Here is a 128,617-nt window from a genome sequence, read left to right on the forward strand (position 1 = left end):
GCTTCCAGCAAAGCCACCCTCCACCCCCATCAGGGTATTTCACATTGTCCAAAATCCGTAAGTCCATTCAACAAAGGAGCCAATGCTCACTCCAGTCATAGTCCAGGAAATCAGTCTGTGCACATGGGGCGTCAGCCACCCCCCTCATTCCTGCCATCCTGGCAGGTCTTACACTGTCCCAAGGAGGAGCATGTGGCAATGGCAGTCAGCATTTCCATCTCTGCTCTGGAGAGCGTGTCCAGCCCTGTGTCCCAAAATTGCAGACCTACCAGGGCCATAGTAGGTGCTCCTTCCAGCTGCGCTCTCATCTTATGGAGACTGTGGATTGCAACTCCAGCCCGATTCTCCTCATCCTCCAAAGAGGAACTGAAAACACCAGCTCCGGCTGCCGGGCTCGAGCCTCCATCCTCTGCCGCCTTCTGCTCCGCAGACCTTGCAGCTCTGGACCCGGCCTCAGCTTCAGCCTCAGCCTCAGCCCCGGCCTCCTGCCACTGCTGGCTCTCCACAGCATCCAGGGCAATCTGCAACTCATGAACCTGTGAATCCTCCTCCAGTAGCTGCTCCATTTCCAGGCGAATCTCACAAGCCTGGTCAGCCTCCTCCTCCAGCACTTCCTCCAGCTCCAGGGTCAGCATCGGTTTCTCCTGCATTTGCTCCAGCTCCTTCCACTGCTCAGTTTGCAGGTCCTGGGCAGCCTCTTCCACAGAGCTCTCAGTTTCCTCACGCATGGCTGTAAAAGTCAGCCAGCCTACAATCCCCAAAAGGACAGCCATAGGGAACCTTAACATTAGCCAGTCCTCTACTCCACCGCTCAAAGGCTCCTTGCTGATCTGTATCGAATCCTGCCGACTATGCCAAATGTAAAGCCAGTAGCCAAGGCCAGGGCTACCATCACAGCAGCCGGTTGTAAAGCCAGTAGCCATGGCCAGGGCCACCATCAAAGCAGCCAGTCCCATGCAGGTTCGCATTGGATTCAGACAGTCGGTAAAGAAACAATGGAGCCAAAAACTGATAGGCCATTTTCTTTAATTCTAGCTTGCACCCGGCGGGCAAGTAAAAACACACACTGGGCTCCAAAACCCACTCACATTCAGTGCTCACAAAGCCACTGACTTATCCGAGTTTCCTAGAATCAAAGGTTTCTAGCTCACCAGCCTTATTCTCCTCAGTTCCCCATCTCCTTCCTTATCCCAGATACAAACTCTGCACCAACTGGCCTCTCAATCAACACTCCGCCATATTGGCTGCTTCTCCTGGCCTACTCCACGTGGCCTCCTTCTGCTCTCTGCTCTGCTCTCTCCTCTAATCATCCCAGGAACCAAGAGCTCAAGCTCCCTTTCTGCCCTGATTTTATAGTGTAGATTCAAAACCTTTAATCCAATATACAAAATAGGGAAGTCTCTAATACAAAGTCACTTCTCTGTGGCATGATTGGATTGTACCACCCCACATCAAAAAGGGTGGGAAAGGCTTAATCCCAAAACCAAGCCCCAGGCTACAACAATCCTGCCTGCCCCCAACACACATTAATATCACCTGGGCAATGGCCTCCACGTGGGCAGCATTATCTTTTACAAAGTGAGCATAATACATTTTATCTGCCCAACACCGGCTCATGCAGGTTCGCATTGGATTCGGACAGTTGGTAAAGAAACAGTGGAGCCAAAAACAGGTGGGCCATAGTCTTTAATCCTAGCTTGCACCTGGCGGGCAAGTAAAAACATACACTGGGCTCCAAAACCCACTCACATTCAGTGCTCACAAAGCCACTGACTTATCCGAGTTTCCTAGAATCAAAGGTTTCTAGCTCACCAGCCTTATTCTCCTCAGTTCCCCATCTCCTTCCTTATCCCAGATACAAACACTACACAAACTGGCATCTCACTCAGCACTCCGCCATCTTGGCTGCTTCTCCTGGCCACATGGCCTCTTTCTGCTCTCTGCTCTGCTCTCTCCTCTAATGATGATCTCAGGAACCAAGAGCATAAGCTCCTGTTCTGCCCCCATTTTATAGTGTAGATTCATAACCTTTAATCCAATATACAAAATAGGGAAGTCTCTAATACAAAGTCACTTCTCTGAGGCATGATTGGATTGTACCACCCCACATCAAAAAGGGTGGGAAAGGCTTAATCCCAAAACCAAGGCCCAGGCTACAAGGATTCTACCTGCCCACAGAGACACACATTAATATCACCTGGGTGACAGCCTCCTCGTGGGCAGCGCCGTCTTTAACAAAGTGAGCATAATATATTTTATCTGCCCAACAACAACCAACAATAATGGTTGTTATATTTAGTTATTACTTTATGAGAAACACAGCAATTCTATTTCTATTATTTTCCTTTTACAGATAAGAAAGCTAACCTGTTAAAATATCTAGATAATAACTGGTATAATGGAATTCAGGCCCAAGTTTGTCTGATTCTGATTTAACCGTGGCATAAAACAATTGTCTTTGCCAATAGATTCTGGAATAAAAAGGATGCATTTTTTTTAAAGCAAAATAGAATGTAAATGTGAAATGCTTTTTGGTGCCACCCAGTACATTCTTGGATCTACAATTCCATTTTCTTTAAGGTATTCTATAAATTTTTGTACACCAGTATATATTGGAAGTAAAGAAAAATAATGCATAGGTGACATCTGTACTTAAGATACAAAACACCAGCCTAGACGTAACAGAATATGATGTGCAGCTACTACAGAGCACAGTCCTTTATTCCTTATATGTGTCACAGCCTTTCTGAAGCCATTTGGTAATGCCATTCTCAAACATGCCTGATTTTATCGCTGCCCCACAGAAGAAGTCATCTAGAAATATTTATGTACAAATATTTATATTTCTATATATATAATCTATATTTCTAGACCATTCAATGTGCCACACATACATTTAGATTTCACTGAAAATGTATTATGTACATGAACGTGAATTGGATAATTTTTTTCCCTGGAAATATGTAATATAGTCTTCAAGCTTCAGCAAGGGTTTTTTATTTGAACTGTTTGGAAGCTTCAGAGTCCCTGAGCATCCCCAGATACTTATGAATAACTGCCACGACCAGCGCAACAAATAATTTTGCAGATCTCCAGTGGAAACGTTGGAGGATTAGAAAATAAACACAGAAAGAAAAAGGGTGGGATCGGGAGGTCTTATGGTGGCTGAGGTCTTATTGGTGGCCTGCACTCCCAAAATCTTTATTTTTATCTTGTAAAGCAAAGCCATTTGCAAATCAAAGAGAGCTCAGATACAGAGTCACATTTCCAAGGAAAACCAACAATTATTCTAAGTGAAGAAAACCCCCACCACCATGCATAACATGTTAACTTCACAAAACAAAGAGTAAAAAGAAAACTGCCTCCAGTCTCTCAGAGGGATATGGGGGATGAGATGAGTGGAAACACAGCTAACAGGGAGGTGTGGAGAAAGGTATAGCCTTTAGCAGCTTAATCAAACAATCAGAGATTTGTGGGGAAGAGCTAACCCCTTTGCAACTTAATCAGGCAAGTGAGGTGGAGGAATGGGCAGCAAGGACCCTATCAGTTTCCTGCCAGTCCCCACCCCTCTTTGTGCCCCACAAATCTAAATTTCAAGGACCCTATCAGCTTGCAGTCTCCAACAAAGAATTTTGTGTGATAGAGAGGTGAGTTTTTTTTCTTTGCAATGTCATCTCTAATACTCTTTACCAGAGCTATCTATACCATTGTTAATGTTCATCTTCTTTCTAATTGTTTTAATTCAGCAGTAAACAAGCAAACAAAAAATATTGCAATCTTTTTTTGCTGCTTTTTCTTAATGTGGAGATCGTGTTATAGTTTTTTTTTTCTCTTTACTTCCCCTCCTTCTTCACTTTTTCATTTAAAAATAATAGTTACTTTTTATTGATTAAAGGTAATGGTAAGAAATAAGTGATTATGCATGTCTTCTAAAACATCATTGCTGAAATATGTTCAAATATGTGCTTGATTTATAATTACATTGAAATCAATACATTTTTCTTTCACATGGAGACTGTAGTGGGCACTGCTTAAGATGGCTTCCATGTTCATACCATGTATGTCTGGGATCTAAGACTTGCTTTTAATAAAATATGGCAAAGATGATGAAATGTGATGGGATGATGTTATTCCTGTTAAGCCTAATCCGGAGGGACTCGAAACGTTGAAGATACGAATAAAATCTGTCGATTACACATCAAAGCTTTGTTGTCTAGCTTGGCCAAGCGGTGGCAGCTCCAACAGAAATCTGAGGGAGAGTGCACTGGCCCTTTGTTCTACCTGGTTTTTATAGTTTTGTAAGTGGGAAGTACAGAAGTAAAAATTGCAATTAGGTGCCTTTTACCACTATTGGTTATAGTCATATGTCCTTTAACATGATAGGACCATGTTCAATTTGCAAGCCATACATCATTTTGGAGAAAACAAAATTGACAAGCCAACACAATGGTAGAAAGATGTCTCTTTACATATTAAAGGTTTATTTTGGCTTTTCTCTCCCTGTACCTGGCTAGCCATTTACCCCTTTCCCCACAGGTGTGCTGGAATGTCTGAGAATCCATGTTTTCCTCCCCTTTGCATTTATAATACAATGCCAAGGGCCATCCTGGTTTTAGGCCAATCACACAGTACAGAGACTATTTCTCACAATTTCTCTGCACACCTTAACCCAAATTAATAAAATCTTCTTCAAGCTTCTTAAAATATGAATATTGATCCTGTAGCTTTTGGTACTTTACACCTGCGGGTGAGGTGGCACAGTGGCTCCTCACTCCTATTATCTTTCTCTCTCTTTCTCTCTCTCTCTCTACCATTTTTTTTGAACAGAGTAAGATCATGACACAGTGTGTAAGAATTTTAGCAAAGCAATATATGTCCTTGTTTTATAGAATCAATATGGTAGATGTTCTGTCTTTGGGTGAGATTTCTGTCACCTTTCACACACACACCAGAACTATGCACCTGTTTTCAGCACTGTTCTACCTCTTATAACATTGTCCTTCCCTTAGCCTCTGGGGGCAGTGAAGGCCTAAGCGAACTGCCCCTTTTTTTTTTGTCTCATGTTTTTCTTAAGGCCTAAGTAACTTGTCTTCTAATTAGACAGGGCATGAGTAAGTAATATCTTCACGCAGAGAGACTGCTTTGGGTATTAGCTAACTAGCCCAGCAAGCAGACCTGGCAGGCCAGAAAAACTGAAACTCAATGTATATGTGGACTTTGCAGTTAATCAAAACAGACTCTTTTGTGACAGCTGCTTTTCATTATATGCTAAAATCTCTAAAGTTTATTATTATTATTATTATTTATTCCATTAGAATAAAAATCTTCTCCATTGGCCTTGGGCATATAGAATTTCAGAGTCTGGAAGGGTTAGATTATGCCCACAAGCACTGTGACCAGTTTTATAAGTACCAGAAGCAGTTGTGCTTGCAAAACTTCTGAAGACACTGTGCTTGACATTGGGATTTTGTGGATATCCAGCTGGAAAATCAGTCAGAGAAACGATAAGCATACAGCCCAGGTTCTGTAGGATAGTTTTCAAAGGGCTAGCACTGTCGTAACAATAAACATCTAAGTAGTTGTTGGGAAATAAGACTTTAGTTCTTTTAGAGGTTTGGATAACCAAATAGCAGCTATCCAAGATTCTTTTGGGGCAGAGTTTAAGAAGGGCATGAGCTCAAGAATTAGACAATCAATAAAAATGTTTGAAAAATTAAAAGTAATAGAAATAGACTACCAGAGTCCAAATTTTGGCTCTTCTGTTAAGAGCTGTGTGATTTAGAACAAGGACAAGCTACTTCATCTCACAGCACTTTGTTTTTCCTCATTGTAAAAGGGAATGAAAGAGTGCCTATGCAACTCTTATTGTGAAGTTTAAATCAGATGATTCATATAAACCATTTATTCCCTAGTAACCAATAAATATGTAAGAGTTATTCTGATTATTATTAAAAATGTTATAAATAAAATAGCAAGGGAATAGAAAGTTTTAAAAATTTGCCTAAGATACCCAGACCCGTGGTGGCGCAGTTGATGGAGCATCAACCTGGAACGCTGATGACCCAGGTTCGAGGTCCCTAAATCGTCGGCTTAAGTGCAGGCTCACCAGTTTGAGTGCGGGGTCGCAGGCTAGAGCGTGGGATCATTGTCATGATCCTAGGGTCATTGGCATGAGCAAGGGGTCACTGGCTCGAGTTGGGCCCCCTGTAGGGGCGCATATGAGAAGCAATCAATGAACTACTAAAGTGACATGACTTCGAATTGATGCTTCTCATCTGCCTCCCTTTTGTCTCTCTCAGAAAAAAAAATGGTTGCCTAAGATAGACAGCTGGTTAAAAAAAAAGTTAGAAATAGGGATTGGATTCAGCTCTACTTAGCACCACACTCTGCATATTCGGTTCAGCACGCTGCTTCAAAAGAAAACACCTCACGGAGTACTTCACCATATGTTTCACAATTTCTTGCTGTGGGAAACCTAGTTTCAGGTTCATTTTGTTACCCTTCTATGAGAAGCTGGGTGATGTGGGAGGGGTTGCCTGGGGGTGAGCTAGAGAAGGCCAACCCATTGCTCTTTTCTTGGTTTCTTATAACTAGTGAAAGAACCATTTACTGGGGTAGATGCAAGGGTGCTAACAAAAATATTAAGTAATTTGTTTAGCATGGACACAAAAATATCAGAATGGACACGGTGGCTAGCCCCATATTGAGGTCATGGAGGTCCCTTGCTATGCCAAGTTTATATCCCATAGTTGCTAGATTGTGGGGAGGTCTGTGGGATGGCTTGGAGAGAGACTCTTACAGTCCAACGGAAGTATTTAAAAATCTTAACTGTGGCAAAATTATGCAGTAGCATGTCAACTAAAGGTCAGCTCTGGAGGTATGTGCCTTTCATCTTGGTTTCTGGTTTGTCTTTCAATTCTGGATACCCTCATGCTTTTATTTAACAGTGAGTTGTAAGGTGAGTTATATTTACTTTCTTGGCAAGTGAGAACTACTTCAAATCCAGAGTCAAGCCTGATTCTATAGCCTGCATCCTTACTCCTATGTCACGTTACCCTCAGGATGATAAAATTCAACAGCTTCAGTTGATAACTTGAACTCAGAACTTCTTAGTTTTCATTCAGAATCTTTTCATCACATCACATTTGCCTCTCTCATCAACGCCAAAAATAATATTAGTCTTCCCTATAAAAATCTTGCCTTTTTCATTATAGTAGCTCCCCGGTTGGAAGGATTCTGACTAGGGAGTGCCTGCTCCATTTTAAATTCTACTAAGCATTTGCAATGATCAGCTCTCCACTTCAGTAATAATTCAGATTTCTGTGCAATCCAGACTCTCAAGCACTTCCTTTTCCTTTTTTTTTTCTTGACATAAACAATAGGAGCCAACTACACTTGCTCAAACCAGATAAAGGTACTACTTTCTTTTCATTTCTGTTTGACATTGATAACGTGTCATATTTTTGAAACTTAGAACTTATCACAACTCCTCCCACCTCAAGATAAACAACCAGCATATTTGTGGAACATATCGGCTTAGTCAAATGCGCTGACATGCTCTATGAAATGGTGTTCTCTGGGTCCCTTGTCTTCTGTTTTGTGAAAGGGAGGAAACTAGGAGATGAGTGGGGTGTTTATGAACAAATGGGTCAGAAAAGTATCTGCATGAAGCAATTTTTGATCCGTGTTTGTTTATTCTTTCCTGTCTGGCTTAACAAGGATTTTAATGAGGTTTAATTTTTCCTTATCCAATTTCCTGATTTCTAATTGCCACTGTAGTTTTCTGAGGCATGAAAAGGACTTATGACAACACATGTTACCAGAGGTGATATTGAAATTGTTTACAAGTCCCATTAAAAGACAAATCTAGTATGTTCAAGACTGTAGACAACTCTCTCAGATCTATATAAACAAGATAGTTGTTAATGTTTCCATTTATTTATTCTGTATATTTCCTAATTATTCAACCGTTCACATTTTGCTGTGATTCAGGTTTAAGTTGAATTCGTATTTTCCTAGCAGTTCCGATGTCATATAATTTATTTATTTATTTATTTATTTATTTATTTAGTCTGTATCTCAGTTTCTTGTGGGACAGGCCTTGTATCAACATTATAAGTTTTAAATAAAAGCCCTTGCAAATTACTGACAAACCTAGCTAGCATTCATTAGTTATTCATGAATTTTACTTTTGAGAAAAGATTGTAAATTTTGCTTAGAAATGAAGGAAGAGTACCTTTAGGTATTCCTTCAGCTGGCTGTAGGAATCTCTGCACTCACATTTGGAGGCATCCTTGGGTATCGGATTTTAACTCTGAGATGCAAAGTCTGGCTGTGCAAATATTGCACTGCACAGATCTAAGAAGCACAACGCACATACACCGAGGATAAAGCAGCTTCTGTGGAGAAGGCATTGCTCATAATCAACGGGGAAGTTGGAAAAATGTCATAAAGAGGTGGTTTCTCCATTTCAGTTCTTTTTTCCGATCTTTCAAACTATGTTCGCCATCTTGCTGTCCCACTTACAGTTCCATTGCGTTCTGTTTGTCTAGACTGACACATGTTGAGGCTATCTTTCAAATGCCTTCGACATCACACCCCGGTTCCCTAACTTACCCTGTCCCACACACATATATGAATCTATTGCTAATATCTGGATTTCCTTCTTGCCTGGAAATGAAATCCACATACCTGCTTCCTCATGCTTCCCAAGTCCTTGAAGAGAGCTACACTCTCTAGAATTTACATCTCTTCAGCCTCCCCACCTTCTGGCATCTTTCATTGCCTCATCTCATTCTCATTAACTCCAGCTTTCTCTAAGTGTGATCCATCACTGTTGCAGAATTACTGTTGGGCAGATAAAATATGTATTATGCTCACTTTGTTAAAGTGGCGCTGCCCACATGGAGGCTGTTGCCCAGGTGATATTAATGTGTGTCTCTGTGGGCAGGCAGAATCCTTGTAGCCTGGGGCTTGGTTTTGGGATTAAGCCTTTCCCACTGTAAAGCCAGAAGCCAGGGCCACTACTACTATCACAGCAGCCGGGCCCATGCAGGTTCTCATTAGATTCGGACAATCGGTAAAGAAACAACGGAGCGACAAACTGGTGGGCCATAGTCTTAAACAAAAGGTATAAACTTATGCTGTGATGTCAGGTTTTCTCCCCTCCCATGTATAATTAGGAGTATATAAACAGTCCCTGAACTGTTTTTGCGGTCTGCACAATTTGGGTGTGTTGCCTTGTGTCAGTCATATGCAGCCGGCAATTTTAATAATTTCCTCCTTAAATAAAACTTTTCAAAAACTTATTTGGACTATGTGCCTCTATGAACACCCATGAAATTGTAGATTTAGTTACTTTACAACATTACAAATACAGACTGTAATTTAAATAAAAGCTGAATATGAAAAATAAACTTACAAAATCAATAACAAAGAAAAGAAAATGTAGAAAAATATCTTGGCAAACTTCAGGTAGTGAAACACTTAAAAAAATTTTATTCAGTGAGAAGAGGAGAGGCAGAAAGACAGACTACCGCATGTGTCCTGACCAGGATCCACTGGCAAGCTCACTAGGGGGTGATGCTCTGCCCATCTGGGGCCGTTGCTTTGTTGCTCAGCACCAAGCTCTTCTTAGCACCTGATATGGAGGCCATGGAGTGATCCTCAGTGCCTGGGACCAACTTGTTCCAATTGAGCCATGGCTGCTGGAGGAGAAGGGAAGGAGGAAGAGAAAGAGAGAGAGAGAGAGAGAGAGAAGTGATATGGGGAGGGGTGGAGAAGAAGATGGGCATTTCTGCTGTGTGCCCTAACCATGAATTAAACTCAGGACATCCACACACTGGCCTGATGCTCTACCACTGAGCCAGCTGGCCAGGGCCAGTGTAAAGCCAATAGCCAGGGCCACCATCACAGCCGTCTGGCCCATGCAGGTTCGCATTGGATTCAGACAGTCGGTAAAGAAACAACGGAGCCAAAAACTGGTGGGCCATCATCTTTAATCCTAGCTTGCACTTGGCGGGCAAGTAAAAACACACACTGGGCTCCAAAACCCACTCACATTCAGTGCTCACAAAGCTACTGACTTATCCGAGTTTCTTAGAATCAAAGGTTTCTAGCTCACCAGCCTTATTCACCTCTGTTCCCCATCTCCTTCCTTCTCCCTGCACAAACTCTGCACTAACTGGCTTCTCACTTAACACTCCGCCTTCTTGGCTGCTTCTCCTGGCCTCCACCTCATGGCCTTTCTCTGCTCTCCTCTCTGCTCTCTCCTCTAATGATAATGTCAGAAACCAAGAGAGCAAGCTCCTGTTCTGCCCCCATTTTATAGTGTAGAAATCAAAACCTTTAATCCAATATACAAAACAGGAAAGTCTCTAATACAAAGTCACTTATCTGAGGCACGATGTGATTGTACCACCCCACATCAAAAAGGGTGGGAAATGCTCAGTCCCAAAACGAAGCCCCAGGCTACAAGGATCCTGCCTGCCCACAGCCTGCCCCCAACACACATTAACATCACCTGGGCGACGGGCCTCCACGTGGGCAATGCCATCTTTTTTTTTTTTTTTTATATATATATAATTTTATTTTTTTAATGGGGTGACATCAATAAATCAGGATACATATATTCAAAGATAACAAGTCCAGGTTATCTTGTTGTTCAATTATGTTGCGTACCCACCACCCAAAGTCAGATTGTCCTCTGTAACCTTCTATCTTGTTTTCTTTGTGCCCCTCCCCACCCCCTATCCCTCTCCCATTCCCCCCTCCCCCCCGTAACCACCACACTCTTATAAATGTCTCTTAGTTTCACTATTATGACCCACCTACGTATGGAATAATACAGTTCCTGTTTTTTTCTGATTTACTTATTTCGCTTCGTATCATGTTATCAAGATCCCACCATTTTGCTGTAAATGTTCCGATGTCATCATTTCTTATGGCTGAGTAGTATTCCATAGTGTATATGTGCCACATCTTCTTTATACAGTCATCTATTGATGGGCTTTTTGGTTGTTTCCATGTCCTGGCCACTGTGAACAATGCTGCAATAAACATGGGGCTGCATGTGTCTTTACGTATCAATGTTTCTGAGTTTTTGGGATATATACCCAGTAGAGGGATTGCTGGGTCATAAGGTAGTTCTATTTTCAGTTTTTTGAGGAACCACCATACTTTCTTCCATAATGGTTGTACTACTTTATATTCCCACCAACAGTGTATGAGGGTTCCTTTTTCTCCACAGCCTCTCCAACATTTGCTGTTACCTGACTTGCTAATAACAGCTAATCGAACAGGTGTGAGGTGGTATCTCATTGCCGTTTTGATTTGCATTTCTCTAATAGCTAAAGAAGATGAGCATCTTTTCATATATCTGTTGGCCATTTGTATTTCTTCCTGGGAGAAGTGTCTATTCATATCCTCTTCCCATTTTTTTATTGGATTGTTTGTTTGTTTGTTGTTGAGTTTTATGAGTTCTTTGTATATTTTGGATATTAGGCCCTTATCTGAGCTGTCGTTTGAAAAAATCATTTCCCATTTAGTTGGCTTTCTGTTTATTTTGTTATCAGTTTCTCTTGCTGAGCAAAAACTTCTTAGTCTGATGTAGTCCCATTCATTAATTTTTGCCTTCACTTCTCTTGCCATTGGAGTCAAATTCATAAAATGCTCTTTAAAACCCAGGTCCCTGAGTTGAGTACCTATGTCTTCTTCTATGTACTTAATTGTTTCAGGTCTTATGTTTAGATCTTTGATCCATTTTGAGTTAATTTTTGTACAGGGGGAGAGACTGTAGTCCAGTTTCATTCTTTTGCATGTGGCTTTCCAGTTTTCCCAGCACCATTTATTGAAGAGGCTTTCTTTTCTCCATTGTGTGTTGTTGGCCCCTTTATCAAAAATTATTTGACTATATATATGTGGTTTTATTTCTGGACTTTCTATTCTGTTCCATTGGTCTGAGTGTCTATTTTTCTGCCAATACCATGCTGTTTTGATTGTCGTGGCCCTATAATAGAGTTTGAAGTCAGGTATTGAAATGCCCCCAGCTTCATTCTTTTTCTTTAGGATTGCTTTGGCTATTCGGGGTTTTTTATAGTTCCATATAAATCTGATGATTTTTTGCTCTATTTCTTTAAAAAATGTCATTGGAAGTTTGATGGGAATTGCGTTAAATTTGTATATTGCTTTGGGAAATATAGCCATCTTGATTATATTTATTCTTCCTAGCCAAGAACAAGGTATATTCTTCCATCTCATTATATCTTTTTCGATTTCCCTTAACAATGGTTTATAGTTTTCATTATATAAGTCCTTTACATTCTTTGTTATGTTTATTCCTAAGTATTTTATTTTTTTTGTTGTAATCGTGAAGGGGATTATTCTTTTGAGTTCCTTCTCAGTTGTTTCATTGTTGGCATATAGAAAGGCTATTGACTTCTGTATGTTAATTTTGTATCCTGCGACCTTACTGTATTGGCTTATTGTTTCTAGTAGTCTTTTTGTGGATTCTTTGGGGTTTTCGATGTATAGTATCATATCATCTGCAAAAAGTGATACCTTTACTTCTTCTTTTCCGATATGGATGCCTTTTATTTCTTTGTCTTGTCTGATTGCTCTGGCTAGAACCTCTAGTACCACATTAAATAAGAGTGGAGAGAGTGGACAACCCTCTCTTGTTCCTGATTTAAGGGGGAAAGCCTTCAGTTTAGTGCCATTTAATATGATGTTAGCTGATGGTTTATCATATATGGCCTTTATCATGTTGAGATATTTTCCTTCTATACCCATTTTGTTGAGAGTCTTAAACATAAAATTGTGTTGTATTTTATCGAAAGCCTTTTCTGCGTCTATTGATAAGATCATGTGGTTTTTGTTCTTTGTTTTGTTGATATGGTGTATTACATTAACTGTTTTACGTATGTTGAACCATCCTTGAGATTCTGGGATGAATCCCACTTGATCATGATGTATTATTTTTTTAATATGTTGTTGTATTCGATTTGCCAGTATTTTGTTTAGTATTTTAGCATCTGTATTCATTAGAGATATTGGTCTGTAGTTTTCTTTTTTTGTGCCATCCTTGCCTGGTTTTGGTATGAGGGTTATGTTGGCTTCGTAAAATGTGTTTGGAAGTATTTCTTCTTCTTCAATTTTTTGGAAGACTTTGAGTAGAATAGGAACCAAGTCTTCTTAGAATGTTTGATAAAATTCGCTGGTATAGCCATCAGGACCTGGACTTTTATTTTTGGGGAGGTTTTTAATGTTTTTTTCTATTTCTTCTCTACTGATAGGTCTGTTTAGGCTTTCTGCTTCTTCTTGACTCAGTCTAGGAAGGTTGTATTTTTCTAGGAATTTATCCATTTCTTCTAGGTTGTTGAATTTAGTGGCATAAAGTTTTTCATAGTATTCTACAATAATTCTTTGTATATCTACGGTGTCCGTGGTGATTTCTCCTCTTTCATTTTGGATTTTGTTTATATGAGTTCTTTCTCTTTTTTCCTTGGTAAGTCTTGCCAAGGGTTTGTCAATTTTGTTGATCTTTTCAAAGAACCAGCTCCTTGTTCTATTAATTTTTTCTATAGTTTTTCTGTTCTCTAATTCATTTATTTCTGCTCTGATTTTTATTATCTCCTTTCTTCGGCTGGTTTTGGGTTGTCTTTGTTCTTCTTTTTCTAGTTCCTTAAGGTGGGAAGTTAAGTGGTTCACCTGGGCTCTCTCTTGTTTGTTCATATATGCCTGAAGTGATATGAACTTCCCTCTTATCACTGCTTTTGCTGCATCCCATAGATTCTGATATGTCGTATTGTCATTTTCATTAGTCTGTATATATCTTTTCTTTTTTTTTTTTTTTTTTCATTTTTCTGAAGCTGGAAACAGGGAGAGACAGTCAGACAGACTCCCGCATGCGCCCGACCGGGATCCACCCGGCACGCCCACCAGGGGCTACGCTCTGCCCACCAGGGGGCGATAATCTGCCCATCCTGGGCGTCGCCATGTTGCGACCAGAGCCACTCTAGCGCCTGAGGCAGAGGCCACAGAGCCATCCCCAGCACCCGGGCCATCTTTGCTCCAATGGAGCCTTGGCTGCGGGAGGGGAAGAGAGAGACAGAGAGGAAAGCGCGGCGGAGGGGTGGAGAAGCAAATGGGCGCTTCTCCTGTGTGCCCTGGCCGGGAATCGAACCCGGGTCCTCCGCACTCCAGGCCGACGCTCTACCGCTGAGCCAACCGGCCAGGGCCTGTATATATCTTTTGATCTCTGCACTTATTTCTTCTTTGACCCATTCATTTTTTAAAAGTATGTTGTTTAGTTTCCACATTTTTGTGGGATTTTTTTCCTCTTTTTTGCAGTTGAATTCTAGTTTCAAGGCTTTATGATCAGAAAATATGCTTGGTACAACTTCAATTTTTCTGAATTTGCTGATGTTGTTTTTGTGGCCCAACATATGGTCAATTCTTGAGAATGATCCATGTACACTGGAGAAAAATGTATACTCAGTCACTTTGGGATGAAATGTCCTGTAGATGTCTATCATATCCAGGTGCTCTAGTGTTTTGTTTAAGGCCACTATGTCTTTGTTGATTCTCTGTTTGGATGACCGATCTAGAGCCGTCAGCGGTGTATTGAGGTCTCCAAGTATGATTGTGTTTTTGTCAGTTTTTGTTTTAAGATCAATAAGTAGCTGTCTTATATATTTTGATGCTCCTTGGTTTGGTGCATATATATTAAGAAGTGTTATGTCTTCTTGATTCAGTGTCCCCTTAGCCATTATGAAATGGCCATTTTTGTCTCTGAGTACTTTTCCTGTCTTGTAGTCAGCATTATCCGATATGAGTATTGCTACACCTGCTTTTTTTTGGATGTTATTTGCTTGGCGTATTGTTTTCCAGCCTTTCACTTTGAATTTGTTTTTATCCTTGTTACTTAGATGAGTTTCCTGTAGGCAGCATACAGTTGGATTTTCTTTTTTAATCCATTCTGCTACTCTGTGCCTTTTTATTGGTGAGTTTAATCCGTTTACATTTAGTGTAATTATTGATACTTGTGAGTTCCCTATTGCCATTTTATATCTTGCTTTCTGTTAGTTTTGTGTCTTGTTTGATCCTTCTCTTTTGTTTTTCTATCTTTTGTTTTTATTTGGTTGTATTCCATACATCTTTCCACTGTTGCTATCTTTTTTATCTCATGTGCTTCTGTGGTGGTTTTTTCAATGGTGGTTACCTTTGAATAATAAAAAGGGTCCCTACCCTGTTCATTGTAGCGAACTATTTTGTGAGTACTTTTGCACTCCATCGTCCTTTGCTACTGTTAATCTCCATCTTCTCCCCCTCTTTCTTTTTGTTGTTGTCACAGTTTAAATTTGGTTTTATTGTGTTCTTCTTGGAGCTTTTACTTGTGGCTCTGTTTTTTTTTGTTCTTTGTATCTGATTGGAGAACCCCCTTTAGTAATTCCTGGAGTGGGGGTTTTCTGATGATAAATTCCCTCATCTTTTCTGTATCTGTGAATGTTTTGATTTCTCCTTCATATTTGAAGGATAGCTTTGATGGGTATAGTATTCGTGGCTGAGAGTTCCTCTCTTTCAGGACTTTAAATATTGGGGTCCACTCTCTTCTAGCTTGTAGAGTTTCTGCTGAGAAATCTGATGATAATCTAATGGGCCTTCCTTTATATGTTGTGTTCTTCTTTTCCCTGGCTGCCTTGAGAATTTTTTCTTTGCTGTTGGTTTGTGTCAATTTCATTATGATATGCCTTGGAGTAGGTTTGTTGGGGTTAAGAAAACTTGGAGTTCTGTTTGCTTCTTGAACTTGAGGCTTTAGTTCTTTCCACAGGCTTGGGAAGTTCTCATCTATTATTTGTTTGAGTATGTTCTCCATTCCATTTTCTCTCTCTTCTCCCTCTGATATACCTATTATTCTTATGTTATTCTTTTTGATGGAGTCAGATAATTCTTGTAGGGCTATCTCATTTTTTTTAATTTTTGAGTCTCTTTCTTCTTCTCTCTGTTGTGCCTCAAGTTGCTTGTCTTCTATTTCACTAATCCTCTCTTCTATCTGACCTGTTCTATTAGCTAAGCTTGTTACTTCGTTTTTCAGCTCTTGAATTGAGTTTTTCATCTCTGTTTGATTTGTTTTTATAGTTTCAATTTCCTTGGACATATATTCTTTGTGTTCATTGAGTTGTTTTCTGAGCTCTCTAAATTGCCTTTCTGTGTTTTCTTGTATATCTCGGAGGATTTTTAGGATTTCTATCTTGAATTCTCTGTCATTTAGCTCCAAGGTTTCCAATATATTAAATTTTTTCTCCATAGATTTTTCCTCATCTAGCTGTGTTACCTCTCTTTCTTTTTTATCCATGATATTCGATTTTCTCTTCCTTAATGGCATCTGAGGGTGGTTTTGTTGATAGTATTAATGAGATTTAATAAAGAATAAAAAGTTTAAAAAAATAATAAAAAAAATCGAAAAGAGTTGTTTTTTTTAAAAAAAATTAATAATGAAATAAAGAAAAATAAAATAAAATAAAAATTAAAAAAAAAAGGAAATTATTCCCCCCCTCCTTTTTTCCTCTCCTCTCCTCTCCCCTCTTTCTTGATAAAATCTTGTGGTGGACTGTGAATTATAACAAACAATGTCTGTGATGGAGGGCCTGAATTGGGGAAAAGTAATAAAGGGGCAAAAAAAAAAAAAAAAAAAAAAAAAAAAGAAAGAAAAAAGAAAAAAAAAAGAGCATATGGACCCACAAAAAGCAAATAAGGAAAAAAATTTGGGTCAAGAATAAAATGATTTGCTTTTAGGTGTTGGTTGTCTAAGAGTTATGATGAGAGGATTAAGAGGAAAATGGAAAAATGGGGGGACAAATTAAAAAATTACTATTGTATTTAGTGGAACAAGAACTAGATAATATGGAGAGCCAGGGATGGGAGCACTGCTAGTGAGTTAAAAAGGTGAAGTAAAAACCCCCCAAAATGCCACAAACATGAGTTTGAGTCCCAGATAAGATAATTTGTTTGTTATTGAGGTTTGAATGAGAGGAGATGTAAAGGAGAAAGGAAGAAACTAATATAGAGGGAGAAAAGAAAGAGAGAGAGAGAAAAAAAGAGGGAACCACTAAAAGAAGAAAAAAGAAAGGAGAGAGAGAGAGTTAAGGGTTTTGGAGTGCAACCCTCATAGAGAGAAAGGAAGAGAAGAGAAAAGATAATGGGAGATGTAACACTTATGGGTAGTGTAGTTCAAGGAGAGGAGAGAGTAAGACCAGCAGAGAGTTAATCGGCCAAATTGGAGGAGGGAAAAAAAAGTATCAAGAATGAAGATAAGAGAAACAAAAGAACAAATATAATAAAATGGGATAGGTTATAAAGTCTGCAGATTATTCTTGATTTTGAGAGGTTATCTTCTTGCTTTTTCTTTTCTCTCCCTCTTCCTGGTCGGTGACTCTGTACCCCGGGTTTTGCCCCTTTGCCACGCTCAGGTGGAGGTTTGCAGTTGATAAGTCTCTATGGCAATGTCATGTATTGGGCTTTAGTCTCGTTGGCAGTCGAGGCTATTAGCATTTATAGGCTCCGACAGTGAGAGAGTCCGTGTTCCTGGAGCCTTTCTCCTAGTCTTTCCTTCCTCAATTAGTAGCCTGATAATCCAGCTATGGGGTTGCTGCTGCCTCTGCCTGGATAGTAAGAGGCTCAAAGAGCTGGCAACTCCCCACTCTATTTCCACTCAGCACAGGGCTCTGGGTAAGGCTCAGTCAGTCAGAGCTGCTAGCATAATCAGGCGGGCTTTCCGGCCATTCAAAGACCTCTGGCTCTGCCACTCTGTCCGGTAACACAAGCGGGCGCCCACTTCCGGGGCGCTTGGAGGAAACTCTCACTCACTGGCTGTGCGCGCAGACCAGGATATCCGGCCAGCAGTCTCACGCTCTGAGTGAAACCCCCAACCGCAGGGAAAAGTTGCAGCGTTGGAATTGAGTCTCGCTCCGTCCCCGTGCGCGGCTTTTACAAGGCGCTGGGGCAGCCCGAGATTCCGCTTTGGCCCACACAAAGGCCCCTGACTCTGCCCCTCTGTGCGATAACACGGGCGCGCACTGCCGAGGCACTCGGAGGAATCGCTCACTCCTTATCTGCGCGCGCAAACCAGGATATGAGGCCGGCCGCGTTTCCCTCTGAGTGAAACACCCTCCAGTACGGAAAATCTCCACCATTGGAATTAGTTCTCACTCCCTCCCGTGCGTGGCTTTCCCAGGGCGCTGGGGCTGCCCAGAGACTCTGCCCTCGGCCCACAGAAAGGCCTCTGACCCTGCCTCTCTGTGGGGCAACACAGGCACCCACTTCCGGGGCTTAGGAAGAAATCTCTCGCCCACTAACTGCGCACCAACCAGGAGACCGGGTAAAATGTCCGCGCCGCTTGTCTTTCTTTGTTTGGGTTTGGCGCGAGTGTTAGCTTGTATTGCCCGGGTTGCCACAGGATCAGATTTTCCTTGGCTTGGATCTCCATGCCACAGCCTGGTTCGGCCGTTTGTGTCGCGGCCTGGATGTATTCACCTTCTTTGCCCGCCTCAGTTTCTATATTCACAGTTACCAGAGAAAGCCGCCCTGTTTAGGTTAGTGAGGAAGGCGGAGCATTTCTTACTCCCTATTTCCTTCGGGGTTTGGTTATATATTTAGCCAATTTTTCACTCAATCATACCTTTGGGTGTATTGCGAAGCATCTGGAAGCTCCAAGTATAGGTTTTTCTGTTTCTGGTTGAAGATCTTGTTGAGTTTTGGGGGAGATTTATCGTTATCGCTTCCTACCCCGCCATTACTCTGACGTCATCTCCCGGCAATGCCATCTTTAACAAAGTGAGCATAATATATTTTATCTGCCCAACAGCCAGGAAAGTTTGTTTGTTTATTTATTTATTTATATTTTAGTAAGAGGAGGAGAGGCAGCAACACAGACTCTTTCATGTGCCCCAATTGCAGATCTATCCAGCAAGCCCACTAGGGGGCAAAGTTTTGGCCCTCTGGGGCCAATGCTCCCTTTGCTCAGTAACTAAACCAATTTTTTTTTTTTTTTTTTTAGTGCTAGAGGTGAAGGCGATGGAGCCATCCTCAGCACTGGAGGCCAAAATTGCTGGAGTCAATTGAGCCATGGTTGCAGAACAGGAAGAGAGAGAGAGGGGGGGGGAGGTTAAGGGGTAGAAAAGCAGATGATCTTTTTTCCTGTGTGCCCTGACCAGAATTTGAACCTGGGACATCCACAGGTTGGGCTGGTGCTCTATGACTGAGCCAACCAGCCAGGGTGTAAAGTCACTTATCTGAGGCACGATGGGATTGTAAACAATACATTAAAGAGAAAAAATAGATCAACTTCACCAAATCAAAATTTAGAATTTTCTTCAACAGAGGGTCTTTCAGATAAAGTTAGCACATAAGTGATGTACTGATGAGAGGATGATATTTGAATATAGTAGAAAATCAACTAGAAAATAAAAATTACAAAAGAAAGTAAAGTAGCCTGACCTGTGGTGGCGCAGTGGATAAAGCGTCAGCCTGGAACACTGAGGTCACCAATTTAAAACCCTGCATTTGTCTGGTCAAGGCACATATGGAAGTTGAAGCTTCCTGCTCATCCTCCCTTTCTCTCTCTCTCTCTCTCTCTTTTTCTCTCTCTTTCTCTCCTCTCTAAAATGAATTTTTTTAAAAAAGAAAGTAAAGTATATGAATAAGTAAATAAGAAAAAAAGAAAATCAAACTCAACATAAGCTTATGATAAGATACTCAAATGTATACCTGGTGCAGTGGATAGAGCATTGGCCTGGGATGCTGAGGACCCAAGTTCAAAAACCTGAGGTTGCCGGCTTGAGCACGGGTTCACCAGCTTGAGCTTGGTGTGACTGGCTTAAACATGGGGTCATAGACATGATACTATGGTCTCTGGCTTAAGCCCAATGGTTGTTGGTTTGAGCCCAAGGTCACAGGGTTGAGCAAGGCATCACTTGCTCTACTGCAGACTCCTGGTCAAGGCACATATGAAAAAGCAGTCAATGAACAAGTAAGGTGACACACCAAAGAACTGATGCTTCTCATTTCTTCCCTTCCTATCTGTCTGTCCCTCTTGCTCACTAAAAAAAAAGATACTCAAATTTATAATACTCTTCTAAGAAGTACAAAATAATTTGACCCCCATTGGCTTAAAACATAAATTTTAATTGGATTATGCCAGTGCTCTTGAGATTGTAAGAAAACTTCATGCACTGATAGTAAATTTTTTTAGGTGAGAAGAAGAAAGATAGTGAGGCAGACTCCTGCATGCGCTCGGACCGAGATCCACCCAGCAAACTTCTCTGGAGCTGATGCTCAAGTACCAAGCTATTTTTAGTGCGTAAGGCTGATGTGCTCCAGTGAGCTATCCTCAGTGCCCGGGGACACACTCAAACCAATCAAACCACTGGCGGCTATTTTTGAATAGTGACTTATCATAGCTTTTGAAAATAAGTTATGGTATTTTGGGATTTTTCACTAAAAATATTGCTACTTCTATAAGTATATGCTACAGAAATTCTCCTACAACCTCATAAAAAGACTGGTATGAAGTTGTTCATCAGAGCATTGTTTAGGGAAATACAGAATTGAAATGACCTGGACATCCATTACTGCAGATAAGTGAAATGCAATGGATACATTTGTAGTGATTGAGTGCTATTTAGAAGTTAGAAGTAATGAATTAGATTAATAACAACAACATAGATTTAAGAGAAAAGAGATGAAAAGCATCAACTTGTTTTGGCACCTTGGTTGTTCACTGACTGGTTTCTTTTTTTTTTTTTCCTTTTTGTATTTTTCTGAAGCTGGAAACGGGGAGGCAGGCAGACTCCCACATGCGCCCGACTGGGTTCCACCCAGCACGCCCACCAGGGGGCGATGCTCTGCTCATCCAGGGCGTCGCTCTATTGCAACCAGAGCCACTCTAGCGCCTGAGGCAGAGGCCATCTTTGCTCCAATGGAGCCTTGGCTGCGGGAGGGGAAGAGAGAGACAGAGAGGAAGGAGAGGGGGAGGGGTGGAGAAGCAGATGGGCGTTTCTCCTGTGTGCCCTGGCCGGGAATCGAACCCAGGACTTCTGCACACCAGGCCGACGCTCTACCACTGAGCCAACCAGCCAGGGCCATGACTGCTTTCTTATATGTGCCTTGACTTGGGGGCTACCGTAGACCAAATGACCCTTTGCTCAAGCCAGTGACCTTGGGCTCAAGCCAGCAACCATGGGTCATATTTATGATTCCATACTCAAGCCGACAACCTCGGGGAGAAAAAGAGTCCTGAATTTTTAAAAAAGAGAATTGAAACATGACCTAGAATCTAGTAGTTTTATGGAGATTAAAACATAAATACACAAAACATAATGTTTTATTTTTTTCATATCATATGTGTATATCATATTTTTCACTCCAAAAGACACACCTGACCATAAGACACACCTAGGGTTTTAAGGAGGAAAATAAGAAAAAAAGTATTTAAAATATTTAATAAAATATTTAAAATAATTAATAAAATATTGTATTTTTTGCTCCATAAGACCCGGGCATTTCCCCTTCCACTTTTGGGGGGAAAAAGTGTGTCCTATGCAGCAAAAAATATGGTATATATATAAAATCCCACTGAGCACTTTAGAATAAGTTCATTCTAAAGGTAAGGAGTAGTAAAATGACAGTGAGGTGGAGATAAGGAGAATATAATAATAAAATAAATACAACTACATAAAATAAGAAAGGGGTCTGGTTCAGATGATTGAGTATCACATGCAATGAAAGAAGAAATATAAGTTAGTCTGACTGGTGGTGGTGCAGCGGATAGAATGTTAACCTGGGACATTGAGGTTTCAGGTTCGAAACCGGAAGTTCACTGGCTTGAGTGAGCAAGGGGTCACTGGCTTGATTTGAGCCCTGCTACTCCCACCCCCAGGTCAAGGCACGTAGGAGAAGCAACCAATGAACAACTGAAGTTACATAACTACGAGTTGCTACTTCTTGTCTCCCTTCTTTTTTCACTTTTCTCTTAAAAAACAAAACAGCATGAGTTATTTTTTATTCTTTACCTGCTGTCTAAGAAATAAGTCGCCTAAAAAACTGGGATGTTTTGCCTGACCAGGCGGTGGCGCAGTGGATAGAGCGTCAGATTGAGATGCGGAGGACCCAGGTTCGAGACCCCAAGGTCACCAGCTTGACCGCAGGCTCATCTGGTTTGAGCAAAAGCTCACCAGCTTGGACCCAAGGTCGCTGGCTCGAGCAAGGGGTCATTTGGTCTGCTGAAGGCCCACGGTCAAGGCACATATGAGAAAGCAATCAATGAACAGCTAAGGTATCACAATGCGCAATGAAAAACTAATGATTGATGCTTCTCATCTCTCCGTTCCTGTCTGTCTGTCCCTGTCTATCCCTCTCTCTGACTCTCTCTTTGTCTCTGTAAAAAAACAACAACAACAAACAAACAAACACCAAAAAAAAACCCCCAAACTGGGATGTTTTCACCCAGAATAATTCAGTTGTGAAGCTGTGCTCCACTTTTATGTCTTGCCATCAGAATTTCTCAGGAGTCCAGTCTCTTAGAGACTTATGTTTCTCTTATGCCAAATAATATTCTTTTTTTCTCCTAAAACATATGGAACACTCATTATTATTAATAGAAGTTGAAGACATATTTGAGAGAAGCCAATAACTGTCTGGTGAAATACTAGCCAAGGCCATTTTCACATGCTGTAAATCATTTCTTCCCAAATGTTGTAGTTTTGAAGATGCTTATTTATTAATGTTGCTCAAAAATTCTGGATGATAAAAACTACATGATATTTACATAAAGCTGCTTGGTAGACAATATAAATGATACACCCCTAGTGTACTAGTTTTTCCTGAGTGTGTATGTATCACATATATATATATAAATAGCACACATATATAATACATACATATATATAATATATGTAATACATACATATGTGTGTGTATATATAATATATATATATCCTGCATCTTGAAGGTGTATGGAACTGATATGAATTTACTCTGTAATTTAAAATATGTTGCAAACAAAGAATAATAAAGTAATTTTTTGTGCTCTTCACAGCTCTTACAAGGCCCGCTGTTCCAGAGAATTTCTTGCCAAGTTGTGTATTGTAAGATGAAATGTGCTAACTTTACAGAAGTTCCCTTGCCAAGTACTCAATATGAAGGAAACTGTGGGGCAACTTTCAGGCAAGCTTATATGGTAGAAAAAAATATCTGGACTAAAATTGTGAGGCCTTGCCTTCCATTCCCCACGTTGGTTCTTTCTAACGACTTGTGAAATCATGCGGTACTCCCTGAAACCAATTTCTCATCTGTAAAACGGGGGTTATAAGTCATTCTTAGTTGCAAGGTAATTGCAATATTCTAATGACATGGCAAACTTGATTGTTTACAATGGAAGAGAAACTAGTAGCAATCATGATTGTATACCTTCCCCTAGCCATGTCACCTCATTGGCTAGAAGGTGAAAACAAAACAAAACAAGAGGTGAGAATGGAAACAAACAAACAAAAAAAAACACTTTGCAAGTAAGACAAAAGCAAAAAAGATTCTGAAGAACTTGGAGAAGTTAAGGAGAAAACTTCCATCAGCCCATGAACTCAGCACTGACCCCCTCAGTTTCTAGTGTGAAGCTTGGGTCTGAGCAAAGCCCTCAAGTTGAAGCTCACTTCCAGGCCCTGTAAGTTTAGGTTCTTCAGCCAGAATTGAACATTTCTATTTCAAAAGGTGATTATTTTAGAATTAGAAGAAAAAACTGGGTGAAAACTTATAATTTTTCTTTCACACTGAAGCACCTTTATGAGTTGTGGGAAGTACACACACAGTAGGGCTATTCCTGGTGACTGAGACAGATAGTCACCCTGGGTAAAGCTCACACTGGTGTTTCCTGGGCCTCATTCGCTTCTAGCTTACATCAATTCACAAACACAGTAGCAAAGCTGGCTTTCTCTAATTCTATTCTCACTAACGTAATTATGAGAATCCTGGGATTAGTGCTTTTTGAATTTTGTTCCTTCCAGCTCGTTTATGGAGTCCTCAGAGAGTAACTCTGGTGCTTGTGAACTTGTTCCTCCCAGCTGACATTGGAATTTTTGCCATTTCCTCAGGCAAGTGTAGTGAACGCAGCAATTTCCACTGCCACGTTCAGTACCAGCCATTTTTACTTTACTCAGACGTTGAGTCGCGTCTCTGGTTGTCACCTCTGCTGTTTTCTTGGCTTCTCCTGGTGGGAGCTTGTTAGCTTTCTGCCCTCGCTGTGTGTGTGCACTCACAATGTCTCTGTCATTTTGCTTCAGTTTATTCTTTATGCTGCCTTGTCTTCTACAGGTTATACAGCACCACATTTAAAGTCTCAATCAACATTTTAGCGGAATCCCTTTTCTGTTTAGCTGTTGTTTCTGCTCAAGACTCTGGACATGTTCCCGGAAAAAACATTGACTATGTCAATAACATAAGAAGTTCAACCACTGTTGCCCTAAAATCTATTTCTTCACTCTGTAACAGCATATTTGTCTTTTTAATAGTTTAAGTGCCTTAGCTCTCTCCTCTGTAGAGAATTTTTTAAATAATAATTATTGATTCTTCATAAAAAATGCCAAGAAGTGAGGAAGATACTCTCTGAAGAGGTAAAAGCATGACTGAAGACATAGCAGCAGGAATAACTGAGTCCATACTATAAGATTCCTAGGCTGCTCTCATTGAAGTATACATTTTGGGAAGCAATTAGAACCCGAGTTGCCTCAACTAGCAGTCACTTAATTCATGCAGAAACTTGGGAGTTGAGGCAGTAGAAGAAGGGAGCCATTGTGGGTTTTGGAGTTGGAGGTAGCCAAGAACAGTCATATTTACAGGGTGACTTGGAATACACAAAGATTTTAAACAGAGAGGGCAGTTAGGAATATCTGATACACATTTATATGCTACAAATTTGATGATGCTAATTTAAACTTTAGTGGTGATATGGCAGCAGATAGGGTTAGAGAAGAGAATGAAGATGTTTCTAAAGGGACAACAGACTTAGCTGAGTGCCCAGGAGAACATAAAAATTCCATGTCCATTTCAGGGAGTTCAGCAAGTTGCGATTCACGAATTTCCTCTTTGGGGTGTTTCCATTAAGGTGATTTTTATATTCATGGGTCTTATCTTGGAGTTGCTCTCTTACAACTTCACTATCCTGGAACATAGACTCTGCCCAGGGAAATTCAGATGACTTCATCAATATCATCTAATGATGCCTAGTTTTAATTTTACAAGCTCCAGGTTCTCCTGGCTCAAGGCTTAAATGCCGGTGCCATCAGTTACTAAAAGTGTGGTACTAGCATTTGATGTGAGCAATAAGATACATGTGAGCAACCATCAATAGCTTCCAGATTTTGACTTCAAAAAATGGAGAAATTAATTTTCCTGTGCAAAAGGTGATGGGAAAAAATGGGAAGACACAAGGAGACATCAACATTGAGCGCAGAGTGATGGCATTGGTTTTGAATATGTGGTATGACTTTGGATATGTAGTCATGTGCTCAAATACCCAGTAGACAAAAGATGATACCTTTCAGAAGGTCAGCATTAAAGATGAATATCTGAGTCACTGGCATGAGGATAATAAATGAACTCATCACCTACCACAGTGGACAAAGTCCTGTGGTTCTTCCTGCACAACATCCAGCCATGAACACCGGTTCTTTTGCCTGCAAGGCGGTATGAGGGATGTGATTTATGAATCGTATCACTGATTGCCTGAATTGTTCTAGTCACCCAGCTGCATTCTTTAACATGTGTGTGTCATGTTGACCTTTGTGGTCTTCCATGGCATCTGATGTACTGTTTTCACATGGACGTGTCCACTGTGACACTGGCTCATGTGTTTCTTTAATGCTTGCCCAATTACTGCTTCCTAAGGGCTTACACCATTAAAAGAAATGATATAGTACTGTCTGACTTTTGGAAATACAGGGAAATCACATCATTGAGTAAAATAATGCTTTTACTTTTCTTCACTTCCTACACAGATGTCATTTAGCTTTCCGCCTTTGAGACCTCTGGCAGTGCCCTGGGCAGTGGGAAATGAGACAGCACATTCACTGGGAACTACCACTGTCCTCAAGAGGTCACAGCAGTTTTCAAAATGCCAGCTCAGCAAGAGACACAGGTTTCAGAGACCACAGCGCAAGATGTGATATTCGCAACCACAGTGAAATTGACTCAATTTATTTTGTTTGAAAAATTCCAGACTGTGGCCAAGGTATAGAAAAATAGCTACATAATTTATAGGTCCCATTTAAGTCTTCTCCCTGCAAAAATTAAATTCCACCCTTTCCCTACTTTTTGCAATAGCAGTTTCCTGGCGTGGCTGACAAGCACTGTTCTTAAGAGCTCTACTCCTAAGAGCAATGAAGACTGTCCGTAAGCTCCTGATTCACCGGCCAAATAACTGAGTTTGAAGCCATCATTTAGGACAAATCAAAACAATCTGGACTCCATTTTCCAGATGGGTTGTTCCAAGGGCCAGACCATAGCTGGCTTAGGGAAAAAAATCAGCTGTGGTTTGTGAGAAGAAAGCGATGCACGGAGCTTTGGGATGATACAGTTCTGGAATCTAACCCAAAGTCTTTACTGCCTCAGGGTCTTTGCTATACCCTATGCTCAAATCACTGTTCTCTTAACTTGGCTGTTACGTTGCTGACACCTCATTCTTCACATCTCAGCTTAATTGTCTGTCGCATCTCCAAAAAGGCCTTCCCTGACCAGCCCAGTTAAAGCAACACATTTCCTCTTGTCCCTGTCATTATGAGTCATCTTCATCCTGAGTTTATTAATGCCAAAACATTTTTTTTCTGAAACTGTAAGCATTTTATTTAATTATATGTTTATCTATTTATTAATTTTTCCTTCCCTCTAAGAGGTGAGTTACTGGAGGGCAGGATGACAAACACCTCTGTTTTATTTTTGAGAAGCAGATGGGTAGTGGTATGGTTCTCAAACTTTGGGAACTCAGGATCTCTTAAAAGTCATTGAGGAACCCAAAGAACTTGTATTTATTTATATGAGTGACACCTGTCAATAATTACTGTATCAAGAACTAAAACTGAGAAATATGTTCATTTAAGTCATTATAAATATGATTAGTAAAACCCAGTGGATCTTAAAGTAAGCAATATAATTTTATTAAATTAAATCTGCTTTCCAAAACACAATTAGTGCAATGAGTAGCACTGTGTAATATATATATATATATATATATATATATATATATATTTGCATATCTCTTTAATATCTGACAGTAAAAAAAAGTTGCATTGTTACATAGGCTTCTGCAGTCAATTTGTTGTGCTTTATTGTTTTGGTTGAAGTACAAAAATAAAAATATTGTATACAATTTTTTTAATATACCAAAAATTGACAAGTGGTAGTTCTTTAAAAATTAGTTTCACAATGAAATCTGAAATTATATTGATGAACTTCTCATTATATGTTACATTTCACTGGTCTTGTACTTTGAAAGAACCTTTTACCTAGAAATGATTTTATAATACTGTGTATTGATCATATACACAAATATTGGTTCACTGGTTTATGCATATCTCTCAAATGATAACACAGTTTATGATAGAATATAAAAAACCATTTGTAAATATCACTACTCTCCTGAAGAAATCATTAAATATTAGGAAGCTATCACATTTACAGGAATATATATATATATTTTTATATAATTTTATTTTTTTAATGGGGTGACATCAATAAATCAGGGTACATATATTCAAAGAAAACATGTCCAGGTTATCTTGTCATTCAATTATGTTGCATACCCATCACCCAAAGTCAGATTGTCCTCTGTCACCTTCTATCTAGTTTTCTTTGTGCCTCTCCCCCTTTCTCTCTCCCTCTCCCCCCACACCCCATAACCACCACACCCTTATCAATGTCTCTTAGTCTCGCTTTTGTATCCCACCTACATATGGAATAATGCAGTTCCTGTTTTTTTCTGATTTACTTATTTCACTTTGTATAATGTTATCAAGATCCCACCATTTTGCTATAAATGATCCGATGATCTTATTATGGCTGAGTAGTATTCCATAGTGTATATGAGCCACATCTTCTTTATCCAGTCATCTATTGACAGGCTTTTTGGTTGTTTCCATGTCCTGGCCGCTGTGAACAATGCTGCAATGAACATGGGGCTGCATGTGTCTTTACTTATCAATGTTTCTGAGTTTTGGGGTATATACCCAGTAGCGGGAATGCTGGGTCATAAGGTAGTTCTATTTTCAGTTTTTTGAGGAACCACCATACTTTCTTCCATAATAGTTGTACTACTTTACATTCCCACCAACAGTGAATGAGGGTTCCTTTTTCTCCACAGCCTCTCCAACATTTGCTATTACCTGTCTTGTTAGTAATAGCTAATCTAACAAGTGTGAGGTGGTATCTCATTGCAGTTTTGATTTGCATTTCTCTAATAACTAAAGAAGATGAGCATCTTTTCGTATATCTGTTGGCCATTTGTATTTCTTCCTGGGAAAAGTTTCTTTTCATGTCCTCTTCCCATTTTTATATTGGATTGTTTGTTTTTTTGTTGTTGAATTTTAGGAGCTCTTTGTATATTTTGGATATTAGACCCTTATCTGAGCAGTTGTTTGAAAATATCATTTAGTTGGCTGTCTGTTTATTTTGTTATCAGTTTCTCTTGCTGAGCAAAAACTTCTTAGTCTGATGTAGTCCCATTCATTAATTTTTGCCTTCACTTCTCTTGCCATTGGAGTCAAATTCATAAAATGCTCTTTAAAACCCAGGTCCATGAGTTGAGTACCTATGTCTTCTTCTATGTAGTTTATTGTTTCAGATCTTATGTTTAGATCTTTGATCCATTTTGAGTTGATTTTAGTACAAGGGGACAAACTGTAGTTGAGTGTCATTCTTTTGCATGTGGCTTTCCAGTTTTCCCAGCACCATTTGTTGAAGAGGCTTTCTTTTCTCCATTGTGTGTTGTTGGCCCCTTTATCAAAAATTATTTGACTATATATATGTGGTTTTATTTCTGGACTTTCTATTCTGTTCCATTGGTCTGAGTGTCTATTTTTCTGCCAATACCATGCTGTTTTGATTGTCGTGGCCCTATAATATAGTTTGAAGTCAGGTATTGAAATGCCCCCAGCTTCATTCTTTTTCTTTAGGATTGCTTTGGCTATTCGGGGGTTTTTATAGTTCCATATAAATCTGATGATTTTTTGCTTCATTTCTTTAAAAAATGTCATTGGTATTTTGATGGGAATTGCATTAAATTTGTATATTGCTTTGGGTAATATGGCCATCTTGAGTATGTTTATTCTTCCTAACCAAGAACAAGGAATATTCTTCCATCTCATTATATCTTTTTTGATTCCCCTTAACAATGGTTTGTAGTTATCATTATATAAGTCCTTTACATTCTTTGTTATGTTTATTCCTAGGTATTTAATTTTTTTTGTTGCAATCGTGAAGGGGATTATTTTTTTGAGTTTGTTCTCAATTGTTTCATTGTTGGCATATAGAAAAGCTATAGACTTCTGTATGTTAATTTTGTATCCTGCGGCCTTACTGTATTGGCTTATTGTTTCTAGTAGTCTTTCTGTTGATTCTTTGGGGTTTTCGATGTATAGGATCATATCATCTGCAAAAAGTGATAATTTACTTCTTCTTTTCCAATATGGATGCCTTTTATTTCTTTGTCTTGTCTGATTGCTCTGGCTAGAACCTCTAGCACCACATTTAATAAGAGTGGAGAGAGTGGACAATCCTGTCTTGTTCCTGATTTAAGGGGGGAAGCCTTCAGTTTAGTGCCATTTAATATGATGTTAGCTGATGGTTATCTTATATGGCCTTTATCGTGTTGAGATATTTTTCTTCTATATCCATTTTGTTGAGAGTCTTAAACATAAAATTGTGTTGTATTTTATCGAAAGCCTTTTCTGCATCTATTGATAAGATCATGTGGTTTTTGTTCTTTGTTTTGTTGATGTGGTGTATTATGTTAACCGTTTTACGTATGTTGAACCATCCTTGAGATTCTGGGATGAATCCCACTTGATCATGATGTATTATTTTTTTAATATGTTGTTGTATTCGATTTGCTAGTATTATTTTTGTATTTTAGCATCTGTATTCATTAGAGATATTGGTCTGTAGGGTTTTTTTTTTGTTTTGTTTTGTTTTTTTTTTTTTTTTTTTTTTTGTGCCATCCTTGCCTGGTTTTGGTATGAGGGTTATGTTAGCCTCATAAAATGTGTTTGGAAGTATTTCTTCTTCTTCAATTTTTTGGAAGACTTTCAGTAGAATAGGAACCAAGTCTTCTTTGAATGTTTAATAAAATTCACTGGTATAGCCGTCTGGGCCTGGACTTTTATTTTTGGGGATGTTTTTAATGGTTTTTTCTATTTCTTCTCTACTAATAAATCTGTTTAGGCTTTCTGCTTCTTCTTGATCAGTCGAGGAAGGTTGTATTGTTCTAGGAATTTATCCATTTCTTCTAGGTTGTTGAATTTAGTGGCATAAAGTTTTTCATAGTATTCTACAATAATTCTTTGTATATCTATGATGTCCGTGGTGATTTCTCCTCTTTCATTTTGGATTTTGTTTATATGAGTTCTTTCTCTTTTTTCCTTGGTAAGTCTTGCCAAGGGTTTGTCAATTTTGTTGATCTTTTCAAAGAACCAGCTCCTTGTTCTATTAATTTTTTCTATAATTTTTCTGTTCTCTATTTCATTTATTTCTGCTTTGATTTTTATTATCTCCTTTCTTTGGCTAGTTTTGGGTTATCTTTGTTCTTCTTTTTCCAGTTCCTTAAGGTGTGAAGTTAAGTGGTTCACTTGGGCTCTCTCTTGTTTGTTCATATATGCCTGAAGTGATATGACCATCCCTCTTATTACTGCTTTTGCATAATTCTGATATGTCATTTTGTCATTTTCATTTGTCTGTATATATCTTTTGATCTCTGCACTTATTTCTTCTTTGACCCATTCATTTTTTAAAAGTATGTTGTTTAGTTTCCACATTTTTGTGGGATTTTTTTCCTCTTTTTTGCAGATGAATTCTTGTTTCAAGGCTTTATGATCAGAAAATATGCTTGGTACAACTTCAATTTTTCTGAATTTGCTGATGTTGTTTTTGTGGCCCAACATATGGTCAATTCTTGAGAATGATCCATGTACACTGGAGAAAAATGTATACTCTGTCACTTTGGGATGAAATATCCTGTAGATGTCTATCATATCCAGGTGCTCTAGTGTTTTGTTTAAGGCTAATATATCTTTGTTGATTCTCTGTTTGGATGACTGATCTAGAGCCCTCAGTGGTGTATTGAGGTCTCCAAGTATGATTGTATTTTTGTCAGTTTTTGTTTTAAGGTCAATAAGTAGCTGTCTTATATATTTTGATGCTCCTTGGTTTGGTGCATATATATTAAGAATTGTTATGTCTTCTTGATTCAGTGTCCCCTTAGCCATTATGAAATGGCCGTTTTTGTCTCTGAGTACTTTTGCTGTCTTGTAGTCAGAATTACCAGATATGAGTATTGTATTGTTATGGCTGCCTTTTTTTTTTTTTTTTTTGGATGTTATTTGCTTGGAGTATTGTTTTCCATCCTTTCACTTGGAATTTGTTTTTATCCTTGTTACTTAGATGAGTTTCTTGTAGGCAGCATACCGTTGGATTTTCTTTTTTAATCCATTCTGCTACTCTGTGCCTTTTTATTGGTGAGTTTAATCCGTTTACATTTAGTGTAATTATTGACACTTGTGAGTTCCCTATTGCCATTTTATAGATTGCTTTCTGTTAGTTTTGTGACTTGTTTGATTCTTCTCTTTCGTTTTTTTATCTTTTGTTTTTATTTGGTTGTATTCCATACATGTTTCCTCTGTTCCTATCTTTTTAAAATCATGTGCCTCTGTGGTGGTTTTTTCTATGGTGGTTACCATTAAGTAATGAAAAGGGTTCCTACCCTGTTCATTGTAGTGCACTATTTTGTGAGTACTTTTGCACTCCATCGTCCTTTGCTACTGTTAATCTCCATCCTCTCCCCCCCTTTTTTTTGTTGTTGTCACAGTTTAAATTTGGTTTTATTGTGTTCTTCTTAGAGCTTTTACTTTTGGCTTTGTTTTTGTTGTTGCTGTTGTTGTTCTTTGTATCTGATTGGAGAATCCCCTTTAGTAATTCCTGGAGTGGGGGTTTTCTGATGATAAATTCCCTCATCTTTTCTGTATCTGTGAATGTTTTTATTTCTCCTTCCTATTGGAAGGATAGCTTTGATAGGTATAGTATTTGTGGCTGAAAGTTCCTCTGTTTCGGGACTTTAAATATTGGGATCCACTCTCTTCTAGCTTGTAGAGATTCTGTTGAGAAATCTGATGATAATCTAATGGGCTTTCCTTTATATGTTGTATTCTTCTTTTCCCTTGATGCCTTGAGAATTTTTTCTTTGTTTTTGGTTTGTGCCAATTTCATTATGATGTGCCTTGGAGTAGGTTTGTTGGGGTTAAGAAAACTCAGAGTTCTGTTTGCTTCTTGAATTTGAGGATTTATTTCTTTTCACAGGCTTGGGAAATTCTCATCTATTATTTGTTTGTGTATGTTCTCCATTCCACTTTCTCTCTCTTCTCCCTCTGATATACCTATTATTCTTATGTTATTCTTTTTGGTGGAGTCAGATAATTCCTGTAGGGCTATCTCATTTTTTTAAATTTTTGAGTCTCTTTATTCTTCCCTCTGTTGTGCCTCAAGTTGCTTGTCTTCTATTTTACTAATCCTACCTTCTATCTGGCCTGTTCTATTAGCTAAGCTTGTTACCTCGTTTTTCAGCTCGTGAATTGAGTTTTCATCTCTGTTTGCTTTGTTTTTATAGTTTCAATTTCCTTGGAAATATATTCTTTGTGTTCATTGAATTGTTTCCTGAGCTCCCTAAATTGCCTTTCTGTGTTTTCCTGTATATCTCTGAGTATTTTTAGGATTTCTCTTTTAAATTCTCTGTCGTTTAACTCCAAGGTTTCCAATATATTAAATTTTTTCTGCATAGATTTTTCCTCATTTATCTGTGTTACCTCTCTTTCTTTTGTATCCATTATATTTGATTTTCTCTTCCTTAATGGCATCTCAGGGTGGTTTTGTTTATAGTATTAATGAGATTTAATAAAGAATAAAAAGTTAAAAAAATAAAAATAGAAAAGAGTTTTTTTTAAATTAAAAATTAAAAAAAAAAAATCATTTACCCCCCTCCTTATTTCCTCTCCTCTCCTCTCCCCTCTTTCTTGAGAAAATCTTGTGGTGAACTTTGAATTATATTGTACTAAATAGAACAAACAATGCCTATAATGGAGGGCCTGAGTTGGGGAGAAGTAATAAAGGGGCAAAAGAAGGGGGTATGGACTCACAAAATGCAAATAAGGAAAAAATTTGGGTCAAGAATAAAATGATTTGCTTTTAGGTGTTGGTTGACTAAGAGATATGATGAGAGGAATAAGAGAGGAATTAAAAAGTTACTATTGTATTTAGTGGAACAAGAACTAGATAAAATGCAGATCCAGGGTTGGGAGCACTGCTAGTGAGTTAAAAAAGTGAAGTGAAAACCTCCCAAAATGCCACAAACATATATTTGAGTCCCAGATAAGATAATTTGTTCGTTATTGAGGATTGAATGAGAGGAGACGTAAAGGAGAAAGGAAGAAACTAATATAGAGGGAGAAAAGAAAGAGAGAAAAAAAAGAGGGAACCACTAAAAGAAGAAAAAAGAAAAAAAAGGAGAGAGAGAAAGAGAGTTAAGGGTTTTGGAGTGTAACTCTCATAGAGAGAAAGGAAGAAGAAAGAAAAGATAATGGGAGATGTAACACTTATGGGTAGTGTAGTTCAAGGAGAAGAGAGAGTAAGACCAGCAGAGAATTAAACGACCAAATTGGAGGAAAAAAAATCAAGACATGAAGATAAGAGATATAAAGATAAGAGAAAGAAATGAAAAAATATAATAAAATGGGATAGGTTATAAAGTCTGTGGATTATTCTTGATACTGAGAGGTTATCTTCTTGCTTTTTCTTTTCTCTCCCTCTTCCTGGTTGGTGATTCTGTACCCCGGGTTCTGCCCCTGTGGCACGCTCAGGTAGAAGTTTGCAGTTGATATGTCTCTATAGCGATGTCATGTATTGGGCTTCAGTCTCATTGGCAGTCAAGGCTCATTAGCATTTGTGGGCTCCAACAGTGAGAGAGTCTGTGTTCCCTGAGCCCCTCTCCTAGTCTTTCCTTCCTCAATTAGTAGCCCGGTAATCTAGCTATGGGGTTGCTGCTGCCTCTGCCTGGATAGTAAGAGGCTCAAAGAGCTGGCAACTCTCCACTCTATTCCCACTCAGCACAGGGCTCTGGGTAAGGCTCAATCAGTCAGAGCTGCTAGCATAATCAAGCAGGGCTTCCACCCACACAAAGACCTCTGACTCTGCCACTCTGTCCGGTAACACGGGTGGGCGGGCAGGCGCCCACTCCCGGGGCACTCAGAGGAATCTCTTGCTCACTATCTGTGCACGCAGACCAGGATATCAGGCCAGCAGTCTCACACTCTGAGTGAAACCCCTGCCCGCATGGAAAAGTTCCAGCATTGGAATTAGCTCTCGCTCCCTTCCCGTGCGCAGCTTTTTCAGGGTGCTGGGGCGGCCCGAGATCCGCTTTCGGCCCACACAAAGGCCCCTGACTCTGCCTCTCTGTGGGGTAACACAGGCGCCCACTCCCAAGGCGCTCAGAGGAATCTCTTGCTCACTCTCCATGCGCTCCAACCAGGATATCAGGCCGGCTGCCTCACACTCTGAGTGAAACCCCCGCCCCCACGGTAAAGTTCCAGCATTGGAATTAGCTCTCGCTCCCTCCCCGTGTGCGGCTTTTTCAGGGCACTGGGGCAGCCTGGAGATTCCGCTTTCGGCCCACACAGAGGCCCCTGACTCTGCCCCTCTGTGGGATAACACAGGCACCCACTATCGGAGGTGCTCAGAGGAATCTCTCGCCCACTATCTGCGCGCGCCGACCAGGATATCAGGCCGGCCGTCTCTCACTCCAAGAGAGACCTCCGCCCGCACGGAAAGGTTCCAGTGTTGGAATTAGCTCTTGCTCCCTCCCCGTGCGTGGCTTTTCCAGGGCACTGGGGCGGTCCCAAGATTCTGCTTTTCAGCCCACACAAAGGCCTCTGACTCTGCCTCTCTGTGGGGTAACACGGGCGCCCACTCCCGGGGATTTCGGAGGAATCTCTCGCCCACTATCTGTGAGCACCGACCAGGAGATGGGGTGAATGGCTGCCCACTTGTCTTTCTTCTTCTTTTTTTTTTTTTTCTGAAGCTTGAAACGGGGAGAGACAGTCAGACAGACTCCCGCATGCGCCCGACCGGGATCCACCCGGCACGCCCACCAGGGGCGATGCTCTGCCCACCAGGGGGCGATGCTCTGCCCCTCCGGGGCGTCGCTCTGCCGTGACCAGAGCCACTCACTCTAGCGCCTGGGGCAGAGGCCAAGGAGCCATCCCCAGCGCCCGGGCCATCTTTGCTCCAATGGAGCCTTGGCTGCAGGAGGGGAAGAGAGAGACAGAGAGGAAGGGAGGGGGTGGAGAAGCAAATGGGTGCCTCTCCTATATGCCCTGGCTGGGAATCGAACCCGGGTCCCCCGCACGCCAGGCCGATGCTCTACCACTGAGCCAACCGGTCAGGGCCCCACTTGTCTTTTTTTATCTGGGTTTGGCGTGAGTGTTAGCTTGTATTGCCTGGGTTGCCACAGGCACAGTTTTTCCTCGGCTTGGATCTCCGTGCCACAGCCTGTTTCGGCCATTTGTGCCACGGCCTGGATCTATTCACCCCCTTCACCTGCCTTAGTTTCTATACTCTCAGTTCCCAGTGAAAGCAGCCCTATTTAGGTTAGTGAGGAAGGCAGAGTATTTCTTACTCCCTATTTCCTTCGGGGTTTGATTATATATTTAGCCAATTTTTCGCTCGACCATACCTTCGGGTGTATTGCAGAATATCTGGAGGCTCCAAGGATAGATTTTTCTGTTTCTGGTTGAAGATTTTGTTGAGTTTTTGGGGAGATTTATCAGTATCGCTTCCTACCGCACCATTACTCTGACATCATCCTGGAATATATATTATTTTTAAAATCTTAGTTTTCACTTAAAAACTTAAATTGTATGAATGGCAACACATATATTTTACGTGGCCATTCACATAAAATGTCAGCTGACAACCTCACTTCTTTTATTTTCTTGATATTTATTTTTTTCAGACTTTCTTTTTTAGAGTAATTTTAGTATCACAGTAAAATCAAGGAGAAAGTTACAGAAAATTTTCATATACTCTCTTCCTGCACAAAACATACACAACCTTCCATTATCAACACCTGCCACCACAGTGGTACATTTGTTACAATTGATGAATGTACTTTGACACATTGTAATCACACAAAGTTCATAGTTTACATTATGGTTCACTTTTGGTGTACACTCTATGGGTTTGGACAAATGTATAATGACAGGAATCCATCAGTGTGGTATTATAGATTATTTTCACTGCCTTTGACCTATTTATTCCTTCTCCCCCTGACCCCTGACAATCATTGTTCTAATATTTACTTAGGATTTTTGAATCTATGTTCATGTGACATATTGGTCAGTCATTTCCTTGTAATGTGTTTATCTGGTTTCAGTATTAGGGTAATGCTGGCTTTGTAGAATGAGTTAAGAAACATAATCTTTGCACTAAACTAGCTTCATTACTCATGAATCATGTTAAAGTCAGGTCTCTTTTCCAACCATCTAAAGGTCCAGGCCAATAACCCAGAGACTTATTTCTCACATAGCTAGTTCAACTGTGGGGCCATTGGCATGCTCTCCAGCTAATACACTTCAGCTGGGAAATTATAAAAGACATATTATCATACAATATGGGACCAGATAAAGTCTGTGAATCTTCTTTCTGCAAGTATACATCACTTTGTGTATTTGAAAACACTTCTGATATAAATAATACATCCTCCATCTATCTATTCAGGCCATGGAAACTGCATATCACAAAATGCCTAGTCACTGAAAATGTTTTTCTGGTCATTAATTTGTGGCTAGAATTAAATTTTTAGAATCAAATTCAAGAGTTAAGAACCAAACCACCTGATTGTTTTCTCCCTTTGTGAAGACAAGAATCCTTTAATACAGTGGCCCCCAATCTTTTTTGGGCCATGGACCAGTTTAATGTCAGAAAATATTTTCACGGACCGGCCTTTAGGGTGGGACAGATAAATGCATCATGTGACCGAGACAAGCGTCAAGAGTGAGTCTTAGATGGATGTAACAGAGGGAATCTGGTCAGTTTTAAAAAATAAAACATTGTTCAGACTTAAATATAAATAAAACGGAAATAATGTAAGTTATTTATTCTTTCTCTGCGGACCAGTACCAAATAGCCCACGGACCTCCACGGCCCCAGGGGTTGGGGACCACTGCTTTAATAGACACCTGGTGCCTACAATACCATGGGTCCTATCCACACAGCAAGGAAGAAAAGAGGGCAGGAGTAATATAAAGGAGAAGAAAAGAAAGAGGAGGAAAAGCAGAGAAGTTCCCTTGACATAGCCAGGGCTTTTTTCCCAGAACTAAGACAAAATTACCAGGCAACTGTATTTTCCCTCCAGGAAAAATCAAGCCTGTCTTGCTTCTTTCCATTGTTTCTGGTTTTTTGTTTTGTTTTGTTTTGTTTTTGTTTTTAGGGTTTTTTTTTCCTTTCTGATCATTTTAATCTTTATTTTTACAATTTTCCTTGTCATGATTATTTTTAAATTTCCAAAGTCAGTACTAATGTGTCCAGATGGCTGTGTTAAAACAACCTGGCGGATTTCACTAAATAAATTGTGAGGTCAAAGACAGCTTTTTTTTTTTTTTTTTTTTGTATAATTAAAACACTTTGAGGGAAAAACCTATCGACAAGGTTAGGGTTAAAGAGACAGTCATTCACCTATAAGTAAGAGTTCAGACAGCATGTAATTTAGTCTCCCAATCTAGGGACACAAGGAACCCCTGAAAGAGATTATAAGATTGGTTTCTTCTCCTTGGCCTAAAAAGCTACTTCAGATTACATTATACTATAATGTACTATACTATACTATACTATACTATACTATACTATACTATACTATACTATACTGATTATAGGATGTCGAGGACACTTTTATGTGCCTGGATATCACTTCCCTTTTCTCTGCATCCTCTTCATCTGAAACAGGTTAGAACTGTTCCTCACCTAAGAACCCTAAGCTGCTTGAGGATTTAGGAGTAGAAGGTAGTGACAGAAATCATAAATTGTTTTCAATATCTCTGGAAGTTTAATGGAAATCATAAGTGATTACAAAAGTAATCACTATTGAATTTTATTTTGTTTGCAACTTATCAATGACTTGAGATCATGTTGGTTATTTAAAGGTAATAGAAATTGCTAGCTGATTATTGATACTTTTATAAGACTTTCTGGGATGTGATTGGTGGACAAGACATTGGTAACAAAACATAGTCATCTTTGGGAAACAAACAAACAAAACACAGTCACTTTGTTCATGACCAGAGTGCAGCTATCTATTAAGTGAAGAAATAGATACAGTGAGTCCTCATTCATGAAAAGACAAGAGGCTCCTGAGTAGGCAGCTGTCCCTCGAATCCTCATATTCTTTAGTGTTAGGTTTCTGATATTTGTGGCCTAACTTTGTCCTGTTCATACTTTAAATTGTTTAATCAAAATTAATGTCTCAGGATAAACTTCTGAAACTCACCCTCCAGGGAAGAGACCAATAGATGCACTTTCCTCCAGAAGCAGTGGATTTTTCATTCTCCCTGTTTGACTGCACGGTAGGCGCAGTTCAAGAATAAAAGCATTGGGCAATGTGTGACCAGCAGGCCCTCACATGCCAGGCCTTCCTTCTCTGGGGGAGCTCTACTGATGTCCTTAAATGCACCAAGAAATTTCTTCTTTATGTTTCTTTTGTAAAGTGTTTTTGTTTTTGTTTTTTTAATAAATATTTACTTTGGTCGTCCTTCTGGGTAGTGGCTGAGATAGAATTGACAACTCAAGAAAATAATATCAGTGCCCATTTTCTCAAACGACAGATGATTTTGTGGCCAAAGCACAGTGCCTTTCTTTCCATGGTGTACTATTTTAGGTCTTCAACATCTGCCATTGGTATTATTTTAATAATTGGTTTCCTGGCCTCCACCTTACTATTTTACTGTTGCTGCCAGAGAAATCTTTCTAAAGCACAGTTCTGAAAATCCTTCTTACTCAAATTCCTTCAGTGGTCCCCACTGAATATAGAAAGAAATGAAATCTGCTCAGCCTGGGATTCAGAGCACTGTATGTAGTGGCCTTGATGTTCCTTTCAGACGTTCTGCCCACTACAGTCCTCTCCACTTTGAACTCCAGCAATAACACTGCCCTTAACGTCCTCTTTTATCATGCATTATTCATGCCTCCAGGCCTTTGCTCATGCTGTTGCCTGTAGCTAGAATTCTCTTATTTTCCATTTTTTTCAAAAAAATATTTAATATCTGGAAACCAGCTTAAACATTTATCTAAGAAGCAGACAGTATTTTCAGCAATTCTACCTCTGTACTTTTTTGAAGTTTGTATGTATTTTAGTCAACTTCATGTTGCATCCTACAGACCTGTTTGTCACACTTGCAAACTGCTAGAGATCAGAAATGAAGTCATTTCTTCTTGAATCTTTGCAAGGCCTCAACAGAGTCTCTAAAATAACTTATTAATTGCCCCCAAAGTGGTCAGTTGCTAAATTATCCTCTAAAACTTCTCCTAGAGAGATACAATGATGAAAAAAAAAGGAAGGAAGGAAGGAAGGAAGGAAGGAAGGAAGGAAGGAAGGAAGGAAGGAAGGAAGGAAGGAAGGAAGGAAAGAAGAGAGAAAGAAGAAATATCTTTCAGTTACTTTAGAACAAAAAAGGTGAGACGTAAGAATTTTTATGTCAAGTATAGAATAATGTATCTATGTGAGCTGAAATAGTTCCAGACAAGAGAAAACTCGTGATATTTAGCTATGTTGTGCAGCCTTACTGTGGCAAAATATATGGTTACCATTAGATTTTAAGAAATACTGCAAATGGTTTGCAGACCTCTACAATAATCTTTGTGGATCCTAGGAGCCCACAGTTTAAAATTTGGAGGAATCATTAGAATGGATCAATTCCAATTTGTTTACTCTCACTTTTACAACATGAGCAACTTAATATTCCCCTTAGCTTTTCCTTCTTATCTTATTATTTCACTCCCAGAGAAGAAGGTCTTCATTTTATAGATCCTCTATTCCCTTTGAAGCCTTATATATATTTATATACATTAATAACCCAAGTTTGCTATGAAACTTAAAGCTGCCATCTGCAACTATTTGAAGCTAAAGAGGTCCAGATCCAAGTCTTACAAAGAATTTTCTTCAAGCGAGGCTTACCATGCACAGTGTGACATGAGGGTCACATGACACCCACAGGGAACATGGCAGCCCAGACTCCTGGAGGAAGCGCCCTCTGGGAGTGGTTGCTCAGTCAGTCGTGACTGATGTGTTTTGCAGAATCACCCCCCTTCTTTTTTTCTCATGAATCATCTGTGCTCAGTGACCTGACATTTTCTCTTTTTATTCAATTATTTTTATTTATAAAAAATAGTACATGACTATGTATTGTAAAATTCTAAAACTATAAAATTATCGAGTACAGAGTCTAACTATGAGTTTCCCGTGTCCCTAAATCTAACCGCCAGCTTTGCAGCCAATTCTAACTTAAGATGTATCTTGCCACTTTTTTTGTCTGTGTGTACTAAAATGTGTATGCATATATAGCTGTTTATCTACCCATGATTTTTATTTTTAAATATGACATAATTTCATTTCACAGACATTTCATTTTAATTCTCACGTCAGGAATGAATATTCTCTTTACAATCTTACTGTTGTAATGAACCAGAAGTAAAATATTTTTGTCTTTTCCCCTCCAGAAACTTGGTCCTCTGTTTAATCTAAATCATAGGCTTTTATTCTTCACTTTTTTAGCTGCAACCAGAGAATAATTTCAATATTATATCTGCTTTTATCATTCCTTTGCCATGTTCTTTGGTGAGAATGTGCTGGTGTTTGAGATAAAGAACAACTACAGAGCACTTGTCTGTTAGCATCTTCATATTTTCAAAGGGAAAGAATAAAGCCCAAAACTCTGAAACCTCTAAACCAAATGAAAAATACTGGTTTACTGAAAACCATTTTCTGCTTTTGTTTGGTTTCTTCCTTTACCCCATGTATCCTTCATTTTTTTCTTTTCTTTCTTTCTTTCTTTCTTTCTTTTTTTTTTTTTAAGTGAGAGGGGGCACCGACAGGGACAGACAGACAGGAAGGGAGATGAGAAGCATCAACTCATAGTTGTGGCACTTCAGTTGTTTATTAATTGCTTTCTCATATGTTCCTTGACTGGGGGGCTCCAGCTGAGCCATACCCCTCCCCCCCTTAGTTAAGGCAGTGACCTTGGGCTCAAGCCAGTGACCTTTAGGCTCAAGCCAGTTACTACGGAGTCATGGGTTGTGTCTGTGATCTCAGGCTTAAGCCGGAAATCCCTTGCTCATGCTGGTGAGCCCGCACTCATTCCAGATAAGCCTGCGCGCTCAAGCGGGCGACATTGGGCTTCTGAACCTGGGCCCTTAGAGTCCCAGGCCAACGCTCTATCAACTGCACCACCATGTGGTCAGGCCTCTCTTTCATTTTTACATATCCTTTACTTCTCTCTGTTTCTGTCTTTCCTTGCTTGGTTGTCTCTTTCTTCTGTGTTTTCTCCTCATCTTTTCTTTCTTTGCTCATATTCTTCTTTTCCACTGTTTTTTTTTTTACTCTCTTCCTTCACAGATCATTTCATAGCTTTGTAATATTTTTAAAAATTCATTTGTTGTAGAGGGTTAATTAAACATATTATAGCATGTTGACACAATGGAATACTATATAACCTCTAAATTTTACAGTGTGAAAATACATATTTGACATAGAAAAATGTATATATAGCCTGACTTGTGGTGGCACAATGGATAAAGCATCAACTTGGAATGCTGAGTTTGCTGGTTTGAAACCCTGGGCTTGCCTAATCAAGGCACATATGGGAGTTGATGTTTCCTGCTCCTTCCCATTTCTCTCTTTCTCTCTCTGTCTCTCTCTCTGTCTCTCATTCTCTCTCGCTTGTCTCTCTGAAAAATGAATAAAATCTAAGAAAAAGAAAGAAAAATGTATATAATATACTGTTAAATTTTGTTTTAATCTACAAAACAACATCTCTATATAAGTATAGTAAAGTTCCATTTAAAAAATATTTCTATTTATATAGATGTGTGACAGTATAATTTAATTCTAGGTGATTAGTTTTCTCACCAACACATCATATACATCATACTCAGTTCTCCATCCAAGTCTTCTTGATCCTGTGTTTTCAATTTTCCCTTGATGTCTTGCCTCTTCAATCATCTTTCTCTTCCTTTTATTTTTATAATTTTCTCAACAACTTTTTCTGAATATATAAACTAACTAAAACTCTCCCATTTTAAACATACAATGGAACAAATCAAAATAATAAAACTAGTTTGACTCAATTGTATAATTCTCTTAAACCACATTCCTATTCTTTTCTTTCTCCTGTAAACCTCTTAAAAGTACACTCGATATTTCTGCCTTTCTATGACTTTGATGATATGATTCAGACATGAGAACTTAATTGAATGCATATATTAAGATGTCCTTAATAGTGAAGCAATATTTTAAAATCATCAAAGTAGAGAAGCCATCCACAGAATGAACATAGTTTGATAACAAAAAAAAAGGGTTGAGGGCTAAAGATTTAAAAATGGTTGACTATAAAGGGTGGACAAAGGAAGAAGAGGCATAAAATAATTGATGGAGAAGAACCAAAAAATGAAAGAATGAAGAGAGTTCAGTGTTATTAGGTACTAACAACAAAAGAAGAAGCAACAGTTGCCATTCCCCCCTTTATAAATAATTAATATTCTGTGGGAGATAGTTTCAGACCACAGATATGCTCATTCCCGTCCATCAAACATTCACCCAAATGTTTCTAGCATCTATTTTTGGTTCTTACCTAAATAAATTATTAGTAAAAATGACTAGAAAATGAAATTTGATGAAATCTTTATCACTCTTTCTCCACTTTTAAATTGGCATTTTATTATAAGCTTATACCAATCTTCAAATCACAAACTTGTAGTGGCTACTCAGGGCCTGTAGAACAGAACTCTTCACTAAACTCATGAGAACAATGTGGAAGTCCGGAGACAGAAGATGTAACTCTCTACTTGACAAGTTATTATCTAAACAGACTCTAGCTGGCCGCTCCGCGGTTCTGAATTTGTTTTAATTGCACCCTGGCCTATGTGATAGAGGAATGGTCTTCAAAGAGGAAGAGATTAACATGACCTCTTATCAAGCTGGCTCACTTGGTCATGCAAGTGACACAAGTAAGGAGATATTCGTCTGTTCTAAGTGTGGGGAAGGGGAAATAATTGCATTCAAGTTGACTTCCCTGGAAATGAGGCATTTAAGGTATATAAACCTTGGAAAACAGACTAACTTTTCAAATTTTTGAGAAGCAACATATGAGTCTCTTATTCACAAGGAAAAAATCCTAATACATTCCTTTTGACAGCTCCTTATAGAGATATTTTCCCATCACCATATTCAATCATAGTTTATAGCAACCAAACATAAGCCATAGGCATTTTCATCTGCGTCATGTTGGAAACTCTGACTGTACTGCAAATTTGATTTAGTGTTATAATCCTGAAATAGTTGATTAAGCAAATCACATCATTAAACAGTTCCTGGGTTCCTCAGACCTTTTATTTCACTGATTCTATAATAGATAACCTTGGCTGAGTACTTGATTATGCTGTGAAATGACCAAAGCTTCCTAAGTCTCAACTAATTTTATACTAATCCTCCATGCTGTGCTTAATGACATGACCCAGGAGAATAATACAATAGTATGCTTGCCATCAAGGAACACAATTCAGGTGGAAAAACATGGGAATAATATAATGAAACAACTAGCACATTTGCTACGGAATAACTTCTGTGACCCAGGACCTTTTTGAAGGAACAAGGGCTTAATTGAGTTTTAAAAGTTGGGTCAGATTTAAATTGGAGGAGAGGAGCAAGGAGGGTATTCTAGGTCATGGAAACTGCGTGAAAAGCATGTGGAAAACAGGAATGAAGATGGCACTGCTATGGAAATATTAGAACTGAAACTGAAGGAAAAGATTCATGTTGGAGAGCAAAGACAGGAATGATTTGTATAAGTAAGCTGAGACTAGCTAATTAGAATTGTTGGAGTCTAAGCAAAGGAGTTTCATCTTAAGGTAACAAAAAGGACTCTTGGGAAAGATAAAAATAGCATTTCACGAAAACTGCATTGTACAGATTTGCAGATGGATTAGAAAGGAGGGAGATAATGAGGTAGGAACATTGCTAAACAGGCACTATAAATAGTTTGTAAACTAGAATGCATGCTTCAAGGCTTATAAATATGAAGAAGAACCAGAAATAGACTAAAATCCCTTGGAATGCAGAAGGCAGAGTTTGTTTAAGAGAATTTAGAGGAAGAATCCAAGTAGGTTAGAGGTATTTCTCAGACTTACAACTAAGATCCACGTCCAACCTTTTTCTGGCTCTTGGTAAACAGTGAGCACACAAAATTTGAAATCAGTATATGAGGAACTCAGTTAATTCACAATTTAAAGACTTTCATATTGATACCTATTTACTACTTAAGAAGACAAAGAAATGATTCATAGAGCACAATAAATTATAAATTAGCCTGGGTTAAAAGTGAACAAAAATATACAAGACTGGATATAAGATGGAATCATAAATAAGGCTAGTCATTCAAAGTATAACGAACCACATATTTAATATGAGTGTGAGCTAGAAAATTTGCCTCTAAACTTTTTGGCAGCTAATGTTAAAAGGAAAAAACTTGGCAATTAAATAATTTAGCATTAGTAGATAAAACCATATGAATTATTCGAGGAAATTTTAAGTAATCTTGCTGTAAGTAATCTAAATTTAACAGTATAACTTCCCATTTTGTGTATTTCAGGCAAAAGTTATTTTTCACTGCAACAAAACTCTCTTATTTATTTTTGACTCTTTCTCTCTATACTCTTTCTTCTTATACACACATACACTCAGGTATACATATAGAAAAAAGAATTAGAGCAAATAGTAATTAAAGAACAGCTAATGTCTAATTTTGGCCATATTGGCTAGTTTTAATAAATAATTCTTTTCTTTAAGATTTTATTTAGTCACTTTAGAGAGAAAAGAGAGAGAGAGAGAGAGAAGAGGGAGGAGCAGGAAGCATCAATTCTTATATGTGCCTTGACCAGGCAAGCCCAGCGTTTCAATATAGTGACCTCAGCATTCTAGGTTGATGTTTTATCCATTGTGCCACCACTAGTCAGGCCTTGATGGATAATTCAACACTTCTACACACACACACACACACACACACACACACACACACACACACACACACAAACACACAATCTCAGAAAAGATTACCTTGAGATAAAAGTATAGAAATTGGTCATTGTGATCTTATGTCTTGTGATGGACTTGATAAAATTAAGAATTTTCAGGTAGCTGGGATGGGGAGAGAAAGTAGCAAGAGAGAAAAAAAAGGGATTTTCTTCTAGATTTTTTTCTGTGATCTGAAGACTTAATCATAAACCAAAATTTGACTTTGATTGTAAGAGGGCTACACCATGAAATTTAACCAAATCTCTTCCAAGAAGTTACCTAAATTGGGAAGCATATAATGTTGCATACCTAAGGAAAAATTAGAAAACTCATACAAGTCAAATGTGGAAAAGATCAAGTACCAGTTGGAATAACATTTAGAAACAAGAATGCAATGTTATTTGTAGTAAAGTACAATAGCTGCTTAATTAGGTGCTGTGATCTCAAAAGAGTGAAGAATTTATGTGCAAACCCCATGCCTAAGTGAGTTCCCCAAATAAAAAAGGTCTCATTAGAGTACACTGTTTTTGCTTTGTATTTTTGTCATAATGAGAATCAGGTACTTGAAAACAAGGCTGTGGTGGATGACAGCTTTTATAGGCAAGGCCACTACAAAGTCTCTGGATGTTTTCATTTTTGTTACATCCTAACTACCAATCCTAAAAGCTCTGCTTCTCTCATTGGGGAACTACAATTTATAGAGTAAAAAGAAAGAATATTTTATTTTGGCAAAGTACTGTAATACTGAGCCATAACCTGGTCAGGCAATGGCTGGATATTGAAGTATAAAGATCCTGGGTTTTGATGATGTGTACAAGAGATGTTGTAGGCGTAATCAATCTGTCAAAAGGGAAAGGGCAGTTTTGAGGACACAATGTTAAATTTAATTTTGGATACGTTAATTTGTAATTCTGAGGACCTATTCTAATGGAGATGTGTAATAAATAGTTATACACTTTGGTCTGGAGCTCAAAAGTCAGAAATGAACATAAAAGGTGAATGAATATAAAAAATTGTAACAACACAACAATAATTGCTATTGATTGAATACTGATTATAATCAAAATTTTGTTGCATCCACAAAAGCACTTGTTTTTATCTAATTCAAGTGTGCTTATCTCAAATCTGACATTAGTTTTTCTCTTTAAGCTACAGTTTTCTTGCAATTCAAGATTTTATGTTTTCATCTTATTGTAAAATTTTCAGCATTTAGTTTAACATAATGAAGTAGAATGTCTTCTTGGACATCATCTTTGTGAAAATATAATTTATATAATGCAGTAAATACACTAATACACTAAAAGATATGATTGCATTAGAATTTGTCTACAATTTTAAAATAGAACATATTAAAACACTTATTTTAATCATAAAATTTGCGCAAAATTTAAATAAATTCTATTCAGGCGAAAATTTGCGTTTGTAGCTCTTGCATTTGTGTACTTGTTGATGACAATCTTGTTTGATGCTCCAGCAGTAGTCTGATCATCACTAACAGCTCCAAGGTTTTCAGGAAACTTATCAAAGTGACTGTTCAGGAAGTGAATCTTAATGCTCATGTTCTATCCAATGTTGTGGAAAGCCAATGGTATCCTTTGAACCAAAAGTTGATAGTTTTCTGCTTTTTGTTGCCAAGGAAGTTCTTTGTAACTGCCACAAAAAACTGCCATGCTGCTTTCTTCTGCTTATCCATCTTCCTGGAAAATTCTTCGTCACGTATAAGGGTTCAAATTTGAGGTCCATCAAATACACCTGCTTTTATCTTCTCAAAAGACAAGGCAGGAAAAGCAGAAATAATATGTTGAAAACATTCACTTTCTCTATTCAAAGCTTGAACAAACTGCTTCATTAAGCCAAGTTTGATGTGAAGTGGGAGAAAAATGATCCTGTCTCGATTAACTACAGGTTCATTCACAATATTTTGCATCCCTACTTCCAGGGCTTCACATTTCGGCCACTCCTTCTGTGTTCAGTGTTTCTCCCGAGCTTGGCTGTCCCACAAACACAGAAAGCAAGGATACTTCGTGAAAACTCTCTGATGTCCTAGAAGGAAATTTACCATTTTAAGATCCACACAAATGATCCAGTTATGCTCCTCATACTTCAGAAAGTCGAGGACAATTTTTATGTCATTCTTACTAAGTCATTCAATTCGGTTGACTAAACTGCTGAGGGGTTAATGACTGCTTGACATCATAAGAAGACCCTTCAGATTCTACAATCATTTCTTTGTGCATCTTATCAAAATACACTTGATCACCATGTTCACTTTCTTCGTCCTTAGAAGAAATAAAACCATTGAAAACAGGAACTGGAGTGTTTCAGAGTGTGGGATAGGTCAAATTGCTGAAGGAATATTAGGAAATGCGATCATATGCCATTTTTTGTTGCTGATGCCCTTAGTATGGATCAGACAGAAATAACAGTCACTGCTGTGGTCCTTAGGTTCACGCCAAACCATGGGAATACCAAAAAACATTCCTTTGCATTTTCCTTTTGTCCAGTCACCAAGCATTTCCTCATAATTATTACACACAATATGAGGAGCCCAATTCTTGTCTTGATAGCCAAGGGGAACTTGAATATAAGCAATATATGCACGTGTCACAAATGATGAAATATTGCACCTTTGACCTTGAAGTGTAACAGCCACATATATAACAGAAATTCTTACATTTATGCCTACTCAAAGAAGCCATGATTCAATCTTACAACAAAATAAGAGTGTGTTTTTATCAGATAATAATTTTTTACATTTAAAAACAACTACAATTGTGTAAAAGTGATGTTTGTAAAACATTAATTGCCTTGTGGTTATGTCAATCCAAGAGTCATTGCCCTTTAACTCCAATTTAAAAACCAAAGCATGCCATTAACTATAACAAAAAGAAATTAAAATTGCATAAAAAATAGAGCATGCACCAAAAAATGGATTTCAGATTTGGAATCAGCAATGCAGATATATATAGAAACAGTTCTAAAACCTTATGCAACAGAAAAATGAAAAGAAAAATTGTTCCCCAGTGATCAGTCACTATGTTCAAAGCTTTATCACATTATTTTGTGTAATTTAGTCAATATCTTCCTGTTTAACCTGAGGAAGCTAATAGAACTAAATCATTCTACATAAAGAAAGTGAATTTTATTCCTCAGAGTGTAATTATGAGGGTCAGTTGAGGAGCTATTAACTGTAAGAGACGGGAAGTTAAACTCCAACTCTGTTATTTATTGATTCACATAATTGAAATTTTCAAAAAGAATGTATGTCCAATTGATTTTGGCCCTAAAATTTAATGTCTCATAAGAATCAGCTTCTGTTTGATTCTTGCTCTGCCTTCCACAGATCTATTCTGTCTGACCAGCTTAAATATTATGCCCACTCCCTCCCTTCCAGTTAGTTTGAATAGAGGAACATGATGTGCTGACTTCCTTACACCTTACTTCATGGGCACCCTTTTGAACCAGCCACTGTCATCAGGAAGGAGAATAGGACTCTACTTCCTGGGGAAGGCCTAGAAGAGTCTATTCTTACTCTGGAGATAGGTTAGGGATATCAATTCTATTCAGACATAAGGATAGACAAAAGCTAAGTTCTTTTGGGCAGGGAAAAGGGCTGCTGGGGAGACAAATGACAAAATTCACTAAACGGTATAATCATAAAGGAGGGTCACAGATGGAATTCTGGAAAAGCACCATATATGAGGGAAAGGCTAAAGAAGCAACATTATTGCAAGAGAATGAGAGTGTTTGAAGAAGTCAGAGGAACACCAGAGGAGAGTAATGTCTCAGACACCAAGGAAAGAGTGAGATTCCTCAGTGTACTTAAAAGCTAATTATGCTAAATTCCCTCAGAAAAGTTCATTGGATTTGGTTCTCAAGAAGTGATAAAGTCACGGCTGAACGTTTCCAAAGCAATTATTAATGCATGGAAATAAGGATTTACTCTAATGTGATCATAAAACATTACTAGATGTTTTACAATAATTTTCTCATGCTGTTGAAATAGTCTATAATTCTTTTTCTCCTCTAAAGAAGGAGGCATATTGGCATGGCATGGCCCTTGCTGTGGAGGGCACTCTGACTTTCTGCACTGCAGAAGAAGTCTCTGTGATTGATGCCTTTGGGTGGAGCACGATCCCCACCCCCACCCCCAAGGCCTCAGAAGCCACTTAGCCTGTAGCTAGACACTTCTTATGCACAAAGCATACCCTCTAAGATCAAAGAAGCAGAATAAACTCAAACTTTTATCTTCTGGATGAAATTATTTACAATAACTAAAGATACAACATTGCTTTATGTAAAGAACACTGGTTGGAGGAGTGGGGTTTCCTAACAAATCTGTGTTTGAATCTGACTTCTGATGCCAGTCATGAGACCTTGCCCAGGTTTCTACACTTTTTTAACATCAGTTTCCTGACAATAAAATGGTGACATGAACAGTGCTTTGAAAAGTGTTTACAAGGTTGAGTAAGACAATATATGCATATTAGCTAGCATGGCATAGTGTAATTATTCAATAAATGGCAGTTATAAAGTCTCTTTATAGCTGCTATTATTATCTGCTATAAAAAATGAGGGAGTATAAATATTAGCTAAGCTCACAAGAAAGGAAATCAATTCACCTAGGTTTGGATTCCACACCATTTTTTAATTCTAAGTCCCATAGACCACTGTATCACAGTTTCCTCATTTGTAGGATAATGGTAAAAATAGTACTTTCTCAAAGGGTTGTAAGAACAATTGAAAAGTCATCACTGAAGATCTTGGAGAACAAAAGAGGTTCATATGAATATGGCAGTCATTTTTCAAATTTCTACTTAATCATGAAACGTTCCTGTTGTTTAAAGTCATCATATTAATGGACTTGTTTTCACTCATTATTTTACCTTTCTGTCTATACCAGCCTCAAACCCTCTAGCTGATTCTCTCTTTTCTTTTGTTCTTTCATCTTTTTAGTCTTTTACAACTTCACCCATTGTTCTCTAAAGTAATTTATTTTGCTCTTTTTGTGTGTGTGTGTGACAGAGAGAGATAGAGAGAGGGACAGACAGGGACAGACAGACAGGAAGGGAGAGAGATAAGAAGCATCAATTCTTTGTTGTGGCACCTTAGTTGTTCATTGATTGATTTCTTATATGTGCCTTGACCTGAGGGCCACAGCAGACTGACTGATCCCTTGCTTAAGTCAGTGATCTGGGGCTCAAACTGGTGAGCCTTGCCTAAATCAGATGAGCCCATGCTCAAGCTGGCGACCTTGGGGTTTCGAATCTGGGTCCTCCACATCCCAGTCTGACACTCTATCTACTGTGCTACCACCTGGTCAGGCTAAAGTCATTTATTTTGCTCTTGCTTTTTTGACGCCTGATTATACCATTAGATTTTTACTTTGCTGCTGTAACTTTCTTATTAAAGGAGTTTTCTGAATGAATGTTTTATCCTGTTACCTATGAGTAACACTTAGTAAAGTTCCAGCATGTAACATGTGCTCATAAACATAGCCGGTGACATTAACACAGATAGTAATTATCATCATTATGATTTTACCAAGGAGGAGGACCCTGGTCAGGGGAAGGACGTGTGGTTGGAAAGTATCGCTCTATTACTTAGTGCTCTTATAATGAACTCTTTTGATGGATAGCATGTCCATCATATAAATTTATAGAAATTGATGTGTCCAGAGCAGAGGCCCATAGAGCACTAGTTTGTAGACTGCATAACCTGCCTTCTCGTATACTATATATAATCACAGCTCTCTATGAAAGCCTGACTTCCAGCAAAGCTGAAACATTATAAATTTGATATAATGGTTTGATGCTTACTCTTTAATTTCCAAATGCCAATGTGAGTGTATCTGGTTGTGTCTTTTATTTTAGATCAAATATTTTTAATGAAGTCTAAGATCTATGAATTCTACAACTTCAGAGTACCTGGGAATATAAATTCCCTTTCAAGGTATAACGTGTTGAATAAAGAAACAACTAACAACTAACTCCTTGTGAAGCATGAGCTGGGGATGAATTTACTATATTTTGCTGACTGATACCCTCATTTATTTGTAAACTCCAGCAAAAACACAAGCTTGTTTTTACACCTTCCTTAATAGGCACATTCACTACAAAAAGACAGCCATGTTATAAATACTGACGGTGGGTATATACATACATATTTTTCTTGCTAATATTTCAAATGAAATATCTGCTATTAAGTTGGAAGCAGGAAAAGGAAACAATAAGTCCTTGTGCTTTCTGTAATTTCTGAGAGAAATCTGGAGAGAAAGATATAAAAATTTTTTGAAACATCCCTAATTCAAAGTTTCATGAACAGCAGAAATAAAGTGGAAAGAAGAATAATTGTTTGGTTAATTCAGACTGTAAACTCTTCCATCCAGAATAATGACACAATGAATATCACTTATCTCTGGCTTGAATAATCAGAAAAATTGCATTAATATTCCACTTCAAAACACAGATTAGACCACAGCATGTATGCATATATTTTTTATACCATATTCCTTGCCATTCCAGTATCTAGAACAGGGTTTGGCAAACTTTTTCTGTAAATTAACCAATAGTAAATATTTTAGTCTTTATAGCCATAAGGTCTCTGGTATACTAATTAACTCTATTGTTGCATCAAGCAGCTATAGACACAGTAAATGAATGTTCAGGGTGGTGTTTAACTTGAAACCATAGTTTACCCATTCCTGATCTGGAACTACCGACTCCTAAAAAACTTCACCACAAGTAATTTTGAAACTAGAGTATAAATGTGTGTGTGTCCTCTATGTGTGTGTTCATATGTAAAAAGTGTGTATGTATCATATATGTAGGTTTTTCCCATTATCCAAAATGTAGAGTGTTTCTATAAAACTTTTTGTAAGCCGAAATGGCATAAAGAGAAAAGTATCCCCTGATTTCTAAAAGTTAGCGTTACACCACTTCAGTTTTATGTAAGACCTGTATCAGATGTTAATAGCTTTTTTCCCATAAAACTGAAAATCCTTTTTGGATTATTTTCCATTAGCAGAAACAGTTATAATAACATCTCTGATCATGGAAGTCTTATTCAAAACTAATTTAGTAAACTGAACCTTAAATTAGTTCTTATCTTCAAATTAATTCTCATTTAGGTGTCACACCAATTTCATGGGACAGGTAGGGTAGACATTTTATTTGCATGCTATTATTTTGTAGAAAATGAAAATACTAGCTAATCAGTAGACCTTGAACCAGATATCCCAAACCCAATCCTGGGCTTTTGTTTATCTCTGGGTGATTTGAAATGTATCAATTATAACAAATTTCGGCCATCACTCAAATAAATTTACGCTTTGATTTTACAGAGTTAGCTTTGAGGCAATATAGATAACAGGTACACCTAAATCTGGAATCCTAGCTACATAAAATTAAAATTTATAGTAGATTTCTTTTCAAAAAAATGGAGTTCAAATGTTTTGTTTAAGGCATTGTTAATATAGATTTTATCATATCTGTATCCTGAAGATCAAACACTCTAGCCTCCATATTAAACAAGGACTAGGCTCTTACAGCATTAATTCAAAGCTTTCTTTACATTTCCTTATTGATTAAAGGGAGGCCCAGAACTGAATTAGGAGTAAGAACTGTCCCAAGCTGAATGACTCTGAAGAAAAAAATAGGAGAATTTTTATTTGATTAATTGGCTGATGAATTTTGCTCCTGAAGAGAAAAAGTGAAGAAAGGAAAGTTTGAAGAAAAAACGAAAGAAAGAAATAAAAGAGGATGACTAAACACAATATAAAATGGCAGCAAACAACTTTAAGAACAGGGATGTCTGGTCTCCGGTTTTAAGTTGTTTGCATTGTGGTGATGTGAATAGCCCTCCCACCCCATCTTCCCCCAAGGCTTTAGTAAATTCTGCTCCATACTATAAGCTCTATTCAAGTTTATATGTGTGTAAATCAAACAAGACAGTGTTTCTTTCTTTGGGTGGTGCTGTCTGAGGTTCTGTGGGCAGGAAAGAAAAACCCACACTTGGATTAAATATCCATTTTTCTAAGAACAAACTGCTGGGCTTTTCGAGTTTGAAAGTGGCCCAGAGAAATCTACTTGCCACCAAGTGACTTACCGATCTATTTGAGCAACAGTACTATTCCAGAGGGCACCCAGGGTGTGGCCGTATTGCAGCTGTCATCCATTTTTGTCTTCCACTTGCCCAACAAGTTGATCCATCCTTAAAACAAACTTGGTTCTGCGTATGCTTAATCCTGAAATTTGTATCAGATGACAGATTTCTGCTGAACTACTGCTTGGCTTTATGGCACATGGTCAGTCTAACAGAACCCAATTCATGATGGTAAGTTTTTTAAAAAAATATGGTCATTTAATCTTTGTGGCCAAGCTTTCTGTTTCTACCAGAGTCCAGAACTCAAGTCTACCGATTGATTCTGCTGAGTCCTGACAAACTGCAGTGCATCTTTCTAACTACTGATGGAACTACTGTGACTTACATGGCAGGCCCACTTGTCCTGCAGTTTTGGTCAGCTGCAAAATGCTTTCTTTCTCCAGGCTCCCATCAAAGCTGACATACTTTAACAGGATCTAATAAGTGGACCAGCGCAGTATTCCTAAGTGTGAAGTGAATAGCCCTCAGAGAAAAAAGATTTCTAGGAATTAGATTTCTATGTAGAAGAAGAGGCAGCACTGTATGCACAAGATGTTCTTTACTTTAAGGAAAAGTCCTGACACATCCTTGACTTCTGGTCCCCTAAAGTGTTTTTATTAAAGTGGCAGGTCTGTAAATAGTCATAGGGTTGGTTTGTCTACAAGCTTCTGCAACACTTGTGTCTTGAAAGCTTTTGCATGTTAGTCACCTCTAGCTTATTCTGGTCCATTAGTATGATGTCAATGATGTGTTACATCAGTGTGATACAGTGTAGGGTGTCAGGATTGTCCAAATAGCTTCCTTACATTATGACAGAGAGCAGAGTTACACAAGCTTGGAGTAAAATTGTGAATATGTTGTTGTTTGCTTATGGTGAATGTAAACTCTTTCTGATCTTCAACCCTGATAGGATAGAAAGGAATACATTTACCAAAGTCATGGCCACATACCCTGTACCTGAAGCCATATTATGTTGATCTAATCTAGCAAAAAAAATATCTTGTGTCACATGATGTCTGTGATTTTGGATGCTCCTTGGTTGACCTTTTGATAGTCTACATCATTCTGCAGGATCCATCTGGTTTTTACAGGAATCTAGATTAGCAAATGAAGTAAAACTACTTTCTTTAAATCTTGCAATATTTTCATCTCTTTGCCCTCTCCCTTGGGATGTGATGCTGTTCTTGATTTATTATTTTGGCCAGGCATGGGATGCAATTTTAGTGGTTTCCACATGGCTTCCCAACTCTACTAGCAGTTATCCCACAGACCAAGGACCCCATGTGAGAGTTTCCTTAACTGCCAAGGATATCAATCACAAGTATGCATTCATAGGTTGAAGAAGTGACCGCCTGGTGAATTCACAAAGTGGACTTGGTATGATTTAGACTTTGAGAAATATGGTGATGCCTCAGGTCTCCAGGTATTACTCCACTCTGAGACATTGTGTTCTCTTTCTGGTCTCCAGGATTCTCCATTATTTAAGTCCCCTTGACTGCCATTCTGACCTTGTCATTAGTTATAGCAATGGTGGTATCCCAGTTTCTGGCAGTTATTTCTGCCATGTAGCTTCTATTGTTGAGAGTTTCATTATCCTCACTGCTGTCAGTAAGCCAAGATCTGTGACATCCTTCACAACCACCTGATCTCAAAGATCTTGGTGCCTCTTTCCTTATCACATCCTTATTTTTATTATTATTTTTTTTTGCATTTTTCTGAAGCTGGAAACAGGGAGAGACAGTCAGACAGACTCCCGCATGCGCCCGACCGGGATCCACCCGGCACGCCCACCATGGGGCGACCAGAGCCACTCTAGCGCCTGGGGCAGAGGCCACAGAGCCATCCCCAGCGCCCGGGCCATCTTTGCTCCAATGGAGCCTCGGCTGCGGGAGGGGAAGAGAGAGACAGAGAGGAAAGCGCAGCGGAGGGGTGGAGAAGCAAATGGGTGCTTCTCCTGTGTGCCCTGGCCGGGAATCGAACCCGGGTCCTCTGCACGCTAGGCCGACGCTCTACCGCTGAGCCAACCGGCCAGGGCATCACATCCTTATTTCTGGTGAAACCTAACCTTTTTGGGTCTTCTGGTCCTCTATACTATATGCGTACAGCTTTCTCACTTACCCAGGCATACTTTTTTGTAATAAACTTTTCATTTTAAAATACAGTTTTAGATATAAAGGAAAGGTACAAGAATAACACAGAAAGTTCTCATATACCCCCCAACCAGTTTCCCCTATTGTTAACCTTTTGCATTACTATCCACAATTGTCACAACTAATTAACCAACTTTACTACTGGCTACAATCTGTCCTTTATTTACATTTCTCTAGTTTTTACCAAATGTCTTTATTCTGTTTCAAGCTCTCATCCAGAATACCATGTGACATGAAGTCATCATGGGTCTTTAGGCTCCTCTGGACAGTGACAATTTCTCACACTGAATGACTATTTTTGGGGTTGAAACCTTACAATTCAGGACCTTTGGTGTAAATTGGTAGAAATATTTTCTTAGTAGACAAAAATAATGACTAACAAAAGCCAAAGTCCAAAAATAAATGTTTAACTGAAGAAAAAATAGGCTTATTTGTGTAAAAACTATTAAGCAAAGATTTATAAATTTTAATAAAGATTTTTCTTATAAGTTGTGTATTTGTAAACTTTTTTTCCTCAGTACTAAGACCATCTATTGAGTTATTTATTGAACCAAACCTACATGCCTAGTATTAATTATTTTAACTGCTTTAAAAGCATTATTTTATTTGTCCTTGTAACTACCCTACATGGTGTAATTCTCATTTTACAGCTGAGAAAATTAAGATTCAGTGTTTTCATAACTTTAAGTCATGTGGAGCAGCACTTGGGGAGAATACAAATTTGACCAAAGCCATGATATCTTGTCTTCTTAAAACTAAATGTTTACTTGTTTTATTCTGTCTTACAAGGTCACTAGTTGATTTTTAAAAGCCACCTCCCTCCTTTTTTTTTCTATTTCATGCTAGATTTGCAAGTTCAGTTGGTTACCCAAGATCAAAAAGAACAAAACCCTTTAATCAAGTATAATATAACCTCTCAGAAAAAGAGAATGTCAGGGATACACTAAAATGACAGGCTAAGCCACGTTTCCTAAAAGTTGAACACTGAACTGTGAGTCTTGAGTAGGATCACTGTCCATTAACTGTCATGAATAAATTATGTAGATGATCCTAAATTTAAGACACAGACAAAATCAAACACAAATGTTTCTATTTTTAGGTATTATGAGGTCAACTTGCTGCCCATTTTTCCTTCTTTGACAATGACATTGGCTTTAACCCCATGGGCAATTGGAACATTTTTATTCTTTGTTAACTAAAAATAAACACATTATAAAGTCAGGCTTAGGGGCAGAAATCAAGATATCAAAGCACATTAACTGCTGTGCGTAGGTTGAGGGTGCTTTTCACAGGATGTTGGAGGATGCTCCCCTTCTTGATCATAAGCACTTCTCCAGTTGAGACATTACCAAGGAGTGGAGGTTACAAAGTAGAACATTCTGAAACCTCCTCTGATCAGAAACAAAGTGCCCACCATTGGCCTAATAGTTGGCCTGAGGCAATTGCGGGAAGTCAGCTGAATTCTCCTTTTCCAGTGTCTGACATACTTCTTGTACATAGGTTAGCCATACGTATTGGTTTGCTTAGGGTGGCCTTAATTTATATCTCTGCCCTGCTATGATAGCACTACTCTTCTCACTTCAGTGTGCCCAATTAAACTGATGAATGATAAACTACATGAATTCTTTAGTTATAGATGACCCTGCTACCTTTCCATCTCTACAGCTCTACTAGACTATGGATATCTTGGGAGTGTAGTAAGGTACCAAAAAGCTATAAAATTAATATTGATATTCTAGGAGAAAAGGTCAGGCTTTCCTGTCCCATCCTTCCTTTGGGGAGGGGAGGGAAAAGAATGTAGAAGTTTCTGGCTTGCAAGAACAATGGGTCATTTAGTTTTAAATCTAAAATAAAGGTTAACGAGAAACTTCTTCTCTTTCAATAGGAGACAGAATTTACATACCACCTTACATTGATTGAAATTCCTCTCCATCCCTGGAATCTTGAGAGTAAAATACTTCTAGGCTACTGAGGGAAGATAAACCCTAAAAGATTTGTAAACATCTTTGATTGTGTTACCTTAAAGGTCTTAATGTTTCTGTGTATCCCATAAACAAATGTCGTAAGCTTGTGCCATGATGTCATGCTCTTCCCCGCCCCTGTGTGATCAAGGGTATATAAACAGCCCCTGAAATATTTGGGGGGCTGGCACATGATTTGGGCTTGCAACAACTGCCCCATGTCAGCTATATGCAGCTGGCATATTTAATAAATCTCTTTTTTAAATAAAACTCTTCAAAATTCATCTGGACTTGGTGTCTCTATGTAAATCCATAGAATTGAAGTACAGTACTTTTCAGCATCTGGGGTATGGGTACTTTACAACAGGAGTATAAACCAGGTTTCATTTGCTCTTGCATACATTCTCACCACTTAGCTTTGTATCCTTTATATAGCTTGTACTCAACAAATGCTTGTTTTATTAAATTGACTCCTGTATTAATACCCTGCCATAGGAAAAAAGCAACAAATATGTATAAAAAAAACTATTATGTGATAGACACTATCCTAGGCAATGATTTAGATGATCTCTTTTGGTGTTCACAACCATCCTGTAAGGTATTCCTGTTTTACTGAAGAAGAAATACAGAGAGATTAAGTTAATCAGACTAAGTTGTATAGTTTGTAAATAATACAGCAAAAATGAAATTCAGTTTTACTTGATGTCTAAGCTCAAGATTCCATTATTATTTTTTCTCCTTCTTCCTGACTGCATATGCCAGTATCCTAGTATAATGTTTTTACAGTTTAAAATACATAATAGAATGGAAAGCACAAAACAGCTTTTAGAGGTAAGTTGTATTATCTCCATTTAAACAAAGATTTTTGTTTGTTTTTATTCAAGGTCACACTGCAGATCAACCGTAGATCTAGGCCCAGAAGCAGTTATTTTCACTTCAAATCCCAAATTCCTTTGATACAATATTTTTTAAAATATTGAAAATGGGGAAATAGCTCAGTAGTGATTCCCTCAGCATTTTGGGATTAATTGCACCCTCCCACTCCATCCCAACCTGTCTTCATCAGGAATACTAAACACAGCCTTCTCATTTACACCGGTGTTGGGCAAATGAGTTTGTAACACGTGTTTTTAGGTTTGCTCGCTTGTATTTTACATTGGCGCAGGACAGCGCCAAGTGTGTGTAGTCTGTGGAAGGCTGTGGATGCTTGCCTTCAGAGCAGCAGATTGCAAATTGCAGATTGCCTGCCTCCATGGGGAGAGGCAATTGCTTGCAAGAGAAGGGGTATTTCCTCCAGACCTGTATTGCTGGAGCGGGCTGAAGGGCTTGAGAACCTTGCTGAGTCTGTTGGGGGCCTGTGAGTCTGGTAGGTTCAGAGGGTTTGGAGCTTGGGAGTCCTTAGTGAGAGGGAAGAGGTCTTCTCTGCCTGTTTTCTCATCCACTGTTATGAGACTTTAATAAATGGAGTAGTCCATCATTTTCTGGCTCCACAGTTTCTTTAACATCTGCCTAAATTCAATGAGAACCTGCATCTGCATGGCCATGGCGGTGACCACTGTCCTTACAACATGTGATCAATTCTTACAACATAAATAATGCATTTGTTGGCTTGCAATATGATTTCCTAAAATTATTATCAAAAGTGTTTATAATTTAAAATCTCACAGTATATCTTTTCTATTTGATCATTTTCCTACTAACCCATATGTCTTGTTGGAAAAAATATCAACTATCTTGGACAGACTTCACAGACCTGAGGCAAAATTTAATGATTTGAAAAGATACTTATCAGGGACAACTAGTAACCTTTTGCAGTTGAAATGCAGTAGATAAACACATTATACTCTCACCCATATAGCCATTCCCATAATAGTTACATTATAAAACTCAAGGAAATGAGATTTTTCAACCCATGTTTGTCCCATAGAGGCATTGGTATTGTAAAGTTATTTTTAATAAACCTTTTTTATAAGGCCCTAGAATTTTAAAATATAATACACAGAAAGATTATTTGCAAATATGTTTTCTTACACATTATTCTTTAAGTTCTAGTTGTTATGATATTTCATGACATTTTTTGCTTACTGGGAGATTGAAATAACATTGATTTCAGAAAGCTTAATACATTGGCAAAATGGGCCATACACTTGCTTTTCTAGAATAAAAAAGAAAAAGAGGTTACTGAGAAGTTATAATGGTTGCAAATATCTGCAGTATCACAAGACATAGCCAGCTATAAGCTTACCTGATAGATTTCAGAAGGGCTAGAAATCTATTCTAATCCCGTGATACAAGAATTTATGTAAAGAAAAAGAAAAAAATTGTTATAAAATGCATAAAGAATGATAAATTACATTACTGCAATGACATCGGGAAGACTACCACAAAGCTGGAGTAGCACTATTTATATATGAAAAAATAGTCATTAAACGAGACTAAATATATAAAGCAAATCTTGACAGACATAAAGGGAGAGATAGGCAGTAATCATAGCAAGTAACTTTAACACTCCATTGACATCAATGAACAGATCTTCCTGACAGATAATTGAAAAAAAAGTGGTGACCTTAAATGATACACTAGATCAAATAGATTTAATTAGTATCCTCAGATAGATTTAATTGATATCTACAGACCATTGCACCCCAAAGCAGCAGAATATACATTCTTTTCAAAAGCACATGAAACATTTTATAGGATAGAATACATGCTAGGACACAAAACAAGTCTCCATAAATTTAAGATCATTAAAATCATATCAAGCATTTTCTCTATCTTTATTATATGTGGCTTAAGTGTCTGTTTGTCGACGATAGCTTATTGGTTGCTTGTGTAACTGTACTAGCCAATGGGGTGAAGTTGCCACGGCATTCAAATAGTCCCACCTTCTGGCATGCCACCTCACAAATTGAGGTTAAAGGTTGGAGCAATTATTATGCTGTTAAGAAATCTTAACACCAGAAGGGGTCTTTGCAATGGTACAAGACTAGAGGTTCTCCAATTGAAAAATAATGTCATAATAGCTAAGTCTTTGGCTCCTCTAAAGGTGAAATACATGTCATTCCAAGAATTGATTTGGCTCCATCTCAAACAGGGTTGCCATTTCAATTGAGACGTAGACAATTTCCTGTAAAACTTGCCTTTGCTATGACCATCAATAAGTCTCAGGGCCAAACGCTTAAGCATGTTGGCATTTTTTTACCTGAGCCTGCATTTGGACATGGTCAACTTTATGTTGCCTGTTCAAGAGTTTGTGAAAGAACAGACATAAAATTAAAAATAATTGATGGTCCTCTGCAAGGCGAGCTTAAAAATGATGGAAGGATCTACACAAGAAATGTTGTGTACAAAGAGATCTTTGACATGTGAATTAACATTTTATTATTTAAATCACCTTTATTTATTAAGCTAGCAGTGGCTCTTAAGAAATGTACCACCAGTGGTTTCCTTCATTGCACTCTACTTTAAGCAATTAAGCAAGTAGAAGGGGGAAACCCCGTGGGGCAGTAAGCAAAGGGGCATCCTCACCGCCTGCCCTGGGTAATTCAGTTTGAATTAGCAGACACCTTTGCACAAATCATTTTAATTACAATTTATAATATCTAGAACAGCAGTCATTTTGTATGACCGCCGGGCTTTCTAGTAATAGTATAAACCTAGACATTAACTATAAGAAAAAAATTGGAAAACACACAATGACATGAAAACTAAATAATGTGTGACTAAACAATGAATTGGTTAACAATGAGATCATGAAAGATAATAGATAAATAGAAATGAGAACACAACAACCCAAAATGTATGGGACACAGCAAAAGCAGTCCTATGAAAAAAATTCATAGCATTACAGGCTTACCTCAAGCAACACACACAAAAAAATTCAAATAAACAATCTAACTTTACACTTAAAAAACTAGAAAAAGAGCAATAAACAAAGCCTAACATGAGTAGAAGAAAGGAAATAATAAAGATTAAAGCAGAAATAAATAAATCTGAAAAAACAATACAGAAAAATCAATGAAACAAAGAATTAGTCCTTTGAAAAGCTGAACAAGATAGACAAACCTTTAACTATACTCATCAGAAAAAAAAAGAAAGAGAGAGAGAGGACAAAAATAAATAAAATTAGGAATGAAAACAAAGAAGGAGAAAATGGAGAAGAAGTAATAAACTTCACAGTAATATAAGGGATTGTAAAAATTATTACAAATAATTATATACCAACTAATCAGACAATCTGGATGAAATGGATACATTTTTAGAAAAATAAAATATTTCAAAACTGAATCAGGAAAAATCTAAGAATCTCAATGTATGAATTACAACTAGTGAAATTAAAGCAATAATTTTAAAAACTCCCAGAGAACAAGTTTTTGACTTGAAGGCATCACAGGAGAATTTTACCAAACATTCAAAGAATTAACACCTATCCTTTTCAAAATATTTCAAAAAAGTCAAGAGGAGAAAGGACTCCCAAGCTCATTTTATGAGGCCAGCATTATCTTAATTCCAAAACCAGATAATGACATTACAAAGAAAGCCAGTTATAGGCCAATATCCTTGATGAACATAGATACTAAAGTCTTCATAAAACATTAGCATGCCAGACCCAACAACACATTGAAAAGATCGTAAAACCATGATCAAGTGGGATTTAATCTTAGCATGCAAGTTTGGTTCAATATCTGCAAATCATAAATGTGATTCATCACATAAACAAAAAGAAGGATAAAAATCACATGATTCTATAATAGGTACAGAAAAAGCATTTGACAAAATCCAGCACCTATTTATGGTAACAACACTCAGCAATGTGGGAATGGAGGAAAAATATCTCAACACAATAAAAGCCATGCAAAAAACCCATAGCTGACATCACAAATAATGGAAAGAAACTAAAAGCATTTCCCCTCAGATTGAGAACAAGGCAAGAATGTCCATTTTCACCACTCTTATTCAACATATATAGTATGGGAAGTTAATGATATAACAATCAGACAAAAAGGAGAACCAGAAGTCATCCAAATTAGAAAAGAAGATGTGAAACTGTCATTATTTGCAGATGACATAAAACTGCATATGGAAAACCCTCCCCCAAAAATTCCACCAAAAACCTGCTAGAACTGATAAATAAATTCAGTAAAATAGCAGGATACAAAATAAATATCCAGAAGTCAATTTCATTTTTATATACCAATAATGAACCACCAGAAAAGGAAACTAAGAAAACTATGCCATTTAAAACTATATCAAAGAAAATACCTAGGAATAAATGTAACCAAGGATATAAAAGACCTATATTCAGAAAAGTATAAGACCCTGAAAAAAGAAATCAAAGAAAATACAAGTAAGTGGAAGCATATACTGTATTCATGGGTAGGAAGACTTAACATCATTAAAATGTCCATATTATCCAAAGCAATCAATATATTTAACACAAGTCCTATCAAGATACCAATGGAATATTTCACAGAACTAGAACAAATATTTCAGCAATTTATATAGAGCCACAAAAGACCCTGAATAGCTATATCAACCTTGAGAAAGAACAAGTTGGAGGAATAACACTACCTGAGATCAAACTATACTACAGCATGGTACTGACATAAGGACAAATTACACAGTAGGTCAAAGGAACAGAATAGAGACCCTGAAATAAACTCACACTGTTACGGTCAATTACTATTTGACAAAGGAGGCAAAAACACACAAGAAAAAAAAAACCACACAATAGGGTAAAGACAGTCTATTCAATAAATGGTGTTGGAAAATTTGAACAAGCATGTGTAAAATGAATAATAGATCACCTTCTTAGACCACCTTTAAGGATAAACTTATACCTGACAAGGCAGTGAGGCACAGTGGATAAAGTGTTGGCCTGGGATTCTGAGGATCTAGGTTCGAGACCCTGAGCCAGCTTGAATGCAGGCTTACCAGCTTAAGCATGGGGTCACCAGTTTGAGCAGAAGATCACAGACATAATCCCATGGTCATTGGCTTGAGCCAAAGGGTCGTTGGTTTGAGCAAGGCATTATCAGTTCAGCTGGAGCCTCCTGGTCAAGGCACATATGAGAAAGCAAGCAATGAACAACTAAGATGCCACAACTGTGGGTTGATGCTTCTCATATCTCTCTCCTGTCTCTGTCTGTCCAGTCTCCTCTCATTCTTTCACACACACACACACACACACACACACACACACACACACACACACACACAGAAAAGGAATAAAATCATAATAAAAGACTAACATGTTAGACTTGAAACCATAAAAATCCTAGAAGAAAACATAGGCAGTAAAATCTCAGGCATTTCTTGTAGCAATAGTTTTTACTCAGGCAAGTGAAACAAAAGAAAAAAGTAAACAAATAGGACTACATGAAACTAAAAAGTTTTTGCACAGCTAAAGAAACCATCAACAAAATAAAAGACAATCCACTGAATGGGAGACCATATTTGCCAATGATACATCTGATTAGGAATTAATAATAAAAATTTATAAAGAATTTATACATCTCAACACCACAAACAAACAAACAATCCAATTAAATAATAGACAAAGGATCTGAACAGACACTTCTCTGAAGAGGACATAAAGATGAACAATAGATATATGGAAAGATACTCAAAGTCATTAATCATTAGAACAATTCAAATTAAAACCACAGTGAGATATCATCTCACATCTGTCAGAATGGCTATCATCAATAAGTCAACAAATAACATGTGTTGATGAGGATGTGGGGAAAAAGGATTGAAACCTTGTGCACTATTGGTGGGAATGCAGATTGGTCAGTTCAGCCACTGTGGAAAGCAGTATAAAGTTACCTCTGAAAATTAAAAATAGCACTGCCTATGACCCAACAATTTTACTTCTGGGAATATATCTGAAGAAATCTGAAACACAAATTCAAAATAATATAGGCACCTCTGTATTTACTGAGGTGTTATTTACAATATCCAAGATTTAGAAGCATCTCAAGTGCCAATCAGTAGATGAGTAGATAAAAAAAGCTATAGTACATTCACAAAGTGGAATACTACTTGGCTGTAAAACAGAAGAAAATCTTACCTTTTGCCACAGCTTGGGTGGACCTAGAGAGTATTATGCTAAGTGAAATAAGCCTGTTAGAGAAAGAAAATTTCATATGATTTCACTTATATGTGGAATCTAATGAACAAAATAAGCTAATAAAATAAAAACAAACTCATAGATACAGAGAATAGACTGACAACAGTCAGAGGGGTAGAGCTTTGGGGAGCTGGGCGAAAATGAAAGGATTAAGCTAAAAGAAAAATAAAGATGCAGAAAACCATATGGTGTTTATCAGAGGAAATGGGACTTGGGGGAGGTAGAACATGGTGAAAGGTGAGTAAAGGGTAAATGGTGTTGGAAGGAAACTTGACTTTGGGTAGTGAATACTACAGTCAATATACAAATGATATATTATAGAATTGTACACTTGAAAGCTATATAACTTTATTAAGCAATGTCATTCCAATAAATTCAATACAAAAATAAAATAAAACTACCAGTACTTATTGACTGTGCAGCTACAAGCCTCTGGTACTTAATCTTGGATTATCATGGATCACCTCCATGTTTACGGCAGTATTGTTTACAATAGCCAAAATCTAGAAACAACCCAAGTGTTCAACGGATGAGTGGATAAAAAAGCTGTGGTACATATAAACAATGGAATATTACGCAGCCGTGAGAAAGAAGAAAATCTTAACTTTTGCGATGGCATGGATGGACCTGGAGATTATTATGCTAAGTGAAATAAGCCAGCCAGAGGAAAAAAATATCGTATGATCTCACTTATATGTAGAATCTAATGGACAAGGTGAACTGAGGAGCAGAATAGAGGCAGAGGTGGGGTCACAAGGAGCAGAGGAACAGCTGTCTGAGGGAAGGGGGATGAGAGGATGGGATTAGAAAAGGTGAAAGGATTAGTGAAATTAGAGATACATAACACAGAGATACAGACAATAGGACAGCAAATCCCAGAGGGACTGGGGGAGGGAGGTAGGGGGAAAGGGACAAAAGGGATCTAATGGGGGCACATGGTTAAGGGGTGAGGGTGTTATATTGAGTGGGACACTTGAATCCATGTTAACACAGTAAATTAAAATTAATTTTAAAAATGAATAAAAAGGTACCATGGATATAATAATAGTGTTTTTTTTTAAAATATATTTTTATTTTTTTATTTTATTTATTTATTTTAGAGAGGAGAGAGAGACAGGGGGGAGGAGCTAGAAGCATCAACTCCCATATGTGCCCTGACCAGGCAAGCCCAGGGTTTTGAACCGGCGACCTCAGCATTTCCAGGTCGACGCTTTATCCACTGCACCACCACAGGTCAGGCTAATAATAGTGTTTTGAATTAATATTCACCTGACTTGCACAAGTTGTTTATATGCCTGTGGGTTTAATATTAGTGCTTAGGTAGTATATAAAGTAGTCAAGTCTCTGAAAGCCAGAGTTCTGATTTTCTGCTGAGACCATTACAAACAAAAACCTGTTATGTAATTAGAATACCTCATGATAAAAATCATTAACAGCCTGAGGTTGAGGTAAAAATATTAAAGACCTACTTTTCTGTTACCACTAATCATTATCAACTCTACAAACTTAGAGGAGGAATTTATTTTTTTACTTATCTTTAACTTTATTTTTTTCATTAAATTTATTGGGGTGACACTGGTTAACAAAATTTTACAGCTTTCCGGTACACACTTCTGTAACACATCTCTGCACACCGTATTGTGTGTCCATCCCCTGCCAAGTCAAGTCTCCATCTATCGCCATTTATCCTCCCACACCCTTTCTTCCACCCCTCCCACCCTGGTAATCACTGTACTGTTGTCCATGGGCGTTTTCTCTTCTTTTTTCATTTTTGCTCAATCTACCCACCCTCTAGCCAGCCCGCTCCACCCACTCAACCCCAGCTGTCAGTCTCCTTTCAAGAGAAATTTAAGCAACAGGTCACAGACAAATCTTGGCAAAGATTTTGCATATTTATCTGTAACTAAATGAGTATTTTGGCCATCAAAGCTTTCTGTTACCTAATTCAGATTCATCGAGCAAAGAAGGAAGTGAAGACAGTGTCCAGACTAAAGAAATAGTCAAAGACTGATTCAGTTACCTGGATGTCAAAATCAAAATTAAAGTTTCTTAGGTTTGATAAGAAACCTTTCTGACTTTGGGCATTATGAATAATTTTTGTCTTCTTCTTTTGCTTTTTAAATTGTTTCTTTTATTTTCTACATTGGCTACTGTGCACCTGGGTTCTGTGCATGAGGACTTGTGCCCCTCTATCTTCCTTGAGTTGGTCATCTACAACAGCTGACCAACTCATACAGACATACACATAGAGATTCGTTAAAATAGGTAAGGGTATTAGCAGATTACAAAGTAAGTACCAAGAGAGGTGGCATCCTATGGGAGTTGGGTGGGGGTGGAGGAGCAAGAAATGTGAGTCAGGTCCCCAGGAACATGGGAGACGTGAATGAGATCTTGTGCGATCAACAAGCTTTGTTGAGGTGGGGTTGAGAAAGACTATTGAAAAGGGAAGAGAAACATAAACAACATTGGGAAATTGCCATTAGAGGCTGGCTGGGAGTACTTGAGACAAATCAACAATTTAACAAGAGCAGGAACAAGAATCTACAACTGGATTTTCACCTTTCTATTCTCATTTGTCCTGGTCCTAATTCTAACTAAAACTCTGGGTACAAGTGTTATATAAATAAATTGGTCCAAATAAGAAGAGCGATAGAGAAGTTAAAGCTGAAGACTACAACCAATTCATTGATTTTTGGTTAGCCCTTTTTTTGAGGCCTAGAGTCAAGAGAGAGTTAACTGTTAAGTATGTTCCCCTGTAAGCACAAATAATAGGCCATGAGGTAAATATTATTATCTTTCACTTTGAAGATCACAAAAAAGAGGGTTGGGAAATTTGAGATCCTTAAAGACTCAGGATTTCCCTGTAAAAGAACCATTTCCTTGTTCATATGAATCTGACGAAGGTTAGATGGTGTGTCAGCAATATCACAGTTTACAGGAGGCTGAGCCAACTTGAGCGAAAGTCTCCCTGCTCCTAGTCCTTTGCTCCTTTTGCTCCATGCTCACTGCCTCAGGCAATTGCAGGTTCACGTCCTGTCCTTCACCCCTCCTTACTCAGGAGAAAGACACCACCGAGGGGGTTGTGTTTGCATTTTACAGATTCCATTTCACTAATTTAAAATGCTGAGGTGGTCAACCTGTATCACCTCTGCTTCCCAGTAATGTTTAACCTGAAGTTTAAAAAAAAAAATCCAAGAGATAAAAGAACATGTTATCTGGCAAGTCCATTCCACCTCTCCCCCCACCCCCAGTTGGTTATTAATTTCAGAACACATTTGAATTCCTTCTTTGTGGCATATGCTTGAGGAGGGGAACAGACATCTCCTGGTTAGGGTCAGATTTCACGTTCTTATCCATTGGTATCAAAGCCATTACCAGATTCCTCTCTGTAGTCAACTTTTGAGATCTTCCCTGAGTACTAGTGTCTGAAGATCCACAGAGCTACCTCCGTTCATCATTCTCTTTACGTAATCACAGGCTGCTCTCTTGCAAAGCATCTGCCCTACTGAGCTTTGCTTTTGGAAACAATTTTTACCTGAGAGCTGGTGGAAATCTATTCTCTGGTGCTACACTTCCCAGCATGGAGGTGAAGAACTTTGTGGCTTGGGATTATGTTGTATTTGCAGGCCTCTTCATCATTTCTTCTGGAATCGGGGTGTTCTTTGCTATAAAGGAGAGAAAGAAAGCAACTTCAAGGGAGTTCCTGGTGGGGGGAAGACAAATGACCTTTGGTCCCGTGGCACTGTCTTTGACAGCCAGCTTCATGTCAGCGGTCACAGTCCTGGGGGCTCCTTCAGAGGTCTACCGCTACGGGGCCTCCTTCCTGCTCTTCACCATTGCGTATCTTTTTGTCATCATCTTCACCTCAGAGCTCTTTCTGCCTGTGTTCTACAGATCTGGCATCACCAGCACTTACGAGGTAAGACAACTACTCTTTTATTCTTTATTTTGAGAGGAGTTGCTATTTGCTCTCCACTTGAACAATGTACTTTTTTTCTCTGAAAATACACATCTTGATGATAACACATGATCATTAAAGAACACTCACTTATTTTCAGGGGAAAATATTACAATGTTATTAAGCTTTGGATGAAGACACATCTCTTATTGTATCTATAAAACAAAACAATGCAGTAAACCCCATGAAACTATTTCAATGATTAAATGAGAACTTGTAAAAAAGCACCGAATGCATTGCCTAACATGTAAGAGCTTCTCAATGAAAAAAGCTAAAGTTATTATTTGTATTACTATTAACACTATTCTGAAAAGCATGCAGAACATATACCATGAATATTGGAATTTTCCAGGCAGAAGACAGAGATAGTACAGATGAATGACTTAGTCGTGAGTAAATCCTACTAAGAACCCATGTTATCTGTTTCTCTTCCCATCAGATAGTAGAGCTGAGCACTGTAATACAAATTATTATTATGCTCCACTTTTCAATGGGGGAATGGTAAGGTTTTTTAACAAAAATTAGAAAATATTTTAATGGGAAGAAATTAAGTAATACAAATATGGAGAATTTCAATGAGAGAAAAATGAGGCAGTAGTGTTTTTGCTTTGTAATAATTCTAAGGAAAATATCATGTTGAAAACTGAATTTCCATGTTCAATGTTTAAGTGTGACAATGCAGTTTCTACTTTTAAAAAGGGTGTTTATTTTTCTTCTCAAACATCATGCTTACTAAGTCACAGCAAAGGATTCTTAACAGACCTGTTTGTTTATTTTTTAATTCTGTAAACTAAATGATTACAAAGGGTAACTCTGGACCTCAAAAGCCATTTAGGAAATTGTACACTTTCCAGAAAGTTTTAAAACCTTAATTCCACAGATGATTATATCCCTAATAACCAACATTAACCTCCTGTCCCCCAAAAAGAAGGTAATGAGGATTAGGTCATACAACGGTTACCACCTGGGATATAAATTCAAGAGAAGGTGACTAAATTTATGGTTAGTTCTAAAATATATGTACTGATACCTCCATTGTTCATTAGTGTAATTCTGAAAATATAAATACATTCTAGTTCTTTTTTTCATTCATGTATTTAATTTTGACCCAAAAGCATTGCTAACATTTAAAAAAGAATTGCTTAGGTGAGAAAGAGAGAAAACTCAGAGTTAAAAAATTCAAGTTCATTATCTAAATACATTACTTAATAGCAGGATGACTTTGTGTGTTAGTTAGCTCTTATCAACTCCAGGTTCCACATAGAAAATAACTACCATCTTCATGAAGGTTTTGTTAAATATAAAAAAGTTTACTAAATATAAAAAAATACCCAAATGTGAAAAATAATTTTTTACCACTAAACCATTCCTTCTACAAATATTCATTAATCATCTACTATGTTCTAGGCTCTCCACTGGAAGTAAAGCAGTGAACCAAATCTCTGCCCTCATGGAGTTTACTTATGGCAGATAAGGACAATCAGTAAATATACTCTGTAAGACATTAATAACAGAAATTTATATGCAATTTAACTGTGTGCTAAGTACTGCTCTAAGTATTTTGCATGTATTAATCTATTTGGCCTTAAAATAATCTGTTTCAGATAGGCACTACTAACATCCCCATTTAACAGACTAGAAAACTAAGGCACATAAAGTTAAATCACTTGCTTAATACCACACAGGTAGCAAGTAGCAGTATTTCCATCCTGGGGAGTCATACAAGAGAAATAAATAGGATAGGTAGAGAGAAGGAGTGCTGGTTTGGGTGGAGAATGTTGAGAAGTCACATAAAGTGGTTAAGTAAGATTCAATAACAGTAAGGCAGTTAAATGCAGACCTAGAGAAAGCAAGAGGTTGAACCATACAAGAGAAGGGCATCCCAGGATGAAATAGCCACAGATGCAAAGGGTTTAAAAGAGGAGTGTAGCCCTGGCTGGTTGGCTCAGCGGTAGAGCGTTGGCCTAGCGTGAGGAGGACCCGGGTTCGATTCCCGCCCAGGGCACACAGGAGAAGCGCCCATTTGCTTCTCCACCCCTCCGCCGCGCTTTCCTCTCTGTCTCTCTCTTCCCCTCCCGCAGCCAAGGCTCTATTGGAGCAAAGATGGCCGGGGCGTTGGGGATGGCTCTGTGGCCTCTGCCCCAGGCGCTAGAGTGGCTCTGGTCGCAACATGGCGATGCCCAGGATGGGCAGAGCATCGCCCCCTGGTGGGCAGAGCATCGCCCCTGGTGGGCGTGCTGGGTGGATCCCGGTCGGGCGCATGCGGGAGTCTGTCTGACTGTCTCTCCCTGTTTCCAGCTTCAGAAAAATGAAAAAAAAAAAAAAAAAAAAAAAAAAAAGAGGAGTGTAATGGACATGTTTGAAGAGCTCATTGTGCTTGGAGAAGAGTGAGCCAAGAACAGAATGGCAAAAATGAGATTGAAGAAGTAGGAATGCCCAAAGACATAAGGTCGCACTTCCAGTAGGTGTGATGTCAGACAAAGGGAATACTCTGGAAATTTGTGGAGCACTTTGATTTTCACAAGAATTGGTGGGGGGCACAGCTGGAACTTAAGAAGCAGGGGCAAGGGACCCAGATATCTTGCAGTTTGTTAAGACATAGAGACAATGAGTAATTGCACCATGGACTCTGATTTTTAGTGCCTTTATGCTCAAAACCTGCTGCAAATGTAAATCAGTAGTACTTTACTACATAATATTAACTTTAAAAATAAGTTATACACACATACTCCGAATTAGCAGATTTCCCCAAATTACAGTGGAGTAAAAACATTGTCCTGAAATTATTACAAAATTTAATGAGCAATCTGTCTATTCCATCTGTGTTGTTAATACCTACTTAGCCATAACAGGTTTTAGTAGAGAGGGTCATTTTCTACATTAAATCAACAGCAAATATAGAACTGAGGAGATTTAAGGCTCTGTTTTAATTATTAAATTAGTGCAGAAATGGAAAAAACATTTATAATGTCTGAGCTTCTGTGGGACAAACATGCGTTAAAGAAGTTAATGCCTGACCAGGTGGTGGCTCAGTGGATAGAGCGTCTGACTGGGACGCAGAGGACACAAGTTCAAAACCCTGAGGTCACGGGCTTGTCTGGTTTGAGCACAGCTCACCAGCTTGAACCCAAAGTCGCTGGAGCAAGGGGTCACTTGGTTTGCTGTAGCCCCCTTGTCAAGGCACATATGAGAAAGCAATCAATGAACAACTAAGGTGCTGTAACAAAGAATTGATGCTTCTCTTCTCTCTCCCTTTCTATCTGTCTGTCCCTATCTGTACCTCTCTCTGTCTCTGTCTGTCACACACAAAAAAGTTAATTACCTCTTCTTTTAAAATATATTTATTTGGGGAGGCCTATAGAATTACATTATATAAATTTAATTTACAAAATTTGTGCCTTCTACATATTTTTTATTTTTTCATATCCTAATAAGAAGTCAAGGTTATATTCAAAGCACATAAGAAGTTACTTTGGGATTGCCTCTTGTTCTGGAAGAATTGGCAGTATGGCACAGGGGTTGAAAATATAGGCTCCAGACTCAGTCTCTCTGACTTTGAATGTCAGTGATAGGACTTTGGGAAATTTCTTAACTTCTCAGTACCTTTTTTACATATGTAAAATAGTTATAATAAAATTATATCTCAAAGGATGTCTCTGAGGAGTAAATGGTCTATCATATGCAAATATCTTTTTAATTATTATTTTTTACTTTTCGATTACAGTTGGCATTCATAGGTAATACTTTTAATACAGCCTGGCAAATAGTATATGCCACATAAGAATTTTTTATTATTATTATTGTTGTTGTTACTGTCCCCAAATTTATACCACAACTCAGTCTATCTAATGAATCTTGATTTTGTTTCTTTATCTGTCATTCCCTGTTTCCTACCCATAACTATTCTTTCTGGAATTTTTTTAAATACTAAAGACCTAGGGGGGTAAAATCTGTTTCTCCATTTCTTAAATCTTAACTGGCATTGTAATGTGTTTGATCAACAGAATGTGACAGAAATGATGTGTAGAGTTTAAGCCTCATTAAACTCATAGTTTCTGCCTTTGCTTTCCTGAATGCTGTCTTGATATGGCTGTGTCAGGAAGCGGTTCCAGCTGGTCAAGCTTCTGGAACATGATGGAAATTCTAGCCAACAGCCATCACCAACTACCAAATGTGGCAGTGAGACTATCTTGAACCTTTTCACCCAGCTGACCTTTTAGTTAATTTCAATCCCACGAGAGCCCAGGGGAAACAAGTAGAGTCTCATAGTTTTGAAGATTGGTTGGGTGGGTGATATTTAAGTCTATGAGTTTTACGGAAGGTATTACACAGTAATAGCCAACTGATTTAAATGCTGTGATATGCAGTGAGATTTCAAGATCAAGATATGAATCTATGCTATTTTATCATATGTTTTTATTATATTCCACTTAGACAGTTTATAATTAGTTTCATCATGCTGTTTCCACTTCAGTTAATGTTATTTTCTTCATTTTCTTATCATTCACTAATAAATCTAGTTTGTTATTATTTACCCTGAGTATTAGTTTAGAGGCTGGTGACTAACTGCTCTCTCGTTTTTCTTGGACTTATCAAACTAAATCACTTCTAAACTCCTTACCTCTCTTTAATTCAAACCTTTTCAGTATATAATGCACAGGATATTACTTTTATATAACTTCTTTTATAGTGGTTTTGAGCATCATAGATTATTTTTTGGTAAATTTCCTTTCTTTTATTTCTTCTTTAAATTGCATGATGGTATCATAACAGTCACATTTAAATTTTGAGAAATTAGATGTAGAGGTATAAGATATCATAATTGAATTTTATTTTAGCATAGTAAATGATTTACAAAATGTTTGTTGTGAAATAGATATTTAGAGTTTGATAGGGTCTGAATCAATGTTATAATACCTTTTAGGTCGTTGTAAAGACTAGCTTTTACTCTGTGTGACAGGGGTCATTACAGAGTTTGGGCAGAGGTGTGACATGATGTGATTTGTATTTTGAGTATTACATTTAACTGGATCTTGAGAATGATTATAGGGTTTTGACTGTTGAAGCAGGGTGTCTAATTAGGAGGCTACTGTAGGCAAGAGATGATGGTGTTACAGTGGCAACAGAGGAGAGGATGCAAGTAAATATCAGGGGGTAGAACACAGGATTATTTTATTAACTGGATCCGGAAAGTGAGGGAGAGTGAGGAGTAAAGGACAGCTCCATATTATTTGGGCTTGAACCAACATTAAAAATAAACTTACAAATTCTTGAGATGGAAAAGAATGTGACTAGAGCAGTTTTGGGGTTTTGAAAATAATTGAACATAATGATGGTAAGTAAACATTACCTGTGTAAGCCAGAAACATTCACCTTTTCTGTTAAACTTTCATTCTATTTTTGATGGTAGTAACAGTTATAGACACACCAAAAATGACCATTGAAACACACTGCAGGAGTTCATGCGTTCTTTCCCATGTGAAATTATGCAGTTGGAACAGTCTCTCTTATGTCATGGATGAGAAACCGGAGGCTTAGATCTAAGAGGGAGATAGTGGCAAAGCTCAAACTATAATTCAAGGAGTCTTATTTCTGATCCAGTTCTTTTTTTATCTATATTTTTCTTTATAATATCTTTCTATATTGATTTAAGGTAAAAAAAACTATGAAACAGACAAATAGAAGATTTAGAATATGAAGCTTCCACAACAGAGAATAATTAAAGATTTTGTAAAAAAAAAAGGGGGACATGATCAGAGTCCCTTTTCAGAGAATCAATATGGCTCGATGTGTGATTGATAGAACAGCTGGGAGGCATTGGAATTCAGGAGATTGATTAGGCAACTCCTGAAGTCATCTGGGAAAGCTAAAATAAAGGCCTGAAGTAAATTTCGGAGCAGTGGGTAATATGAAAGAAAACAATGGTTCAGTATTTCCAGTAGGAAATCCCTGAGTAGAACGCCAGAATACCCACACTTTTTTTTCCCCAAGCAACCTACTTATCCTCCCTGACCATCATAAGAAGCTAGAGCAAGAACTGAACTTTAATATATATATATTTTTGACATTACACAATCAATGTTTTTGTCCTGTTATGCCAAAGTATATATAGCATAAAATCACATTATAAATCCAAAGCACTTAACTCAGAGGAAATACCAAATAATGAAACCTTAGTAGCTCTATGTATAAGTCACTGACTTTTGTATGTCCTTTATTCTTTCTAGTACTTACAACTACGATTCAACAAAGTAGTTCGCTATGCAGCAACAGTCACATACATTGTGCAGACGGTAAGGAGAAGGGGGGCTGCAGATATGAATTTGTGGGATGACAAGCCATGGGTTGATGACAGAGGGTAGTTAACTCAGTTAAAAGAGAGACTTAATCCTAACAAGAAACTAGACTAACAGTTTTAAGATATGTGATTGCACAAAGATTTGTCCATTGAACATACCATATATGTATATATATATATATATTATTAACTATATATATAGGAAACAGTACATATATCATAAACTAAGAAAAACAAAAGCATTTTCTTAAAATTGATTTTAACTTATTTAACTTGTACAAGTTTCTTTGGGTGTGAAGATATGAAATGGTCTGTTAACTGATTTAAAAATAAAAAAATAGCAGAGTTGAACCAGAAATACTTGTTTTGTTGAAAATCGTTTGAAGATAATATTTCCAAGCCAATACCGCCACTTTGCTTTTTTGGACTCCGTGCCTACCTCCCAGGCTCTGGGGCGCCACCATGCGGCCACCAGCTGGCCTGTGGCACACCGTTGGTGCATTTCATACTACTCAGGAAGTACTTTCCTCTCAAGGATAACCCTTTTCCTGTTTTTTAATCAAAAATCCCAAGGAGGGACTGAAGAGTTTGAGAGAGAAAAGGTGGAAAACGATGCTCCTTGACCTGTTAGAAGGTACATGCACTGTGTAGATAACCCATGTTGTTAGTCTTCTCCGCACAGGACTTCCTCCTCACAGACGCTTTCCATCCTCACTTTAAAATCCAGATATTACCAGCCGCTGAAACATATTTGGGTCATTGTGATATGTGCATGGATGGAAGGGATAGAGGGAAAGTGAACCAAAACTTTGACTTGAAGCCCCCCCCTTTTTATCTTTTAGAAATACACCAAATCTAGCCATAAAATCTCAAAATTTGCAGCAATCTTAAAAGCCCAAACCTATCATACCTCCATCTAAAGTTTATATCCCTTCTTCAAACTAGTTAAAGTAGTCAACAACTTCAAAATTAGAGTGGACGGGAGTGAAATGCTTGGTGAACAGGTGGAAGGAAAAATGTCTCGAAGGTCAATAAAGAACTTTCTAGGCAGCTCACCTTTCCACGTCATGTTTCTCAGCATTCACCCAGTTCTTGTTCCTCTCCCAGATTCTCTACACGGGAGTGGTGGTGTATGCTCCGGCTCTGGCGCTCAATCAAGGTGAGTTCTCAGCACTTCCCTGAGTTCATTCCACTCTTTTATGCCTGCATTCTTGCCCTGAGAAATATACATAAAACACATTCCTATGTGTTATAGGAGACATTCCTATGGTTAGGGTGCTCTCAATTACTGGAGGAGTTAAAATATAAAGCTCTAAAAATTGAACATTGAAAGTAATGCAGCCTGACCTGTGGTGGCACAGTGGATAAAGCGTCAACCTGGAAATGCTGAGGTCGCAGGTTCGAAACCCTGGGCTTGCCTGGTCAAGGCACATATGGGAGTTGATGCTTCCTGCTCCTCCCCCCTTCTCTCTCTGTCTCTCTCCTCTCTCTCTCTCTCTCTCCCTCTCTCTCTCTCTCTCTCTCTCCTTTCTAAAATGAATAAATAAAATTAAAAAAATTAAAAAAAAGTAATGCAAACAATGAGTTACTTGATGTTGCCCACCCACATGGTTACAAATACAGTTTGTTTGTTTGCTTGTTTTTTATAATCACTGCAGTAATGACAGTTTTGGTATTGTATACCCACAACCACTAAGTAAGGTTATCTATAATATTCTGTGATTTCATGAAATAGGTAATCTGAGTATAAGAATAAAAGGTGCTGACTGACCAGGCAGCGGCACAGTGGATAGAGTGTCGGACTGGGATGCAGAGGACCCACGTTTAAAACCCCAAGGTCACTGGTTTGAGCACGGGTTCATTTGGCTTGAATGGGCTCACCTACTTGAGTGCAGTGTCGTTGACTTGAGTGTGGGATCATAGACATGACACCATGGTCATTGGCTTGAGCCCAAGGTTGCTAGCTTAAGCAAGGGGTCACTCACTCTGCTGTAGCAAGACACATATGAGAAAGCAATCAATGAACAACTGAGGTGCTGCAAAGAAGAACTAATGCTTCCCATCTCTCTCCCTTTGTGTCTGTCTGTCTCTATCTGTCCTTCTCTCAGTCTCTCTCTCTTTCTCTCTCTCTCACACACACGCACACACACACACACACACACACACACGCACACACACACAGAATGAAAGGTACCTATAGTAATTACTTCATGACTTATACTTGACTTTTTTGAAGGAATAGAATCCTGGAAACAAAAAGAAAAAAAAAAGTAAAACAAATTTCATACTGATATGATATTGGAAGTTCTCAATATTCAATTTAATTATGCTATCTAAGTTATATTGAGAAATATAAGTTCATGGCTGATGTTTAATTGGTTTCAAAGTACTAGACTAACCTTGTTAAGAAAAAAACAAACACAAATAATTAGTGCAGCTTGGAAGCTCCAGAATTTTAGGAGGAAAAAATTAGCTCTTAACATTGCACAAAATTTATAAACTGAGTTTATCTACAATAATGTAATAAAATAATCTCTATCAGAGTTGAGAAAGCTTAAGAGAAAACTGAAATTTGATTTCCATTTGCCCATAAAGAACAGTGACAAGAATATTGTGACTTTTTCTTTGTAAAGCTTGCTCTTTTGCAATTCTCAGGAAAATTTCTTTCAATATTTTTTCCCCTTTTTTAGTGACGGGGTTTGATCTCTGGGGATCTGTATTTGCAACAGGAATTGTTTGCACATTTTACTGCACTCTGGTAAGTATCTAGCTGTGAAAAAGGATTAGCACTATCTTCTAATACAGGATAAGGGCATCTAAATATAGCAGAAGTTGCTATTCCAAAATTAAATATAAGCTGGTTTATCTGTTATAGTTTTCAAAGAAAAGTGCTGATGTTTCATTTAAAATTATTTTTGGTATCAACTTTTAGTGGAATTTAAGCTCTGAGATCATTTGAGAAAGCCACAGCAGAGAAGATTTAATGAATAAAATACCTCCTTGATCAGGGGATTAGGTGATTCAACGCAACGTCTGAGAGAAAAAAAAATAGCTCATTAATAGTAATTATAAACCATGGGTAGAATATATACTTCAATGTCTAATGGTTGAGAAATAACAAAACACATGTGTGGGGAAAATAGCTGTGTCAGGCTTGCTCATTGGTTTTCCGGCTGCAAGCACTTTGTGCAATTAGTGCAGGAGCATGTGACAGCACTATATATATATTTTTGGTATTTTTCTGAAGCTTGAAACGGGGAGAGACAGTCAGACAGACTCCCTCATGCGTCCGACCGGGATCCACCCGGCACACCCACCAGGGGCGATGCTCTGCCCACCAGGGGGGGATGCTCTGCCCCTCCGGGGTGTTGCTCTGCCGAGACCAGAGCCACTCTAGCGCCTGGGGCAGAGGCCAAGGAGCCATCCCCAGTGCCCGGGCCATCTTTGCTCCAATGGAGCCTTGGCTGCGGGAGGGGAAGAGAGAGACAGAGAGGAAGGAGGGGGGGGGGTGGAGAAGCAAATGGGCGCTTCTCCTATGTGCCCTGGCCGGGAATCGAACCTGGGTCCCCCGCACGCCAGGCCGACGCTCTACCGCTGAGCCAACTGGCCAGGGCCATGACAGCACTATTGTAAGGATATAAGTGCTTCCCCTCGGGGGAGAGGTGTGGTTGGTTTCCTGATCCCTTGTCCTCTGCTTTGAAAAGCAGATTTTCCTTTTTTTTTTCCTTCCTTCCTTCCTTCCTTCCTTCCTTCCTTCCTTCCTTCCTTCCTTCCTTCCTTCCTTCCTTCCTTCCTTCCCTCCCTCTTTTCTTTCTTTCTTTCTTTCTTTCTTTCTTTCTTTCTTTCTTTCTTTCTTTCTTTCTTTCTTTCTTTCTTTCTTTCTTTCTTTCTTTCTTTCTTTCTTTCTTTCTTCCTTTCTTCCTTTCTTCCTTTCTTCCTTTCTTTCCTTTCTTTCCTTTCTTTCTTTCTTTCTTTCTTTCTTTCTTTCTTTCTTTCTTTCTTTCTTTCTTTCCTTCCTTCCTTCCTTCCTTCCTTCCTTCCTTCCTTCCTTCCTTCCTTCCTTCCTTCCTTCCTTCCTTCCTTCCTTCCTTCCTTCCTTTCTTTCTTTCTTTCTTTCTTTCTTTCTTTCTTTCTTTCTTTCTTTCTTTCTTTCTTTCTTTCTTTCTTTCTTTCTTTCTTTCTTTCTTTCTTTTGGCTTGCCTGTCTTTGCAAGCCTCCAATAAATTGGCATGGCTCACCATTTTCTGGCTCCACAGTTCCTTTACCATCTGCCTGAATTCAGTGTGAATCTGCATGGCCTCGGCCACCAGCCTTACAGCATGTATGAGTCATCAATGATGGCTGGTATTATGTAAACCTCAGCATTCCAAGCTTTGCTTTTGTCTCTTATTTATGGATATGCTGTGATTACATTTAATAATTGGCTTTACACATTCTTAGTCTTTAGCCAAGGCCCCTGGGTGGTATTGGGAACATATTTATATAATTGCTACACTTAGTTTAATTCAACAAACACTCACTGAGCACCTATTATTTGCCATGCCCTGCCATGGAAATCTTTATTCTTCTTAGTCATTGGCATCATATGCAGAGATTATAAGTAACCAGTTAAGAATATAGCAAGGATTTCCAGGTAGTTGGCTTCTCTTTACTCATTTTAAGAGAAAAATAAAGTACTTAATATAGGATTACATAGCACACTTATATGTATTTTGGCATTATGTGCATACCACATACTCTTTTACCATATATCATGAGAAGGTACAATTTAAAAATGCTCTTGTCTTTCTGTTTTCATACTTGTAAATCCCACCATTTGTTAACAGAATGTGTTTCCCTTCCATTCTCACTACCATACCATTCTATTCCAGATGCACAACTCCTCCCTAAAAATAACATTGAAGTAAAACAATTGTTTATTTATAATTGTGTATTTAGCAATAAGATGTTTCAGGAGCTGACTGTCAAAAACCAAGAGAATTTACTACTAATATACCTTCCCCTGAGAAAAATCTAGAATGTTGTGGGAAGAGGAAAAATTATTTCATTTTAGATAAAAGATGTAATAAGATAATAAAAGAGTAAACATTTAATAAATCTAGTGAATGATTTTTGATATTTAATAATAATTTAGAATATAGTGTAACTTATATATCTAATTTTATATTATATATCATAATTTATAATATTTAAAAATTTAATAATAATTATTATTGTTATATGCAATTTGAGGATTAAGAAAAAAAATAATCCCCAATTGGACACAATAGTCTGTAAAATCAGAAAGAGAGTTATCAGACTGAATGATTTTATAATTCTGGAATTGACATTTCTTAAATTTTAGAATCTAAAAATTTCATGGCAAAATTTCAAGGGGACTCATTTAAATGAAATGGTCAAAGTGGAAAATGGAATTTAAACAAACAACTCTCCTCCTCAAAACTTCAACTGATTTAAGCAAAAGAAGAAAAAAGAAAAAAAAAGTACATAGAGAAAGTAGAACAAAAAGTAAGATGTCAGAAAGAATTCTCGATGTTTTAATAATGACAATTAGCTAAAATGGGCCAACTTTACTACTTCTTAATTGGTTTCATTGTTTCCTTCCACCCTAATGCCTTTGTCAAATTAAGCTTAAAACATCCATTTCTTCATGCCACTTGACTGACCTAATTCTTTTCTTGCTTCCCATTGTTTACAGGAGAAAGTATAAGCTTCCTTAGCTTAGTGTTGAAAATCTTTCATTTTGTGAAAAATCCGCCCACACCTCCTTTTCTTCTCTCCACCCTCTCGCCAGGTGAGGCCTCCATGTCACCAAAATGGTGATTTATTCATCTAACACTTTTGCTCATATGCGTAATGTAGTTTTTTTTTAAATTACCTTTTAATTCTAACTTGAAGAAATGATGGGACAACCCCCATATCATATTTCTCCTCAAGATGAAGATGATACCTGTCATCTTTTCACACAAGTTCTTGACACTCTGGAGGAGTAGTAACAAGGGAAGATAATTCTATTGTTTATTGTTAAAAAATACTCTGTCTTTTCACTCTCATAGTGCTATTCATTTTCAAAGCTCTTTTAAATACATCATTTCATTGAATTTCCCAATTTGCTCATTCCACCTTCACTATGGTCTTAAGGGATTTTATGCGTGGATAATTCCAGCAGCCTCTTTCTCTTTTCTTCTTGTCCACATGTTCTCAACTAAAATTGTACATTAAAATCACTTGGGGAAATTTCAAAAAACACTGAGGACCTTAATTTATTTGGAATCCCTGGGGATAGGTCTCAGACATTGTTTGTTTGTTTTTAGTTTCTCCAAGTGACTCCAAAGAGAAGCGAGGTTTATAACCTCCTCCCTACCCTCTTGTCTAATCGCACTATCCTGTGTTCTACCGTTAAACCCATTCTTCGGAAACTCTGGTTTGCTCAGCTCACTCTTTGACCATCCTCTAGCTCTTAAAACACCTTTCTTCGTGAATATATGGTTTATCATTGCTCCCTAGTTATTTTCTTCCCTCTAAATAGTCCACCATCTCAGCTTTCAAAAATGTATTCACTGTTACTAGTTTGACAAAAAGAAATCTCAGGTTGCCCCAGCCAGATCTGAGTGATTATCCTGAATTTCCTTACTTTTTCCTCACATGTATTTAATGCATCACAAGCTATGTTGATTTCACCTCCCAAATTTCTTTAAAACCAGCAACTTCTTTATACCTTTGCTTGACTTCCAGCTGTTGTCATTTTTGCACACAGGCTACTGAAACAAACTCTGAGCAGGTCTCTCAACTCCTCTTCTTCTATGGTCTTTGCAATGCATTGCCTACACAACCACCTCTACAACTACTATGAAACAAACAAAAGCTTTCATCATAAAAATCTATTTAGTGCTCTCTTATTGCTCTTGAGAAATTATTTAAGTGGCCTTGTCAAAATCTGTGTGTTCTGGCCTCTAGAAAATCCAGCAACTTCCCTTTGGGCACTCTATGCATCCCTTGATCTGTCCATTCTAACTTTCTTTTACTTCTCCAGGTAGCCATACCTCCCCCTGCTTCACTCAGGCTGCTCTGCTCTCTGCTTTGTCCCCTGTACCTGGTACATCACTATTCACTCTTTAGAACTTAGCTCCAATGATACTTTCTCAAGGCCCAAGTCAGGGTACCCTGCTATATGCTTCAATAGAACTTATCCTTTTAAACTGTTCTCTCCACCATTTTAAATAAAAAACTATGTTATTGTCTAATATCTGCTTCTGCCACTGGATTATAAACTGAATTAAAGAAGAAATTTATCTCCTGAGTCCCATGCTTTACATCATACTTGATCCATAAAAGGTACTCCACAACTGTGCTGAAAAAAAGAAAAAGGAACAAAGGGAAGGAAGGAAGAAAGAAAGGAAGGAAGGAAGGAAGGAAGGAAGGAAGGAAGGAAGGAAGGAAGGAAGGAAGGAAGGAAGGAAGGAAGGAAGAAAGGAAGGAAGGAAGGAAGGAAAGAAGATAGATAGATCATATTAACAGAGTCAGAAACGTTGCAGGCTTCATTTTTAGAACTCACACCTGTTCTCTCCATTTCAGGGAGGACTGAAAGCAGTGGTGTGGACAGATGCATTTCAGATGGTTGTCATGGTTGTGGGCTTCTTAACTGTGCTCATTCAAGGATCAGCTGAAGTTGGTGGGTTTCACAAGGTGCTGGAGCGATCATCAAATGGATCTCGACTAAATATATTTGAGTATGTCTAATGCTCTTTTTTACATTTTACACAGATTTAGCTGCATGACCTAATCCCCTAAATAAAAGCCTTTGTTCACTCACTTCTCTCTGCCTTACAGTTTTGATGCAGATCCTCTCAGGCGGCACACTTTTTGGACAATCTCAGTGGGAGGAACTTTTACCTGGCTTGGGGTCTACGGCGTTAACCAGTCAACCATCCAGCGATGCATTTCTTGCAAAACAGAAAAACATGCCAAGCTGTAAGTTATTAATAAAGAAACATTTCTATGTGTTTTCTGCCCTTATTGGGGACTTATTACATGCTTCCCAATGTTGTGTCTATATAAAAGAAACAGAAAAACAGAAAGATTCATTTAACCCTTCAAACAATTTTTTTTTTTACAGGGACAGAGAGAGAGTCAGAGAGAGGGATAGATAGGGACAGACAGATTGGAACGAAGAGAGATGAGAGGCATCAATTATTAGTTTTTTGTTGCAGCACTTAGTTGTTCATTGATTGCTTTCTCATATGTGCCTTGACCATGGGCCTTCAGCAGACCGAGTGACCCCTTGGTCGAGCCAGCAACCTTGGGTCCAAGCTGGTGAACTTTGCTCAAACCAGATGAGCCCACGCTCAAGCTGGCGAACTTGGGGTCTCGAACCTGGGTCCTCCACATCCCAGTCCTACACTCTATCCACTGCACCACTGCCTGGTCAGGCCCAACAATATTTTGAGGCATGTATTACCATTCCCTTCTCAGCAAGGAAGTGGAAGGGCTGGGCTTTGACATGTCTCTCAGCAATTCATCAACTGCCTCCATTGCCTGAGAAATTACTAGGTTAAATCAGGTGCTGTGGGCAGCTATGGAGAGGTCAACAGCACAAATTTCTTACAGTTTCTGAAATAAGATGACCCTTATCACTTATTTATTTTAGCATGTGATTTCTTCAACTGTTTCTCTTTTGATGAATATACCTTTAAAAGTTTCAAAGAGAGATTAAAAAAAAAGAAAGAAAACCCAAGCTAATGAGGAAGGTCACAGTAGGGCAATAGGTGCTCTAAGTCCTATCATGATATCCCTGCCAGGCTTGCATCCTCTGGAGAACTCCAACAGGCACACAACTTGTCAACGCTTTCCAAACCCTGCACGTGAGCCCATGCTGGGGACCAAAGGAAGCTATACACTCTTTTACAAAACTGGTAGAGATAAACTAGCATGGCATCCAGAATGGGCAAATCGTCCTCCTTGCTTTTGTCCAAAGTTCCAGCCTCCCCTGACTTGTCAGGATGCCTGCAACTGTTCTTCCAGTGTAAAACAAGTTGCTGAATATTTCCACAACAGATGTCAAAGTACTTTCAATACACTGTGTCTTATTTAGACCAAACAAAATATAAAGTTGTTGGAACACGGTTCACCATTTTATAACTTGAATTCTAAAAGGGAGTATATACTTTATATATTTCACACATTCTCAGAAGGAAGAAGTAAAAGCATTAGCTACTGTTTCAGCAATGCACTAGTAACTGATTTATATCCTACGACAATGAATAGTATTACCCCTCCACACTGATGATCATCACTCTATCAAATAGCTGAAGTACTGAAAAAGTATTGAAGATCAAATGCGTCTTTGATCTTAAAATTTGTAAAAATTAAATTTCATTTAAAATTCTGCTTTAAAATAAATTGGAGTTGAAGGTAGAATTTAGCATTTAAGACTGTCGGGAGAAAATGGAGCTATGAGAGTAAGAGGAGTGGATGTGGATGATCAGGGCCCTTTCCAGCACCACCTCCTCTCACAGCTAAGATGAGCACGTCCACACACAGTCACTTACTTTCCATTCCTACTGTCTTTGTTTATTTTCTCTGTATTTACTACATTTAAGTTAATGTTATTTAGTTAGCTCATTTCAGTGGTTATTACTTATCTCTAATCCCAGAATAACACCTCCATGAGAGTGGGCTCTGTGTGCTCACTGCTATATCCCAAGTACTCAGAAGAAGACAGTAAGTACATAACGTTTGCCTAAATGGAGGGACAGGCAAGAGTACAACCAAAGCAATCCATAGGTATTGATCACTTGTGTATCAATTATATTCCCAAAGGCTATCTCTCATCCAAGCCCCTTCAAACAAAAACAAACAAATAAAACTCAAAGATAAACATTATTAGGCAAATCCAAAGGAAATAACTTGAAATAGGAACCTTTGCTGATGTACATAATGTACAATAAAAACCTATCAATGGGATAGTTAAGTAGCATGTTTGCTTCATAAAAGAATACTTTGACTTAAGGGTTTTCTGAACCTGGACAGCACCAGTTGTAGGGGACTTTGAAATAAATGTGTGACCTTACAGTAGAATGTAGAATGCATTTAATTCCCTTCAAACAATGACTGGATTCAAGATAATGCCCAGTGTTGTTGCTCTTGGTCCCCTGCGACTAGAGTCTGAGGTTATTCATTCTCTCAGACCAATGTCAGGCTAGTTTACTTTTCAGCCTTTTCTGAGATTCATAAAAAAGAGTAATATTTTGACTTTCAAAAGATACAATATAATCGTGGAATACTGCAAAATTATATGCATAATTAAAATTAAGCATATCTGCGCATTGTAGATTAAAACAAATTACTCCAAAAATAGGAGTAAAATGACCTTGGGCTTTTTATATAATACTTTCTATTGTCATTTAAAAAAATTTAACTTCAAATCTTATCTGAATTAATCTCCAAAGTGTGTATTTCCAAAACTTGTCTATGTCTACATTCATCTCCTGATTCCTCCGGAAGAAAAGATGTTAAAATGTATGTTGGCTTTTTGACAATTTCATGAGTTGCGTGGGGGACTATCACTTGAAGTTATATATGAATGATTGTTATGTAAAATTTTATCTAAAAAAGTAGATCTCACACCACACTTGATGCTTTGCAGAAAAACTCCCAATTTCCAAAGAAAATCTATCAAAAATATACTTCATTCGATTTTGTAGTTAGTTAAAAAATGTAATGTACTCAATGTTCCACCCTTGAAAAGGCAAAAGTATAAAATTTAATAATTCTTGAAGACTGTAGGATTTTATTTTAAAGCAAAAAGGCCCACCAAAACTTTACTTGATTCTTTGGTGATGACCTTCCCACACTGTAATATGACCTAGGAGCTTCCAATAGACCCATGTGTTCTTTTCTAGAGCCTTGTACTTCAACTTGGTGGGTCTTTGGATCATTGCCGTATGTGCTGTCTTCTCTGGCTTAATCATGTATGCTTACTTTGAAGACTGTGACCCTTTGACTTCTGGCACTGTCTCTGCACCAGACCAGGTATGGGTTCCGTTGGGGCCTGTGGGAGCAGCTAAAATGAATGTGCTTCTAGCTATTGATGGGAAACGTGGGGACTTTCTCTTTTCTAGCTGGAGCTATAGCCACTTTCCACACCCCAAAGACTAGATTTCTTTCTTTTCTTCTTGGGTGATATCATTACACCTTAGGTTTTAATATGAGGAAGTGAACATAAAAAAAGAAAATACATCACCTTTCCCTTGAAGACAAGGCCAGGAGGTAGGGCAAAGTTGTGGAGGGAGGAAAGTACAATTGAACTAAATGGTTTGGTTGTCAATGTTATTTTTTTTTAAGTGAGAAGAAGGGAGATAGAGAGACAGATTCTCACATGCACCCTAACTGGGACCCACTTGGCAACCCCTATTTGGGCTGAAATTTGAAATCAACCAAACTATTCTCAGTGCTTGGGGCTGACACTCAAACCAATGAAGCCCACTGACTGCAAGAGGGAAAGAGAGAGAGAAGGGGGAGAGGGAAAGAAAGAGAAGTAGATGGCTGCTTCTCTTGTGTGCCCTGACGGAATCAAACACAGGAAATCCATATGTCAGGCCAACACTCTAACCACTGAACCAACCAACCAGGGCCTTGTGCTATTTCTAACTCTTTTCTATAAATCTCAAGGTTGAATAATAATATTTTCATCTCCATTTCAAATTGAACAAAATGACACTTATTTCTTTAGTGCTTCTGCTTATGTCTTCTCATCATAGCTTAAACAACAGGACCCTGATATCATGCATTTAACATTCTCTTAAAATCTTCCTTTGTGGACAATACGTTCAGGAGCAAAAGTCATATCCTCTCTTTTTTTCTATATATTCAATTGTCTTACCCTCTATCCCATGCAGGCTTCTCTCTCACAAATCTGAACACAGAGTAGAATGACATCGAGATTCTCTGAAGACCTGTTTTAAGTGTTCTTTTTCCCTCCGGGATTTAATTGCAACATTTAAGGGTAAACAGGCAAGAAAATACCACACATTGCAAACAGAAGAACAAAAATTTAAAGTTTCTAAACCTTCTAAAGTTCATCCAATCATTTTCTCTAATACCGACTGTCTCTTTTCTATTCCTTCCCCTCCGCGATGGCTGGAACCTGGGCCATGTAATTGGACTGATCATAGTCTCATTTGCTAGCATGTAACAACCTTAGTCCATGCAAATTTCTCTATTATTATTAATTTTGTCTTTTTTTCACCTTCTCTTGCTAAAAAGCTACATTCCCACGTTTCAGACATTGCCAGCGAGATCACTAATCTATCTTGTTTGTCTCCTCTTCAGCTGATGCCATACTTTGTCATGGAGATATTTGCCACCATGCCTGGACTACCAGGGCTTTTTGTGGCTTGTGCCTTCAGTGGAACTCTGAGGTTAGTGTGTGTGCTGACGACCCTCTGCTGTGATGATAAAATGATGGTGGTAATAATCATGAGTACTTACTGAGGACTTACTGTTTGTGAACTGCCCTGCTAAACGCTTTCTTTGTATTTGCTCATTAGCTGTTCCACTATATATATAAAACTAAATCTTTACTCATATTATCATCAGTTTATAAAAAAGAAAACTGAAATTTAGCAAGTCAGATAACTTACCCATGGTGACATAGTAAACTGCAGAGGCAAGATATAAATCTAGGCCCGCCCTTACATTAGACCTCTCTGTTTATTTTCTCAATTTGTCTGATGCCAACAACCCCCATATTTTCATGTCACAAGACAGCTCACCCTGGTAGCATTTATCATTTAGTTGCAATATATTTCTGCAGATCAATCCTTTGCAATCAATTCTCCCTGTTTTCATGAGCATGCTCAGGCAGCCAATAACTTCTATCCTCCACATGTAAACATTCTAAATACATAATTATTCATACATTTATTCCAATGAATATTTTAGGTTTATATTATGCCAGGCACAATTGGTGACAGTGGGGATATAGGAATACTGTGGAAAACAAGATGACATTGCCCTCATATCGAGTTTGCATTCTAATTGACAGGGAAGATGGACAATATATAAGTGAACAAAATAAACAAGATATAATTTGACAATGAAAAATAATACAAAGGAAATTACAGAGCAGTATACTAGAGAGAGGCGAGGCCTGAGGTTTCTGCCTCTAATAAGTTCTTTAGGGACCTCCTCTTTGAGCTGACTCTTGTGTTAAGATCTAAACTATGCAAAGAAGCCAGCTATATAAAGAGCACAAGCAGGAAAGTTTACAGGCAGGGGAAAGAGCAAATTCCAAAGCTCCTTGAAGAGAAACTGCATGGAATATTTTAGGAACAAACACATGAATTAAAGCATAAGGGACTGGGAGGAGAGCAGATGGTGATGAGTTTGAAGAGGTGAGCATGCGTCAGATCATGAAGAGTCTTTATGGAACAGTAGTTTGCATTTCAAATTAAATGAGAAGGCATTATTAGAAGGTTTGAAACAAGAGAATGTGTGATGCCATACAATAGAAGACTTAGTCTTCTATGTGGAGAAGAGACTGCAATAAAAGCATGCATGTTGGAAGTGAGTGACCTATTAGGAGACATTTGTCTTAATTTAGGTGAGAGATGATAGTGACTTGGAGAAGGGTAGGGACAACAGTGTTGATAGAAATGCATTAAAACATAAAAATAATGCTATTGTTTCCATTTAAGGGAGACCATTTGCCTTTACGAATAATAGATCAGCTGGTGACAAAAGTCTTATTTCCCTTCCCAGAGCTCAATTGCAAAGAATCAATTACAGGATTGGTTAAAGGCCAATTTTAACGTAGTGAATTGATCAGGGTCAAAATGCAAACAGTACCAGAGGATAAAATTAAAAACTTTAGATCTTATCCTTCAAATCCCTTGCCCCATCTTACGAAATTAACCCTTATTAATAATTTTTTGTTAATAAATTATGGTCTTTGCTTATGTGAACGTTTATGCACTTTAGTGTATAAAAAAGAGAACACATTGTATATACTGTTTTATTTCTTTCAGTTAATATAATTTAGAAATATTTCTATATTGGTAGGTCTAGCTTATTCTTTTTTGATTTACTATAACTTCATTGACCGATGTTTTAATGCAAGTCATAACTAACAATGCTTATGTCTTAGTTTGTTTAGTCCGCTATAACAGAATACCATAGACTAGGTATCTTGTAAACAATGAAAATTTATTTCTTATAGTATTCAGGACTAAGAAGTCTAAGATCCAGACACCGGAAAATTCAAGTGGGTCTGCTGAGAACCCACTTTTTGGGTAAAACATGGCTATCTTCTTGTTGTGTCCTCACATGGTAGAAGGGATGATGGAGTTTTCTGTGGTCTTTTTCTAATGATTTCTCACTAATCCCATTCATGAGGGCTCCACCCTCATGACCTAATTATGTCCCAAAGAATCCACGTCCACATACCATATACTGGGGCTAAGTAGTGAACACAAATATTCAGTCCAGAGCACACTCTATTGTATATCTTTGTGAAATAGGCTACAGTCCAAGAAGTAAATTACTGTATCAAAATACATATATATATATATATTTTACAGTGACAGAGAAAGAGTCAGAGAGAGGGATAGATAGGGACAGACCGACAGGAATAGAGAGAGATGAGAAGCATCAATTCTTTTGTGCTGCACCTTAGTTGTTCATTGATTGCTTTCTCATATGTGCCTTGACCGTGGGGCTGCAGCAGATCGAGTCACCCCTTGCTCGAGCCAGCGGCCTTGGGTCCAAGCTGGTTAGCTTTGCTCAAACCAGATGAGCCCACGCTCAAGCTGGTGACCTCAGGGTCTCGAACCTGGGTCCTCTGCATCCCAGTCCAACGCTCTATCCACTGCGCCACCACCCAGGCAGGCAATAATACATATTCACTTAAACTTTTCATGGGCATTATTACTAAATTGACCTCCAAAAGTTTGTAGTATTCTATACACTGAAAAGAAACTTTTCCCCCATACTATTGTCACTATTGGGTACTATAAAACTGTTAAACTTCCAAGTCTGATACTTAAAAAATGATAACTAGTCCGAATGTGAATTCCCCTCATCATAAAAAGATCAATGACCTTTCCTAACTTTCATTGGCCATTTGTAGTGTTATAATTTTGGAAAATGCCTATTAATTTTCTCAGTAAATATTTTGGGGGGTTTCCCCTTCATAAATGTAAAAATAGTTATTTACATATGTCTTAATTTTTCTCATTTGTTCTTTATGCATTTGCTAAGTATCTTGAGTTTAGGGAGATTTTATTTCATATTAATCAATTCTTTTTACACTATGGTTTCTGAATTAATAATTTTCTCCAAAAGGCTTCTCCAACCCATGATTATAAATAAGATTATACAGACTTTATTCTAGTATATTTGGTCTTATTAAGTGTTAAAATGACTAATTATCTAGATTATACATGTAACACGAGGAATGGAGTTCCTGACTGTTTTTTCTAAGTTACATACCAGTTGTCCTGTTATTTTTTTAGTAAAAAAATCATCTTGTCATCACTGACTTGAAAAGCCATTTTTTAGTATATCTTACATTCTTTAATTTATTCTGGACTTTTGCTGGATTCTTTTTATATTTCTTTGATCTATTCTCTACAGTTATGCCAATAATAATTTTAGCAATTGTGTTTTAAAATCTGATTTAATATTTGCAAGGATAGTAACTATTAATCACTTTTCTTTTACAGAATTTCCTTTGAAATCTAGGTTGTTTCCTAATAGTTTTCAGTTATTTTTTTAGGACTTGATCATACTGAAATAAGTGTATCTGCAAATACTTTTACATTTTTCTCTTCTTTTTTAAATAGTTACACTTCTATTTTCATTCTCATATATAATTATGCTTTGAGGCCAAAGATAAACAACTGAGGGGTAGCAGAAATCCTTGTTTTATTATGTACTTTAAAGGAAATGATTCTTGGATCTTATAATTAAACATGATTTTGGATTTTGATTTGAAGGATATTATTTATATTTTAATATATTTAAATAAAATTAATAAATTATAAAGAAGGACAAAAAACTTTTTTTTTACTTGTAGGTAATATTTTTATCAGGCAGAATATTGAATTTTGATAAAATTTTGGAATTTTTGAAATTGATATTTTGAACATTTTTAACTTTCTTTTTTATTGGTTTTAGAAAAAGAGAATAGGGGAGAGAGGGAGAGAAATATAGAATCATCTATTTGTTAAAATGCTCCCTGGACTCTCCATTGATACTTTTCTAAACTTACTTTTTCACAATCCATCCAAATCTCTATTCTCCATTAACTTAACTAAAGTAACCTACAGCTAAAGTGAAGTCAGGATGATTGTTTATGCACTCATTGGTTGATTCTTGAATGTGCACTGACCAAGGATTGAACTGCAGCCTTTGTGTGTTGGGATGATGCTCTAACCAATTAAGCAACACAGCCAGGACAAACATTTTTAACTTTTGACATATTAATATTAATATGTTGAAAAATATACAAAATAGCAACTTCTCTGAATTTGTATAATGAACTTCAACTTTCTGATATTATGATTTTAATTTAGTGTACTGCTGAATTTTTAACTAATATTCTTTTTAGAATTGTGAATAGCACAAAGTGATAATGTTCTGTGGTGTTGGTATTAGGATCTCAAGGAAACTAAGGACAAAAACATTGAGTACTAGCTGATCAAACACAAGTGGGGGTGACAGGCTAACTTTTCATTTTGTCCCTCTCTACAGAGCTTTATTTCTTTACTTTCTCTTACTTGAATGCTGACTTTCTTCACATTGGTGAAATATAGCTATTCACAAAGTAAAAAATTCCCCATTAGAAACTTGTGTGATTCCAACTTCAACAATTCCAAAAAAGGAACACCCTCAATTGTGTATATTGTAGAGAAACTATTTCTCTTATAATGTTGAGGAGGGTATTGGATTAGGGAAACGGAAAGACAAGAGTAGAGGTAGAATAAGGAGATGGTAGTTGAGGGGGTAGGAAAAACAATTTTCTACCATCTTGTAGCAGTTTTAGAATTTGAGAAATTAACATATGGGTAATACACCTGATTACAACCCAACAGAGGTTCTAAAAATCTGATCCTCTGGGCCAAATTCAGCTTTTTGCTTCCTCCTTCCCAATGGATTTAAGGACTAGCCATAATGTTTATTACTTTCACAAACTGACTTTGAGACATGAATGTTGGGAGCATAAGCATTTCTTTTTATTCGATCATCTCCTTTCCTTATTTGACTTCCATAGAGACGCAGATGATAGCCTTACTAGGAAACATACAACAAAACGTGATCTATAGGAGAAAGAGAATGGTATTTCAAAGGACTCAGAACTTCAATTCCCAGATATGGGTTTTGAGAAGTTTATACTTGCTATCTCTGTCATTTAGAGATGGAACTATTGAATTTTGCACAAGATGGATCTGGAATTATTCCAACTGAAGTAACCTACAGCTAAAATTAGTGGAACTACTGCCCTGCATTGCCAAAAAAATGTTTGCATTTTCTTTCATGCCTTTGGCACAGCTCTATCATGTGTTCAAATGAATGTGCATTTGAAGATGACAAAATAACTAATAATGACCATTAATGGAAAACTTACAAATAGCTGGGCAGGCTTTGTTCATCAGTTTATTTCTTTTCTAGCACTTTTGTTTGTGGCTGTGGTTTTGCATCATGTGATTTTCATACAGTTATCTGTTCTACTAGTTGAAATACACTTGGTCTTTATAAAGAATTTGGTAAACTTTCATGCTATTTTGCAAAGAAAACAACTTTTGGGTCCCTGTCACCTAAGCGAGCTTTAGGGCCATGAGACTGACTGAACTTTGATTGGAAAGTCCGAGCTTTTATGAATTTAGGTCTTTACCTCGTTCTTAGTCAGATCTTTTGTCTCTTGTCCCCTTAATAACTGATAGCTCCTGGTCATTGAATGCAACAAGCTTTTAGGCATTTAATTGTAATTTTTTTTGTTCTAAAACATCTTTTTGTCCATTTTGCATGGTTGTTTTTAGTGCCTATCTTAATTTTTTTTTAATTCAGTGAACTGAAGAGAAGCACAGAGATAAACTCTTTCATGTTCCCATTTGGGACCCACCCAGCAAGCCCACTAGGGGGAGAAGCTGTGCCCATCTGGGGCATTGCTTTGCTGCTCAGCAACCGAGTTCTTTCTAGCGCCTGAGGTGGAGGCCATGGAGCCATCCTCAGCACCCAGTGACAGCTTACTCCAATCGCAACATGGCTGCAGGAGGAAAAGAGAGAGAGAAGTGAGAGGTGTAAAAGCAGAGGAGCACCTCTACTGTGTGACCTGACCAGGAATTGAATTCAGGACATCCACATCCAGGCTAATGCTCTACCACAGAGTTAACCCGCCAGGGCCAACCTCCATTTCTTAAGGAGATAATTGCCTAACTTCATATTGGTTAGGTGTCTATAGTACATGCTCTCATAGCAACTGGCTCTGGCTAATTTTCTTCATAACAGTTTTTAGCATTGTTATCAATTACATAATTGGTTGTTAAGTGCCCCTGTCCCAAATGAAGTAGAAAATCTTTGTCTTTCTTGTTAACTGTTGTGTGCCTAGTTCTTAGAATGAATAAACAGATACATGAATGGTGTTAATAAAAGAATTATTAATGAATGGCAAAGGGAACTGACACCTAGGTTAGGATAGTCACTACTTCTTGCTTCAAAGTCCAACCTAAGCCGCTAACACGAAGCCACAGCCAAGCGCGTGCGCACACACACACACACACACACACACACACACAATCTTTCTGTTACTCCCTGCTAACTCATTTAAGATCTGGTTAAGAGAAATTAGTGAGAGTTAAAACATGAAAATCTTGCTTCTTCAGTAGAGTTTCTGGAAGAATTGAAAGAGCATTAAGCAGAAAAACAGTTTTGAAGAGAGAGTAGACAGGCCATGCAGTTCCCCTGGAGGTCCAGAATAAGGGCATATGTCAGCCTGTTTTCCCAGAGCCCTGTCTTGTCCATTCACCATGGAAAACGGCAGGCTGGTGGCTCAGCTTTATTTAGCTTGGACTATGTTCTCACTTTTCTCTCCCTGTAGCACCGTGGCTGCCAGCATCAATGCCTTAGCAACTGTGACCTTTGAGGATTTTGTCAAGAGCTGTTTTCCCCATCTCTCCGACAAGCTGAGCACCTGGATCAGTAAAGGCTTATGTAGGTATAGCCAATTCCATATCAATGTACATGTGGTACATGTCAAAGTCTTACATACGCTATTCAGGACACGAAGACGTAAATTCCTGTGAGATACATGCAGAATCCCACATAGAGATTCTGACACTTGAAACTGCACCAGGACGGTACTAGGAAAGAATGACGAGTTAGCTTACCTTTCACCACTCTTATTCTTAACACCCTTTTGTGCTAAGCCTACAGCCATGATGACGAACCTTTTTATAAAAAATGCCCACTTTTGCAGTGCTGGTCAACCTGGTCCCTCCTGCCCACTAGTGGGCATTCCAGCTTTCATGATGGGCCAATTGGTTTGGGTGCTCTGCTACAGCCCACCATGAAAACTGGACCGCCCACTAGTGGGCAGGAGGAACCAGGTTGACCAGCACTGCAAAAGTGGGCGGTTTTTGTAAAAAGGTTCGCCATCACAGGCCTACAGTCTATATTCATCACATCAACATTTTTTATTATACTATGTACTGATCATATTACTTCCGTTTCATGAGAAGATATTGTGCTCAATGAGAACAGTCAAATTATAAAGCCAAATTCTTTTCTAAAGAATCCTTTATTACCAAATTCCTAGTATCTTCACCTCAAAGAATAATTTCTTCTTGCTTAATTGTACAATTGCATATTACATTTATAATCACTATAATAATTATCTTAAATTATAGTTTTATACAGTTTACTTCTAAGTAGAAACAAATAATATGCTTATTTACTTATTATACAAAATGTAGGTAATTCGGAAAAATATATAAACTTTTAAAACAAAATATCTATCTAATTTTATCACCTGTACTTAGTTTAAAAATATTTCTATTGTTACATTTTTTTCTTTTTACAAAAAAAAATGGCTATTTGTGTTTAGTGTTGCTTTTAGATTAACTTTAAATAATATATTGCATGTTGTTTAACTTTACTCTCTCCCATTCAACTGCATTAAACCTGAAAATGTATTTGGAAAGAACTGATATCTTTGTAAGATTTACATCTAATAATAGTATTTATTTTTTTCCATTTAATAATATAACAAATTTATGTTATATATTAATTATACTTGTGCCTTTCTTTTCCTCCTATTTGCCCCTCCCTTTTCTTCCTGCTCCTCCTTCTTCTTTCACTGATGTTGTGAATGTGATATTTTCTGCATATCTCCTAAACTGTTTGTGATCAATATGGAAAAGCTATAGCTTTTTGTTTTTGTTTTATAAAGTATATATCTGGCCATTTACCAAACTATTGTTGATTTTCAAATTTTTAATTGGTTTTCCAGTAAGTATGGTCATGGCCTGCTAATATTGGTTGTTTAATCATCTCCTTATTCTCACATGTTCTTTTCATTTGGATTGTCCTTTCTCTATTTCTTTCCATTTTTCTATTTCCAAAATTTTGTTGTTTTCCTCTGCATATTTGAAGAAATTAAGTTTTTTTCCTCAGTTTATTTTGAACTCTTTACAAAGTTAATTTTGTTGTTGTTGTTATTTATATAATTTGTGTGTGTGTGTGTGTGTGTGTGAACTGTGTCTGTGTTTAAGAACATAAAGCTAAACTTTGATAAGCTACAGGAGGATACGTTTCTCTGCTTTCACACAAGCACCCAGTGTGGTGCTGGATACGCCTTAGTGATTAATAAACTGGAATTGGTCATTTTCAAAGGAAAATTTTTTTAAGGTATCAACAAAATTGTGTGTGTGTATGTGTGCGCGCATGCAGACACAGAATTGTCTTGTACTCTCTACCCTTTTTGACTTGGTTCTTAGGTTATCCAAGCACAAGGCTTGTTGGTGCTTGAACCTCTGTGGTTCACTCTGATGGGCAGGACTCTTGTTTGGTCCCTGAAGTCTAAGGAAAACAAAATGTCTTTTGTTATTCTCTTCACCAAGATGAAGTTGTCTTCATTCACAAAGTGATATAGAATCAGGGCCAACATCGTTTTCAGCAATCTAATCTATCATCTTTAAATATAAGTAATAGAAATGATTTTAGAATTCTGAAATGTGTTTATTGATCAAACTTGGTTTTTAGTGTTGTGTCTTTATTTTTCTGTGTCTTATTGAGAAGTTGGAAAATCAACATAAAATGTTGCTAACTTGATTTAATTTTGAGTCAGTGTCTGATAATAAATATAATGACTATCATGTACTAAATCTGAAATAAAATAATAGTAATAATGGCAAACACAAAGTACTTGCTCTGTATCAGATATGTTTAGATAATTATTTATATGTAGTCCTTTTTGAGAATTTGAGCATCTTTGAGGCAGGAGTCAAATTCTCACTTTGTAGAACTGGCATCTAGTAAAGTGCCTGACATGTGATTAGTATTCAATAAAATTGAATTAATAGTCACATTGGTATCCAATCTATGTATGATATTTAGTTGAGAGAGAATTTCAAATAGAATAAGCAAAAATAATTTTCACTTTCTTTCTGTTGTAGTGTTTCCATCTATGTTGATCTCTCACTTTTTGTATTTCTCTTTCCATATTTAGTTAATGGGTTATAATGGGTATCAAATGTACTTTTAAGGTAATTTTTAAACACAGATGCACTAAAACAATAATTTTTCAAAAATATGATTTAAAAAACAGACATCATTTTTAAAAGATGACTAAGACATATATACCGATTCATTCAGCAAGAGCCTCAGATTCTAGAGGCACACACAGTGGAAAGGGCATTGGAGCCTGGTACCTCAATGGTCCTTATGGGTCTACAACATAGATATAGAACTAATAATTCTTTATGGAATATACTAGGGCTATAAGGATGGTATGAATAAAACATTTAAAGAAAAGACCAGAAAAGCTTTCCAGATTTGCAAAACCTGTGAGGTAAAATGTACAACTATTTATTGATTTTCAAGCTGAAAACTACCAGAATCCCATAGAGGTTAGTAACTTCTTCAGTTGGTTGGTCAAACTGGAATTAGTTCCTGCTAATTTATCTGACTTATTCCCTTTCCACAGTTTCATGTTGCTTTCACATGACAGCTTTCTTCTGGAATCCTGGATAGAAATCTACCTGATGCTAGCCTGTCCTAAGAAAGCATACCCTGGAAAGAAAAATCTCCTAGTCCCCTCCTGGGGCTTGTAATGCATGAGTAGGTAGGAGAGTTCCCACTGACATCACCTGTTAGGGCTTGCATCAGAGCGAGTCCTGGGCAGGAGCTAAAGGAACCCCTCAAGGCCAGCTTGGATGATGGTATGAGGTTGTTTTTTTCCCCTCTTTTTCAGGTATCTTATTTGGTGTGATATGTACCTCCATGGCTGTGGCAGCATCCTTCATGGGTAGTGTTGTGCAGGTACTTAAGGAGGGAAAACACATTTGATTTCTTAAAAACTTTTTACTCCTTTTCTTTTCGAACATTTTGATTATTCCTACAAGCCACTTTCTGATGGCAGTTCCCAATTAGACATGCACATAAAATTTGAACCAAAACTACTTTCAGAAAGGAAAACTATTTTAAAAAAAACTACTAATGGGACTCAGTGGCCAGGTACACTGTAATAAATTGAGAAACTTTTAAAATTTAGATCTGGGAATTTGTAATACTAAAATAAAAGTAAGAATGATAATCATCATAATAAAACAAAAATATTTGACATGCTTGTTATATTCTAAGTACAGTCTCAAATGTATAACCTCATTTAATATTTATTCCTTCTCTAACAGGTAGTATGATTAATATAGTAAATTTACAGATGAAGAAAATAAAATGTAGAAAAGTAAATCCCAAAATCACATAATTAAAAGGTGGGGAGCTAGGATATAACTCATATATTATCTACCAATTATCCATCCCAAATTGCTTCCCATATGTCTGACTCTCCATTCTGTAAAATGTCAGCACGAGAAGGAGCGTCAAGGATATGTTTTAACTTCTTCATCTTGAACATAATTACTAGAAAGAGTGAAAATATCCTCAAGTTGTTACAGCTAGTTAGTGGCTGAACCAGGTTTGTGATTCACATATCCTGAACCACACCTCTTTCCCTAAACTGACCACCTCACAGAGCAATATCAGATTAGTAAATCTTCAGATTTTACTCTGCCCCTACTAATTCCCCTTATCTTTATCTTTGTATAACTTGATGATCATTTACATTTCTTGGCATGGCATAGGTTTTCAAAAAATGATGCTTTTAAAAATGAATAAGTGAGAGTATTCACTGACTTTCTTAGATTGTTTTTTTCCTAACACATAAGATGATTTTTTCCAGAAGCTAATGACTTTGTAAGAGATTTTTCACTTTTACCCTACTGGGGGGAGATGAAACACCTTTTTTGACTTATTGACTCTTCCAAATAATATCTGGTAAATTAGCTTTCGAATTCAGCAACAAAAGCAAATAAAAATTAATGCTATCAATCAACAGAAGCATCAAGAATATTAAATTAAATATCTACACTGGGGGAAACTATCGACTTTAATCTTATTTACTACCATCTTGTCAAAGATTTATTTGTGGCATTGCGTTTCCCAAGTTTAACCTGGAAAAACGATGAAAACAGTGCCTTGCATCTTGTGTTTCTAGACAAAAGAATGTACAATACAGGTGGAGGGGACTTGAAGGCCCCTAGGTCATAGCTCCTTATTTTTTTAGGGAGAAAGAAGTCTCTCTGAAGTTAATGAATCCAGGTTACTAACAGAAGATTCACCAAATCACAGTTTTGTGTGGCAGGGCCAGAACTAGAATTTAAATATTCTATTAGTCATGAACTCTTTCAAGAACTTTTTCCCTTAAAAAAGGTCTTTATGGTGATCCGTGCTCTTGACTTTTTTCTTTTTAAACACTGCTTTTTGGAAAGAAAATGTGGGTTTTACAACCAGACAAAATATCTTGAAACTCAAATCTTACCTTTGCCACTTTCTAGATGGAATATGCCATTAACATTTTTTTATTCCAAGTCATTTTTTCTATTTATTATATTCAGTCAGAGATACCTACTACACAGGGTAATTGTGAGGATTAAATGAGGTCATTTATTTAGAGTGCCTGGCAGTTCATCTTCACTCTCTGACATATAGGGGGTGCCTGACAAGCATGAAATACTGTATATGTAAGATCCTTAGTGCATCTTCATCTCAGCCCCTGGTCTAAGAGCCCTACAGTTACATGGATGGAATTAGAGCTGCATTGCAGAGTAGCTGTGTGTGATGCACCTGCTCACTTGTTTGCATGGCAGTGCCTATGTATGTTCAAGAAGACCATGGAGAAAAGCAAATAGTTTAACAAAAACCCCTTGGCAGTTCACTAGGCTCAGTAGCGTAGAGGCTAAGAGATGTGGAAATGCATTTGTCAAATTCCATTTCCAAAAGAGAGCTGTAAAAGTGGGATATGGAATACGAGTGTCCAGTGGCCTCCCACCATACCTTAACTTAATGCTTCAACATCCATGAAGTGTTCTGGATGAGATGTCAGAGGTAAAGTAACAGACAATTATTAAAACAATACAATTGCTCAAATGGCTAATCAACTATGTGACATATAAAATGTAAGCTATAGATGTATTTGTTTGGTACATTATATAAAAGCTTTTTGATAAGATAGAAAATACAAGCCAATCAGTGAGTTACATCTTCAGGGAAAACTTCTACCAAATCCAAGTTATCTATGTAGGTATACACACACACACACACACACACACACACACACATCTGTTTGTATACATTTTTATTGTTTTTTACATAATGTTTATCACCGAGCCTGGAAGGAAAAAATAATTTCCAGAAATTAGTGAAGACATGATTAGTGAAGGCACAACAAGGATTAGGACTGAATTTTATTCAAAGTCCAAAAAAACAGTGGTTCCCATATGGGTCACGAAGTCATGGTTCTGATCTGCTTTTCTCCACAGGCAGCCCTCAGCATCCACGGCATGTGTGGGGGGCCAATGCTGGGTCTGTTCACGTTGGGAATCGTGTTTCCTTTTGTGAACTGGAAGGTAAGGCTCCCGCCTGCACCTGTCTCCTCCCTCAGCTCTAACTCCTCCATGGAAAAGTCATTGCTCTTTGCCAGGAAAAGACAGTGGCCCTGCTTTCTCTGACTTCAGTGAAGCTGTGTAGAAGCAAAAAGCGAAGAAATTCAAGGGCCATCCTGAAATACCCAATGCCATGGCATCAAAGCTGGTTCTCTAAGCTTTAAATTGACTTCTCAAAAAGAAAGGTTCATGTAAATGAACAATAGATATGGAATTCAGAAATAGTTTAGTTAAGACACAACTTTTAAAACTTAAAAAATATATGTAAATTTCTTTTTTAAAATATTTTTACCTAAATGTTGACTAATTTAAGTTAATGAGCTATAAGAACTGGATCTTCTTGGTTTTGCTAGCTGATAAGCGAATAGTTTGTCTTTGTGTAAGTGATGGCCAGATGACTATGTATCAATAGTAAGTATAAATTAAAATGAACTTGTATTTGGAAAGTAATATAATAATATTTTAAATATTTTTTCAATCTGACAAATTGCTATTTTTAATTATTGCCATTTATATACTTACATGCATAAAGTTCTAGAAAGTCTTCAGATTCCAGAAAAGCTGACTCTGTGCATACTTTTAATATACTATGGGGTGCCTGATAAAACCTGATTAAATGGTATCCCTAACTAGGTCTCTGTGGCTACCTGACCATTACTGACCTTTATTTTAGATAAATTTTATGGGGCTTGGTAAAGAGAGTGGAAAGGCACGGAACATGTAGGAATCTTCAGGGCTTCTGCAGTCTTATTAGAAGACACTTTATTTTAATCAATTCTTATATTGAGGTTGACAAAGGTAGTTGTGTCTTTGGAGAGATGGTGAGGGAAGGCAATTTCTCAGCCACAAAAACTAGACGTCATCTAGTTACATGACGTCTCAGTGTATTCTAAACAATTTATCTATGTTAGTGAATTATGGTCTTTTTACTTAGTCAAGAAAACCACCTTGTTCTAGATAAAAGATAATAAATATTACAAATTTGTAACACCTGTCCCTTTGGCATCAGCCATGACTGATCCTACTCATCAATCCTGGCTCTTTTCACAGAATGTGGATGCAACATCAGAATTTTTCTCAGCATGGCTCCTGAGGCAGCACCTTTAAGTCAGCCAGGCCAGGGTTGAACCTTCTGTTAAAATCCATTCACCTTTTACTGGGAGGTCAAGGGTCAGCAAACTACACCTTTCAAACCAAATCCAACCATCCAGCCACGGATGTTTTTGACCTACAATGGCAGAACTGAGTGGTTGTGACAGCCTCTGTATAACCTGTATAGCCTAAACTGTTTATTAGCTGTCTGTTTAGAACAGAAATTTGCAGACCTCTATCCTGATCATGATACAACTAGTCAAATCACATACATTGCTTTAGTTTCCCCAAAAAATAATTAGCAGAACATTCTGGAATAAAGAGAAACCAACAAGTTGTCTCAAAGAAAGCTCAGCTATCTAGGGGGAGAGATCAGAAGAATCTAGATTTTATGTCCCAGAGCTGCTGGTCTCTGTTGGACTGTCACCTTCTCAGAAGAAGTGACTTTTCACTGTTTATCAAGAAAGATAACCCTTAAATGAAAGGTTAGTAAATACACCTGCTGGAGTTTAGAATCAACACTCCAGATTTGGGAGACAGAGACTCTGCCAGAGTCCTTGGAAAAGCATATGGAAGTAGAGCTTCTGTATTGTAGTTTATAATCACTGTCAGTGAAACAATGACCATACTGTGTCCCTTGTCTGGGATTTTCTAAAATTTCTGAAACCCAGCCACTGGAAACGGGCATTACACCATCTTTTTTAAGTGATAATTTAGAGGAAGAAGCCAAATAGAGAGAACAAAAATCTAAATAAATAATCACTATAAAATTATCCAGTGTTTTCATTTCAGAAGCAAGTTCTTTGTAAATAACGTGGTTCTGTGGGAGTTGGAAGGATAATGTGAGTGCACTGTTTCCGGAACGTGTGGCCAAGAATTGGGGTAGCAAGTCAGAATCTCAGAGGCACAGGATTCTTCCCTCAGTATATTTTCAATGGCTTTGTCAAATCTCTCATTAACTTTTCTTTTCCTTTATCAAGGGTGCGATAGGAGGCCTTCTGACGGGACTCACCTTGTCATTTTGGGTGGCCATTGGGGCCTTCATTTATCCTGCACCAGCCTCCAAGACATGGCCCTTGCCTTTATCGACAAACCAGTGTGTCCTATTTAATGTGACGGATGTATCTCCTCCAGTGCTGTCCAGCAGGTAGGGTGACTATAAAGATGGCAGAAAGTCTCAGAGAGTGGGTCACCAGGTAAGAAGAGGGGGTACTGATACTGATTAGCGATCAGTTTCACAAGACAGACGTTGCTCTCCCGAAAGACAACCTCTCCATTTCTCTGCATTCCTGTGTGGAAGAGTAGTGATAAAAGGGTCAGTTGCAGGTATGAGGGCAAAACAGAAAAAAATAGTGAAAATTTTGAAATAGGTGTGATCTTTTAAAAGATCACAGTGCTTTTAAAAGAAGAATCGGTTTGTGAGCAACATGGAGAATAATTTGTGGATCCACTGAGAAAGGAATGCTGCTGTGACTGTACAGGACTTAATAAAGGCTTTTCCTGGAGATTTCTGGGTGCAATCAGCAATTTAAGATACCAAAGTACCAGAGATAGAATGGGGCAGAAAGAAAACAATAGACTTTAAAATCAGAAATACCCGAGCTTGGATTGGGTTTTACGATTTATACACACTATTTTTGCACAAGTGAGTAACTTGTCATTTCTTGAATTCTCACAGTCCTTAGGAAAGGTAATAATTACATTATCAACATTTTGAGAAGATTAAATAATATTAAATTATATATAATTTTAAGTCATATTATATTTGTACTTATATATTAAATTCTATCTATATATCCATACTAAATTCTATCATCTATCTATCTATCTATCGAGAGAGAGAGACAAAGAGAGAATGAGGAAGAGGGAGAGAGACAGACAGGAGCAGTGTATCTGATTTTAATAAATATTCATTCTCACATGTAATTGTGCTCCGGAGTCAGTGGTCCTTTTCATAAAATATATGAGCACGCCTTACCACACATTTGCTTTGAGTTTAATTTAGCTTAGAGTTATTCCTCTTCACAAATTTTACAGACAAACAATATCAACCTATTTATAGTTCCCGGATCTCCCATGTTGTTTTTTCCTGCCTGCCTATGTTTATAGTAGTCTCTTTTCATTGCTTGATTAACTACACTGGGAACAAAATTTTTGTTGCATCCACAAAACACTATTTCTTACCTAATTCGAGTGTGCTGATTTCAAATCTGACATTAGTTTTTCTCTGTAAGCTACAGTTCTTTTGCAATTCAAGATTTTAGGTTTTTATCTTATTGTAAAATTTTCAACATTTAGTTAAACATAATGAAGTAGAATGTCTTCTTAGGCATCATCTTTGTGAAAATATAATAATTTATATAATACAGTAAATACACTAATAGATTAAAAGATATGATTGTATCAGAATTTGTCCACAATTTTGAAATAGAACATATTAAAACACTTATTTTAATCATAAAATTTGTGCAAAATATATTTAAATTCAATTCAAGGAAATAATTTGCATTTGTAGCTCTTGCCTTTGTGTACTTGTTGAGGACAATCTCATTTGATGCTTCAGCAGTAGTTTGCTCATCACTAACAGCTCCAAGATTTTTGGGAAACTTATCAAGATAACTGTTCAGGAAGTGAATCTTAACGCTCATGTTACATCCAATGCCACGGAAAGCCAACAGCATCCTTTGAACCAGAAGTTCATAGTTTTCTGCTTTTTTGTTGCCAAGGAAGTTCTTTGTAACTGCCACAAAAGACTGCCATGCTGCATTCTCCTCCTTATTCATCTTCCTGGCAAATTCTTAGTCACGTATGAGGGTTCAAATTTGAGGTCCATCGAATACACCTGCTTTTATATTCTTGATAGACAGGCAGGAAAAGCAGAAATAATATGTTGAAAGCATTCACTTTCTCTATTCAAAGCCTGAACAAACTGCTTCATTAAGCCAAGTTTGATGTGAAGTGGGGGGAAAATGATCCTGTCTCGATTAACTACAGGATCATTCACAATATTTTGCATCCCTACTTTCAGAGCTTCATGTTTTGGCCACTCCTTCTGTGTCCAGTGTTTCTCCCGAGCTCGGCTGTCCCACAAACACAGAAAGCAAAGATACTTCGTGAAACCTCTCTGTTGTCCTAGCAAGAAATTTACCATTTTACGATCCACACAAATGATCCAGTTATGCTCCTCATACTTCAGAAAGTCGAGGACAATTTTTATGTCATTATAATCTTCTCACAGATGAGTTGAATAACCATTGGAACCACTGCATAAACATAACCGTTGTGTAGGAGAACACATTTCAGACTCCGTATAGAGCTGTCAAGAAATAGCCACCATTCTGTTGGACTGTGAGTGGTAACACCTAGCTGGCTGAGAAGACTACTGATATCATGACAGTAAACAAAGTGTTTGTCTTTGGAAAAAAGTCCACAAAAATTTGTTAACGCTTCCTGAAATGAGATACTCCAGATGACCAGTGAAGTATTATACATTCTTTTCTTGAAGCCTGGAGGCTAATAACTCAGGTGCTTTCTTTGATAGGCCCAAATCTCTTACTAAGTCATTCAATTCGGGTTGGCTAAACTGCTGAGGGGTTCATGACTGCTTGGCATCAGAAGTAGACCCTTCAGATTCTACAACCATTTCTTCATGCATCTAATCAAAATACACTTGATCACCATGTTCACTTTCTTCGTCCTTAGAAGAAATAAAACCATTAAAAACTGGAACCTGGATTGTCTCAGAGTGTGGTATAGGTCGAATTGCTGAAGGAGTATTAGGATATGCGATCATATGCCATTTTTTCTTGCTGATGCCCTTTGTATGGATCAGACAGAAATATCAGTCCCTGCTGTGGTCCTGAGGTTCACGTCAAACCATGGGAATACCAAAAGGCATTCTTTTCCATTTTCCTTTTGTCCAGTCACCAAGCATTTCCTCACAATTATTACACACAATATGAGAAGCCCAATTCTTGTCTTGATAGCCAAGGGGAACTTGAATATTAGCAATATATGCACGTGTCACAAATGATGAAATATTGCGCCTTTGACTTTGAAGTGTGTAACAGCCACATATATAACAGCAGTTGTCTGGACTATTCTTACATTTACGCCTACTCAAAAAGCCATGATTCAATCTTAAAACAAAATAAGAGTGTGTTTTTATCAGATAATAATTTTTTACATTTAAAAACAACTACAATTATGTAAAAGTGATGTTTGTAAAACATTAATTGCCTTGTGGTTATGTTCAATCCAAGAGTCATTGCCCTTTAACTCCAATTTAAAAACCAATGCATGCCATTAACTGTAACAAAAAGAAATTAAAATTGCATAAAAACTAGAGCATGCACCAAAAAATGGATTTCAGATTTGGAATCAGCGATGCAGAAATATATAGAAACAGTTCTACAACCTCCTGCAACAGAAAATGAAAAAAAAAAATTGTTCCCCCGTGCTATTAACCATTCTTTAAAAACGAACTAAGGTTTTATTTCACACATCAGACAGAGTTTGAAACCTTTTCTAATACTCTCAGAATCCTTTGTTCCTATTCCACCAAGGCATTGCCACTCCGTTTTATAATTGTTGGCTCCTGTATATAGACTTTGTGGTTGTCTCATTTTCTTTTATTTATTTATTTATTTATTTATTTATTTATTTATTTATTTATTTATTTGACAGTCAGACAGACTCCCGCATGCGCCCGACCGGGATCCACCCAGCACACCCACCAGGGGGCGACGCTCTGCCCACCAGGGGGCGATGCTCTGCCCCTCCAGGGCGTTGCTCTGTCGTGACCATAGCCACTCTAGCTCCTGGGGCAGAGGCCAAGGAACCATCCCCAGCGCCCGGGTCATCTTTGCTCCAATGGAGCCTCGGCTGCGGGAGGGGAAGAGAGAGACAGAGAGGAAGGAGAAGGGGAGGGGTGGAGAAGTAGATGGGCACTTCTCCTGTGTGCCCTGGCCGGAAATTGAACTCGGGACTTCCGCACGCCAGGCCGACGCTCTACCACTGAGCCAACCGGCCAGGGCCTATTTATTTTTTAAAATTTATTATTATTATTTTTACTAATTTTAATGGGGTGACATTAATCAATCAGGGTACATAGGTTCAGAGAAAACATCTCCAGGTTATTTTGACATTTGATTATGTTGCATACTCATCACCCAAAGTCATATAGTCTTCTGTCACCTTCTATCTGGTTTTCTTTGTGCCCCTTCTCTCCCCCCACCCCCTCACTTACCCTCCCCACCCCCGGTAACCACCACACTCTTGTTCATGTCCCTGAGTCTCATTTTTATGTCTCACCTATGTATGGAATCATATAGTTCTTAGTTTTTTCTGATTTACTTATTTCACTCCGTATAATGTTATCAAGGTCCATCCATGTTGTTGTAAATAATCCAATGTCATCATTTCTTATGGCTGAGTATTATTCCATAGTATATATGTATCACATCTTCTTTATCCAATCATCTATTGAAGGACTTTTGGTTGTTTCCATGTCTTGGCCATTGTGAACAATGCTGCAATGAACATGGGGCTGCATGTGTCTTTACGTATCAGTTTTTTTGAGTTATGGGGGAATATTCCCAGTAGAGGGGTTGCTGGGTCATATGGTAATTCTATTTTTAGTTTTTTGAGGAACCACCATACTCTCTTGCATAATGGTTGTACTACTTTACATTCCCACCAACAGTGGATAAGAGTTCCTTTTTCTCCACAGCCTCTCCAACACTTGTTATTACCTGTCTTGTTGATAATAGCTAATCTAACAGGTGTGAGATGGTATCTCATTGTAGTTTTGATTTGCATTTCTCTAATAGATAATGAAAATGAACATCTTTTCATATATCTATTGGCCATTTGTATTTCTTCCTAGGAGAAGTGTCTGTTCATGTCCTCTTCCCATTTTTTTTATTGGATTTTTTGCTTGTTTGTTGTTGAGCTTTATGAGTTCTTTGTATATTTTGGATATTAGGCCTTTATCTGAGCTGTTGTTTGAAAATACCATCTCCGATTTAGTTGGCTGTCTGATTTGTTGTCAGTTTCTCTTGCTGTGCAAAAGCTGCTTAGTCTGATGTAGTCCCATTCATTTATCTTTGCCTTCACTTTCCTTGCCTTTGTAGTCAAATTCATAAAGTTCTCTTTGTAACCAAGGTCCATGAGTTTAGTACCTATGTTTTCTTCTATGTAATTCATTGTTTCAGGTCTTATATTTAGGTCTTTGATCCATTTTGAATTAATTTTAGTACAAGGGGAAAAACTGTAGTAAAGTTTCATTCTTTTGCATGTGGTTTTCCAGTTTTCTTAGCACCATTTGTTGAAGAGGCTTTTTTTCTCCATTGTGTGTTTTTGGCCCCTTTATCAAAATTATTTGACCATATACATGTGGTTTTATTTCTGGGCTTTCTATTCTGTTCCATTGGTCAGAGTATCTATTTTTCTGCCAATATCATGCTGTTTTTTTTTTTATTGTGGCTCTATAGTATAATTTGAAGTCAGGTATTGTAATGCCCCCGGCTTTGTTCTTTTTCCTTAGGATTGCTCTGGCTATTCGGGGTGTTTTATAGTTCTATATAAACCTGATGATTTTTTGTTCTATTTCTTTAAAATATGACATTGGAATTTTGATAGGAATTGCATTAAATTTGTATATCACTGTGGGTAATATAATCATTTTGACTATATTTATTCTTCCTATCCAAGAACAAGGAATATTTTTCCATTTCCCTTACCAATGCTTTATAGTTTTAGTTATATAGGTCCTTTAAATTCTTTGTTATGTTTATTCCTAGGTATTTATTTTGTTGTTGTTGTTGTTGCAACCATGAAGGGGATTAATTTTTTGAGCTCGTTTTCTGATGTTTCATTGTTGACAATGGACTTTTGTATATTAATTTTGTATCCTGCATTCTTACTGTATTGGTTTATTGTTTCTAGTAGTCTTTTTGTGGAGTCCTTTGGGTTTTCGATGTACAGGATCATATCATCTGCAAAAACTGAAACCTTTAATTCTTTTTTCCCCAATATCAATGCCTTTTATTTCTTTCTCTTGTCTGATTGCTCTAGCTAAACTTCCAGCACTATGTTGAATAAAAGTGGAGACAGTGAACACACTTGTCTTGTTCCTGATTTTAGGGAAAAAGTCCTCAGTTTTATGCCATTTAATATGATGTTAGCTGATGGTTTATCATAAATGGCCTTTATTATGTTGAGATATTTTCTTCTCTACCCATTTTGTTAAGCGTTTTAAACATAAAATGATGTTGTATTTTATCAAATGCCTTTTCTGCATCTATTGATAAGATCACATGGTTTTTGTTCTTTTGATACGGTGTATTATGTTAACCGTTTTACGTATGTTGAACCATCCTTGTGATTCTGGGATGAATCCCACTTGATCATGATGAATTATTTTTTTAATGTGTTGTTGTATTCGATTTGCTAGTATTTTGTTTAGTATTTTAGCATCTGTATTCATTAGAGATATTGGTCTGTAGTTTTCTTTTTTTGTGCTGTCCTTGCCAGGTTTCGGTATGAGGGTTATGTTGGCCTCATAAAATGTGTTTGGAAGTATTGCTTCTCCTTCAGTTTTTTGGAAGACTTCAAGTAGAATAAGAACCAAGTCTTTAAATGTTTGATAGAATTCACTAGTATAGCAGTCTGACCCTGGAATTTTATTTTGGGGAGGTTTTTAATAGTTGTTTTTATTTCTTCCCTGCTTATGTGTCTGTTTAGGCTTTCTGCTTTTTTATGACTCAGTCTAGAAAGATTGTATTGTTCTAGGAATTTATCCATTTCTTCTAGATTGTTGTATTTGGTGGCATATAGTTTATCATAGTATTCTACAATAATTCTTTGTATATCTATGATATCTGTGGTAATTTTTTCTCTTTCATTTTATATTTTGTTTATATGATTCCATTCTCTTTTTTCCTTGGTGTGTCTTGCCAAGGGTTTGTCAATTTTGTTGATCTTATCAAAGAACCAGCTCCTTGTTTTATTAATTTTTTCTATAGTTTTTCTGTTCTCTATTTTGTTTATTTCTGCTCTGATTTTTATTATTTCCTTTCTTCTGCTGGTTTTGGGTTGTCTTTTTTCTTCTTTTTCTAGTTCCTTAGGATGTGTAGTTAAGTGGTTTACTTGGGCTCTCTTTTGTTTGTTCATATAGTCCTGTAGTGATATGAACTTCCCTCTTATTACTACTTTTGTTGCATCCCAGAGAATCTGATATATTCTATTGTTATTTTCGGTTCCCTTATGTATCGTTTGATCTCTGTGCTTATTTCTTCTTTGACCCACTAATTTTATAAAAGTATGTTGTTGTTGTTTAGTTTCTACACTTTTGTGGGTTTGTTTACCTCTTTTTTGCAGTTGAATTCTAGTTTCAAGACTTTATGATCAGAAAATTAATATACTTGTTACAATTTTAATCTTTCTGAATTTGTTGATGTTATTTTTGTGGCCCAATATATAGTCAATTCTTGAGAATGTTCCATGTACACTAGAGAAAAATGTATACTCTGGCACTTTGGGATGAAATGTCCTGTAGATGTCTATCATATCCAATTGTTCTAGTGTTTTGTTTAAGGCCAATATTTCTTTATTGATTTTCTATTTGGATGAACAATCTAGAGCCGTCATCGTTGTATTGAAGTCTCCATGTATGACTGTATTTTTGTCAGTTTTTGTTTTTAGGTCAGTCAGTAGCTGTCTTATATATTTTGGTGCTCCTTGGTTTGTTGCATATATATTAAGAAGTGTTATGTCTTCTTGATTCAATGTCCTCTTTATCATTATGAAATGACCATTTTTGTCTCGGATTACATTTGCTGTCTTGTCAGCATTGTTAGATATGAGTACTGCTACACTTGCTTTTTTTTGGATGTTATTTGCTTAGATAATTGTTTTTCAACCTTTCACTTTGAATTTGTTTTTTTTCCCTTGTAGTTTAGATGTGTTTTTTGTAGGCAGCATACAGTTGGATTTTCTTTTTTAATCCATTCTGCTACTCTGTGTCTTTTTACTGGTGAGTTCAATCCATTTACATTTAGTGTAATTATTGACATTTGAGGGTTTCCTATTGCCATTTTATATATTGCTTTCTGATAGTTTTGTATCCCTTGTTTGGTTCTTCTCTTTTTTTCTATCATTTGGTTTTGTTTGGTTATAATCCATACTTCTTTTCTCTGTTACCTCTTTTTTCAAGCCATGTACTTCTGTGTTGGTTTTTTCAGGGGTGCTTACCATTAAGTAATGGAAAGCATACATATCATGTTTATTATAGTACATTATTTCATGAGTGCTTCTGCACTCCATCCTCCTTTGCTACTGTTAATCTTTGTCCTCTCCCCTTTTTTGTTTCTTTGTCACAGATTAATCTTGTTTTTATTGCAATCTTGATGGAGCTTTTACTTGTAGTTTTGTTTTGTTTTGTTCTTTGTGTCTGGTCAGAAAACCCCCCTTAGTATTTCTTGAAGTGGGGGTTTTCTGATGATAAATTCCCTCATCTTTTCTATATCTGTGAATGTTTTTATTTTACTTTTGTATTTGAAGGATAGCTTTGATGAGTATAGTATTCTTGGGTGGAAGTTCCTCTCTTTCAGAACTTTAAATGTTGGGGTCCACTCTTGTCTAGCTTGTAGGGTTTCTGCTGAGAAATCTGTTGATAATCTAATGGGCCTTCCTTTATATATTATATTTTTTTTCTACTGCCTTCAGGACTTTTTCTTTGTCATTGGTTTGTGCCAATTTCATTATGATGTGCCTTGGAGTAGGTTTGTTAGGGTTAAGATAACTCAGTGTTCTGTTTGATTCTTGAATTTGAGACTTTAGTTCTTTTCACAGGCTTGAGCGGTTCTTGTCTATTATTTGTTTGAATATGTTCTCTGTTCCGTTTTCTCTCTCTTCTCCTTCTGATATACCCATTATTCTTATGTTGCTCTTTCTGATGGAGTCAGATAATTCCTGTAGGACTATCTCATTTTTTTTAAATTCATGAGTCTCTCTCCTCTACTCTCTGTAGTACCTCTAGTTGCCTGTCTTCTATGTCACTAATTCTCTCCTCTATCTGGCCTGTTCTATTGGCTAAGCTTGTTACCTCATTTTTCAGTTCATGAATTGAGTTTTTCATCTCTGTTTGATTTGTTTTCATAGTTTCAATTTCCTTGGTGAAGTATTCTTTCTGTTCATTGAATTGTTTTTTGAGATCTCTAAATTACCTTTCTGTGCTTTCTTGTATATCCCTGAATATTTTTCGGACTTCAATTTTAAATTCTCTGTCATTTAACTCCAAGGTGTCTAAGCTATTGAAATTTTTTTCTATAGATTTTTTTCTCATCTATCTGAGCTACATCACTGTCTTTTGTATCCATGATATTCTATTTCTTTTTCTTTAATGGCATTTGAGAGAAGTATTGTTAATAACACTAATAAGAGTTGATAAAAAGTGGTTTTGAGAAAATGCAGTAAAAAACTTAAAATTTTATTATATTAAATGGAACAAAAATACGTAGAATGGAGGGCTTGGGTTGGGGGAGAGTGACAAAGAGGCAAAAAACGAGGCAAGAATCTACAAAATGCCACAAGGAAAAATTTGGATCAAGAATTAAATAATTTGTTTGTAAATTATGGTCGAATGAGAGAAATAGTGTAAGAGAAAGGAAAAAAAAGAGAAAAAAAAGTACAGTGAAAAATCAAAATTCTATTGTATTAAGTGGCACAAAAACTATAGAATGGAGAGCCAGAGTTGAGGGAAATGCTAAAGAGATAAAGAGTGAAGTAAAAAGCACACAAAATGCCACACAAAAAAATTGAATCCAGAATAAAATAATTGTTTGTTGGTGAGATTTGAATGAGAGAAAAAGTGAAAGAGAAAAGAAGAAACAAAATGAGAGAAAGAAAAAAAAATTGAATTTTTTGGAATGTAACACTGATAGAAAAAAAAAAGAATAAAAAATGTAACACCTATGGGTAATAACATTCAAAATGAAAAGAAAAGAATAAAACAGAAAGAGGATAGAATGACCAAGGTGGAAAGAAAAAAAGGGATAAAAAATACAAGAAAACAATGGAATAAGTTATAAAGACTGTGGATTTTTCCTGGTTTTGAGAAGTTATCTTCTTCTTTCCCTCTCTCTCTCTCTCTCTCTCTCTCTCTCTCTCTCTCTCTCTCTCTCTTTGGCTGGTGGCACTGTACCCCAGGTTCTGCCCCTGAGGCACTCTTAGGCAGAGATTTGCTGTTGTGTCACTATGGTGATGACATAAACTAGGCCTCAGTCCCATTGGTAGGCGGGGCTTGTTAGCGTTTGCAGGCTCTGACAATGGGAGAGTCCGTTTTCCCAAATCTCTCCTTCCTGAACCAGCATCCTGGGACCAAGCTGTGAAGTTGCCCCAGCCACTGCCTGGAGAGCAAGAGGCTCTAAGAGCTGCCAAATCCCCCCTCTATCCCCACTCAACACAGGGTTCTGGGTAAGGGTTTGCCAGCCAGAGCCACCAGCATAATCAGGCACGGCTGGGAGCCGATTGCCTTTCAGGTGTCTTTCTATGAGCCTCGGGGCATGTCTAGTATGCCTCAGCACTCCGCAGGTCTGCCCTCCAGAGCTTGTCTGCAAGCTGCCTGCACGCCCTTCCCCCCACCACTTCCACAGTTCTCTTCCCCAGGAGTGTGCTTTGTTAGCCTGTATGGCTGGTGGAGGTGCCGCACCCAGACAGGTCTGGTTGTAGGTAAGCTGGCTTTCATGTACTTCTAGCACGCTGTTGTTTAGGAAGCTGGGATTATTAAGAAACTCTGGTCACAGCCACACAGAGGGTCACTACTGACAGTCTCCGACCCAGCCCCTCCATATGGGAATGCAGGCACCCATGCCTGAAGCGCCAGGTGGATCCACTCACACACTACTCACGCTTGTGGACCGGGATACTGGGAGTAAACAAGGCAACTGCTCGCCCACCTCTGCTGGGGTCTGCCGCTGGTGTTAGCTCCATATGGGCTGAGCCATGGGCACATTCTCTCCTCGGCTTGAATATCTCTTCTTAGCCCAGCTTTATCCACGCCCCCAGCCCTCGCTTTCTCTCAGTTCCAAGTGAAAGCAGCTCTTGCTCAGGTCTGTGAGGAAAATGGAATACTCCGTTCTCCATCTTATTTCCTTCAGAGTGGGTTTATATATTCAGCCACCGTTTCACCCAATCATACTTTTGTTTGATGTATGTGTATTTTAGATGTTCCTGAGATTTTTCTGTCTCTAGTTGTTGAATTTGTTGAAGTTTCAGGGAGAGATATTGGAAGCACTCCTCATGGCACCATTTCTCTGACGTCTATTTTTTTACTTTTGACAGAGACAGAAAGAGAGAGATAATAGAGACAGACAGACAGGAAAGGAGAGAGATGAGAAGCATCAGTTCTTCATTGTGTCACCTTAGTTGCTCATTGATTGCTTTCTCATATATGCCTTGACCGAGGGGGCTACAGCAGATCGAGTGACCCCTTTCTCAAGCCAGTGACCTTGGGCTCAAGTTGGTGAGCCTTGCTGAAACCAGATGAGCCTGCGCTCAAGCTGGTGACCTCAGGGTCTTGAACCTCGCTTCTCCACATCCCAGTCTGATGCTTTATCCACTGTGTTACTTCCTGGTCAGGCATGGTTGTCTCATCTTTTAATTTTCAGTGTCTGTTACAATTTCTGGCACTAAATCTTGGATTAATAAAATGTCTGAACTATAAATAATACAAAAGAAATGGAAGGCATGGTCTCCAATGCAATTACAATTCAGTAGCAATATATGTAATTCAAGGATGGATGGGATAGAGTGGAATGGAAAGCACAACTTGTTTACCTTCACATTTTCAAAAAATAATTAAATGGCTAAAAGTTAAACTTTGATGTTTTCAGAGATGCAGGGCCCCAAAATGAACTGTCAGTAGTCTTTTGAGTCACTGTGAATTGTAACTTCAAAACCCACGAAAATGTTGACATGAGCTGTTGTCCCCCACAGACCGGCAATCGCTGACATCTGGTATTCACTCTCCTACGTTTACTACAGTGCAGTGGGCTGCCTGGGATGCATCTTGGCTGGAATAATCATCAGCTTCATCACAGGTTGGGTACATGGCTCTGCCCTTTGGGGCCAAGGAAGACATCAGCTAGCTTTGTGCATTGGTGGACTAGGTGGCTGTCATACTGGTGTGATTTTGGGTCCTCCCTCTTCCCAGAAAGACATACCTACTCTCCAAACTGATGTGTAAAAGCATCACTTTTTTTTTTTTGTATTTTTTTTCTGAAGCTGGAAACCGGGAGAGACGGTCAGACAGACTCCCGCATGCGCCCGACCAGGATCCACCCCGCACGCCCACCAGGGGGCGACACTCTGCCCACCAGGGGGCGATGCTCTGCCCCTCCGGGGCATCGCTCTGTCGCGACCAGAGCCACTCCAGCGCCTGGGGCAGAGGCCAAGGAGTCATCCCCAGCGCCCAGGCCATCTTTGCTCCAATGGAGCCTCGGCTGTGGGAGGGGAAGAGAGAGACAGAGAGGAAGGAGGGGGGAGGGGTGGAGAAGCAGATGGGTGCTTCCCCTGTGTGCCCTGGCCGGGAATTGAACCTGGGACCCCTGCACGCCAGGCCGATGCTCTACCACTGAGCCAACCGGCCAGGGCCAGCATCACTTTTTATATATACTATCAATCATATATATCTAATAAACATGATTATGATATGTTTAATATATATCACATATATGATAATATGTAACATATTTTTAAATATCTGCTATATATTATGAAAAACAATGATTTGATACACAGCCTCTAGAAGCATGAGTATAAAAAAGTTTTTGTAATGTAACAATCAGTAAGGAAAGTTACCTATTCTTGTAAGTTAAGTTAGCAGTCATTCTTGTCTCCTTAATCTCAGTAAGAGACTGGAGTTTTTCCCAGCGACCTTACTATCTTATGGGTTAGCCTTGACTAATTGGAGATATAAGCAGAGGAGAGTCTTACTGTTGCTTTTGGATATGTTGTCCTTCAGAGGTCACTCCTATAAGATCATGAGCACTACAGTTAGCAGTGGCCCTGTCAGTCATTTTGAGTACCTGTGTTTACTATTCATGCTTTTGAGTCACAGTCTTTTTGATGGTTTTAATGTCTTTTTTATTCCAAAGCCCATGAGGAGTTGGTATGGAAGAATGAGATGACATAGTCCCACTGCAATTTTACTACTCTGCCTCTTTGTAATTCGTATTGTAGCTGAATAAATTATTATTAAGTATTGCATTTCTTTCACTACAATTATATACCTGTAAGCAATGGGAAGTCATGATTCCCATTCAACACATAATCTAAATGGCAATAATTCTGGTGACTGTGTTCTGGAAATTCTATGTGCAGACTCCAGTGACTTGTTACTCCGGGCATGATATCATCAGCTATTCACTTAAATTTAAGACAGTCTTGAATATGATAAGGTGCAGACCACACAATTTCTAACCGCAGGCATTCATGTAGTAATAGCTTCCCAATATCTTTCTTTATGTAAATGAACTCAGGTGAAAGTCTGTTTACTTATTGTTTAAATTTTGCTTCAGTTCTTTCAATAACTATGGAAGCTTTCTTGATTCTGGTAACATACACCTAGACTTATCAGTCAAGTGGTCAGACAACTTTAAAAGATAACCAAAGACACTCTGGCCAGCAAAGCCTGAAGTATTTATTCTACACACACACACACCACATACATATATACATATGTAATATATGTATATACATAATTCCTAACAATTTTGAATGAAATATAACAGAGACTTTAACTTTTATGTTAAAGGCTAGAAACAAAACATTTTAGGCTTTTCTAGCCAGAGACTCTTGTTCTATAGTAGGGTTTGAAGGAATGGGACATTGAATAGGTATGTCTTACAATGCAGTGGTTTGCAAACTCATTAGTCAACAGAGCCAAATATCAACAGTACAATGATTGAAATTTCTTTTAAGAGCCAAATTTTTAAAACTTAAACTATACAGGTAGGTACATTCCTTATTGAGGTAGTGCCCACATGTGGTATTTTGTGGAAGAGCCACACTCAAGGGGCCAAAGAGCCAATGTGGCTCACAAGCCACAGTTTGCCAACCAGGGTGACTTAATGAAAGGGAAAAAAAAAGTGTCAGGAAAGTCTAGAATAGCTTGAGGAAACATGAGAGTATTGTTTGTTCAGGATGTTGGAGTGGAAAGATGAAATTATAATAATCTTTTTAATTTTACAAATGTTGACTCCTGTGACCTCTAATATATCTGATTCAATTGAAAACTTAGAGCTTCCTAAAGGAAGAAATTATATAATTCTTGCTATCACTTTTGTTGGCCTATAAAAGGTACTAGTAGAGTGTTCTGTAATTAGTATTTTAAAATAAATATATTGTCTCTGTTTAACTCTAAAAGCCATGAACTTACCTGACCTGACCGTTCATTAAAAATGAACTCTCGCCCTGGCCGGTTGGCTCAGCGGTAGAGTGTCGGCCTGGCGTGCGGGGGACCCGGGTTCGATTCCTGGCCAGGGCACATAGGAGAAGCACTCATTTGCTTCTCCACCCCCCCCCCATCCTTCCTCTCTGTCTCTCTCTTCCCCTCCCGCAGCCAAGGCTCCATTGGAGCAAAGATGGCCCGGGCGCTGGGGATGGCTCCTTGGCCTCTGCCCCAGGCGCTAGAGTGGCTCTGGTTGCAGCAGAGCGATGCCCCGGAAGGGCAGAGCATCGTCCCCTGGTGGGCAGAGCGTTGCCCCTGGTGGGCGTGCCGGGTGGATCCCGGTCGGGCGCATGCGGGAGTCTGTCTGACTGTCTCTCCCCATTTCCAGCTTCAGAAAAAAAATACAAAAAAAAAAATGAACTCTCACCCTTGTGAGCAGCTACTAATTTCTGTCTATTAACCATCAGGTCTGTTTTTTTGTTTGTTTGTTTGTTTTTTTACCCTTATACCAAGAAGTGACCTACTCTGCTAGTTGACAATGTTTAAATCCTTAAAGGAAGTCCTGGAAGTGTGCAACCTCCTAATTCACCTGTTCTTTTATTAATAGGTAACCAAAGTGTCAAGGAGATTCCTCCAGTACTAATTAGACCAGTTTGTAATTTATTCTGCTTTTGGTCTGAGAAATATAAAACCCTGTGCTGGTGTGGAGTTCGGCATGACAGCGGGACAGAGCAGGTGAGCTGATGTTTGAGCTTCTGAAATTGATACATTGCCTTAAAGGGATTCCCTCTTACCCATTGAAACTGTCTGCAAGGGTGAATGGGGCGGGGAGGCAGTGAATATTAGAAGCTGCAAGGAGCTGGGTTGCAGCTTCAGTTTACTCAGCTCTTTAGCCTGTAAGTCGCTGCTTCTGTAGTAGCTAATGTGCCCTTGGACTAAATTGTCGTCTTTGAAAGTGATCTATTTACAAAATTCCTTTTAGACCCTCTGAGGGTGAATCCTAGGAAAAACATATAAATGGATAAAAGAAAAGGAATAAAATGGGAGCACAGTTACAGAATACTGAAAGACATTGGCTTTAGAGTCGACCCTGGGTTTAACTAACCTGGTTCCATGTCTGGCTTTCCATGGGTAGGTTACTTAACTTCTCCTAACTTCAGCCTTGATCTGAGAACTGGGGGAGATGGTATGGCCCAACTGAAAACAAACATCTCCAGTTCCATGAAATGTGAATATAAAGTAAGATTTCCTGGTAGAACTTGTTAGACAGAGAAGCAGCAGGATACACGTAATGCTCTGTTCTCCTTCTCCACTGAGACCTGTGTTTAACCAGGCAGGGCTAGGGAGACACTGTCCACATACTATGAGGATCACATTCAATGACCACAGCCTGTGGTCAGAGCAAATGCGACTTACTGACTTGATGCAGCGAGACAAGGGGGGCAGGCAGTCCAGGGTAACCAGGAAATGCCACCCTCAACAGAGGGAAGACTAGCATGTATTTGGGGTCTGGATTCCCACTAAAGGATTCTGAAAGGGGTCTCAGGGACGTGGGAATGAAAATAAAGCTGTCTGAAGCAGCACTGGCTAAGGAGCACTGATCACTTAGAGCAGTTCTGGCGTTTGACTGCAGAACCTGGGGAGAAGCCTTTCCTGTTATGTTTGCAGCTGGTTTTATCTGTCTGTCCTTTCAGCTTGACTAGTGGCAGGCTTTTTTTTTCTTTTTTAGTTAGGGCTTATTATCATTCTTTCAGTCTCAGATACTTCATTCTTTAAGTCCCTCTAAGAGAGGGACTTCTCATCCTTATCACAACACCTGAGTCATCAATTGTTCTTTCCTTGAAACACCATAGCAATGTGCATAATGAAATCAAGCTGAGTTCAATAGTTCCTTCAGTCAGGAGAGCGCCATCCCCACAGGGTCTCAGAATGGGAAGGCAATCTATTTTGCTGGGGAGACAGCTGGTTTGAGCAGTGCATTGTTCAGATAAACTGGTTTAGAGTAAGTTCTAGAAGGAAAGAAGGAAGTTATTTACTAGTTTACATATTTATCTTCCTGGGCAAGAATTTCCTGAAATAAATGATAAATCTTGTTGCAATAGGCAGCTTCTGTTCTCAGGGCTGAGCTGAGAGTAGGAGGGGACAATTAGCATGTCACTGTCATGCTTTATTGCCAAAGAGTAACATTAAGCAGTGTCCAGGGGTGTCTGGATACTGTTGCACCCAATATGCCCCCACCATCTGACACACAAATTGTTTCTCTTCAGGAGGTAGTACCACTATGTCACAGGTTAGCTCTACTAAATGAGATAAAGATATATATATTCTTTACACAAAACACAATATATTGTAAACGTTCACTAAATTATTCTTTCTGGGTTTGTTTTTTTTTGTTTTTTTGTTTTTTGTCATTAGAAATAGTTCCTACATGGATTGAGGCACCCGAGTTACAAATTAGAAAGTGCCTTGGCCTGACCAAGCAGTGGCGTAGTGGATAGAGTGTCAGACTGGGACATGGAGGACCCAGGTTTCTAAAACCCAAGATTGCCAGCTTGAGTGCGGGCTCATTTGGTTTGAGCAAGGCTCACCAGCTTGAGCCCAAGGTCACTGGCTTGAGCAAGGGGTCACTCGGTCTGCAGTAGCTCCCCCGGTTAAGGCACATATGAGAAAGCAATCAATGAACAACTAAGGAGCCACAAGAAAGAATTGATGCTTCTTATCTCTCTTCCAATGTGTCTGTCCCTATCTGTCCCTTTGTCTCTGTCTCTGTCACAAAAAAAAAGTGCCTTGGGTCAGTTATATGTGCTATTTTCATATTTATGTATCATTTTGGAAGGGGGCTAAGCAATGGTCCTTCAATTTGTTTTAGAGCAATGGCCCCAAATCCCCAGGCCGCAGACTGGTACCGGTCCGTGGGCCATTTGGTACCGGTCTGCAGAGAAAGAATAAATAACTTACATTATTTCTGTTTTATTTATATTTAAGTCTGAACGATGTTTAATTTTTAAAAATGACCAGATTCCCTCTGTTACATCCATCTAAGACTCACTCTTGATGCTTGTCTCAGTCACATGATACATTTATCCGTCCCACCCTAAAGGCTGGTCCATGAAAATATTTTCTGACATTAAACCAGTCCGTGGCCCAAAAAAGGTTGGGGAACCACTGTTTTAGAGTACATCAAGACTATTTCATTAATATATGTCTTTCCATTTTCCTCAGGAAAACCTTGAAAATGGCAGTGCCGGAAAACAAGGGACTGAATCTGTCTTACAGAATGGACTCGGGCAAGAAAGCGTGGTCCATGTTTCAGGCTATGATCCCAAAGACAAAAGCTATGACAATGTGGCATTTGAGAAGATTACCCATTGCTAAGGCAACACCTGCACGTGTGAACCCGTGCTGGTGCGCACATGCATGCACGTAACCACACATACAAACTAGATAGACATAACCCACATATTTCTTGCCTATTGGTTAGTAGACTTGTGTAGTTGCCACTGCTAGAAGACAAAAATGTCTAACATCTATTTATACTTATTTATAACTGCAAAAAAATGACTGTTCCCCAGAATATTGTCGGAGTATTCTTTGGAAGACCCAAACTTTTAGGTGGGAACAATCAGCTCTGGCAAGTTCCTCCTTGAATAAATTAAGACTGGATTTTATCATAGTACAATGAATCATTCCCTTTCCTTTGTGTGATATTAAACTTCCTTGGTTTTTTGTTTGTTTGTTTGTTTTGCTAGTTTTTTACCCATCACATATCTTGGAATTTGCAGGCAAAATGAGGAAAAGGATATGTATAGTAGATGCTTCTCCATCTCTGCTGATAAAACCAGGGAATGGCAGGCACCCCACGTGGACACTTTTCACATCCTCCACCATCCTGCTGCTTCCGGTGGAACACGCAGCTGCCCTTAACACGCCCTGTGGCACACACATCTCTAAGTCCTCTCCAGTCATCCTGCTGCTAGAACTGTCCTGACCAAGCCTTAGGAGTAACTGTGCTAAACACAGAAGGAGAGACTGGAATGCCTGGTTAGCAAAAGAAATGATAACTAAATACCCTTCTCCCTTTGGGCATTCGGTGTGGTATTTCTTTTTCCTTTTTTTTTTTTTTTCTGTATCACTTTACAATGAAAAATTAACTCTGTGCTCAAGAAGTGTGAAGTCTTTACCCCCAGAGTAAAAGAAGAAAAAAATGTCATATAGAAGGCTGATTGGACAGCATTGTGTAAAAAGACTTTGCAAACAGTGTCACAGCCCACAAGAGATTTTGCTAGCCACAGGCATTTCTTTGATGTGAAATCACTTGTCCATAGGATTTATATTCAGTTCATTCAGCTCATAGAGTTCCCTGATGTGTTCCATCAGGCTAAAGTAATAGAACTAAAGATCTTAATAGCTGAACTCTAGGAAATAATTTATAAAGCTCAGGAGTAAAAGGGGACTACAAATCAAAATATGAGTTAACAAATAGAGATGCACTGAGTTTTTACAAGAAGCAAGAAAATAACATCTTAAAAAGATAAAAAGAGACCAGGGCCACAAGCGTTGGATCAAAGGAGAGACAGTAGGAAACACATCGATGCCTCAATGTCAGGTTTCTTAGGGCAAGTATCAGGTATTTATTTTTGTGGCCAGGTAAAATCAAGAGACCTAGAAAGAGTATGTCACCAAAATGAGAAGAAATGGCCCAAGTAAGCAAGGATAAGGACTCCCAAAAGCATGCTGTTGAAATATTACCCGGGAGAAGGAAACTGTAAAAGAAGTATGAGATAGGGAAAATGATATAACCAGTATTTATTATTCGGAAGAGATGCTAGAAAGAAGGGGGAAATCAATATAAGAATGAAAAAGCAAAGACTGGCATTTATGAACCGCAGCTCAATGCTTGTCTTCTCTTCCTTCACTCTCAAAGGAGAAGAGAAAGGGAGAATTGGGCATTAATTTATAAAAGAGATGATAAAAATAAATCTGGAAAAAGTAAGGAGGAAAAAAGAGTATGTTGGGGAAAATATCTGAAAATGAGAAGAAACATAATTTCTAGAAACATTTTGAGGTCCAGCAAGCTAATGAAAGTATTGATCTAAAGATTTGAAAATTGAGGATTGCAATTATTTTCCAAATGACTCAGTAGCTAGGACACGCCTATGAATTATAACTTAGAAAAATTAGGTAAATGTTGAAATTTGGACTAACCCTCATTGGCATATATATTTGAAATATAATTAAAGATTTTGAACTTATACTTGGAATTGTACAAAAACAAAATGTATCATGTAATCATTCATTTCACTCACAAATTTACAAGTTTTGTTCACAAATTGTCCTACAGCTATTTCAGGTTTTTTTGGTCATTACTAGGTTAGTACTTTTTCAGAAATTATTTTAGGATCCTTTTATTCAGTCAAAGATTCTTTTACCTGGAGTCTTATCAAAAACTAAACTGATTTACAAATAGAAGACAGTATTATTATTTATATATTAGTATAGCTGTTCCACCCATTCTTCCTAATTTGAACAAATATTTAAAAATCTAAGGTGTCAGGTGGGGAGAGATAGGGACCCACAGAAGAATTATCTTCCAGAGTGGAAGGGATCCACATTTGTTGTGGAGCAAAGCAAAAGGGAGCAAGAAATAAAAATCAATAGATGTGGCTAGTTAGTCCTAGTGCCCCTCCCCTATCCTCACCCCTAGGAATGTCAACTCAGAGTTGTGTGAAGGTCAAATGCCAAGTTTAATTCAAGCCATGGGCATGGGTTAAATTTGTGAATTTGTTGGGGCTTTTTTTTTTTTTTGGTCACAGAATGACTAGGTTTATTCTCAATAAATGAGCTTTGAGTGATACATCCCTAGGAAGGCCTAAGGTACATCAAATTGACGTCAGGCTCTAGGTTCTAAACATAATCACAAATATGGATTTGTGAAATGGAATGGAATGACCTTAATGGCTCTTTCACTCATTCTGAATGAATCTATTTTTTAAAATTGTTATTGAGTTTATTAGGGTGACACTAGTTAATATAATTATACAGGTTTCAGGTGCCCAGTTCTATTTTGATGACTGACGTTCTCTTTGTCACCATTTGGAGAGAAAGGTACAGCTTATTGATTCAAGTGAGGCATCATGGTCAAACAGCTGAACTTCAGACTTAAGTTCTGACACAAACGATCTTAGAAAGCTTGGACAGGCTTTTTGAACTTTAGTTTATTCACAATTTAAGAAGACCAAAAATTGTCCCTCCTTAATAGTGTTGTGGTGAAGATTTAGAGAAGTAAATTAAATGGAGTAGCTGTACAGAATGAAACATTCTGTACTTGCTAATTGGCAGTCTATGAAACATTCTGTACTTGCTAATTGGCAGTATATGAACAAAGGAAGAAAATGCCCTCTGTTACAGAGTTCATTTTAAGTTAAATTGGTTCACCGTTTCTCTTTAGGATTTTTAAGATACTGACTTAGTACATGTATGAGTGAGGTAGTTTGAGAATAAAAAAGAACAAGACAAACATAACCATAAGGTATAAATTTAAAGTAATGCCATAAATTTCCAAACAGTAGCTTTGTTACTGTTGAGTTTAAATGAAAATATGTTTTTGGGTAGAGTCCTTCATTCTTTTAAAAAAAAATACTGTTATAAAGATAGAAAAGTTTATTACTATAAAAATGCAATATTAATATCTATGGCTTGTTAAGTATTCTATTTGTAAAGTAAACATCAGTAAGTAGAGAGCATCTCACCCCAAGTTTATGACTCAGTGCACCATGAACAGCAACTGTGATTCTCTAAACAACAGTAGAAGGGGGGAGGCTGTTTCCTTTGATCACTTTAAATAATACTTTTTGAATATAAATTTTACTATTTTGCAAATTGTATGCGGTTAAACTATTTCATTATAAAGCAGAAGAAATATAAACCACAAAGGGGCTTGCAAAGAGTATTTCATTCAAAGAGAATATTATGAAATATTTTCTGGTATGACAAACTTACATAGTGTTACAAAGATCAGATTGATAAATAGGAAAAATAGAATAGTCTCCTTTTAATTGTTATCTTAGAAATCAATTGTTTTAAAACATTACAAAAATTTTAGCTTTCTATATATATACATTAGTCTATTTAAAAATCTCATGCACTCTATCTCAATATTGCAAGGCAGTTAGGGTTACTGTAGAGTTAACCTCTTTATCCACCATTGCTAACCTGGAAGTACAATCTATTTTCAAACAACATAATTTGTTATTGATATTACCAATGACATCTATTAAAATGATAGAAAATTTTAAACAGTCAAGTGTAACCTATAATTGATAGTAAATCATTTAATAGGTTTTATTATTTCTAATTATTGAAAAGAGTTAATGCTATTATTATTATTATTTTATTCATATATTTATTTTTTAGTGAGAGGAGGAGAGATAGTGAGACAGAGTCCTGCATGTGCCCCAATGGCTATCTACCTGGCAACCCCACCTGGGACCAATGCTTGAGTACCAAGCTATTTTTAGCTCCTGAAGCTGACACTAGGACCAACCAAGCTTTTCTCAGCACCTGGGACCATGCTCGAACCAATTGAGCCACTAGCTGTGGGAGAGGAAGCCACTGGCCAGGGCCAAGTTAATTCTATTATTTCCTCCTTCATTCTAATCTCTTGACCAAATTAATCTAGATTTGCAAACACCCATGTGAATAACAAAGACACTTTTTTAATACTTCACTTTTTGTATTTGAAGTATCAGCTATCTTCAGATGACACAGTTAAGCTTATAAACATTTGGCTACTGAATCACAACATGGTCCTTACTTGGGGTGTCACTGTATCCGTGGCTCTCTCATTATTCTCTTATGACAAATTAGAAAAATAATTCTGCCCCATAATAGAAAATGTTAGTTGATAATGATATTTCTGTGTACCAATAGGAAATGTCAGATATTTTCATATTTCCCAAATTTTATGTAACTTTTTCATAGAGTACTGGAATACTTCTAAATTTGATGCTGTATTTGTACAAGTAGCTACTTTTAGGAATGATACTAGTAGAATGAAGATAAATATATAATTAAGCTTAAAATTATTTTAATTATTTCTTTTAAAAGTAAGTTCAGGAGAGCATTCAAATGATCTGGGCTAAATATTCTCTACAGGATTAGGAGTAAGATGCAAAATAGTTATCTACTGTAAAATATTTTATAATAAATGAATAGATTAAGTGACCAAGTAAACATGTAAAAATAAGGTTTTCCATTTTATATATAATATAATGTGAATTCTTTTTAATGTTTTGAAGGTGTCTGTAATATAGGGGCTAACCAGGGCTTAGGACAAGCATGTGTGCACACAGACAAGCATATAAATAGATGTTACCATCCAGAGAATTCTATGACTTAATAGGTTATCTTAATCTTTTGTCTTCAGGAATTTCCAGAAAAAACAATGTAACTATTTTGTTTTGTGTTTTAAACATTAAAGCAAATATGTACACAGATCTTCAGAACATTCAATTAATTGCTAATTACAGAATCTGCTTTGACACATTAAAAAGCTAAGAATAATTTTGCATAGTTTATTGACTTAAGGTCCTACTGTAACTGCCATGTAAGAAAATACATGAGCAATTCCTAAATTGCTTCTTTGTTACAGTAAAATATAGTCAAACATAAAGTGTCGAGAACTGAGCAATTAGGCAATAGCATTGACTGATTTGGAATTGACGTTATTAAGGTGTATGTACCTTTAGTGTTTACTATTTTCAAGAATGCTGCCTGACCTGTGGTGGCGCAGTGGATAAAGTGTCGACCTGGAAATGCTGAGGTAGCCGGTTCGAAATCCTGGGCTTGCCTGGTCAAGGCACATATGGGAGTTGATGCTTCCAGCTCCTCCCCCCTGTCTCTCTCTCCTCTCTCTCTTTCCGTCTCTCTCTCTCCTCTCTCCTCTCTAAAATGAATAAATAAAATAAAAATTAAAAAAAAAAAAAAAAAAAAAAAAGAATGCTGACCCGAAGACACCAGCTTAAACATTGTTTGAGTTTATTTCAAAAGATCAAAGTTCCCTTCAATTGGCTTTCAAATTTTTTATGAGTTAGAAGGGATGTTTAATAATTAACAATAATATAAATATATATTTGTATCTAATCTATCATCTATCTATCTATAAATCAATATTTATAATCATCTGGCTAAATACATTGTTGCAATATAATTTCTCCTATTAAGAATAAAAATGGAGAAATTCAGTGTCTCATCTGGAATTTCCCATATCTCCTCTTCAAATACAAGACTAATATCTCTTTTCTACTTGAAAAGTATAAAATTGAGGCCAATCGCCAAACGTCTTAGAAAGAATTGCTTACATTTTTTAGTATATTTTTATCTTCAACCTTAAAAATTGACACATTTATTTTTTTAGCTGGAGTTTTTCACTAAAATCTGAGATTACTATATTTAGCTTTGTAAATCTTAAAATAGATAAGGAATGAATTAAAAATTCTATTTCTTTGAATGTTAAAAATTCAAATTAAACTGCAGTTGTTTTCAGTCAGAAGATGGGGTGTGTGCACAGCAGGTAGTAGAATAGAATCTGCAAGTCAGAAAAACTTTTTTTTTGGGGGGGGGGGTAGGAAAGTCCCTATGTCTCCTCCACCATGTCCAAAACATTGCTTCTATAATTATTTTTGCTATAATTTTTTTCTGACCATTCAGACTCTCTCTTCTCACTTAAAAATATCATCAAAAACATACAGTGTCAACATCAGCGGGAAATGTTGCTCATACCACATGTTAGAAAAGATAAAAAATTAGGCTTAAAGAGCTCACCTGGTGGCAAGTGGCATGGACATTGACAAAATAATTATAGAGGTTTTGAGGCAGCTTGGATACCACCTGGGGTGAGCCATCCACATGACAACTGTGTCGGTGGGGATTATCCAATAGTCTCATTAAACTTTTTTTTTTCTCAACTAGTAATTTAGGAACGTTTTGTTGTTTGAAAAACAAAGAGCAGAGACACTGCTTTTTCTACAGAGAGAATGAGAACTGCAATGGAAATAAATATTCTGAAGAAGTCAATATAGATATATGCTGAAAATCTCACCCTCTTCCTCCCTAGGGACAGGTATAAAGCAGCCTTCACATAGCTGGCTATCTAGTGTACTCAAGACTTTCTTGAGAGTAGATTTTGATGGCACAGGAAATTGGATTTGGTCCTAAATACGAGCTTTTTCCTTAACAACCTGTCTGATTTCATTTTACTTTTCTGATGAAGATACCTTATAATGTGGATGTGGCTAGGATGCAATGACTATAATACTTGTATTTTTTAGAAAGAAAACCATTGAATGTGGTCACAAGGGTGGTTTTTTTCAGATGAATCCAGGTAGCAAGTTCAATTGATGCTAATTTATCAGCATTAAAAATACATAAATCCTAGCTAGCAGGAACCTAGGAAGGTCAACCATTCAAGTGAAAGCCCATTCAATCTTCCCTTTGGACTATGTATTGTTGGCATATTTCATTTTGCATGTAGGGAAATGCATGTAGGGAAATGCTCACCCTCCCATCAGAAGCAGCGTTTTTCAGGCCATCCCTAAGGTTATTTTCTAAGCTACTGAGATTACCGAAAATAAAATGTTAACTAATCTCCTGGTTATAACTTACAATTACTTCCAAAGCCTTTGATAATTCTGTGATGTAAGAGGTAACGGAGCAGAAACACCTCATGACCATACTACACCAGAATTGGGCTTATCTCACAGAGAATAAGTGTCCACTGGATTTATACACCAAAAAATATGCCTAGAAATGTGTGAGTGTATATATACACACTATCTATCTGACCCAGATTAGCAGGTTAATCATATCAGATAAGCAACTCATTAGGCAATCTGGATTTTCAATTTTGACCATCAAGTAAAGAAAAATATGGTCAATTTGGTAGCCTGTTGTTGAAAGTTGGCTATGGTGCCCTTACATGCCCTCCTTCCTCCGCATGAACTATATCTGTGCTATAATTCTTGTCCTAAAAGATTTTTGTGATAATTAGTAGAGCTAGCCCAAGTGTGAAAAATAAGCATTTTTATCCTCAGAAGAACTAAGTAAACTTCCTCTTCCATCTGTTTCTAGCACAAAGCAGCATTAGGTTTAATATAATCCTCCACTACACGTCCATGTACAAATGCCTTGGTGATGATCATGAATTTATCAGAAAACATAGTCAAAACTTTTTAAGAATGGATAAAAGTCTGGCAGAACAGGGCATTCTTGTCTTGAAGAGTGTTGGGCAAATGAGTTGTAAAATCTGTATTTTCTGGTTTTTCTTACTCTTATTGTTAAAGATGACTTTTGCACACATGATAATGCTCTCACGTGATACAGCTAATTACCTTCTTGCTTCAGAAGGGGCTCGGTTATGCTAATGTGTGTTGGGGGAGGGCTTTCATGCAGAAAAGTTTTAAAAGGAGGAGCTAGGAGGCCATGGTGTGGGGGGAGACCACGTTCTTGTAGAGAAGGGAGGAGACCATGTTGTAGCAGGGGCAGAGAGGCCATGTGGAGGAGAGGAGGCAGCCAAAGTGGAGGCATGC

At 37.8% G+C, this 128,617-nt stretch overlaps 1 protein-coding gene and 1 non-coding gene across 2 annotated transcripts; one reads left to right on the plus strand and one right to left on the minus strand.

Moving 5' to 3' along the window:
- Positions 1–14,161: 14,161 nt before the first annotated feature.
- On the minus strand, positions 14,162–14,237 carry TRNAS-GGA (transfer RNA serine (anticodon GGA)). The gene has a single exon. It is a non-coding gene; the product is annotated as a tRNA-Ser (tRNA).
- A 54,028-nt stretch (positions 14,238–68,265) lies between these two features.
- Positions 68,266–120,763, plus strand: SLC5A12 (solute carrier family 5 member 12). The gene is made up of 15 exons (XM_066360551.1): positions 68,266–68,932; positions 75,199–75,264; positions 76,377–76,428; positions 77,960–78,027; positions 82,845–82,999; positions 83,100–83,240; positions 86,171–86,300; positions 87,600–87,688; positions 94,366–94,478; positions 97,738–97,805; positions 100,364–100,450; positions 102,559–102,725; positions 114,578–114,681; positions 117,640–117,767; positions 120,255–120,763. Exons 1-15 carry the CDS (start codon positions 68,594–68,596, stop codon positions 120,405–120,407), a joined length of 1,860 nt encoding a protein of 619 aa, XP_066216648.1. The 5' UTR covers positions 68,266–68,593; the 3' UTR covers positions 120,408–120,763.
- Positions 120,764–128,617: the final 7,854 nt, after the last annotated feature.

The sequence above is a fragment of the Saccopteryx leptura genome, chromosome 1 (assembly GCF_036850995.1).
Source record: "Saccopteryx leptura isolate mSacLep1 chromosome 1, mSacLep1_pri_phased_curated, whole genome shotgun sequence".
In the NCBI taxonomy this organism is placed as follows: domain Eukaryota; kingdom Metazoa; phylum Chordata; class Mammalia; order Chiroptera; family Emballonuridae; genus Saccopteryx; species Saccopteryx leptura.

Coding starts and splice junctions, on each gene's coding strand:
- SLC5A12 (XM_066360551.1), top strand. CDS start 68,594: ATGGAGGTGAAGAACTTTGTGGCTTGGGATTATGTTGTATTTGCAGGC. Junction 87,689..94,365: donor GCCTTCAGTGGAACTCTGAG/GTTAGTGTGTGT, acceptor CTCTCCCTGTAG/CACCGTGGCTGCCAGCATCA. Junction 114,682..117,639: donor AATCATCAGCTTCATCACAG/GTTGGGTACATG, acceptor TTTTATTAATAG/GTAACCAAAGTGTCAAGGAG.